This window comes from Osmia bicornis, unplaced genomic scaffold, assembly GCF_907164935.1.
Source record: "Osmia bicornis bicornis unplaced genomic scaffold, iOsmBic2.1, whole genome shotgun sequence".
NCBI lineage: Eukaryota > Metazoa > Arthropoda > Insecta > Hymenoptera > Megachilidae > Osmia > Osmia bicornis.
This window is the reverse complement of record NW_025791064.1, coordinates 72,512-192,123: the sequence shown is the minus strand read 5'-3', so window position 1 is coordinate 192,123 and position 119,612 is coordinate 72,512. Positions and strand designations below refer to the sequence as shown.

The 119,612-nt window shown below is 47.4% G+C and overlaps 5 protein-coding genes across 5 annotated transcripts; 4 read left to right on the top strand and 1 right to left on the bottom strand.

Moving 5' to 3' along the window:
• The first annotated feature begins 21,386 nt into the window (after positions 1-21,386).
• Positions 21,387-23,120, top strand: LOC123988655. The gene has a single exon (XM_046289407.1). The coding sequence runs from the start codon at positions 21,387-21,389 to the stop codon at positions 23,118-23,120; it is 1,734 nt and encodes a 577-aa protein (XP_046145363.1).
• Positions 23,121-23,136: 16 nt separating this feature from the next.
• On the top strand, positions 23,137-25,194 carry LOC123988654. The gene has a single exon (XM_046289406.1). The coding sequence runs from the start codon at positions 23,137-23,139 to the stop codon at positions 25,192-25,194; it is 2,058 nt and encodes a 685-aa protein (XP_046145362.1).
• Positions 25,195-30,447: 5,253 nt separating this feature from the next.
• Positions 30,448-31,089, bottom strand: LOC123988653. Its single transcript, XM_046289405.1, has one exon. The coding sequence runs from the start codon at positions 31,087-31,089 to the stop codon at positions 30,448-30,450; it is 642 nt and encodes a 213-aa protein (XP_046145361.1).
• Positions 31,090-35,424: 4,335 nt separating this feature from the next.
• On the top strand, positions 35,425-43,052 carry LOC123988652. Its single transcript, XM_046289404.1, has 3 exons — positions 35,425-35,479; positions 35,551-35,696; positions 41,895-43,052. The coding sequence occupies exons 1-3, from the start codon at positions 35,425-35,427 to the stop codon at positions 43,050-43,052; spliced, it is 1,359 nt and encodes a 452-aa protein (XP_046145360.1).
• A 153-nt stretch (positions 43,053-43,205) lies between these two features.
• On the top strand, positions 43,206-44,390 carry LOC123988651. Its single transcript, XM_046289403.1, has one exon. It carries the CDS (start codon positions 43,206-43,208, stop codon positions 44,388-44,390), a length of 1,185 nt encoding a protein of 394 aa, XP_046145359.1.
• The last annotated feature ends 75,222 nt before the right edge of the window (positions 44,391-119,612 follow it).

Genomic DNA, 119,612 nt, shown 5'->3' with positions numbered 1-119,612 from the left:
GCCCGCAAAAATGCCATGCGGTAGGCACAAGGCGCATCTGCGGATCCACGCCGTTGCACCTCCGATCCAGCGGTAGGACATTTTCAACCTGTACGGTAAGGCACAGGATTTTACTTCGGCCACGACCAGGAACCGAAGTAAGCCCATTCCGGGTGGTCGCGCCATGTGTTCACCTGCCAGGGCAGGAGCTTGCTCTTCGACACGGCCAGGAACCGGGACATCGTATCTCCACGGCTGACCGTGCCCATCTTTGTCCACCATGGTTGGTTGATAATTATGATGTGGCTTATCCTAGATGTCATCACGCCCACCTGACCTTCCTCGAGGACAGGCCATTTTTCTTCAGCAACGATCGGCACCGGGGGGACATCCTCCAGGATCGGCACCTTCCCGGCGTGACCGCGCCACCTCTTCGCCTGCCTAGCACTATTGCCAGGACAGGGGTTCCTCTTCGGCCACGACCAGGAACCGGAGCACCTGCTCAACGGGTGGTCGCGCCATGTGGTCACCTGTTTTAACAGGGCTTGCTCTTCAGCACAGCCAGGGCCCGGGGCGAGTCCTTTCCCCGGTTGACTGTGCCACATCTTGGTAGGCTGCAATCCTCGATGACCTGTCCCATACATACTTTACACACACACACACATGCTCGTGACAAGCATAGCGCTTCGAGTAGCGCTTCGAATGCCCCAAATATGCAACGATAAATAATGAATAAATAATGAGTAAAGAATAAATGAATAAATAAATGAATAAATGAATAAATGAATGAGTGAATGAATAAATAAATAATGAATAATGAATAGGAATTAATAAGCACATGAAGCCCATGAATAGAATAGAGGAGCCCATGCATTCAATAACAGCGGTCATAATAAGTATACTAAACATATTAAACATACTAAAACTGGTTAAATCAAATCACAAATGCAACGGGAAATAAATATATATATGCATCTAATGCATCTAATGCAATAGAGCAGTTAATGAATAGTTAACAGTAAAAGAAACAGTAAGCAATATGAGAACGTGAGAAACTGTGAAGTAAACATAAGTAGTATTGCACGCAAGCAGGCAAGCGAGCATATGTGAACTGGATATAAGCAAATGACCAACAAAACCTCCAAAACCTAAAACGTCAAACATACATACATACAGCCGAGCAGCCAAATAGCAGAAGAGGAATATTTAACATTCAACACTAGCGCAAAATATAATCACATAAAATTAAACTCAAGATAAACCATAAATTTGAGATGAAATAAACCAAGGATGTGAACCGTAAAGTAAAATAAGTCGCCAGACAAATAGCAAATAGCAAGCCAGCCATGAGAGAAGAGAAGCAAACATAACATAACATAGAATGCTACTAATTATTATCAGAGGTAAAGGTAAATAAGGTACAGTATAAAATATAGAATATAGGGTATAATCAGAAAGTAAGCTGGGAAGAAAATAAATAGGTGAGCGTAATGTAATACTAATAATTGAAACCATTCATTGAAACTATTAAGTTACTTAAATTTACTTGCAGGAACATTTACGCGACCACAACCTCAACGTGGTTGGCAAGCGAACATGATGGAGTACAATCAATGATCAAATGAAGGCAATAAAAACAATTAGAAATTATTACGAGCAAATCATCAATAAGATGAGTAGCAACATATACCTCATAATGAGAATAATAGGAAGAGACAGAACTGTTAACATCAGAAATTAACCATAGTATTAAATGTAAAATGTAACATAATCCTAGTCTATTTGCAGGAAGCCCTAACGCCAGCCAATGGAAGTGGAGGTAGAGTGTAATTAACGGATAACAGGAGAAGAGAATAACCATCTGATATAATATGGGGAGCACATGAGACCTAAATCGGCATAAACCATAAGGCAGATCAAACAATTCAAATAGTTATAAGTTGAGTAGATTAGATAGTTACTGGATTATAATACCGCTGCGATAAGTATGGTATTAATATTAATACTGATACAGGTAAGTCGATGCAATACAGCGCGTGGTGAAAACTAATCAATAATAAACAATCAATATAAACCCCATATACAACCATATTACTACTACATCATAATATAAAGGTACAAGATAAAATAATTTTTAACAAAAAAAAAATCCGACTTCAAAATGCACTAAAAAGTATAAAGTAATTTCCATTTCATTTATATCTGTATTCCACAGCTATTAATACAATCTACTTAATCATTAAATAGGATACTAAATATATTTCAAAGTTTTCGGAGGCGGCGCCAAATTAAAAACTTTTCTCTACTAGGAAGATCCTAGTTCAGGTGTCGGCAACCAGTGACAAATGACCCATTTGATAATTTCAAGTAAACAATATTCAATGGGAATCAATATACCCATTACGAATTAACTATACTGCAGTTCACGAGTGACCGCACTTAACTCGCGCAGCTAGTGACCTACTGAGGTCTAGGGAGATTTTTAATAGTGCGTGTGATTTCCCTTTGCAGCTTGCTTCTTACTTTGCGTTCACATCATTTTTTTCCGGAAAATAATAGAATTTTCATTGCATCGTGAAACTTTACAATATCATCACCGGTTTTCAGTTATCGTACGTCATATATTTCTGCCCACCGTTATATGATCGCAAAGTATAATAAGAAGCAAGCTGGAGAGGGGAATAACACACGTCATTAAAAATCTCTCTAGACCTAGTGAGCGGCGCGAGTTAAGTATGGTCTCTTATGAACTGCAGTATAGTGCATGTACATCAGGAGTGCTGCCAATTCCTCATACAATCGTTACAATTACAAATGTTTTCAGCCGGAGCTATAATATTTCTCTTACGACTTATTAATTACCAAGTGGTGTCGCCGGACGTCATAGTGTTAATAATCTGTATCAAGTAATTTAATTCAATGCAATTCGATATGCCATATGCCATTGTTAATTACTATGTACATTTACTTACTCAATTATAATAATATAATGGAATAGAAAGTTAGGAAGTTATATAGTAATAATGCAATACAATACAATTTAATACAGAATACTGGTTAAGTATAGCCTAACATAGCTAACTAATATAGCTGAATAACTGGACACAATCCAAAGTCTAAAATAATAATATTATAATATAACATATAATATATTCAATGCCTAAAATGGTCACAGATTGAACGCAGGCTGAACGCAATTGAACGTAGATTGAACGTAGCTTGGATGTAATAACATTCATAACATAAATAAAATAATACCATATGATCATGGTATAATACAATACAATAACAATAATATAATACAATATTATAACATAATACAATATAACATAATACAGCATGTTCAGGAATGATGGGAATCCTGGAAGGATTGCGCCGGTGAAAGAATTGACACTTACTGGTTCGGGTTTCACAAATTAATTTATTTGAGTCACGTTTAAAATTGGGTGAACACGATGATCTGACAATTGATGGTGAACCGTACAATGATCTGCTTTGAATTTTACACGTAAGAAAATGAATCGTCTGAATGAGTTTCAATTACAATTACAATGATTCGTCGTGAAGAATGATCTTACTTGAGTCGAGACATATAGATTAATGATTTGATCTGTCACCTGGTCGGTGGTAATTGCACAATGCTTTTACAATTTGAAAGGCGAGCTTCTCAGCGCCGTTAATTATATTAATTCGGCCCGCGGCTGTGATGGTGCCCGTGATCTCGTGCTTGATCGACACGTGGTTGGCGGCTCACGCTTCAATGAATTATTTGTAGGTGAACATTACCTGGTGATCCTGTTCGCTTGCACAATTGCGATGGATCCTGAGTTGACAGTGAACGTTTCGGTGATCTTGATCTGGTGTGTGAACTGCACTTTGAGAAATTACTGAACAATTCTGATGAGCACTTGTTGCTTGCGGTGATCGATGATCAATAATGGCGGCGTTGCGCGCGAGCCGGCGAGAAGACCCCTGCTCACGCGTTACCTAGATGGGCAACTCCCGATCGATAAATCGATCGACCGTGAGCGCCATCATGGCTGAGCGGATTCTCAAACACAGCATATAATATATAATATATAATAGTCAGTAATATAAATGCACCTAATGCATAAAATGCACAAAACGGAGCTAATGATACCACATTAACAAATACACTGCAATTACACTACGATACAATACCTCCGAGCGTAGCACATTAGTACGCGCACTGTCACAGCAATCACATCCGCACGAATAAATACAAAATTTAAATTTGAAAATTCAAAATTCAATAATTTCAATAAATTCAATTCAACTAATTAATTAATTCAGTTCAATTGACACTTATCACTTAACACTTCGTATCACATCACATCATAGATGACCGATGACCATGTCAACGTCAACTAAGATAGGAAACCGGGCGAAGTAAAATAAAGAGCGCGACCATAAACCATAAAGAACATAGATACCTAGTTTTCGAATTCCCTAGTCCATACCATAATGATTATCGACCATCAAATTAACCACCAAATCATCAAATTAATCAACTAATTATACAGAATATATAAACGTTCAAAAGCGAAAAGCGGAAATAAAAGCGAAAATACTTCAACAACTTTCAATAAATCACCGCGATGAAAACCAGAAGTAAGGTACCTACGAAAGATAACGATAGCAAAACGCATCGTAATAAGTAAAGCATGCAATACTGCCCGAAGATAAGCCGTAAAGCTATCCCTAGTCGGTAACCAACCGCAGCACCAGAGATATTACCAACCGCAAATATTCCATCCACCACATAATACTCGGCCGCTCGCTCCGTAACGGTTCCGTAACGGTTATCCACAGACCAATTATCTGCCGCGCAGCAATTACCTACCGCGCGCCAGTTACCCGGTACACACAGTTATCGACTGCAAAACCATCCATCGTGCAGCCGCGCAATCCAAGGAATCCATACTTACCATCAAACTTATCATCAAAGATAAGTCTGATATACAGTACTATCACGAACGTATAAAGCACACGAACATCAAATCAAGCTTCCAGACAGATCAAGATGGAGGATAAATCAGTTAGTAAAATCAATACTACGGTTATTTATTATATATAAATATGAATCATACGGTTGTAATAGGGTGGAATGAAATAAATATAAATTACATATAAATTACAAATTACAAACAATAAGGAAAAATAAAATGAAATCAAATGAATCAACCCGAATAAGATCCACAGATTGCGCAGATTGCAGAACACACTGTATTACTACATATCGCGCCGCCGAAAACAGATTATACAAAACAACAGAACAACAGAGCAACAGAATCAACGGAATCAGGAATCGCCACAGAACGAAGGGCCGAATAAATAGAATAAAACATTTAACTTAGACAAAATCAACCAGTAAAGTCAAACAACGTCAACAACGCATGCGATCAGGAAAGTCCCGTGAGCCCAATAAAACAACTCTCGGTCAAATAATATTAGTTAGTAAAATAAAATAATAAATCAATGAAACTAGAATAAATCATGGTAACAGGCAACTAGCAGAAATGAATCAATAAATCAAGAAAAATCGAATCAGATCAATGTATAGTTTTAATCAATCAACATCAAAATGAAGGAATGAATGAATAATAAATGAATGAATGTACGTAAACTGAATGCAGGTAAAACAGCTAAGGATATTCACAAATTGGGAACTACAGAAAGTGTGTAACGCGCAACATACGTAACCAACATACCCGACATACATAGCCGACATAATGTAATGTAATGTAATGAATGAAATATAATGTAAAATAATAAATACAGCAAATGAGTTATATTCCAACTAAATATAACCGTAGGCTTTATTGGCTCAATCCCCCCTACTTTATAAATTATAGATTATACGGTTATAAGTCATAGTGTTCGAAAATGCGTTGATTTCAACCGTCGCCACACGAACCGCGGCAGCACTCTTCAGCGCGACCGGCAGCCACCTTGGATGCCGGTCAGGCTGACCAATCACCGAGCTTGATGTCACCGGGAAGAAGCCAACGGCTCTTGCTACGACGAAGCCGGTGGTTCGGCCATTACGGTTTTGTATCGTTACGGTAAACACGTGCAGTACTGATTCCAAAAATTTCTAGTGCAATTAACGAATTTCGATTCTAAAGAACTCAGCATCGCAACGTGAATTCTGTGCCGACGGCCAACGCGAACTCGCGGTTAATCTAGTTCGTGCAAATCCACGAAATTAATAGAATTTCGTGGTGACCACGTGTTGAACCAACACGTGGTTTTAATACAGCGCAATCTCAATCGCAAATTCTCCGCGACGCGGGTGAATCTTCACGATCTACGATCATCATAAATTCGTGCAATGCACAATTTATTGTAAATACTATACATAGTGTATTTGTGCCTGTAAATATACATTGTTTGTTTTGTGCAATCTCAAGTGTATTCATTTTCAATTGCCGTCTCACTGCCGATCCTACATTCCGAACCGGTTCTCAATCGCAAGCTCAAGACCTCCTTACAATCTCGAACACTGTTGAACACATAGATTGCAAATTGTAAATTGCAAATTGTAAATTGTAAGCGATTGCGTCCATACAAATGCAAAAGGAATAAAAATTTACACCGAAAGATGTATAAGGATAAATCAAAGCACGCCTCGCAAGCATCCAAGTTTCAGGCTTGTATGCACTCTCGTACAGGGACTTTCCAACAACCAGGCAACTGGGCAGCATGCATCGATTCAGAGAAAAGAAGAGAGATCCATATTGGAGCCTTGCAAGACAACACAATCGGCCAGCGTCGTCGCTCCAGACGACAATAACCAGCCGTTCAAAACGAACGTCTTACCGATTAGGTAAGGAAGAAGAAACACTGTGGCCCCTTTCTTTGAGGTAACTCTGCACTATTCTAAGCTGTATTCACTATTCCCAGCTGTAAATGCCACTTCCAGCGCAGCTGTGCAGAAGAAGAACAAGAAGAAGAAGAAATATCTCGGAATATGTGCGTGATGCCCCTTTCCTTGAGGTAAATCTGCAAATATCTCGGAAACCGTGCGAGCTATGGCAAAATGTTAAGAGACGTTTTTTGTAGGAAATTAAATTTGCTACTATTTATGTTCTATGATATTTTTTGATCAGATGCGTAGTTTTCGAGATATATCGAGATGTTTAAAAGTTCTTTCTTTGAGGTAACTCTGCACTATTCTAAGCTGTATTCACTATTCCGAGCTGTAAATGCCACTGCCAGCGCAGCTGTGCAGAAGAGGAAGAAGAAGAAGAAGAAGAATTATCTCGGAATATGTGCGTGAAGCCCCTTTCCTTGAGGTAAATCTGCAAATATCTCGGAAACGGTGCGAGATATGGCAAAATCGTAAGAGACCATTTTAGTTGGAACCTAAATTTCCTACTATATATATTCTATGATATTTTTTGATCAGATGCGTAGTTTTTGAGATATATCGAGATATTTAAAAGTTCCGAAGCCGCACCAACATTATAAGCATGAAGAAACACTGTGGCCCCTATCTTTGAGGTAACTCTGCACTATTCTAAGCAGTATTCACTATTCCGAGCTGTAAGTGCCACTTCCAGCGCAGCTGTGCAGAAGAAGAACAAGAAGAAGAAGATATATCTCGGAATATGTGCGTGACGCCCCTTTCATTGAGGTAAATCTGCAAATATCTCGGAAACGGTGCCAGCTATGGCAAAATGTTTACAGACCTTTTTTGTAGGAAATTAAATTTCTTACTATTTATGTTGTATGACATTTTTTGATGAAATACGTAGTTTTTGAGATATATCGAGATATTTAAAAGTTCCAAAGCCGCACCAACATTATAAGGATGACGAAACATGTAACGGGGTCGAACGGTTCGGTGCGCACGGCGTTGCGCACCGCGGTCGGTTTCCCCGTGCCAGGGTTCGCAAGGGAGCAGGTCGGTAAACAATGGGGCGGTGATATGTTAGAAAAATATAAATTTATTCAAAGAATACTGAAGCTACTGGTGGACTACATGGATACAGGGCGACGGTCCTAGCCTCGCCGCGCTGGAAGCCGGGCGGTGGTCATCGGCCTCGGATACAACAATCAAAATATCGTCTGGTGATTAGACGCGTGGAGCCATATTACTTAAGACTAGGGTACAGTTCTTACGTACTACGGTCGGAATCCGGTCCGTCACAGAAATTACGCGGACCTTATGCCTAACGCGCTTACAAACTACTGCGCTCGCTACCGCCTAACAAGCTAAATGAGTACGGACGCACGCTGGTGTACGCAGAGCGCGGGCGCAAACGGATCGCGAACGCGAACAATCTAGCGAAGGCGCCGAGGCACTATCAAGTGCCGAGGAAGTCAGGAAGAGGAAAGACCCGATTGGGCCGACGGTATTTTATTCAACCGCGCTGCGGTGTTTCGCGCTGCGGTGGAGTTGTTGCCCGTTTGCCTCACGCGGCTCGTCTTCTCGTACGCCGAGGTAGAACCGAGCAGCGAACGAGACGACGACCAATCCTGGCCAGCCTGGGTAGCGCCGCGAAGCTGGACGGAATCGGCTGCCAAAGGCAGAATACGGTGCCGTGTAGGCTAGCGTTCGGAATCTCCGCGGAAGCACCAGCAGAGATTATGAACGCGCACTAGCTTGGTCACCCCGGGTCAACCACGGGCCTGACGAGGCTAGGCGCCTACGGCCGCTGGACCTACAGGAGCTGCCAGGTCGTAGCGTAGTGCAATGCTACGGCCCGTTGGCCAGAGATCTCTTCGCCAGGAAACCCATGGCGTCGAGAGCTCTGGTGCTCCTGTCCGAACCTCCTAGGAGGTCCCCTCGGGGCTTCGGCCCCGAGGCAACTCGTCGATCATCGCATCGATCGGTCCTACTTATAGTCTAATCGCACGGGAGTGGGGATTGCTGTCGCGGTGGGGTCCCGCGATGCGCGACGCCGATCTGCGGCTGTTGTCGCACCCCCCTCCTCCTCCGGGGAGACCAGGCGTATTCGGCTGGTCGCGCACAGGTGAAGAAAACCAGAATAATCACTTCAGTATAGACGCACCGGACTACGTTGCCCCGGTGGTCTGTGTTAATGGTCCATCGGCGGCCGTACCTGGTGAACCGACGACGTCTGACCCCCTTGTATAGTCTGACGGTGGTTCCGTCCGCCAGGGTGTAGGGAGTGGTGTTCGTAGGATCCTTCGGATCCACGGTACAGGCGGGGAGCAGCGTCGGTGCTTGTATCGGTGTGGGGGATGGCGGCCGGCAGTAATTTGCTACAGCCGCGTTGACGACCGCTTCTGCCGTCATCCTGGCTGCTTCCCGGAGTGCTGGTGCCGGATTGCTAATGCCCTGCTCGACCGCGTGGGATGCTGCCGCCGCGGCCCTCTTGGCCGGTGATCTTGGTGCCCGGTCTCCTGGTGCCAGCGGTGCCAGCGTCCGCTTGGCCGGCGTCAGCTCGGCCAGTGGTGGCCTCCTGACCGGAGTCTGCACCCGACTTGGTCGGGTGGCCTTCCTCTCCGGGGCCCTGCTTGCCTCCCGGGTTCGTGGCGGTTGGTACCCGCACCTGCCTCCTCGTGGAACCGACATTCGTATGAATCTCTTCCACTCCTGTGGTGTTAGGGTCAACGGCTCGTCTTGTACCCGTTCTCGGAGGGAAAGTCTGCGTGTGGCTGCTGCTATTTCTTCTTCTCTCTGCTGTGCAGCCATCTCGAATCTGTGCCGGACGCTGCTGCTGCTGGCCTTTTATAGCCGCCGGGCCGTGTCCGGCAGAGAGGGGGTTGGTGACGTCGCGCCTCTGCGCGCTGGCGTTGCGCGGTGGCGTGCCGCTGTCTGTTCTGCGCATCTTTGTATCTCTCGTACCGGTCACCGGTTTGAGATCTCTCACGTGGACGTGGTCCACGCGTTTTCCTGGGTGATCTCTTAGATCGAAGATCAACGGCGAAACTCTCTTATGGACCTTAAAAGGTCCGGTGTAACGTTTCGAGAGTTTAGCGTTTCTCTCGTTGGCTTTGCTCGACAGGATGTGCGAGCGCTTCCATACGTGCTCGCCGATTTTCGGTTGCCAGTTCCGCCTACGCTGGTTGTAGTGGCGTTGCTGGCGTTGGAACTCTTGCGCGAGTCGTACTCTGGCGAGGTCTTGGGCATCTTGCAGGTTTTTAAGCCGTGCTGGCCATGGTGTTGTCGTCTTCCGCTGGTTTTCCTGCTGGAAGCTTCCTGGCGGTGTCAATTCCCTTCCGGTGTTGAGATACGCCGGTGAGTATCCGGTGGAATCGTGTCGTGCTGTGTTATACGCAAAAGCGATTTCTGGTAGATGTTCGTCCCACGCTTTTTGCGTTTTTCCTAGGTCCTGGCTAATCATTGTTTTTATAACCCTGTTAGCTCGTTCGACAGGGTTACATTGCGGCGCGTATGTGGTTTTTTCGAACTCTTTTCCGACGAATTGTCTTCCGTTGTCGGTCGTCACGACACGAGGTGTTCCATGGCGTAGGATGACGAGTTCTTTTAGCGCTTTAGTGACGGCTGGTCCTGTCGCTCGTCGAAGCGGTCGAAGTTCGATCCACTTCGTAAATGTATCCTGGATGACCAGTAGTGTTGTGTTTCCGGTTTTCGACCTCGGGAGAGGTCCAACAAGGTCTGCTGAGACCATTTCCCACGGCTGTTGTACGTTTGTCGCGTACATGTTTCCCGGTGTAGCTTGCTGGCTTACTTTGTACTCCTGGCATTTTGTACAATCCCTGACATATTTGGTGGCTTCGCGTAGCATTCCTGGCCAGTAATATGCGTGAGCCAGGCGTGCTAGCGTTTTGGCCACGTCCAGGTGTCCGGCGGTCGGAATGTCGTGCGCTTCTTTCAGGACTCTGGTTTTCTGGTCTTCTGGTACGCAGATCTTCCACTGTTGGTCCGGTTCGATCTCGTTGAAGTCCAGCGTGTGTAGGATATTCCTGTAGAGGTTTCCCTTCTCGATCCTGTATTCCGGGTTGTCGTCAGGGTGCTCTTCAACCTCCTGGTACTTTTTGTTGTACCAATTGCCTTGCGTTGGTGGTTGCACGCCGCAAACCGGTTGTGGCCGCCGTGAAAGCGCATCGGCGACTGTGTTTTCTGGACCTCGTCGGTAGCGAATTTCGAAGTCCCATTGGCCGAGTTCCAACGCCCATCGAGCGAGTCGACCTGACGGGCTGTCAATTTTCTCCAGCCATTTGAGAGATTGGTGGTCGGTGACCACGATGAAATAGTATCCCTCTAGGTAATGGCGCATCTTCCAGATGCCCCATTTTACTGCCAGGCACTCGAGTTCGGTGGCCGAGTAATTTTTCTCGGCATTGTTTAGTGTCCGTCTGGCGTAGGCGATGACCCGTTCGCCCTGGTCGTCTTCTTGCGTGAGCACGGCTCCCAGGCCTTCCGTGCTCGCGTCTGTCTGGAGTACGAACGTTTTGTTCCAGTCCGGTATCACCAGGACTGGTGAGTCGACGAGTCGTTTCTTTAGCTCGTCGACTGCTCGCTGTTGTTTTTCGTTCCATGACCAACGCACGTCTTTGCGGAGGAGGGACGTCAGCGGGGCCGCCTCTTTTGAGACTTCCGGTACAAAACGTCTGTACCAGGATAGGATGCCTAGAAATCTCCTCAGGTCTTTGATATTTGCTGGCGGTGGTAGTTCAGCAACGGCGGATACTTTTTCCTCGGTCGGTTCGCAGGCCTTCGTTGTCCACGATGTGTCCAAGATAGCTTAGACTGTTTCGTGCCATGTGGCACTTTTCCCAATTCGGGCGTAGTTTCGCCGCCCGAAGTCGCCGGAAAACCTCGGTCAGGACCCGTAGGTGTCCTCGAACGTAGAAGTGACTACGACGATGTCGTCTAAGTAAGCGAAGGCGTGCGGCGCCAGTTCTGGTGGAATTACTCGGTCCAGGAGTCTCTGGAACGTTGACGGTGCCGAGTGAAGTCCGAATGGCATGACGACGAATTCCATCAGTCGTCGCCCTGGTACGGTGAATGCGGTTAGCGGCCGGCTTTCTGGTGACAACGGAACTTGCCAATAACCGTTTTTCAGGCCGATCGTGGAGAGGTATCTTGCTCCACGTAATTTATCCAGTGTCGCGTTGACGTGCGGCAGTGGATACGCGTCTTTACGCGTGACCTGGTTCAGTTTCCGGAAGTCCACGCAGAAACGATATTTCCCGTCTTTTTTCTTCACCATGACGATGGGTGAACTCCATGGGCTGCTGGATGGTTGAATTACTCCGTCTTCAAGCATCTTTTCGACTTCCTCGTCGATCAGTTTCTGCATGGCCGGGTTGCGTGGTCGGTACCGCTGCTTTATCGGTGTTGTTTCCTCGAGCCGGATCTCGTGCTCGATTAACGGGGTGAGCCCTCGTATCCCCTCGAACGCTCTTTTTTCGCGCCCCAGGAATTGGTCTAGCTGCTCCTGGTCGGCTGGAGTGAGCTGTGCTAGGCCAATTGGCGCTTTTACCGTGCACTGGACAGGTGGACTTGTCGGCTGGTTCTGGTGGTCTGTCCTGTCCACGCGTTGTTCTCCTAGCCATACTTGCAGGCCCAGCCTGCGTAACAGGTCCATGCTGATTAGCATAGGATAGGCTAAATTTGGCATAACGTAAAATTGATGTTTTCTACGCATGCCATTGTAAAGTCCCTGCCCCCTATAGCTGGCATAGATTTTCATCTCCTGACCATTGGCTAAGGAGGAGGATAACTGGTGGTCTTCTTTCTCCCATCCGGCCTGTTTGCAAGCCTCGGCCGTCTCGTCGCTAATGTACGACGCGGCGGCCCCTGTGTCGAGTAAAGCTTCTACGTTACTTTTGCCTACTCGGACGGTGATAATTATCCGGTGGTTTGCAACGGCCGTTGGCCGTTGATCCTCGGTGATCTTGCAGTGGATGGTGTTCTGGTCCTCTTCTGGCTGGCTCTTCTTTCCTTCCGGTTTCTTCTTCTTTTTCTTCTTTCGGCGTGTGATGTTAGTAGTTGTTCTATGCGGATTCTAAATCACTGGCGTCAGCATTTTTGTGATTTGACACCACACCGTCAGCAGAAATATGATACCCCCCACCCCGACAACATCCACCCCTCTCCCCACCCTATGACCCTGAACTGAAATTTGACACCACCGTCAGCAGAAATATGACCCCCCCCCTCTCCCTCCCCCGCCCCATAACCACCGCCCTCAGCAGAAATAACCACCCTGTGACAACCCCCGCCCTATAACCACCCCCTTAGCAGAAATACCCACCCTATGACAACCCCCGCCCTATAACCACCCCCTCAGCAGAAATACCCACCCTATGACAACCCCCGCCCTAGAACCACCCCCTCAGCAGAAATACCCACCCTATGACAACCCCCGCCCTATAACCACCCCCTCAGCAGAAATACCCACCCCATAACCACCCCCTCAGCAGAAATACCCACCCTATGACAACCCCCGCCCTATAACCACCCCCTCAGCAGAAATACCCACCCCATAACCACCCCCTCAGTTGAAATACCCACCCTATGACAACCCCCACCCCATAGCTATCCCCACAGGAGAAATATCCCCCCCCCCGACCTTGAACTGAAAGTTGACACCATCAGCAAAAATATGATACCCCCCCCCATGACCTTGAACTATTTTTGTCTTATCGGAAGACGAGTGTCGCTTCGGCAAATTGTAACGCTTCCAAAGGGCGCAATGACAAATGTACAGTTATATAACTTTGCACGAAAGTTGAACTTTCCATATTTTCGAGGTGTTTTCATGCGTACAAATTTACCCTCTAAATCGTTCTTGAACGAATGCGGTATCGTGAATTTAGATAAATCGGAAGGTCCTGGTACACACTGGGTAGCTTACGTAAAGCGGGGTAATTGTGTTAAATATTTCGATTCTTTTGGAAATCTGAGACCACCGACAGAGTTAATAACTACTTCGGAAAGCATGTAACGATTTTATACAATCACACGCAGTATCAAAAATTCAATACGAGTGTATGTGGACAACTCTGCTTGCATTTTTTAGCTGGAAATGTATAAAATAGTTTCAATGCACATAGTCTTCACAGTTGCAAAGATGTCGTTGACGTTTACGTTAAGCGGAAAAAATTCTGTGCTTAGCACTGATTACTTTCCACCTATAGACTTGAAGGATGATAATTACGAACTCGGACTCGTTGATTTTCAAGCTTTCAACACAATACCAAACGTTGACTTTACAAACAATAAATTTTACTTTGATGCCGATGGTGAGATCACGATACCGGATGGTTCGTATGAACTCGAAGCGCTAAATAAATACTTGCAAGAGAAAATAATGGACAAGACAAAAATCATTTTATTTCGTACAAATAACAGCACTTTGAAAAGTGAAATATATAGTGATTATACAATCGATTTTACCAAACCAAATAATATAGGATCGCTTCTCGGGTTTTCTACATATCGCATATTACCGCCGGGGCAATGGCACGAGTCGGATATACCCGTAAATATTATGAAAGTAAATGTGCTGAGGATCGAATGTAATATTACGACTGGCGCGTATAGCAACGGTCAATGTGTTCATACCATTCATGAGTTTTCACCGCGCGTGCCACCAGGATATAAAATTTCGGAAAGTCCTACGAACGTCATTTATCTTCCAGTTATCGTGAGAGCCATTGATCACCTTAGTATACGCATTACCGATCAAAACGATAATCTGATAAATTTCCGTGGAGAAGAATTGACAGTGAGGCTTCATATTAGGCGGCGTAAAAAATAACATGAATATAAACATAATAATCAATGGCCTGTTGAACGGCACGAACGGCTCGAACGGCCAGCGAACGGTTCGAACGGCTCGAACGGCTCGAACGGCCCGCTGAACGGCTCGAACGGCTTTCCGTTGAACGGCTCGAACGGCTTTCCGTTGAACGGCTCGAACGGCTCGAACGGCTCGTTGAACGGCTCGAACGGCCCGCTGAACGGCTCGAACGGCCCGTTGAACGGCTTTCCGTTGAACGGCTCGAACGGCTCGAACGGCCCGTTGAACGGCTCGAACGGCCCGCTGAACGGCTCGAACGGCCCGTTGAACGGCTCGAACGGCTCGCTGAACAGCTCGAACGGCATGCTGAACATTTTACGGCAGCTGCAGTAAGGATAATGATGTAAAAACGATAACAATTATACAATCATTCAGTAGAGGGAATATATCCAAATCGGACACATCGCAAGAGCACATCGTCAAACGCTCCGACGACGCGACCGTTTAATATACGTTATATATCCGTTCATTTAATCGCCTTTCAAGAGAACAAGCAGCACTTATGCTAAACATTACTAGAAATAATGCTGTTGTACACAGATGCTAAAACTCAACCGATCAACAATCCGCCGAATGCATTATTGAGCACCCCGTTGAACGAGTTGCTAAAAGGATCGTTAGAAAATGGATGGAACCAGAACTTCAATCACAAACGCACAAATTGTACTTGCAGCAGCAGCAATTACCACGGTTGCAGGAATAATAATCAGGTATTAAACGGTGATGACTCTTTACAATCATTTAGTAAGGACAATATCTCCACACTGAACACATCGCAAGATTTGAGCGACAAAACACGCAATTTCTGCAATCGTTGGGTTTTGTGATTAAGAAACGAAAATGATGGACCCATTGAACATTGCCAGTTTACCGATTTCTGACGATCGAATTACAAAGATCGAATTACATAGTTACAGCCCATACGCCAACACAACGTTCGGAAACATTGATGAAATACGAATTCCCATTCAACAACAAGATTTGTACACGTTTCCTAGTGAGAGTTACCTTTACGTCGAAGGAAAACTCATTCTCAACGATGAGAATGTTGCAGGAACTTCAGTTGGACTAGAAATGAATTGCGCAGCATTTATGTTTGATGAAATTCGATATGAATTAAACGGCGTGGAGATCGATCGTTGTAAAAACGTTGGAATAACAACTATGATAAAAAATGGAGTATCGTTGACAACGACAAAATCAAAAATGCTTGAAAACGCTGGTTGGATAGACATACCCAATGCAGGAGGCTACTTTGACTTTTGTGTTCCTCTAAATATGCTGCTCGGTTTCTGCGAAGATTACAAACGAATAGTGATTAATGCGCATCATGAATTGATTCTGATTCGATCGCGAGACGACAAAAATGCTGTTTATGGAACAGATGGTGCAAAATACACGCTGCAATTATACAAAGTACAGTGGAGGATGCCACATGTCACGCTCGAAGAAAGACACAAACTTTCATTGTTGCGTATCCTTGAAAACGGTCAAACGATAATTATGAGTTACCGTTCCTGGGACTTATACGAGTATCCAATGTTACAAGCAACCACTAAACATACATGGAGCATTAAAGCAGCTACGCAATTAGAAAAACCGCGATATGTAATATTTGCATTACAAACGGATAAAAAAAATAAGCTCAATAGACATATCACCAAATTTGATGACTGCAAACTCACCAATTTTCGATTGTATTTAAATTCGGAATCATATCCGTATGACAATTTGAATCTTGACTTTAATAAAAATAGATACTCTGTCCTTTACGACATGTATGCAAAATTCAGAAAGTCATATTACGGAGCAATGTGCAGTAATGGTGATGACGGAGCTCTATACGATAAGATACTCTTTTTCGGCTACGGCCCATTCGTTGTCATTGATTGCTCGCATCAGAACGAATCGATAAAAAGCGCTACAATCGATGTAAGAATCGATTTTGAGTGTAGTGAAAACGTTCCTGAAAATACTAGCGCCTACTGTTTGATCATTCACGATCGTATCGTGCAGTACAATCCACTGACCAATGTAGTGCGCAAACTCTCTTAAGTGAAAGAGGGTTTATATGATCATTCCGCAGTAAAAGCGGTCATTTTTCGCCACAAATTCAACTAATCAAAATGAATGTACCAACATTCGTGGACATTCAAGGCTTCAAAAGCGATACGAACGAGTTTTTCGTAAAGGAACTTGCTATCTTCCAGAATGGGAATCGTGTACAATGTTTCATCTTTGCGCCACCATTTGCTAAGAAAAAATTGTCGAAAGCAGAATTAAGACAAATAAAATGGTTGACGCAAAATCATCACGATTTGAGTGGGACGATGGTACCGTGCCGTATTCATGCCTTCAAGAGTGTGCCACTTCGTGTTTGAAAGATAGTATTCATGGATCCGTATACGTCAAGGGCATTGAGAAAGAAAAAATGGCTGAAGAAACTTTATCCTTCAGTCAGTCCAATCAATATAGAGGTTTTGAACAAAGATGACGATCTACCGAATTTGCCAACCAAGAGCCGGCATATTCAGGATGGATGGATGGATAAACATATGGCATGCATCGCGCACAATGGGGCATGTGCTATGAGAAACGTATCGATATTAAAAGAATGGTGGTTAAAAAAAAGGAAGGAGGAAGATGAAGAGCTGTGCATGGAACATTATAACCGGCCAGGGGATGACACGCACATAGATGGATTCCACCGAAAAGAAAAAATTGTTACATTTGTCTTAAAACACGAAACATTTAATATCATTTATTAATTTTGTTCATTACTGTAAAATAATAAAATCTATTTAGTAAAAATATACTTTATGCGTCTTAATGTTGTTTTACCTAGAACGATTGTATGTGTAACGTTTGTGTTTCATATTTGTTGCGCGCAGAGAATAAATTTTTCCTCTGGGCAAAATACCGTTAGTTTCAGTAAGGAAGGAAGGAGTTTAATAATGTTTATCGACACTTTGAATATACGTAATATAATTTAATAAGCAAAGAAAGGAGTGTTGAGTCACTTTACACTCCGTGGCCTTTAATCAGTAAAGGCAAAACTGGTTTATACAAAATGTACTTTCAGTCGAAGTACGTTGAGCGAATTAGTCGCGTGTTCTGAATACTTTGGAATGACTTTCTTTCGTTGGTGAATAGCGAACGAGTAGGACGATCGTCGCCGCGTCGCGGTTTTTATAATCGTGAGCGCGCTGACAACGCCGAAGGTTTTTCGGCGTTTGGCATAACTTTGCCTAATTTAAATTGGCGCGCGCTTAATCCCGAACAATATTCCAATGTAGGAGATACAAAAGGAATGATCTTCTATTTCAAAGACATGAGGGAGTAGGGCGAAATCCATGTTTACATGCAGACACGTGTTGATGTGCAATCTGGTACAGATAGAGAGAGCATCGTCGAGACAGGCTTTTGGTCACGTTTTGCTTGGATGCCTCTTTGACGGCTTGCTGACGCGGTTAACATGAGGGGGTAGGGTGAAATGTTTACAGGTAGACACGTGTCGAGTGCAATCTGATACAGATTGAGCGAGCATTGTCGAGACAGACTTTCGGTCACGTTGTTGCTTGGATGCGTATTTGATGGCTCGGTCACGAATTACATTCCGCGTGTCCGCCACCACCGCGCGCCCGCCGCCGCCGCCGCACGCCGCCGCTGCCGCCGCCGCCGCGCCGCGGAGAAGAGGGTTAATCGCGGTTAAAGCGCGTTATCGCCGCGGAGAAAAAGGGTTAATCGCGGTTAAAGCTCGTTCACGGCCGCGGTTAAAGCGCGTTCACGACGCGGACAAACAGCTTTTCCGCAACCTATAAAGAGGCTGAATCATTAAATATATGGTTATTAGATTGTTTGAGAATCCGCTCAGCCATGATGGCGCTCACGGTCGATCGATTTATCGATCGGGAGTCGACCATCTAGGTAACGCGTGAGCAGGGGTCTTCTCGCCGGCTCGCGCGCAACGACGCCATTATCGATCAACGATCACAGTGAAACACACGTGCAGATCATTCTTTTCGCTCTTCGACAAGTGTTCACGTGCAGATCACCAACAAGGATCACGAAAGCAGCTCTCTGACGAACTCACGAATCCTCAGCGATTGTGCAAGTGACAGGATTCACAGGTATGTTCATTTACAAGATAATTCATTGAACACGTGAGCCGCCAACCACGTGTCGATCACGCACGAGATCACGGGCACCATCACAGCAGCGGGCCGAATTAATAGAATTAACGGCGCTGAGAAGCTCGCTGCTTGCAAATTGTAAGAGCATTGTTCATGTAACACCAAGCAGGTGACAGATCAAATCAATAATGTATATGTCTCGACTCATGTAAAATCATTGTTCACGACGAATCACTGTAATTGTAATTTGAAACTCATTCAGACGGTTCATTTTCTCACGTGAAAATTCAAAGCGGATCATCCTAACGATCACACATTTGTATTGTTTGCTCAACCACTAATTGTCAGATCAGCGTGTTCATTTCATTTTATCATTGACTCAAATAAATCAATTTGTGAAACCGACCCAGCAAGTGTAAAATTCTTTCCCAGCGCAATCCATCCAGGATTTCCACCATTCCTGAACATTTGGTCCTTCGAGCCGGATTGCGCCCTTGCTGGACTCGGTTTTCACAAAATTGCTCATTAATCATTGTTCGTCTCAAGTCTTTGTCTCGTGTTCGTAACGGTTTTCGGTGGTCGGCCATCTTCTCTTCTCTCCTCCATTCAAATTTCACTGACACTTTCGCCACCTCACCAGGTGGCGCTCAGACGAATCACCCGCAGTCGATAAGGAAGATCGATCCAACGAACGCTCACCAAGTCTGATCAACCCGCTCATCACTGATCATCAATGGCTCACCAAGGGAAAAGCTCAGAGAAATGGAGCGAAATGGACAGTTCAAAGGAGTCGCTGGAGGTGCCAGAAAAGAGCGCATCAGGCCGCTCATCGCCCGCTCTGGTGGCAACGGAACCAGCTCGCCGCACACCGTCGCCGCATTCACATGCAACGCGCTCAACGGCCACGGATCAACTGCCGATCGAGCTGCAGCTCAAAGTGCGGACTCAAAAGGGACGGCTCCGCAATGCTCACGACATCCTGACTTCCCTCAAGGAAGAAGCAGAGCGTCTCTCCAAGGAGGAGCTGGACGACGCCAAGGCTCAACTCGACGAGGCCATCAAAGTGTTCAACAAAGAACACGCACACTTTGAGGTGGTGTGGCCAAAGTCCCAGGCAGATCACCCGTACTTCACAGAGGACTGCCACTATCAAATGCAGCAGATCGGCACTCAGGCAAAGAAGATCATAGCGAAGAGATCAGCGGAACTGCCAGCTCAACCGTCCGCTCAATCTGGAAAGGTGACGTATTCCAAGTCGAAGCTGCCCGACATCGCGTTGCCAAGGTTCACGGGCAACTACACGGAGTGGCCGTCCTTCCTAGAGTTGTTCACTTCCGTAGTGTGCGGAAAACCAGAGCTCGATCAAGTAGAGAAATTCTACTACTTGAAGGGTTGCCTGCGAGGAGAACCAGCTCAAATCGTGGCCAGCCTACCGCTCATCGGCTCATCACTCTCCGCAGCTCTCGAAATGCTCAAGCAGCGCTATGAAAATAAGCGGCGTCTCGTCCAGGCTCACCTTGATCAATTGGTCTCACTGCCGATGGATCAAGATCACGCCAAAGCGCTAAGCCAGCTCATGTCAACCGCCATGGAAACTCGGCACGCAGTGCAGAACCTGATCGAGCCAGGTAAGCTCGGTGACTGCCTGCTCGTCCATCAGGTGTGCAGGAAGATGGATCACGCCACAAAGGAGCGATGGGAGACCACCCTCGGGGTCACCACAGAGTATCCATCTTTCCAGGAGGCCATGGAGTTCATCACCTCACGGATCAGAACGCTGGAGCAGTTGGCCGATGATAAGGCGAGAGCGTCGGCCAGCAAGACCGCTCAAAGTAAGCCCGCTCAACCGAAGGCTCAGCAGGCGACCACAAGCAGGCCAGCTCACGCAGCAGTCGCAGCAAGGCCTGTAGCTCAAGCTCGCCAGTCAGCTCCTCGCACCACCGAAAGGCCCCACCTAGAACGGCCATCGCCCTTCGAGTGTTGCGACTGTTGCGGAGGGCAACATTACATCGTGGCATGCGCGCTCTTCAGGAGTATGACGCCCAAGGTGCGAGCTCAAACCATCGAAGACAAGCGCCTGTGCTACAATTGCTTGGGCAGGCACAGCGTGCGCTCATGCAAGTCGGCTCAAAAGTGCAAACACTGCGGTGAGAAACACCATACTATGATCCACGAAGGCGAGCCGAAAACGGCTCCAGCTCAAGCCGGCTCATCCAGAACAGCCTCCTCATCTGCTCAAACCACCGAGTAGGACCTCGGTGCAGTCGTTAAACCAACAGATCACCAGACACTCCTTGCAACCGCTCAAGCTCTGCTCACCACCTCAACGACAGTTCATCAAATCCGCATCTTAATAGATCCCGGTTCCGAAATTTCGTTCATCTCCGAAAAACTCACCCGTCTGCTCAACCTTCGGAGACACCGATCATCCATCACAATCATTGGTGTTGGTGGAACAAAATCAACTGAAACAAAGGGCGTGGTCACTGTCACACTCCAGTCGATGCATTCACAGCAGACTGTCTGCATCCAGGCTCACGTGCTCACAGCCGTATCGACAATCCTGCCATCGTTCTCAATGAGAACTCCGGATTGGCCTCACATTAGAAAATTGAGGTTGGCGGACAATGATTTCTTGACACCACGACCAGTCGATTTAATCATTGGAGCGGATTTCTACGGAAGGATCATCAAGCCAAATATCATCAAGGGCTCACCAACAACACCAATTGCTCAACTCTCCATTTTTGGATGGCTCGTCATTGGCCCAGTCAACGAATCACATTCAAATACTCATTATTCACATTTTGCAGTTGCTCAAGACGACCAGAGCAATCTGCAAGAGCTGCTCACCAAATTCTGGGTTCAAGAGGAATCACCAATGGACACTCCAAGCACGCTCACTCCGGAGGAAGAAGAATGCGAATCACATTTCTGTGCGACTCACACTCGTGATCACACTGGAAGGTACATCGTTCGCATTCCACTCAAGGCACCAGCATTGCTCTTAGGCAATTCACACAAGATTGCTCAAAGATGTCTACAAAGCACGTTGCGACGACTCTCCAAGGATTCAACATACAATCAGCTCTACGTCGAGTTCATGAAAGAGTACGAAGAATTGGGACACATGGTAAAGGCTCCAGATCACCAACGAATCTCATCAAGAGAGGCTGAGAACGTTGGGCCTGATGGGGAGATGACCTTGGCACATGATGCTCCGGCATCAGGAGGGTTGAGGGTCTCTTCTGACGGTTCAACACCTCAGACCTCTGCTCATCTTCAACCATATTATCTGCCTCACCATGGAGTTCTACGTCTCGACAGTTCAACAACGAAGCTCAGGGTTGTATTCAACGGATCAAAAGCTACGACATCAGGCAAATCAGTCAACGATTTAATGCATACTGGTGCTAATTTGCTCTTGAATGTTACGGATGTTCTAATTTGGCTTCGCCATTATCACCACATTTTTGCCACAGACATCACAAAAATGTATCGCCAGGTAGCAGTTCACAAGGATGATTGGGATCTCCAGCGAATCCTTTGGATCGATGAAGACCGCAATGTCATCCCTTACCAGCTCACAACTGTCACGTACGGTACAAAGGCGGCTCCCTTCCTGGCTACACGAGCACTCATGCAACTTGTTCACGATGAGGGTCATCGATTCCCTCTGGCAACGCCTTCGCTCACACATGGCAGATATGTGGACGATATTTTTGGAGGAGCAGACTCAATCTCGGAACTTGTGGAGGTCGCTCAACAGCTGATTGCATTGTGCAACGCGGGCGGATTTCCACTCGCAAAATGGCATGCGACTCACCCAGATCTTCTACGGGCTGTTTCGTCATCCACACAATCGTCAGCTCCCATATCATTTGACGACTGCACTACCAAATTACTCGGTATTCAATGGATGCCTCAAACTGACGCATTCGGCTTCTCATCAACTTTGACTGATCAACCAAGTAAGTGTTCAAAACGCCTCGTATTGTCCGAAGTGGCTCGGATATTTGATCCATTAGGTTTCGTCTCACCGGTAATAGTACGAGCAAAAAATGCTATTACAAGAACTCTGGCTACACAAAATCAATTGGGACGATCCATTACCGTCTCAAATTGTATCACGATGGTTCATCATCAGAGAAGATCTCAAAGGTTTGGCCAAACTGACAATTCCAAGATGGTTCAACACATGGAACAATTCAACTGTAGAAATTCATGGATTCTCTGATGCTTCTCAACTTGCCATGGCAGCAGTGATTTACATCACTGTCAGCTCTCCGTCCAACGACTCAATGACGTCACTTGTCTGCTCTAAGACAAAAGTTGCACCACTGAAGAGGCTCACGATACCCAGATTGGAGTTGTCGGCCGCACTCCTACTGGCAAAACTCACAAAATATGTTCAATCAACGCTCAAGGTGAAGATCAATGCAACGCACCTGTGGACGGACTCTCAAGTTTCGCTCATATGGATCAAATCGCAAGCATCACGTTGGAAGGATTATGTTCGGAACAGAGTCATTCAGATCCAAGAACTCACTCCAAATGCGCATTGGAGGCATGTTCCAGGTACTTCTAATCCAGCCGACTGTGCTTCCCGAGGCATTTCGACAGATCAACTTCAACGATTCGAGCTTTGGTGGAAAGGTCCTCCATGGATGGCTCGAAATCAAGATCATTGGCCAGAGCAAAAGGAATTCTCAACTTTAAACAGCGAGCTCGAAGTGAGACCCAATGTCTCACTCTTTGCTTCAGCTCAAAAGCTAAGTTATCATTGGGATCTCATTTACAAATATTCATCTCTTATTAAGCTGTATAGACTGACTGCACTTTGTTTCAGGTTTGCCTCACGGCTTAAGAGAAAGCTCGAAACTCCTCCTGTGATCATCATACCATCCTGCGACATGGAGAAGGCGCAGCTCCTTTGGATTCAAGCGACTCAACACTTGTATTTCACCAGCGAAATCAAGACGCTCAACTCAGGCTCAACCCTGCCTGCAACTCACCCTTTCAGTCGCCTCACCGCTTTCATCGATTCGCAGGGAACAATACGAGTAGGAGGAAGACTCACCAATACAGCGCTCAGCAGGGATGAAAAACATCCAGCGATCCTCCCACGGGACGCTCACCTGTCGAAGATCATCATTGAAGATGCTCACAAGCGAACATTTCACGGAGGAACGCAGCTCACGCTCGCATACATTCGACAACGGTACTGGATCATCGGTGGCAGAGCTCCTGTAAAATCTCACATTTTGAGATGTGTCGTGTGTGCTCGTCAGAGGGGGATTCGCGCTCGTCAGATGATGGGTCAACTACCTCTCTGTCGAGTCACACCATCACGACCATTCGCTCACACCGGTGTCGACTATGCAGGACCGATCACAATGAAAAATTCAAAGGGAAGAGGCTCGAAAACAATCAAAGGATGGATCTGCGTGTTCGTATGTTTCTCCTCATCAGCTGTTCACCTCGAGGTTGTCAGCGATTACTCAACCGAGGGATTTCTGGCAGCCTACAGAAGATTCTCATCACGAAGAGGGATCGCTCACAAGTTGTACTCTGACTGTGGTACAAATTTCATTGGAGCACAGGCAGAGCTCAAACGCCTGTTCACGTCAAGTTCACAGGAGCACCGACAGATCGCATCGATTCTGTCAGCTGACAGCACTCAATGGATGTTCAACCCACCAGCTGCTCCTCACATGGGAGGAAAATGGGAAGCTGTGGTGAAATCAATCAAGTACCATCTCAGGAGAACAATTGGTGAGCTCTTACTAACATTCGAAGAGTTTTCCACTCTCCTCACACAGATCGAAGCGGTGCTCAACTCAAGACCATTGGAGCCGCTCAGTGACGATCCCGACGACATCTCTGCGCTCACCCCAGGACATTTCCTCATCGGTTCAGCGCTCAACACGATACCAGAACCATCACTGCTCGACGTCTCACCAGGTAGATTGTCGAAATGGCAACTGATCCAGCAGAGGGTTCAACACTTCTGGTCTCAGTGGTCTCGACACTACCTGCAGAGACTTCAATCAATCTCAAAGTGGCATCACCCATCGAACGACATCAAGACAGGCTCGTTGGTGCTGCTCACGAACGAGCATCTTCCACCGAGCAAGTGGCCACTCGCAAGAGTGACCGAAGTTCACCCCGGCAAGGATGCCCTCACCAGGGTTGCAACCGTGAAGACTGCAACCACGACTCTCGTCAGACCGATCACCAAGCTTGTCATCCTGCCTGTTCACCATCAAGCTGAGCTCACCTCTGCAGAAACATCATCAACGAGTTGCTGATGGCGGGCGGAAATGTTTGAGAATCCGCTCAGCCATGATGGCGCTCACGGTCGATCGATTTATCGATCGGGAGTCGACCATCTAGGTAACGCGTGAGCAGGGGTCTTCTCGCCGGCTCGCGCGCAACGACGCCATTATCGATCAACGATCACAGTGAAACACACGTGCAGATCATTCTTTTCGCTCTTCGACAAGTGTTCACGTGCAGATCACCAACAAGGATCACGAAAGCAGCTCTCTGACGAACTCACGAATCCTCAGCGATTGTGCAAGCGACAGGATTCACAGGTAATGTTCATTTACAAGATAATTCATTGAACACGTGAGCCGCCAACCACGTGTCGATCACGCACGAGATCACGGGCACCATCACAGCAGCGGGCCGAATTAATAGAATTAACGGCGCTGAGAAGCTCGCTGCTTGCAAATTGTAAGAGCATTGTTCATGTACCACCAAGCAGGTGACAGATCAAATCAATAATCTATATGTCTCGACTCATGTAAAATCATTGTTCACGACGAATCACTGTAATTGTAATTTGAAACTCATTCAGACGGTTCATTTTCTCACGTGAAAATTCAAAGCGGATCATCCTAACGATCACACATTTGTATTGTTTGCTCAAACACTAATTGTCAGATCAGCGTGTTCATTTCATTTTATCATTGACTCAAATAAATCAATTTGTGAAACCGACCCAGCAAGTGTAAAATTCTTTCCCAGCGCAATCCATCCAGGATTTCCACCATTCCTGAACATATATAGACGATATGCATTTCGCAAAGCAGCCCCTGTCTATCCTTATTCTCGATTTAGACGAGAGGACAACACGCATGGACGATCGTCGGCGACGACACGGGCCCCTCTTGCCGAATACGATACGTGGTATAATTTGCGGTCCATCGAACTGCGGTAAAAACGAACGTCGTAATCAGTCTGATCGAGAGCCCGAACGGTGTAAGATTCAATAACGTATATGTATACTCAAAATCATTGCAACAACCAAAGTACAAATATCTCGAACGAATTTTGACAAACGTTCCTGAAATCGGAAACTTTTCATTTTTCAAATAATGCCGAAGTCGCGCCACCGAACGAGGCGCTGCCCGATTCGGTGTTTATATTCGATGACGTTGCGTACGACAAGCAAGACGTGATAAGAGAATATTTCGCTATGGTAGGCACTCGCGCGTGGACTGTTTTTATCTCTGTCAGACTTATGCGAGAATACCGAAACACCTAATTCGCGACAATGCCAACCTTTTGATCGTGTTCAAACAAGATGGCACGAATCTACACCACATTATAATGATCATGTAAATACAGACATGTCGTACGAAAACTTTTGTAAATTGTGCGCGCAGTGTTGGGAACAGAAATATGGTTTCGTAATAATCGACAAGGACAGCTCGATGGAACATGGCCGTTACAGAAAAGGATTTAACGAATTTGCCGTTTTCTGAAACATTTAGTCCATCGATAGAACGCTTAGCGAGTAGACGTCTTCTCTTTGCAATGGATAATAGTAATATTAAAGAATCGAGTAAAGTTGCGAATGCTATAGCTAAAACAAGCGATGCTATACGCAAAAAACGCAGAGCTCTGCAATCGGAGAGCATCGACGAAGAGAGAGTCATCGAAAAACGATTGAGACCCGTGGTAGAACCGCTGGAACGAATTATCGAGAATATATCAGCGGTATCGCCACATTCAGACACGATCGATATAAAATCCGAGTCGACATTCCCAACTTTGAATATTAAAGAACCGCAAAAATTGACGTCAACTCCTTTTCTTAACCCTCAAAGCGCACAAACTGCAAGAGCGCGCATTTATTCCGAACCTGGTACATCTTCGAGTGAACAGACGGTGGATGTGACGAAAGATCGTGATGAATCGATACATGCCGTTGAAACGTACGGCGACAGCGACGAGAATCTTAATGTTTCTATGCAGCGAATTTTGGACAACCCTAGCGAAAACATACGTAGCCATTTCACGGAAAATTTAGGGCCGTTGGCAGCTAAATACATTCAATTACTCTTCACCGATCGTGAGAAGAAAATAGATGACGTGTATGGAGTATACGTACAACGCAACAAATTAATGCTTGGAAGTTCAGTTTTCGACGTAAACAAAAACGACGATGTGATTATTAATGGGGTGAAGTACAGAGGAACAACTGGTTTGTACGAATTACTATTCATGAGAATGCCTGATGACACCTTGTTCAACGATGCTGATTTACACAAATATGCGGAAATATTAAAGTCGTCGAACGCTCATAGACGCAGCCATATCTCGTCGGGGCTTGTGAAAAGTAACAAGGGTTACAAGTATAAATATATCATTGCAAAATTGCTTAAGAACGAGCGGCGTGGAGGTAATCTGATACCGTTCGATATGGTGGCTAACGATAACGCGGTGGACTACGTGCACTGGAATGACCCAAACGAGCTCGCCGATAGATTACGTCTTCTCGTATCCTCGAAATCCGCAGGACATACGGGGCATGACAACGAGATCGTTTCTATCATCGAAGAACTTCGAGAAGCTGGGTTGATTATAAATTGATGCGTTCGTAAAGCATGATGTTAGTTTACAAACATGAAGAAGGTGAAGAGCAATCATATCACGGGCGAGAAGCTACAGCTGGTCAACGAGTTGCACGCGCCGGCGAGACGTAACTTTAGACGTAGACGAGTCATTGTACGGGGTTACGATGATCTCTGGCAAGCGGATCTCGTAGAGATGCGACAGTATGCGCGAATCAACAATGGCCACAATTACATACTCACCGTCATCGATGTCTTATCTAAATACGCTTGGGCCGTAGCAGTGAAAGCGAAAAATGGAAAAAAACGTTACGGATGCATTTTTAAACGTTTTGAATGATGGAAGAAAACCAAAAAATCTTCAAACGGATAAGGGAAAGGAATTTTATAATGCAGAATTCCGAAATCTTATGAAAGAATACGATATAAATCATTACTTTACGCACAGTGTAATGAAAGCATCGATAATAGAACGTTGCAATAGGACGTTGAAAAACGAAATGTGGAAAAAGTTCACGCTTAATGGAAGCTATGCGTGGACAACCGTCTTACCGACGCTGGTCTCAGATTATAACAATAGAAGGCATCGTACGATTAGAATGCGTCCCATCGACGTGACACCGGAACACGCGGACAAACTTTTATCATCCGTATATTCTAACATAAAGATTGCAGCTCCGGCCAAGTACAAGGTCGGTGATCACGTGCGAGTTAGTAAATACAAAACCTTATTCGCAAAGGGTTATACACCGAATTGGACAACTGAAATTTTCACAATTATTAAAATTCAACGAACAAATCCTGTAACGTATCTCTTGCAAGATATGCAAAAACAACCGTTGGTTGGCGGGTTCTACGAATATGAGCTACAAAAAGTAAAAAATCACGATGTATACTTAGTGGAGAAGGTTCTACAACGAAAGGGAAATAAAGTTTTCGTCAAATGGTTGGGGTTTGATTCTACGCACAATTCATGGATAGGAGCGAACAATATTTTATAATTGTTGCGCGTAGAGTATTAATTTTTGCTCTAGGCAGAAACGCCGGTTAAATTAGTAAGGGAAAAGCGTGCAGGAAAATGAATTTGACACTGTCTGTTCAAGCGTCGAACGTTAACGCTTGAAATTTCTAGAAGCTAGATCGCTTCCTTCGTCTCAGCTGTTCGTTCCGTCGACCTCCAGCGATCTCACTCGCTCCGTTGGCCGACGTAGCGAGCCGACTGAGCTGGTAGGCCGGCGGGCGACGGCGGAGACGGGGGGGGAAACATAATATAAATATGCCGCCGCATACTTGCGAACGCCGCTGCTTCTTCTTATACGTCTTCGCGTACTAGTTCTTCTGAATTTCGAACGCGTTGCTTCGGAACGCAAGAACTGTTTAACATTTCTTTCTGATTAAACTTTATTAACATACAACTACAGAGTCTAAACTTTTCTTATTCATAAATTGCGCCTTTTTCTATACGAGTTTCGTAAACTGGAAGTCTATCGCTTCGGTAAGGTCGCGCACCGGCAAAAAATCGCTTCCGAATCCGTTTTCTAACCCCTTTCCCGGTTAAGGGGCGAAAACGATCAAACACTGTCAATACTTTGGTAATAAACAAGTTCACTTGGCACTTTATTGTGTTCTTTAATTCGTAAAGAAGCCCGTAGCGAATTAGTCGCGTGTAACGGTAGTCGTTTGTTTTAAGAGCGCAAACGAATGAGTAGGACGTTTGTCGCGGCGTCGGTGTTTTTATAAACCGATCGACCGACGACAACGCCGAGCCGATGGTGTTGTCGAACACTAATTAAATTATATTTTGAATTATGGCGCTCTAAATCCGGAACATACCGCCCGCCTCGCGGCGCTATGCGACCGCGACGAATGACGTCATGATTCTACGCCGTGAATGAAGCGTAGTGACGAGCACGTTTCATTAACGTTCCGTGCTATGCTGCGTAGTTTTACTAAGGTAGGTGATGAACCGAATTTTTTACATCGAATATAAGTGCGTAAGCGAGAAATATAAGCGGAAAGAACGTAGTAATTGTACATGGTAGAATATATAATACATTGACTTAAAGTAAATCTTATGAGCTAATCGGTAGTTTGCATAGGTTAACTACAGGACGGGTATATTCCGATCGTGCGGTCTTGATACTGACCACTCGCACGAGGCCGTCCTTACCAGGGTGACATTCGGTCACCCGACCGAGGTCCCATTTTCCCGGAGGCAGCGAGGAGCTCTTCAACAGTACTAAGTCCCCGATTTTAAGGTTAGTAGCGCGACTACACCATTGGCTCGGCGTTGTCGTCGGTCAATCGGTTTATAAAAACACCGACGCCGCGACAAACGTCCTACTCATTCGTTTGCGCTCTTAAAACAAACGACTACCGTTACACGCGACTAATTCGCTACGGGCTTCTTTACGAATTAAAGAACACAATAAAGTGCCAAGTGAACTTGTTTATTACCAAAGTATTGACAGTGTCAAATTCATTTTCCTGCACGCTTTTCCCTTACTAATTTAACCGGCGTTTCTGCCTAGAGCAAAAATTAATACTCTACGCGCAACAAATGGTTCCCTCGTGGGAGGGAAATTAGTCCCCTCATCCAGAGCGAGTTGTTTGATGACCCGATTCGCGAGGAAAGGCGCTGGGGCCGTCCCGTATGTCACGGTAAGCAGTTCATATGTTTTCAGCTGATCTTCGGGTTTAAGCGCGCCAAACTATCAGCTGGTAGGCGGTGTCGCGATGATCGATCCAGATTTGCCGGAACATTTTAGCGATATCTGCTGCGAACACGAACTGATACATGCGCCATCGTAAAATCGTGACCGCGAGGTCAGCTTGCAATTTCGGACCAACTAGTAAATGATCGTTTAGCGTAGACCCGTTTGACGTAGGCATCGACGCGTTAAAAACCACTCTCAATTTTGTCGTACTGCTGTCTTGACGGATGACCGGATGATGCGACAAATAGACCTTTTGCTCAGAAGGAGGGTCTGTTTCAAGAAATTCCCGCATATGACCGAGCTGCAGGTATTCCTCCAGAAAGGAGTGATAAGCCGTAGCTTGTTCCGCGTCTTTGGCGAGCCGTTTCTCCAATCTATAAAAGGAGGCGACCGCGATTCCTTTCGAAGCCCCGATATCGATGGGAGGCTCTGATTTAAACGGCAATCGCGCTACGTATTTGCCGTCGGGTTTACGCGAATGAGTCTGCCGAAAATGTTCTTCACATTTTTTGTCCTCTTCGGAGAGGAACGTTACCGGTGGAAGCGCTTCCACCTCCCAAAACTTCCTTAACGTGTTGTTTATTTCAGCGTTAAGGTCGCCGTAATGTACGTGGAGTTGCATTGCGTGAGACTCAGCGGACCGAGCGGGACCAGTCAACACCCACCCGAAAATCGTTTTCGGCGCGACGGGTTCGGATGGAAGGCCTTTTCGAAGGCCTTCGAGCAAGATCGCGCCATAATTATCCGCGCCGATTATGAGGTCCACAGGCGCATTATTATTAGTGAGAGGATCGGCCCACTCAAGACCACGTAAGTGTATCCACCTACTCAAGGTGTCTATCGAATTTGAGCGGTAATTAGTAAGCCGTTTCAAGATAAGAGCGCGCACAGGGATGACAGGCCCTTTTCCGTGGCACGGTTCAATCGTAACGTGCGCGGAGGCGCGAACGGTGGCCGACGTCCCGGCACCAATGCCGGAGACGGAAGCCTGAACGTGTTGGCGATTAGCGCGCAACGCGTTTGCAACATTCTCGCGAATGAACGTCGCTTCCGACCCTGGATCAATTAAAGCGCGTAATGTCGCTTGTCGGCCTTCGCGAGTGCCAACTTTGATCCAAGCTGTAGCGAGAACGACCTTTTTTTCATGACGCGACGTACCGAAGTGCGTGTTTACCGAATTCGACATCGGCGTGTCTTCCATATTGTCATCCGCTACGTGTGTAGGTTGCGCCGAATGTTGACTTGATTCTAAATCCGCGTGAGAGGTCGATTCGCGACCTTTGCTTACGAACGACGTCTTCGAACCCTTTCGCTCAGAATGCAAAAGAGAATGATGTCTACCTTTACATATCGAACAAGCGCGTTTGCTAGGACAGGCTGCCGGGAGATGTCCTTTTTGTAAACAATTAAAACATCGATGATGTTCGCGCGCGAGTGATAATCGTTGTTCGACGGATTGCCCACGGAACACGTCACATTTAAACAAAGCGTGATCGGCGCCGCACGCGACGCATTTCGTTTCCGACGCGTTTAAATGCGCTTTCACGATTTTAATAGGCGCTGATTTATTTTTATAGGCGCTGTTTCCTTCTCCGCGGGATGACGCCAACGATTCCAGAGTTCGAATTCGCACATTGAGGAACGCCTCCCAATCCGCGAGGGATGGGAACAATTCCTCTTCACCCACTGCGCTAACTCCCACTCCCGATGGGACTCCTTGTCCAACTTGCGGACAAAGTGAAAAACAAGAACATCGTCCCAGTATTCGACCGGACGAGCCATGTTTTTTAAGGCCGTTAATGCGGCGCGAGATCTATCGCGTAAACTTTTTAAATCGCTTAAAACAGCGGATCCGATCGGGGGTGAGTCGAACAACATTTTCAGGTGAGCGGTTATGAGCGCGCGTTCGTTCGCGTACCTGTCGGTCAATAGTTTCCACGCTGCCTCGTAATTCGCCGCGGAAGTGGAAACGTTCTTTAATAGAAGAGACGCTTCACCAATTAAGCTTAATTTAAGATAGTGCAACTTTTGCACCTCCGGTAACGCGTCGTTAGAGCCAACTAAAGACTGAAAGAGGTCTCGAAAATTTTCCCATTCCGTATAGTCCCCGGAGAATTTAGGTAATTCGACTCGAGGAAGCTTGACCGACAGAGCAGATTCGCGATTACAAGAAGCGGTACTCGTATTACATGGGTTACTTGCAGGTTCGGAGTCCGTCGGTAAGGCTGCCGTCATAGCGTCGAGGGCGGCAAGGAAAGCTGCTTCCGTATCCCCGAAGACGTCGCTGGAGAAGTAGGGATTCGCCCTGGTGTCCTCCTCCGTTGCTGCAACCTCGATCTGGACTTGCGTTGATTGGAATTTGGCCCAGTAATCCTTGAGCAGGTTGATCCGACTGCGAATCACTGCAGGAGTGTGATTCGCCTTCCCCAATTTTTTAAAGTTGAGCAGTGCATTGTTGATCAGGCGTGCATGCACTTTATTTTCGCGGATTAATGTATCCATAATGTTTGATATTAAGTGTTTCAAATAAACGTACTGTACCCGCAAGGTGAACTGTTATGACCACGTCACTGTTTTCGCGAAGCGAAGCGCGTGAACGTCCTCCGATGTTTACCGGCGGAGGTCGCGATGTCGGTTGAGTTCGAACGACACGTGCAAAATCCTTTGTTCTGCCGATTTAATCCGGCTTAGATTTTAGCACTTTCGCGATTTTAATGTTCACCACACAATTAGAATTGTTTTTTATGCGGCACTGCACTGCTTTAGATCCTTACAATCCGGCTCGAAGGACCATTTGTTGCGCGTAGAGTATTAATTTTTGCTCTAGGCAAAAACGCCGGTTAAATTAGTAAGGGAAAAGCGTGCAGGAAAATGAATTTGACACTGTCAATACTTTGGTAATAAACAAGTTCACATGGCACTTTATTATCTTCTTTAATTCGTAAAGAAGGCCGTAGCGAATTAGTCGCGTGTAACAGTTGTCGTTTGTTTTAAGAGCGCAAACGAATGAGTAGGACGTTTGTCGCGGCGTCGGTGTTTTTATAAACCGATCGACCGACGACAACGCCGAGCCGATGGTGTTGTCGAACACTAATTAAATTATATTTTGAATTATGGCGCTCTAAATCCGGAACAACAATCTATATTTAAAAATGTTTGTAATTATACAGATTATATGAATAAATAATTTTTCGGCTTTATTTTGTGTTTACTTTTATTACAGGGGAATGCTATTTTATAAATGAAGGGAGATTGGTCTAAGAATAAATTATATTGATAATTTGAATACTTTTTAATACAATAAATGTAATACATAATACATAATACAATAATACAATTCGCTGGGAGGTGGAGGCTATAACAGACAAAATAAAACCCGCATTAGGTAAAATCTAATAAATTAAAAACATAAACGGACGGGCAACTCACATCAATCTCCTCCAACCGGCATCGGATTGCATTTATTGACCACTTAAATTTTCCGTGTATGGTAAACGTGGTGATACACATCAATATCTCCCCAAATAGGGCCCTCATCTATTTCCTCTTCAAACAGCGCCCTCAAATCGAATAAACCTTCATGATTCGGATTCCAACCTTCGGCCCACATTAACATCTGGCTGAACCGATGGTCTGCTCGCTTCCGGCGCACTTCGATGAATCTTTTTATTGGCACTAATCCTAACCTTTCAGCTTTTAACAAACAACTAGTTAAAATAAAATTAACACACCAAGACAAGTAATCGTTAAAGACTACTTACAATACTGTTCAATAAGTGCCCTAAAGGCAAGTAGTTCAAGTCGTGGAACGGTAGCCATCGTAAACTGATTAATGCGAAATGAATAGCGGACTGAATAGCGGATAATGAAAACTCATCGGTTTATAAAGCACCGAGAAAATATCCCCTCCAATCCTAATACATCCAAACACTAGACTTTCAGCATCTCGCGAAATTGCAAATTTGCAAGAACTCCGAGTCGGGCACCTCTCTCTCTCTCATGAAATTGCACGGTTCGCAAAAACTTGAACATTGCAAAGAATAACGATTGAATAATTTTATTTTCATATCGCATTAACGGTTTTGCAATTTTATTTTCATATTACATTAATGAAGTAGGGGGGAAGGGCAAATCGCAATATGACATAGCCTATGTCCATCTTAAAAGAATAATCAGTGCAATAGTGCAAATTTCATTAAAATCCGTGTAGCCATTTAAACGTGAAGAGGAACAAACGATCAGACATTTTCACTTTTATATATTAGTAGGGATAAGGGCAGGGAAATAGGGATAGGAATAAGGAAGTAGGGATAATAGTTGATTAAAATTCCCCGGCAGAGCCGGGTAACGCAGCTAGTACTATTATATATAAAGAGACAGCGTTTGTATGTACAGAAAAATTTCAAAAACTACTTGCCCGATTGATACCAAATTTTAACAGTAGCTTCCATGCCTTCTCTGGAGTGACATGGGCTATATTATTTTAATAAACTGTGGAAACTATCGCATTGAATTCTGCTTATTCGTGTGCGATCGTGGCAACGTACGCATTATGTAGTATGGGTCGCCGCTTTTCTACTGTTTCTGCAGGCTGCAATACCTACTTTTCTGAAATACTAGAGATTGATCACCAAAAAATAATACAACAATTATTACTTCAAATTCTTGAAGTTTTTATTTATGAGAGCGGGCGAAGCTGCGAATACATGAAGGCTTTGTATTTACTGACTCGCACGTGTTCGCTGGCCATGCATTTCCAAGTATCTTTATACGCATGCAGGGTTTCGAGTTCTTGCAAACCTTTTAATTTCATGCCGATTCCGAGTTGTTACAACATGTAAGATATCCGGCAGATTAATCTCAGATTGTGTTGGCGGTTTTCATTGTTAGAAATGGAGGGAGATGTTTCCCCTGTTTGCTTCATAAGCGTATCAGCGCAGCGTTTTCGTTATTCAAAATGAACTTCACAAACAACCAATTCCTTGCTCTGCAGGCGTTCATCGCCTCTCAGCGTAAGTAGTTTTTTCAATAATTACTTTTAGCGCGTAAATTTTATTTATTTTTAATTCGTTTTTGTTAACAGCCGCTACCTTAAGGAGTTTAGGATTTGTAAGGAAGAAAGACCTCCGATATGTTCGACGGGAGCGGGCGGAGAGGCGACGGAACGCTGAAAAGATATGGGCGGACGCCGCATTTGATTTGCGGCAATTGTTCCGCGAGGAGCTTGATGTGAGTTACTTGCACGTTTTTGTTTTATTTGATTTTTTTTACTATGTATTAATGTATGTTTTATTTTATCTGTTATAGCCGGATTGGTGATAGGAGGAAAAATTAAAAAAAATATGAATAATAATAATAATAAAGTACAAGTATATCCAATATTAATGTAATTTATTTTTTGTCGCACCCTTTCCCATACTTCCTTTAATAAAATATATATAGTAAAGATGAAATCAAAGTATTTTTTTGCCACGCCCTTCCCCACGCATGGAAAACATTCCAAGATCAACAACAAATTATAAATAAAAAATTAATTAGAAACACATTATGTAGTGGACCGAATTGTGAATCTAAACCATTCTCGAGTCAACTTGAACACACAAAAAAATTTCATCAAAATCGATTCAGCCGTTTAGGAGGAGTTCAGTCACATACAGACGCACAGAAGAAATATAAGGATATGAAGTATGATTATTGGGAAGGGTTGGGCAAAATAAATTACATTAATAACGATTATATACTTTTTTATTTTCATATTACATTAATGGAGTATGGGGAAGGGTGTGGTACAGAATAAATTACACTAATAACGGTTATAGATATTTATATTTTAAGTTAAATAATATATAATATAATAAGTAAAAAACAAAAAAATATAAATGTAGGCGGCTACCACCAGTCCGGCTATAACAGATAAAATATACATTAATACGCAGTAAAAATCTAATAAATCAAAATAAAATCGGACAGGCAACTTACATCGATTTCTTCTCCGAACAAATATCGGAGGTCGAACAGATCGACCTCCGTCCAAGTAGCCGCCCACCGCGCTTCATACTCGCGCCGCCACTCCTGCCGCTCGCGGCACTTTGCAGGCAGTCGCGCGGCATCCTCCGCCGGCGCAATTTCGAAGACCGGCATAACTATGGCTGTTAAGACGAAAACAATTAGTTAAAAATAAATAAAATTTGGGTAATTGTTGAAGATTACTTACGATAATGTTTGACAATCGCCAAGAATGCTAAAGATTCTAACCTTGGGACCGTCATCGTTGAACAGAAAATAATGAATAAAACGAACACGCTTGGGTTTATAAAGCACTGTGAAAACATCTCCCTCCAAACTCTAAGACCTGAGATAAGTAAAAACTCCAGTCTCTTTCTCTCTCTCATGAAGTTGCAAGGTTTGCATGAACTCGAAACCCTACAGGCTTATAAAGATACTTGGAAATTAATATTTTACTCGTGGAGTAAAGAATAAATTATGTTTTTAGGAATAATTATTCATTTTATAATGCCCCCAAGGCAATGTTCTTGTGGATTGTGGAATTATGAATCGTTTATCATCGTAAGGACTAAGCACCTTCTTTTCTTCACATATAGAATATACATTGTGCAATTTTGAACGAATACATCTCTGTTCACGATGCACTTCTAAACGTTCATACAAGCAACGTATATAATCATCGAAGGAAATAGTTTTCCTAACTACGTTACTTTTGACACCCTTCACTTTTTTCGTGTCCCGTTTGCCCTCTACGCGCAAAGCATACATTTTCGACCGAAGTCCGACAAACTCAGTCATTATACACCCATTATTTTCATCCTTCATTAATCCCGGTACTTTTTACTTTACTCGTGGCATACTGTAAACATTGTCCTCGGTATAGTCGCTCGTGTCAAACCGATGTATATCGCGTTTCATTACATCGTATATGTCATCACATTCCAGTTCGTATATAAGACTGTCTGTGTCTGTGTATAATATTTTACAAAGATGTTTAAATTTCGGCCAAATATAATCATGATGGAATTCGTACAAACATGTTTTTGATATATCCAGAATACACATACCAACATAAATGGGTTTTGCAAATTTAATTTCCAACTTTCGCATCTCTATTGCGACCAAATATTCCGAAAATATTGATCTGCTATGAAAATTTGGTTTAGATATCAGGGCCTCGGCCCCGTATCTACCATCCCATTTTGTAACTAATTTAACGTCTACATGATTTCTAACGTTCTCCATAGTTTTGCCAAAGGCTGCATTATTCATTAATTTAAATAAATTCTTTTCAAAATCATTTTTAGCCGCAGTTCTAAGTTGCGTGTTTAAATGAATGTATTCGCGAAGCCATGGAGATTGTTTAAATTCTAAAACGCGATGAATTACAGAAACTTTTAAACCATGATTTAAGCTTGTTGAAGATTGCGGTAATGGATGATGTAACGTTGCTTATCCTGAACTGTAGCGAGTAGTTTCTCGTGTTTGGCATTAGGAGGCTTCTCGCGTATTGGACAAAAAGGTAAATCTGCATGCTTATCGTGTAATTCTAGCGGGTATTTCAAATCGACTTCCAAAATATATCCAATGTCCGAATTTTCGGATATCGCATGAATGTTAAAAGTTTTAATTTCATTATCGTCTAACCACTTAAACTCGCCGTAAGGTAGATACTGCGACATTGCCCATCCATACAAATTATTAACGTCGAAATAAACTAAATATCGCGATGGTTCTTCGGAATTGTATGAATCCATGTATTTATTATTGGCCTTTGCGTATCGATTAGAACATTGACTTAAACCACCACGTATGCCGCGCTCTATGAAAAGTAGCATATCGATATCCGTCAATAATTCTAATTCGATACGCGTGTGCTTCAGCATTGCATCCCACGTAAAACCGGGTAAAGTATAGTAATATGCAGGATCCAATTTGTAACTTCTCAAACAGCTGCCACGAAAATTTTCAAAAATGTCGGCCAATAATAAAACATCTGTTTTTAGATATAAATCGCTGTATTCGCCAAGTGTTTTTATATTAAAACTGTGCCAGACTTTTATCGCGTGGTCATAATCCTGCTGTGAAACGGCACAGTCGCTTAGTTGATTATAAAATTTGTCACATGTCGGCAATGTCGTCTCGCTCAGTTTCATGTAGTCGGTAACATAATCGTATGGAAAGATGCCTTTTCGTGTAAGCAAATCGAATCTTATCTCGTTCAAAAAATTAAATTGTGACCGTAAAATCGTCATATCGTCTTTCCCTAGATATGAACTCAATTTATCTAAACTTGAATTTAAAAATTTGAATGAATCTATAAATCGAAGCGAAATTTTGTAACGTTTTAGATTCGTTGAAAATGAAATATATTTTTCTTTTGTAATTGGCAAGACTGATGTCGAGCCTTCGATAATCGTTACCAATTCTTTTATTACAAAATGGGCATCGTATCCCGATAAGTTAGGAAACACTATTGGTATAAAACGTTTATTTTTATAATTTAAATTACACCCCTGATGAGCAGGTCCTCGGTAACGACCAGTGAAATGGCAATGATCTCGAACTTTTGTTTCGTCGATGTCGAACGGTTTTTCGCAAATATAACAATGCGTTGCATTCATATAATTTTCTCTTTCATCACCCGTCAAATTTGTCATGGGCACAATCGTATTAAATAATGGTGCAATTTTTCTTACAAGGCTCTCAAATTCATTCACGAACCATTCAGCACAGTCAGGACCCCGATACGCGCGATACTCGCACACCGATGCGTTGTATGAACAGTGAAAATAATATCCCACACTGTATGCTTCGTGTTGCTGGTATGCATTGCAGTGTCCTTGATTGCTGTTAACCTTCTTAAGCATGCATTCGAAATCGGCGTACACGATGAATGAATGACGTTCTCGGTAACAAAAATTATCAAACTTTATTATTTTATCTTCACTCGATGGTAGAATGATTGCGCAATCGTTCATCTTCATGCAGTCCTTCGTATGTTTCAATAACTTTTCTTCCGCATAAAAGTAGTGAAGGCATCTGCATATAAACAAAGTAACTGCATTAGTACAAAAAGAACAAACGCATACACTAAAATAGATCGTAATGGCATGATACAAACCTGTCACAAATATAAGTTTTACTCTTATGTGCACTCAGCTGGTTTGAAACAAGCCGGGAAAGATTTTTAATCCATGCAAAGTGACGCACATTACGGTTGGGCGTTTCAAGCATCAGCAGGTTAACGTGACGAAATCTTTTGTTGGTGGTGAGTTGGAGCGGAGCACACCTTTTCACATTCAAGTCCCAAAAATAACCGTTTATCGAAACATCGTTTTGGCGCTCAAATTTTGGTATTTGATTAAGGGTTATTGGAAATGCGATGCCCTCCAAATTTAAAACGGTGTCATAGTTGGGATACGATGATGGTCGATTTGCATTCACATGGACGGGATATAATGCTGCAACTATCGATCTGACAAAACACGTATCATCGTCAACTGTCACATTTACTACCGCTTTTTTGTCCTTGATTGTTTTTGGTATGTCTGTGTAACAACCAGCATGCATCGGATTGCATTTATTGATATTTAACATCAAATGCAGAATTTTCGATATTGCCCAACCACTGTCCCGTTCCTGAAATTCTTCCATCAGTGTTAAAGTTGAGTTCACAACGTATTTGTCATACCAATTGTTCAAGTTTGATGTAGAAAATAATTGTTTATTTCTTACACCGAAACTTTTCACATCAGTTTTATTATTAGCGGTAAACTCCCCATACAACACCGTATTCACTTTTATGCATGAATGATTTAGGAAAACTTCCGCTAGACGTTGGAATACTATTTTTCTAGCATCTTCCAAAAAGTTTCGTGGTTCAATATGCTCGGTGTTGATTATAATTCCTGTAGTTATCCGGTTATGGAAAGCTGATTCTACATTCTCCCAGATAAGAGATGATGATGCACGTGATTCAGCATCTGTTCTCCTTTGACCTTCGCCTATTTTTACAGATCCGTGTAACTCTGCTCTTAACGATTTAAATCTCGCTATCCTGGCTGTTAAACTATTTTTCAAACCAGTTGATAAGTCCTTTTCGAGTTGCAATCGCTCTATCATTAAATCAATGCATTGATTGCATTGCACCAGACATGCGTTTCGGTCGTCGTTACTACTTATGACTGCAATACGTTGTGTCAAAAGTTGTTCTATACAAGCAAGTTCGTTTAGTAATATTGCCTTTTGACCACTAGGATGATCATTGTCACGATACAATATCCTACGCAAGGCGTCGATTCTTTCTTTGTATGCTTCTATATCTCGCCATCCTTCGACTGATAAATCGTCTCCCATTTGTAATCGTTCGTCTATCAATTCGATGCACTGGTCACATTGCATCAAGCAATCACAACGCTCATCTTCAGTATTGATGTTTATCGCCCGCTGCGCCAATAATTCGGTGATGCGTTCGAGTTCTTGCAGTAACATGGCCTCCATTTCTCTTTTCCACAAACGCGTTAAGTAGCCTTGCACTTCTAATTGTCAAACTACATATGACACACATTGCAAAATTTTCTCCCATTTTATTAAAGTGGGGCTGTCATTGACGAAAGTGTTTAATGGCTGTTCACTCTGCAGCGTCAACAAAAAACCGCATTTCCAAAACGTAGAAAAATTCGTTCAAGGTCATGAGCAAAACCTCTACCTTCTATAGTCGCGAATTGCAGCGTCAGATTTGCTGCGCCAACAAAAAATCTCATTTTTAAGACGTAGAAAAGTGGCTGGGGCCTTGTGTCGTCTTCCGATAAGACAAAAATAGTTCAAGGTCATGGGGGGGGTATCATATTTTTGCTGATGGTGTCAACTTTCAGTTCAAGGTCGGAGGGGGGGATATTTCTCCTCTGGGGATAGCTATGGGGTGGGGGTTGTCATAGGGTGGGTATTTGTGCTGAGGGGGTGGTTATAGGGCGGGGGTTGTCATAGGGTGGGTATTTCTGCTGAGGGGGTGGTTATAGGGCGGGGGTTGTCATAGGGTGGGTATTTCTGCTGAGGGGGTGGTTATAGGGCGGGGGTTGTCATAGGGTGGGTATTTCTGCTGAGGGGGTGGTTATAGGGCGGGGGTTGTCATAGGGTGGGTATTTCTGCTGAGGGGGTGGTTATAGGGCGGGGGTTGTCACAGGGTGGTTATTTCTGCTGAGGGCGGTGGTTATGGGGCGGGGGAGGGAGAGGGGGGGGGGTCACATTTCTGCTGACGGTGGTGTCAAATTTCAGTTCAAGGTCATAGGGTGGGGAGAGGGGTGGATGTTGTCGGGGTGGGGGGTATCATATTTCTGCTGACGGTGTGGTGTCAAATTACAAAAAATGCTGACGCCAGTGATTTAGAATCCGCATAGAACAACTACTCCCTTCGTTAAGGACCCGCTGACTGCGCTGAAGTTCAACAGGACGACGGCGTTGAAACTCCTCTTCAACTGTGAGAGACGCCTATCCTCGGACGCCAAGCTGAAAGAGCAGTACCGAAATTTTATGATGGAGTACCTGACCTTGCAGCATATGCAGCGGGCCCCCGAAGGAACGGAGACTGGGCCAGCGTATTACCTACCGCACCACGCCGTACGCAAGCGCCACGATCCTTCTGCCAAGATACGGGTCGTTTTTAATGCATCCTTTTGTACAGCCACAGGTCAAGCGCTCAATGACTGCCTTGCCACTGGTCAGAAGCTCCAGGCTGACCTATGGATGGTATTGACCCGCTGGCGACTTTTTCGGATAGTATTCACCACGTACATTGTTAAGATGTTCAGACAGATCCGAGTCCATCCTGAGGATGCTAGATGGCAAAGCATACTCTGGCGCGACACTCCCGACGATCGAGTGCAGGACCTCCGGCTCACGACGGTGACGTATGGTACGGCGTGCGCGCCTTTCCTAGCTTTACGGGTACTTGCTCAGCTGGCGAACGACGAGCACAGCCGGTTTCCCCGAGGTGCATCGGTGGTGCGTCGACATACCTACGTCGACGATATTCTCACCGGGGCGGATGATGTCGACGAGACCCTGGCTTTGAAAAGAGAAGTGGTGGCCATTTTCAAAGCTGGTGGTTTCGAATTAAGCAAATGGGCATCTAACATACCGGAGATTCAAGAAACCGACTCTTCTGATACGCGCCTGTTTCAGGAATGGTCCGGCATCAGTACACTAGGCGTGAACTGGAATCCTAGCGATGACGCCTTCTCTCTACGAGTCGCAGCTGCTGAGGTGGTGAGGGAGCGTACCACCAAGAGGTCCATCCTTTCTGAAATTGCTGGCCTCTTTGACCCGCTGGGCTGGGCGGCGCCGGTCTTAGTGGTGGCCAAGGTTCTAATGCAGGACCTCTGGATCCTTGGAGCAGATTGGGACCAGCAACTACCAGAAAACGTCTGCACTACGTGGCAGCGCTTCCGAGGTTCCTTGGCGCGACTGGACGCCCTGAAAATCCCACGCTGGACGTTTGCTTCATCAGAGCCCTCCACCCAGATGGAACTTCATGGGTTTTGTGACGCCTCGCAGCGAGCTTATGCGGCGGCAGTGTAGCTGCGGGTCAAAAACAAAGGGTCGGTAAGGACCGCGCTTTTGGTCGCAAAAACTAAGGTGGCCCCGGTGAAGACTATAACAATCCCGAAGTTGGAACTGTGTGGAGCCACCTTGCTGTCTAAATTATTGGTTCGGGTCAAGGAAGGCCTTAATATGTCTGCCCCGATCATTGCGTGGACGGATTCTAGTGTAACTCTACACTGGATCCGCGGCCATGCATCTCAATGGAAACCCTTCGTCGCCCATCGAGTCTCCGATATCCAGGACGCGATACCGACGGACAACTGGCGGCACATCCGTTCTTCAGACAATCCAGCGGACTTGGCAACCCGAGGAATGAGCCCAGCCGAGCTCATCGACTCCGATTTGTGGTGGCACGGGCCGAAATGGCTGACTGACCAGCCTGAATTCTGGCCGGCGATCTTTCCGGAGTCCAACGAGGGTATAGAGGCAGAGAGAAGAGGAGCCATGACACACGTCGTTGAAGGGAAACCTGAAGAAGACTTCCTGTCGCGCTTCTCCTCCCTCTCGCGCCTTTTATCTGTTATTGCTCAGTGTTTCAGGTTTGCCAGTCTAAGCCGAGGGCAGCCTTCCGAGAGGGGTTTTGTTAAAGCAGCGGAGCGCAATCACGCCTTCCGAGCAGTTTTGAGATTCTCCCAACACACCACTTTCCTGGAGGAGATTGAACAACTGCAACGGCATGGCGAGCTACGCAAAGCTTCACCCCTTTCTTCGTGTCGACCTTTCTTGGACGACCAGGGCTTATTGAGGCTAGGAGGGCGCTTAGAAAACGCGGCTCTGCCGTTCAATGAAAATCACCCTTACCTTGTGGCGAAGAGATGTCCGTTGGCCAAGCTTCTGGTACGAGACGCACATCACCGCACGCTGCATGGAGGTCCACAGCTCACCCGCAGTTATTTAATGCGGAGAGTCTGGATCGTTCGAGGCCGCTCCTTGGTTCGATCCGAAATCGCAGCCTGCGTAACGTGCGCCCGGCTCAGCGGACGTAGAGCTGGACAACTGATGGGACAGCTTCCACAGGAGCGCACTGCAGCACAAAGAGCCTTTCTAACAACCGGCGTAGATTATGCGGGCCCGATTAAGCTACGTACCTCGCCGGGGCGTGGCCACAAAGCTTACAAGGGCTACATTGCCCTCTTCGTGTGCCTATCTACCATGGCAATACATTTGGAAGCGGTGTCGGACCTAACCTCAGCTTCCTTTCTAGCAGCCTTCCGTCGATTTGTGGGCAGGCGAGGACGTTGTGCCACCCTGTTTAGCGACAATGGCACTGTATTCCAGGAAGCTGACAGAGAGCTACGCACTATGTTCCGCTAGTCTACTTCATTCTACCAGGAGGCAGCCGCGTCACTGGCATTAGAAGGCACCTGCTGGCAGTTTATCCCCCCTTATGCGCCGCATTTTGGTGGCCTGTGGGAGGCAGGAGTAAAATCCGTAAAGTACCATTTACGAAGAGTGATCGGTGATTCCACACTTACCTTCGAGGAACTGACAACTCTCCTCTGTCAGATAGAGGCGTGCCTCAAGTCGAGGCCACTTTACGCATTATCTGAAGATCCTTCTGAGCTGGCCGCCTTGACACCGGGTCACTTCTTGATAGGGGAACCAACCACTGTCCCCCCAGAGCCAGAAGAACCCTGCACTGCACTTCACACACGCTGGCGGTTAATCTCACAAATGCGAGCACAATTCTGGAAAAGATGGAGACGCGAATACTTACAGCATCTCCAACAGTTTCCGAAATGGCGTCGTTACCGGGAGAACTTAGAAATCGGCAGCCTAGCGCTTATCCGGGACGACTTACGTCCGGATTAAGTCACCCGCTCGGAGGTAGCGGCCGAAACTGGGTCAATGGGTCAGCCGTCGGTCGGCGTCTAAAGGGGTGCGAACGAACCGTGTTCGTGTACAAAGGGTCCGATACTGCCGATCTGAAGGGGCTTCGCGCGCAATTTCTTTTTAGTCGCCTTTTACGACAAGCCAAGGAGGCTGGAGACGTATTCTGTAACCCCCCGCCTCCAGGGGAGGATGGGATGTAGTCTTCCACAGTAAATGTGTTAGAGCTAGAAGTTTCCAGGATTTAAGATTAGTGACAAATTAAGCTTTATGATTTGGGGTTGTGAAATTGTGTTAATGTTGGACTTGAGAACCGGGAGGAATTCTGGATTTGGATTTTAAATTGAATTTAAATTGAGGGTAGAGTTGATCGCGGGAATCGTAGTCTAAAAGTAATTAAATATAATTTATGCGGATGCGATGTAGATGAATAAATGCTCGTTATCTTAAAATTAAAGTTATGGGGAGGCTAAAATGGGTGATCATGGAGAAGAATTGTACTTGAAATTAAGGAGGTTCTGAGAATCTTTAATTAAGATAACATAACACATACAAACTGAAAGTTTAAAAGTAAAAGCAGATGTGTACAGTAAGGATGCTTGATTCTATACTTCCACAGCAAATAGGATCTGATATAATCGAAAGTCTGGTCTATGGTTTATTAAGTCAACACCCTTGACCGTTATTGATCAGTGAGTGCAATTGATTTAATTGTAATTTATTCACGTTATTAATGTTGACTTGATTAGGTCCTTTCATCGAAGGCTTGGTAAGTTTTGGGTTGCCGGGCTTTGTTGAAGACGACCACGAGACCCCAGCTTCGATCGAGGGGAGGCGAGAAAGCGAGGAGAGTGTGCCGAAGCGCGTGTCTCGAAAGCGGGGCTCAAGGGTGAGGGACTACCCCTCGCAGGTTCCCCCAGCCATAACGATTGCCGGCCGTTCTGGATATAAATTGGGGCACCTCGTAGGGGCCTTCATTTAGTACATTTCTAACTGGGCAAGTCGCTATTTCGCGCTGTTTGTGGTGCTCCGAATTGAAGCTTGGAGCAATACGCGTGTGTCGATACGTGCGCCGTGGTGCAGTGAGGGGTTATTGTGCATAACTAAGCGCAGCAGATCAGCACAGCACACCACAGCACATTGCTCATCCTCGCAGCGAAAAGGACCCGCTGTCGACGACAACGCCCACGCGCCAACGCGTCTATAGCAGAGGCGGGTGAAGAAGAAGAGGAACGAGGAGTAAAACAGAGGAAGAGCGACGCAGCCGATCACTATCAGTCATCCTACGACAAGCATCGCTGAGTAATTAAGTATTGAGTGATCATTTGTCGATTAACGTTTATCGCACCATTCTTGTTTGTTCAGCCTGCCCGTTTAAACACTACTATTGTTGCTGATGTTGGTGTTAGTTCCGCTGCCGTTGCTCCTATTAATACGTAGCTGGTTAGTCCTTGATTGTCAACCATGCTGGATATTGGCCGAATGCCGACTGTAAATAGCTGTTCGGTTTGCCGGTGTCCTGATACTAATTGCTTAGTTCTATCCTTACTCTTGATGAAGTTGATTGAATTAGTTCGATCTTGACCAGCTTAATTAATTAAATATATTCAGTTAAATCCTGGCTTGGCTTGACTTCGCTTCACGTTGTCGAGTGGTTCCATGACTTGTTTCTAAGTCGGGTCAGGTCAGCCCGCTGTCCCGCTTGATCCTTGGATTGCGTTGCGTGAGTTGAATTAAGTTGATAGGGCAGGGCGGAGAGGGAGGGCGATGCACGCAGATTGATGCGAGTCAGTTGAAACAATCCCTTCCGTGCTACAGTTGTTCCCTTTTCTCCCCCTCTTTCCCCCCTTTTTTTCCCTTCCCTTTTTCCTTCCTTTCTCTTATTCTCTTTCCCTTCCTTTCTGTTCCCCCTTTTGATTCAGATTTAAGTTATAGATCATAAGTCATTTGCTTCGCTTTCCGAACCCATGTTACTCATTGTTTGCTGTGGTTTAGGATCCTTGTACCGTGAGGGTCATAACCGGGGTTGTCATTGCCGTTACAAGTCGCAGTAAGTGCTGATCACTGCCATGTCAGTTCAGTTCGACTTAAATGTAGATGCTTGTACCTAAGGGTGCCCGTTTCCTTTTGTACCGATAGCTACGTTACTGTGCTGCTAAATCTCCGAGCCGATGAAGAAAGAGAAGAGGAAAACATGTCTGTGTTCACCGTACTGCAGATCAATTTAAACAGATGCCGCGCGGCACAGGATCTCTTGTGGCAGGCCGTGAACGAGTTTCGCGCGGATATAGTCGTCATCAGTGAGCCGTTTAATCCTCATCCGAATTGGCATCAGGACAGGAGCAGCTCAGCCTGCGTGTGGTATACGAATCGTCCTAGCTGCGACATGGGGGTGACTAGAAAGGTGTATGAGACAGACGGATGCGTGGCATTGGAGAATCGCGAGTTTGTGATAGTGAGTTGTGACCTCTCACCATCACTGACTATAGAAAGCTTGGAAGGTCAATTACGGGATCTTCCGACATGTCTGTCAGGTGTTAGGAAACCGATTATAATCGGCGGGGATTTCAACGCCCGCTCTCCGCACTGGGGATCAGATCGCGTGGATTCACGCGGTCACCGTATGATGAATTTGATCGAGCAAGCAGGGCTGATGCCCGTGGCAAGTCAAGGAGGCCCGTCATTCGAGCGTGGTGGCGTGGGTTCTCGAATCGATGCCCTTGCGTGTAGCCGCAGCCTCCACGGTCGAATATCTAGGTCCACAGTGTCCACGCGCTATTCGGGTTCGGATCACCGCTATCTTATTCATCGATTTAAAGCGAGACCAGAGGCTATTGGTTCGCCCGAGGATTCTCTTTGGGAGGCGAGGCTAGGTCGCCCGGACATGGAGGCGTGGAGGGAAATAGTGTGCGGCCAGTTACCGATGCCAGGATCCCTGGATCCAACAGTTCAACGTAGTCAAGAGAGAGGAGCTGCAGCAGCCGGTCCATCGGAACAGTCCGCGCTGCTGCCGCTGTGCACCGTGGCCGAAATTGATGAAGTGATTGAGGAGTTAGAGACGCTCTTTCAGTCAACCCGTCCACCATTGCCGACCCGCAAGAGGAGGAAAATACAAATTGTACCATGGTGGAGCCAGGAGATAGCAGATCATTGTCTCCAAGCAAAGCGTCTCCGCCACCGCTGGCAGAAGGTGACCCGCCGGAGCCCGACGGCAGCACGACAGCAGGCGCACCCGTATCGCATGGAGATGCTGGAAAGCCGACGTGCCTTATCCTTGGCATTGCGTCGAGCTAAAGAGGCATCGTGGAGTGAGATTGTCTCGACTATCGAAGAAGATCCGTTGGGGAAACCCTACAAGGCGGTCATGAATCGTCTGAAGGGGAAGTCGCCCCAGGTTCGCCTCAACCGAGAGGAGTTCCACGCAACGGTGTCCGCGCTTTTCGTGGTGGAGCAGGAGCGACAAGAGGCTGCCATCCCAAGGAGTAGTGCAGCAGAAGAAGAGGAGGAAGACGAAGCAAGAGGAGAAGAAGCAGCGCAGGCTTCATTGATCCGGCCTCGTCAGGAAGGAGCGTCAACGTCGTCGGCATTCAACGCACGCGAGATCGCGGGGGTAGCCGCAGGGTCAAGCGCTGTTCCTCCTAACACCAGAAAGAGATGCTGAAGCCCAGGGGGGGCACCTCGCGCCAGGGGGACGTGTTCACGAACGAAGATGTGAGGTACGCAATGGGGATGTTGAATAAAGGAAAAGCTCCGGGTCCAGATGAAATCCCTGGCGAGGCCGTTCACGTTCTGCGTAACACTACATCCGGCTGGGTTTGTGCCCTTTTCAATTCTTGTCTGAGGCTAGGATACTTACCACGGGCTTGGAAAGTAGGGCATCTGGCTATAATACGGAAGGCCGGGATAGCCTGTAATTCCCTTTCCGACCATCGACCGCTTTGCATGCTGTCAGACATGGGGAAGTGTTTCGAATATGCTTTGCGCGTGTTGATGCTAGAAGCGATCGGCTGTCTGGAGGGCTGTCGGTGCGTCAATTTGGGTTCACGGACGGCAGATCAACTCATCAGGCGATGAAGGTGGTCATGTCGGAGTGGGATCGTGCGCGCAGAGGGCGAAATCACTGTCTGCTAATTACCCTGGATGTGAAAAATGCATTTAATACAGTGCGTTGGGACCGCATCCTGGCTGCAGCCGAGCGCTGTGGGTTTCCGACGATAATAATGGACATGTTACGTAGCTATTTAAGCGAGGGAAGAGTGGGAACCCGGACGCCATGCGGTGCGTGGGTGGAAGCAGCTGTATTTGGTGCGGTGCCACAAGGATCAGTGTTGGGACCACTGTTGTGGAACCTATCGTACGACGGGCTGCTGGAAGTGCTGCTGGCACCAGGCGTGACAACCGTGGGTTTCGCGGATGATATGGCGCTGCTTATAGTAGCCTGGTCATTAGACAGAGTGCGCGAGCTGGCAGAACATGCCTTACGTGTGGTGGGGGCGTGGTACGAGAGAGAGAGACTGGTTCTCGCGAGAGAGAAAACTGAAGCAGTGCTCTTAACTGGGCGGCGCGTATCCGACGGACTTGTACTATCGTACGAGGCCGCGATAATCAGGACATCGCGCTCGATTAGGTACCTTGGTGTGATGTTCAGTAATAGCAGACTCTTTCATAGTCAAATGAGCCGGGTATGTGAGAAGGCAGTGAAAGTAGCGCAGCACCTCTCGTGGCTGCTACCGAATCCACGAGGATGCGGTCCGAAACCGCGTTTGTTGTATTACCGAGTGCTAGAATCTATAGTTTTGTATGCGTCTCCGGTATGGAGCGAGGCGGTGGAGTACGGATGTGTGAGACAGCGATTGACATCGACACAGCGGTTGGGGTTACTTCGCGTCACACGCGCGTATCGTACCGTTTCATCAGAGGCATTGTGCGCGCTGTCAGGTTGCAAGCCGTGGGACTTGTTAATAAGGGCCAGGGCCGCTTTGTATGGGTACGAGGAGGCGGAGGACCCGGAAGAGCGCGTGAATCTGCCGCAGGTGGTGGAATGTGACACCTTTGATCGCTGGAAAACTCGATGGACAACCTCGGAGAGCGGCGCCTGGACTCGCAGGCTGATTCCCAACATCGAGGCGTGGTTGGAGAGCAATGGAGCTCGTTACTTAACCTATAATCTGGCGCAGGTGATGACAGGTCACGGATGCTTTGCTCATTATCTCCATCGGATCGGAAGAAGTCCGTCCCCGAGCTGCTGGTTTTGCGATCCTCCAGTGGACGATGATGCGTGCCACACAGTGTTTGTGTGTGATCGTTGGGCAGTGCAACGAATACTTCTATACCTGGAGGTAGGGCAGGTAACTCCAGAATCGTTTGCAAGCTGTCTTCTGGATAGACGAAGGCGACGCTCTCTTATATCGTTTGTAACCGAGGTGATGACCAAAAAGGAGAGTGTGGAGAGAGCAAGAGAACGCGCAGGGTTAATGGTGCCTCGTCGAGTCCGCCGGCGAGACTCCCGTCACTCCCGCGGCACACGCGGATCCCGGGCGAGGGGTGGCCGTGGGCGCCGGTGAGGCCTGACCGGCGAAATTAATGGCATTAGTGAGGGCAAGCCAAACGCACGCACGTACTCAACCCGACCACCTAATTATGTTTGCGAGTATGTGAGGTAAGTATGTGAGTTTAGTATGTGTATTATTGTATCTGCGAGTTTATCTGTGAATTTATATGTCAAGAAAACATTTGTAAGGGAAGGTAAAGAGTTACGTAGAATGTTATTAATAAATGAACGCCTTGCAGGCATTATTGCTTGATCATAACTTAATATTTGTGTTTACCCAGTCCAGTAATAGGAATGCTGTACTCGTGTCATAAAATAGGGCACATACACAGAAGTTCGAAGGTAGGGTTCACTCATTGAGTTGATCATTATCGGCACAATCGATGCCAAGTATATTATTCGCGGGTCTGGAAAATTGAGGCGAAGTCGTACTCGTGAGGCCACGCTGAGCGAGATCAGGGAGGAAGGGGAGCCGCGAAGGAGCACTTCCGCACGGGCAACTTGCCAAGCCATACAAAATCCGACTTAAAAATTTAATGGGTGCAGTATGCAGGCCAGGCTGTCCGAAGCCGGGTTAACGAGTTCCGTCACCTTTGGCAAATAGCAGTTGGGAAGGGCCCACACGGGGAGTACGGTAAGGAAAATCAACCGCGGATCGGAGTCCGGGAGAGGGTCGAGACGCGAGCTTAATACGCCTGAAACTCGAGGTCATCAATTGAAAATCATGCTGTGCAAAATGCAATTATGATTAAATTGATGAAACGCAATCTTTGTTAAGGTTGTAAATTAAGACGACAGTTAGGTCAAGATTTAATTTATTCATTAATTTCGCTTAGTTTAAGAATCCCGCTTGACAAATTAACTCGTCCGTGAATGACGTCACAAAATCCTCGATCCTGGCGCCACGCGTGATCGCGTTGCCTGTAGGTGATCGATGGATCACTCTTGTTCAAAACATCGAACGTCGTACACGTGTCTCGCTTAATTCTATCAACGCGTTTATCGCTTGCTCGACTCCTAAAACGCAAAACTAATATTCGTTTCGCCTTCAACGTGTCGCGAGGAAGTTACACGCTTATCGAAACTACAATCGCGGAAGCGGAGCTAATAAAGTGATTTGTGTTATCATTGAGTGACAAATTTCGATTCTTTATTAAACTACCTTGTTCACAATCTTCCTGCATATCCTTGTCAGGATAGTTCCGGCGAAATTTAAAACTAGCGTTCCGCTACGAAACATTGGTCCTTCGAGCCGGATTGCAGTGAATTGTGGAGAAAAAGAAGAAAATTCGTGATAAAATAAAGACAATTCGGTGTTAAATATCGGTTACTAAGCCGTTGAACATTCAAAGTCAAGGACAAAAACACGTGAACGCTCATCATGGGTGACCTTAAAACGCTACTACAGCAACAAACCGAACTCGCTCGTGTTGTCGAGCGTACCCTTGACAATTTCAAAAAGATAGGCAAAAACAAGTGGACGGTTGCTGTCGTTCGAAATCGATTGGAACGGCTTAGTGAATCCTTTGCCGAGTGCAAAATTTTACACAAGGAGATTAGCGGGGCCGCAACGGATGCTGAGCGCGCCAGCCTGGATTATTTCACGAAGGAGCGTTTCATGGCCTTGCACGAGATCTATCTGGACACGTCGGACTTCATGGCGGAAATTCTTTCCAAGTTGGAGGCTGCTGGCTCTTCCGGTACTTCAACGACTCGTCTAGCAGATGAAGCTGTCCATCAATCCAACAACCATGAGGATCGGTTGCCTCCTCTTCATCTGCCGCAATTCTCCGGGTCCATCAGTGAGTGGGAGAGCTTCCGAGATCGTTTTTCAGCCATGATCATCGCACGCCAAGGTCTGTCAAACGTTTCTAGATTTCAATATTTGTTATCATGTTTACAAGGAGAAGCGGCGGATCTTGTTACGAACATTGCGATAACCAAGGCGGGATTTCAACTCGCGTGGGATCGTTTGGTCGGGCGTTATGAAAACACGCGGCTATTAGTTACAGCGCATGTAAATACTTTGTACGACCTACCACAAGTTCGTTCCGAGTCGGCCGATCAACTTCGAAACCTTCGTGACAAAGCCAATATGGCAGTTAACGCTTTAAAAAATCTCAAACGTCCCGTCGAAACGTGGGACGATCTATTAGTGTTTTTTGTAACAAAAAAATTAGATTCGGCATCGCGTAAGGCTTGGGAGCTGCAACTGGGCAACGATACTCAATGCCCTACATTTAGCGTTCTGGATACTTTTCTACAATCACGAATACGCGCTTTACAATCTATCGGATCATCCACGTCAGGGTCGACCGCTCGAAACGCCGAAATGTCAACCACGAAATCGAATCGTTCACGCGCCGCGTCATTACACGGAGCCGCTATTGCGAAAGGTGCTTGCGAATTATGTAAAGCAAATCATACGCTCGGGCAATGCTCGTCGTTTAAAACCAAATCCGCAGTACAGCGTTTCGAATTCGTAAAAAGGGCAAATCGATGCGTAAATTGTCTAAGCCCGAACCATGCTACACGGAAATGCACGAGCCTGCATGGTTGTACTATTTGTAAGAAACGTCATCATACCTTGTTGCATTTTGACGAGTCGACAGCGTCCACAAACGAAACGACTTCGTCAACAAACGGTGCGTCATCGTCGAATAATGCCGATGATCCTGCAACGACGACTTTGACATCTTGTTCTGTACCGCGAATTACTGCTACGCAACAAGTCCTTCTTGCAACTGCACGAATCGAACTGCGATCGCCATCGGGTCGTTCAGAAACGATTCGCGTACTTCTCGATCAAGGTTCAGTCGTTTCTATAATCTCAGAGAATCTGACGCAACGATTACGAATTCCGCGTTCGCGTGTCTCAGCCTGTATTACCGGCATCGGTAACACTGCCATCTCTTGTCGTTCATTGGCAACTTTCACTATCGCTTCATGTAAAACTGAGTCCGTATACTCCATGACTGCTTATGTTCTACGCTCGTTGTCGAGCTATACACCAAACCGCGTCACAGCTGACGTCAAGCTCTCTCACATTCGCGATCTTGCTTTAGCTGATGAAAATCCCTTTAGTTCGGATCCTATTGAAATGATTATTGGCGCTGATCAGTACGGCGTATTCCTATTAGATGGTTTACGAAAGGGTACGACGAACGAACCCACTGCCCAAAATACTACATTGGGATGGATTCTGTCTGGTCCCGTTCCATCGTCATCATCCATATCCTCCGCTTCCATTGCGACTTTTCACTGTAACGTTTCGTCGAACTTAGACATGGAACTTCGACGATTTTGGGAGATCGAGGAGTTACCGTCCGTCACACGTCTCTCTCCTTCCGAACAGCAATGCGAAGAGCATTTTCAGCGCTCGCATACTCGAGCTCCTAATGGGCAATATATAGTGCGACTCCCGTTTGTCGAAGGACCTCCAATTGATATAGGGCCTTCACTGTCCGTAGCGACCACTATGTTTCTACGGCAGGAAAATCGTCTCCGACGAAAAACGGAACACTTCACTGAATTTTCAAAGTTTTTGCACGAGTATGAGGCACTGGGTCATATGGTAGAGGTCACAGACTCGTCACCGGTTCCATCCGCTCAAACTGTGTACATCCCGTATCACGCGGTCATTCGTGAACACAGCACGACTACGCGTCTTCGAGTCGTTTTCAATGCGTCTGCGAAAACGACAAACGGTAAATCTTTAAACGATCACTTATTAATCGGTCCGAAACTACAAATTGACTTACCTGCCGTGATGCTTCGATGGCGTCTTTATCGATACGTCTTCATAGCAGATATAGCTAAGATGTACCGACAGATCCTCGTAAATTCCAAGGACGTTGATTATCAACGAATTCTGTGGCGATCTTCACCGTCGGATCCACTGCGCCATTTTCAGCTCTTGACCGTTACATATGGTACTGGGCCCGCGCCTTATCTCGCGTTACGCGTTCTGCAACAGCTTGCAAAAGACGAAGGAACGAAGTATCCCCTTGCGTTAGCGGTTTTTCGGGATCAAATTTACGTGGATGACTGCGCGTTCGGTGCAGATAATCCACAACTAGCGCGTCAAACTCGCGACCACGTGATAGCCTTATTACAAAGAGGCGGTTTCACTTTGCGAAAATGGGCTAGTAATTGTCCCGAATTAATTGCAGATATTGATCCCTTCGATCACGGTCACGCTACAAGTAAACCACTGCTGCCCGATGAAAATTTGAAAGTCCTCGGTATTAATTGGAATCCCGAAGCGGACGCGTTCCGTTTCGATATTACCATAAACCAATCTCTTCCGACAACGAAAAGGGAAATTCTCTCGACCATCGCGAAATTGTATGATCCGCTCGGATGGGCGGCTCCCATCGTCATTGTCGCTAAAATTTTGATGCAGCAATTATGGTTGCAGAAGTGTGAATGGGACGATCCCATTCCAACCGAGCTTCAGCACACGTGGAAAACTTATTGTACCGAGCTTCCTCTCCTTCGATTTATAAATCTCCCTCGTTGGATTGAACACGAATCGCGGATCCCGAAAATAGAGTTGCACGGTTTCGCGGATGCTTCTCAGCATGCCTATGCGGCAGTAGTTTACTCTCGAGTTGCCACTAACAATGGCGATGTCGTCGTATCGTTGCTCGCAGCAAAATCCAAAGTGGCTCCGCTCAAATCGCTAACTATTCCGCGACTTGAATTATGTGGAGCTTTGCTTCTCGCTCGACTGATGGCGTTTATACGAACATCTTTCGGCAATATCAAATGCGAATTGCATGGGTGGACGGATTCCACTATTACTCTCGCCTGGGTTCATCAACCCGCTTCCAGATGGAAAACATTTATCGCGAACCGCGTATCGGAAATTCACGAGCTTGTTCCACAATGTCAATGGCACCATGTCCAGTCAGAGGACAACCCCGCTGATTGTGCTTCTCGGGGAATGAGCGTCCCGTTGCTTATCAACCACTCATTATGGTGGTCCGGCCCGCCCTGGCTTAAATTGCAATCAGCATCGTGGCCTGGCGACATACCGCCGCTCGAAACAACAGGTCTTTTGGAGGAACGTAGCGCTGTAACTCTTCATGCAATTTCTTCGCCTGAACCATGGGATTTAGCCACGCGATTTTCTAGTTGGACCAAACTCATCCGCGTGACCGCGTACATCTTGCGTTTCATTTATCAAATTAAGTCGCTTCGCATACCTGGTCGATCATTTCTTTCATCTGAAGAAGTTTCAGAGGAGACGCGCTGTACTCCGAACGCGTTGCTCCCAAGCGAAATGCACCGAGCACGAACCTTCTGGTTAAAATATATCCAGCGAATGGTCCATCCGGGGGAGGTGCAGCTTTTGCAGAATAACCTTCCTCTCTCGCGACATAGTCAATTAATTTCACTAAACCCATATCTCGATTCGGAAGGTCTGATTCGTGTTGGCGGGCGGCTTCGTCATGCGGCAATGACAGAAGAAATGAAACATCCTATCGTCCTTGCATCTCATCCTTTGGTGTCCCTCTTGATAGACCATCTGCATAGGAAATTATTACACGCAGGCCCTCAATTAACGTTGTCGAAATTGAGGCAAGAGTTCTGGCTTATACGAGCGCGTCCTACTGTTCGCCAAGTTTTATACAAATGCGTCACATGCGCTCGACAGCGTGCGACAATCCCGTCGGAATTAATGGGAGATCTTCCGTCAGCACGCGTTATTCGCTCAGAAAGAGCCTTTATACATTGTGGCGTGGACTATGCGGGCCCAATCTTGGTTCGAGCGAACCCCGGTCGCGGATATAAATCGGTAAAAGCATACGCTGCGTTATTTATATGCATGACCACTCGCGCGGTGCATATCGAACTAGTAGGGTCCTATTCAACCGATGCATTCCTCGCTTGTTATGATCGGTTTGTATCTCGTCGCGGTTTGCCCGTCACTATGTACAGCGACAACGGAACGACGTTCCAAGGTGCCGACAAAGAGATGACCACAGCGTTCAGAGCTGCAACACGCGATCCGAACTTTCTTAATAAAATTGCGGGTGACCAAGTCGCATGGAAATTCATTCCCCCGTCCGCTCCGCATTTCGGTGGACTGTGGGAGGCCGGGATTCGAAGTATGAAACAGCACTTGAAACGTGTTATCGGCGCTCACACCCTCACTTTTGAGGAGTTGACCACGGTGTTATGTCAAATCGAAGCATGTATGAATTCACGCCCAATAGCACCGTTTTCAGACAATCTGGACGATTATACAGCGCTGACGCCTGGTCACTTTCTGATCGGAACCGCTATTACAGCAGTTCCGTCAGTAACGCTTCTCGATGTCCACGATACACGCCTAACTCGTTGGCAATTATTAAAGAAACTTTCCGAAAGTGTATGGAAGGCATGGTCGACGGATTATATTCACACGTTGCAACAACGTACGAAATGGCGCACAGCGAACAACCTTGCGAAGGTCGGTCGGATTGTTCTCCTTCGAAACCCGCTTGCCCCTCCGTGCAAGTGGGAACTCGCGCGGATTATAAAATGCCATCCGGGAGCGGACAATGTAACCCGTGTTGTCACGGTTAAAACGGCGAACTCGGAATTTAAACGGCCACTTGTAAAGCTGTGCTTTCTTCCAATAGAAATAAACGAAAGCGAAGCCTGCGATTCCGGAAATGCCAGCGAGGCACGGCCGTCGACTCGCTCTGCGACGGCGGGCGGCTGTCACTAGATTAAGTATCGTTATTTTTTTTTGCGTTGATTGTGTCGTCGGATGCGCACATCCGAGGCGGGCGGTATGTTAAGGTTGTAAATTAAGACGACAGTTAGGTCAAGATTTAATTTTATTCATTAATTTCGCTTAGTTTAAGAATCCCGCTTGACAAATTAACTCGTCCGTGAATGACGTCACAAAATCCTCGATCCTGGCGCCACGCGTGATCGCGTTGCCTGTAGGTGATCGATGGATCACTCTTGTTCAAAACATCGAACGTCGTACACGTGTCTCGCTTAATTCTATCAACGCGTTTATCGCTTGCTCGACTCCTAAAACGCAAAACTAATATTCGTTTCGCCTTCAACGTGTCGCGAGGAAGTTACACGCTTATCGAAACTACAATCGCGGAAGCGGAGCTAATAAAGTGATTTGTGTTATCATTGAGTGACAAATTTCGATTCTTTATTAAACTACCTTGTTCACAATCTTCCTGCATATCCTTGTCAGGATAGTTCCGGCGAAATTTAAAACTAGCGTTCCGCTACGAAACAATCTTGAAATAGTCAAAAATTCTAAAGTTGACAAGGAACCAGGGTCAATGATTCGTAGTTGAAGGACTATGTTAGTATTATGATTGAGAATTGAGAACAGTCGTAGATTTGAATGAACTTATCATAAGAATAAAATTAAGAGGCAATTAATACAGTCCCGCGAAGGCAATTGATGCGAATCTTTCTCAAAATTAAGCGTTGCTAGGAAGATAGGTAGGTATTCGAACAATGAAGCATGTATTAGAGTTGAGTTTTCATGATTGGATTTAAAATTAGGCGTGAGAGCTAGAAGTTTTAATCGTCTCGTCAAGCGGGTGAAAGGCGTGCACCGGCGGGCGATGAGCGTATTAAGTCGCCCACTCGCACGTAATGTCCAGAACTAAGTCGATGAGACGACCATCGGCCGATGTAAGAAGAACTGCAAGCGAGCCGCGTCCGTGTACGACGGCCTGAAGGCGCCAATCTGGAGAGACTCCGCGCGTGGTCCCTTTTTAGTCGCCTTTTACGACAAGCCAGGGAGGCTGGAGACGTATTCTGTACCCCCCGCCTCCAGGGGAAATTCAATTCCATATTTCAAATCATAGCCCAGCAAAGAACCAGGACACGAACGTGATGAGCCTGGAGGTTGAGGTTGCCGATTGACAGTCTTGCAGCGCAGGAAATGCAATTATATTTAGGTTGATAGAATGTAGTTTGCATAGAAGGGTATGTTATAGTTCAACATTTCCAAATTAAGGACAACAGGGAGCTAGCATTGATAATTCATAATTCATAATTATGAATCTATACTAGTGATTAGAAGTTGAGAGGGATTCGTAAATTGAGTTTTGTATTAACGTGGGAGTTGAAGCTAAGGGGCCATAAATGTAAGTTCACAAAATAGGCTGCTGATCACTATTTCAGGATTTAGGATCAACAGAATGCTAGAAACGATGTTCGCAGAGTGAAAGGTTACATTAGAGTTATGAGAGGTTTCGTACTCTGGTTTTAGGTACATATGTGAGCTAGAAATTAGATTTAAGATTGGATGGATTCAACCGTTGATGAGCCGGTAATCGCAGTTGGTTATTTCCCTAGCTGCTTGCCCAAGCAGTTGCACAATTGAAGTTATAGTATAATTGAGACTTCAGCAGGTCAGAGATCACCTGAACCGCGTGAGCCACTCGTTGGAGGCGAAGCGCCTCATCGAGAGATGGGAGAAACATGCGGACGAGCGACGAGCGAATTCCGCCGCCCGCTTGCGGGTGATGATAAAAACAGTTCAGTGGATCAGCCATCAGTCAACGTCCAAGAAGTGTGGCCAAGTCGCGCCCATGCACGTGAAACCCGCCGTTAGCTATAATAAGGACTTCGCGCGCGACCCCTTTTGCTTCATTTTTAACGACGTCGGGCCAAGGAAGCTGGGGACGGGTTCTACAATCCCCGCCTCCAAAGGGAGTTCAATTCAATTAATACAGTTCTCTACTTTGCTAGTTGGTCGGACAGACGAGCCATAGTGCCACAGGAGATGTAAGAGATATGAAAGAAGCATTCATAGATTTAGGCTATACAGTAATGTCTCTCACATTACCCATACTGACGGACGCCTCACATTGTCCCTACGCTGTTTCTACGCTTATGTATACATCACTTCTGCGCCTATGTTATCTCGATGGAAGTCAGTCAAACGTGTGATGTATGTAATGTGACACGCGACGCGGTCCTTTTGATGAGAGGTCGAGTCTTAGTAATTTATAATGAAGGAATATAACTTTTTTAATTTCACTTTTTTCTATTTACAAATTTTTTTAACATATTGGCAAGATTTTTACGATTAAAATGAGACCAAACACGATATAATTCGGACTAAATTTATTTATGAAGGCTTATTAAATAACTCACATTCTTAATAAAAAAAAAAAAAATAACTCACATGTGTAAACATGTATTATATTTTATACATCAATATATTTTATAAATCAAACGTTGGGTGTACCGCCGCATTGTCCCTAAAACGTAGGCTGTACCACCACATTGTCCCTAAAACGTAGGCTGTACCACCACATTGTCCCTAAAACGTAGGCTGTACCACCACATTGTCCCTAAAACGTAGGCTGTACCACCGCATTGTCCCTAAAACGTAGGCTGTACCACCACATTGTCCCTAAAACGTAGGCTGTACCACCGCATTGTCCCTCGAATGTAAGCTTTTTCCACATTATTCAGACACAAGTTACGTATTCAACAGATAATGTGTACAAATATTTTGTGTATTTTTTCTAGAAATTCGCTCTTGTAATTCATTTAAAGCAATGATGAAATGAATTACCTAATAGGTATTGATAAGTAAACGTGATCCAAATTATATTGTGTTTGGTCTCATTTTAATCGCAAAAGTCTCACCAATATGATAAAAGTAATTGCATATTAAAAAAGTTAAAAATAAAAAAGTTTATATGTAGTACTGGTTTTTAAATCTTTCATTTGCCCGACTCTAATTCTGTCTTTCTCTTTTATTCGCTGTCCTTTTCTTTGTTCGGCAAACTACAAAGGCGAACTGCGAGGCTGGAAAAACGATTCTAGTCTTCCCAAGTTGCCCACTTTCAATTCCTACCTAACGGGCAATGTGAGAGAGATTACTGTACTTTGTTACATGAGGGTTTAGCACAATCGTTTGCATATTTCTGACAGAGAGCCCGATACTTGGTGAGCAGACGACAGCTTCCAGAAGCCATCGCCGGTTTGTAATTAACAGAGAGCAAACTATGTTTGAATTAGGTTATGCAATTGTGTTTGCGTTTGATTAGTTTATAATGTATGAAGCTGAAATTGAGCCTAGGGTTGAGGCTGGGATTGAAATTAAAATTTCCTGGTTCAAACTTATCCTTCCTTCGGTTATTTGTGCGGGAGTGACATACCATTATGACAACCGTGGGCGGCTCGCAATGTGTGTTGCAGTTGCCCCTTCGTAAGACAGGCTGAGAAGGTGTCAAACTTGATTGATATGCCAAATCAGGGTTGATTAGCCGTCCAGATAAAAGGCAGCATCAACAATGGCAGCAGTGCACGTGTTGCGTGTTTAGCGCGGTCAGCGCGGTCAGAAACAACACACCTGAGTAACGGTAACAAACAGTTATATTTTAACACAGAAAGTATTTACAGAATGACGTATTTACAAGAGTAAAGCGTGGTCTGAAACTATACAACTATTTACAAAGCGTAACACCAATGGTTTGCGAGGACCGAAAAACCATTTAAGGTACACAAATTGCGTGGGCGAAAGGCTAACAGTAACTAAGTTAATCAATAAGTAAAAAGCAACTAAATGCGCGGGCTGAACTATCAGCGTCGCGTGGGCCGAAAGAAAAACTGCGTACTTGCACAAAATAGCGTGGACTGCGAAACAAGTGTTCTCACGCCAAGCGATCGTACAAGAAGAACAAGAATCGATCATGGCGTCGATCGTGCCGGTTCCGCGTGGAGAGGGGACCGCGTGGACAAAGTGGGCCCGAGAGGTGCTGCCGCTATCGGTAACGACGCACCAACGAAGTATTTTCGTGGCCAACTTCGCCGTTCGGCGTAGAATTGGGGAATTTCGCCAACAGCACGTAACCTTCCTTTGGTTCTCTCAAAACCTCATGTCACAGTTCTCATCTCGTGAGTCAGGTTGGGTAGCTGTCAATTTAGATTTGGTGAGGCAGATCAGGGTGGACCAGTCGCCAAGATAAGGAGGCTGCATCAGCAATGCCCATAACACTCGAGGTCCTCGATGAATGTACGTCGCAGCCACGAAATAGAACCGCAAAGCACGCTTGCAGTAAAACATTAGTGAAGCGAGCTCGTATCACTGGTACACTTCCGTAACACTTATAGAACCGCACAGATTACGAGGAGACATAAAAAGAACGCGCACACACATGCACCAAAGAAGATAACCTAGCACTTAGTATCCACATAGACGTGAGGCGCCGCGAAGCACAGCAAGGGCCGCAGAGGTCGCGAAATCGTAGGAATTACTGATGTTGCAAAACCGAAGAAAAACCGAAGAAGTTGTAGAAAATCAAGAAAAATCAAGGAAACAAAGAACGATGCACCCCCGCAGCGCCAGATGCCTGGCAGGCCACGGGACCCTCGAACGACACGTCCGGCCAGCTTGGCAGCCAGCACGAGACTGCAACCTAACCTAACCTAACCTAACCTTTTTTTTTCTTTCGTGGGGAAATCTTGCATAAGACCCCCTGCGCTCCTGGGGGAGGGCAGCGGGGGAGTGTCAGATTCCTACTGACTAAACCCCACGGCGACCTCCTCTGGCGTATGGCAGAGGCTCCGGGACCTGATTACTATAACTCCGGAGCCTCCCCCGCCGTGCGCTGAAGGCGCACCTCACCGGGGATGTAACAATTCCCCCAGCAGGCACCAGGTGTCGCACCCGGTGCCGGCTGCATCGCGGGGGACCTGCGTGCAATGGCGGCCGGGACCCCAGCCCGTACCGCCTGCAGTCCCCGCGCCTCGATCTCCTCACAGGCTACGGGGAGGAGCAACCCCCCGCCCGCCCGTGAGGAAGATCAGGCGCAGCACTTCGCTCCGCCGGCTTCCGGCGCCGGCTACACCCCGGGTCCGCGTGCAATGGCGCCCAAACAGGGCGCCTGCGGCCCGCCGAGTCACCCCCCTGTGGGCTGCGGTGAGCCGTGGCCGGCCGCCCTCCAGGGGGACTGCCTCGGCTCCGCTGCACCCCTCCTGAGGGGGCCAGCGCCACTCCCAACGTGGAAGTGAAATCGCCACTCTCCGCCCGGAGTCACCCGGCCCCACCGAGGCGGGACGGAAAGGCCCCTCCGGGCTAATTTCGTCCGGGGCGGGAGGGAACACCGCGACCCCTCCCACCCCCACAATAAACGCCCCCGTAAAATCTCCCCAGGAGGCGGGAGGGTACACGCGCCCTCCCGCTACACTACCCCGTCCCGCATCCGTCGCGCGTGGAGGGCAAACAGCGAAAGCCGCCATCGACCCCCCGCGCCCCTTACGGCGGCTGATCCTGGCGACGTCGTCGCGTCCCACGTCCGCGAACTCACCGAGCGGGATCGTAACATTCACGATCCCGCTCGGACCTCTCCTTGAGGGCAATGACCTCCTCGCAGAAGGTGGTCACGGCCCTCCATTCTGTCTCGCCGTCAAGCATCTGTCTCACGACGCCTGCCGGCGAGAGCTCCTCCCCTATTTCTGCCGTCAGGGCTTGGCGGGCCACCGCAAACACCGGGCACTCCGCCAGCGTGTGTTGTACGGTGTCATGCACCGCCCCGCAGAGCCAACAGTGGGGGGTCCATTCCCTGTTCCTCCGGCACAGGAACACCCCGAACACCCCGTGTCCGGAGAGCAACAGCGTGACCCGGAACGACAGGCCGCCGTGGCCGCGGTCCCGCCACTCCGATATCATCGGCAGGACCGCCCCGACGGCGCGGCTTCCGGCGGCAGGCCCCTCTGCTAGGGATCTCTGCCACCTTTCTGCCGCGACCAGTTGGGCCTGGCTCCGGTGTTCCTCGATCGTCGGCCCAGGTGGGTCTTCCCCGGCCTGGCGTCGGGTTCGCGAATACCAGTATGTACTGGATTCGACCTCCGCCTTGGTACCGGAGTGGGATGAGAACCGCCAGGACAATCGCCCCCTCGTAGGGGATCGTGCAGTAGCCCCGCACGATCCTGATGGCCAGCCGGCGCTCCACCCGCCGCAGCAGAGTGCAGCTGTGCCTGCTGACCGCCAGATCGCCGGCCCATATCGGAGCCCCGTTTAAGGCTATGGACCGGACGATTTCCACATATAGGCGGCGAACCCTCACTCCCGGCCCCCCGAGGTTGGGCAACAGGCGGCCAAGATTGGTCGCCACTTGTTCCAATCGGGGAGCCAGGCGGTCGAAGTGAACATCGAACCGCCAGTGGCTGTCGAGATACAGGCCGAGGTATCGAAGACCCCGGCCGATCACGATCCGGCACCCGTCGACCTCGAGCCAGAGCTGGGCCGGAAGGGCTACCCCACGCCGAGGCTCGAAGTACCACATGGCCTCGGTCTTGTGAGGAACCAGCGCCAGACCCAGCCCCCGAATCGCTCTTCACACGACGGCGACCCCCACTTCGGCACGACGGCAGGTCCTCAACCAGTCCCGCCCGGTGGCCAGCAGGTAGTAGTCATCTGCGAATACTGTGGCCCACACCCCGGGCGGGAGGTTCACCCGCCGCGTCGCGTTTTACCCCACGTTCCATAAGGGGGGGCCCAGTTTGGACCCCTGGGGCACTCCGCGGTCGTCCTCTCTCCACTGCAGCGTACCCTCCCGGCCCGTGTACAGTATCCACCTTCCATCCAGGAAGGCCCAGATGATCCACTGCAGATACGGGGGGACGTTGTGGTGAACCAGCGCCCCCCGTATCGTCCCACGGGGCAGGGTGTTGAACGCGTTTGTAACGTCCAAGGAGACGCCCAGCGCCACCCCACCCCGGGACGTGGCCGACTCGGCGAGGGTGCGCACCCGCTGGATAGCGTCGATGGTGCTGCAACCCTTGCGAAACCCGAACTGGATGTCGGCCAGATCAGGGCCAACGCTCGACAGGTGGTGGACGCGGCGGTTTGCGATGACACGCTCGAAGAGCTTTCCCACCTCGTCCAACAGCACAATGGGCCGGTACGCAGAGGGAGAATCTGCGGGCCGTCCGTCCTTTCGGAGGAGGACCAGCTGCCCTTCCTTCCAAATCGAGGGGAACACCCCCTGCTCCAAAGCGGCGCTGAAGAGGCGGCACAGCCTCGGACCTAGGACGCCGGACGCGATAACCCAGGCGCGGCCGGGGATGCCGTCCAAGCCCGGGGCGGTGTTCTTGGCCCCGAGCCTTCTGACGGCATCGTCGAGCTCGTCCCCTGTGCCCCCCAGGTCGGCGGACCAGGCGACGGGCTCCGCCGGTCCTTGCTGGTGGCGCGGGCGTGACGTTCCCCCGGAACGGGGGAAGAGGGTGTCTATTACCCGCGTCAACAGCTGGGGGTCCAGGCTCTCCGAGACCGAGGGCGACCATGCGCGGAGCTTGCCCATGACCATCCGGTAAGGGCGACCCCACGGGTCCTCGTCCAGAGAGCCCTGGAGCTCCTCCCACGCCCGGGATTTCGCGTCCCTGATGGCCTGCCTCAGGGCTACCACGAAGACCTTGTATGTGCCCCTCAGCAGATCCTCCCTCGCCGGGTCGCGGGCTCGAGCCCTTCGGGCGCGCTGCCACTGGCGCCGGGCGTGCTGACACTCGGATCGGAGATCCGCAATGTCGCCCGACCACCAGTACACCGCCCTCCGGGGGGCAGGCGCGGGGCCCGGGGCATGGTGGTGTCGCATCTTGCGGTCATCGCCTCCCGGAACCACTTGGCCTCCCCCTCAACGTCCGCGACCGGCCCGGCAAGGGCTGCGGCCATCCGCATGTCCTTGTCCAGCCTCTTCAGCACCCTGCGACGCAGTGGCGGGCCACGCGCCGGCCTGGGGGCGGTGTGGAGGGAGTAGCTGAAGGTGATGTATAGATGATCACTCAGCGTCTCCCTCGCCGCCACCCTCCAATTTTGCATCATGCGCCCTGAAACCTTTTTTTTCTTACGTGGGGGAAATCTTCGAAAGACGCCCCCAGCCGTCCTGGGGAGGAGCCGAGGGTAGTGCCGGATTTTTACCGGCTAAAATTTTTACCTACGCTGTGTGTTGGGGGGGGGCCCCGGGACATCTGACGAACAACATCGGGGCCCAAACACCCATGGTGCGTTGACGCCGCCTTGCTCGGGGCAGGGTCTAGCTTTGGCCCTCCCCCTACGTGCCAAACTCCGCCGCCATCGGGGGCCACACCCCATGACGGGCCGCGTGCCATAGGGACCGAGGCCCCAGCCCCGCCCCCATGCGGCCCCGCATAAGTTTCGCGGGGCCGCGCGATCGGTGTTGGGGGAGGCGCGTTCGCCCCTCCCCGGTGCTTCTCTTCCAGGGGGTGACTGGTGTCCCCCCACAGAACTCCTCTTCAGGTGGAGAGGGTGCTCACCCCATCCTTTTCTCCCCGTTGGGGGCGGTGGGCCTGGTATGTAACATCTTCACGGCCCACCGCCGCATCTCCCTCAGGTGACGCCTTCAGGGGGTCTCCCCCGACGACGCCCCCTCCTGCTTCTGCGGATGGGGTCGGTTCTGTCCCGACCCCGCTCCGCTTCCTCCTTCAGGGCGATGACCGTTTCGCAGTAACCGGTCACCGCCCTCCACTGATTCTCGCCGGCGAGCATCTCTATGACAAGTGCCGCCGGCGGGAGATCACCACCAACTTCGCACCACAGGGCGTGACGAGCCCGCGCAAACGCTGGACAGTGCTTGAGGGTATGTTGCGCGTGTCCCGCCCCGCCCCGCAGTGATGGCATGCTGCCGTCCCCTCCGCCCGGATCCAGTGCAGGAACTCACCGAAACAACCGTGTCCGGTGAGCACCTGAGTGGTCCTAAATGTGAGCCTTCCGTGGCAGCGGTCCCTCCATTTCTTGAGCACTGGAAGGACCGCCCCGGCTACGCGCTGGGCGGTGGCGCCGCTCTCGACGAGCTCGTGGCGCCACCGACCCAGGGCTCTCTGCCGGGCCTGGCGCCTAATCCTAGCAACAGCTTCGGTCATCTCTTCTGGCGGGATCCCGTCCAGACGAAGAGCACGCACACGCCAGGAGACTTTGGTGTCACCCTCCGCCTGGAACTTGAAGGGGACAACCCCCGCCAGGGTTATTGCCGCCTCGTAGCGGACCGTGCGGTAACCTCTGATTACCCTGATGGCTATCCTCCTCTCAGCCCGGCGCACCAGTTGCTGGCTGCGCCGGGAATCCATCAGGGCGTTCGCCCATATGGGCGCACCATAGAGGGCCATGCTCCGCTCGATCCCCACGTAGAGACGGCGAACCTTCTCGTTGGGCCCCCGATATTGGGACAGACGACCGAGGTGCTCCTCGAAGCGCCAGTGGCTGCCCAGGTGGAGGCCCAAGTACCTGTGGTGCTTCCCCACCTGGACGTCGACTCCACTCACATGGACCACCAACTGGGGCGGTGGCGCAACCCCACGCCGAGGCGAGTGAAACCACATCGCCTCGGTTTTGTGAGGAGCTAGCTGAAGCCCCAGCCGCCGGATCCCCGTGGCAACGGCAGCGACGCCAATCTCGGCGAGGCGGCTAGTCCTTCTCCACCCCCGACCGACGGCCAACACTTGCGTATCATCTGCGAAGCACGTGAGGCTCACACCGGTCGGGAGCTCGACCCGCAAGACCGGGTCGTACCCCAGGTCCCAAAGTGTGGGACCTTTCGCAGATCCCTGGGGTACGCCACAGTCCACGTCCCTCTCTTGCATCTGGCCATCCCGGCCGCTGTACACAATCTTTCTGTTCCGGAGGTAGTCGCCGACGATCCTCCTCATGTAGAGGGGCGCGTTATGGCGTATCAGCGCCCCCCTTATCGTCCCGTGAGGCAGGGTGTTGAAGGCGTTGACGATGTCTAGACTAACGCCTAACGCCACCCTGCCCCGGGACGTGGCCGAGTCGCAGCGGGAGCGCATCGACTGGATTGCGTCGATAGTGCTGCGCCCCCGCCTGAAGCCATATTGCGACTCGGCCAAGTCGGGACCCTCCTGGGACAGGTGCTGGACGAGGCGGGATACCAGAATCCGCTCGTACAACTTCCCCACCTCTTCCAACAGCACGATGGGCCGATAGGCCGAGGGACTGTCGGCGGGTCCCCCATCCTTCCGGATGAGGACTAGCCGCCCCGTCTTCCACTGTTCTGGGAAGACTCCATCCTTAATGCAGGCGCTGAAGAGGCATCTCAATCTCGGACCGAGGACGCGTAGAGCCTTCACCCAGGCACGGCCGGGGACGCCATCGGGGCCCGGAGCAGTGTTTCGGGCCCCCATCCGTTTAATCACCCCGGCCAGCTCCTCCTCCGTGACCCCCAGTTCGTCGGACCAATCCACCTCATCGTGGTCCGGCGGGGGGCGGGTGTGTTCCCTCTCTCGAGGGAACAAAGTGTCGACTACCCGTCCCAAAAACTGGGGGTAGAGGCTCTCCGTGACCGGGGGCGCCCAGGGCTTAAGCTTGCCCATCATCATTTTGTATGGGCGCCCCCATGGGTCCTTCTGGAGAGCGCCTAGGAGCTCGTCCCATGCCCGGGATTTAGACTCCCTGATGGCTGCCTGTAGGGCAGTCTCCAAAACTCGGTACTGTCCGTACAGATCCTCCTCCCTCGCTGGGTCGCGGAATGTCATTCTTCTGCGGACCCTTTGCCACTGACGACGGGCTGCGAGACAATCTCGTCTCAGATCACCACTTTCGCCCGTCCACCAGTAGGCGGCCCGCCTGGGGCGGTTCTTGGCCCGGAGCATGGCGGCGTCGCACACCGCCTTCATGGCTCCCCGGAACCATTCTACCTCCTCCCTAATGTCCGCGACCGACCCGGCAGGTATTGGCAGCGAGGCCAGAGCGAGGGCTGCAGCCATCAGCACGTCCTCGTCCATCCTCGTCAGCGCCCATCGTAGCGGTGGTGGTCCACAGGGGCGGCGGGCGGTGGTGGTAAGGTCGAGGCGGATGTATAGATGGTCACTAAGTGTGACCGCCTGTTCCACCACCCTCCATCTCTGCACCATACGCGCGGCCAGGGGAGTAGCGAAAGACAGATCGACTATAGACTCCTCCTGGGCACGCACGCAGGTGCTAACGGACCCCACATTGAGCAGGTGGAGTCCTAGCCCCGCCGCATAATTTACGTCTGCCCTGCCTCTCGCGTCTGTCCTCGGGGACCCCTAAAGTGACGCATGGGCATTAAAGTCCCCGAGGACTAGCACTGGCCGGGGGGAACAACGGGAGACAAAGACCCCCACCCGGTCCAGGTACTGTTCATATTGCGCGAGAGGCCATCTGGGCGGGGCATAGAGCCCCACCACCGCTATTTCACCCCACAGCACGCCGACGAACCCCCGGCCCCGTTCCAGTGGGGCGGAGTGTGGGGGTACTGCGGTGCCAATAATCGCCACGGAGCCGTCCTCGTCCCCGAACCAAGCTGGTCAGTCGAGGACTAGGAACGGCTCCGCGGCCATCGCCAACCCAGCCTTCCACTCGGCCAGGGTTTGGAACAACATGTCCTGAGCCCTGGCCGAGTGGTTCAAGTTGGCCTGAAGTATAGGGCCCTTGGGCCTCATACCTAGGCTTTACGAGCCGCCTCCGCCGCATTTTTACTCGCCGCCTTGGAAGGGGCATTTTTCTTGCCCCCCTTCTTCGACTCCGCAGGCTTGGTCCTTGATGCCTGTTCCTTGGGGGCTGTTCCTGCCCCTTCAACGGGACTCTTCTTCTTCCTCTGGGACGAGGAGGGGGCACAACCTTGTGCCCCCAATCGATGACCCGCGGGCCGCACCAGGTCCGAACAGAGGGGGCACCGCGGGGTGGCGCAACACTTGCTGGCCACGTGGCCCGACTCTCCGCACGCATAGCAGCGGTCGGACCTATCAGCTTCGCAGGTGCATCGCTGCCTAACATGCCCTCTTTCCAGGCAGCGATAGCACTGCAATGGCCGCGCTGGTAGCGCCTGTATTCTGGCCGAGGACCACCCAACCAGAACCCTCCCATAGGCGGATAACTTTTTGAGTGCCGCTAGAGGGCATCTCGCCCAGACAGTCCCCATACTTTGGGGGGAGGTGCGAATCTCCCCCATTTTAATTTCTTCAGCGGAGCAACCCCCCGCAGCGGCCAATGCGGCCGCCACCTCCGCTGGTCTCCACGACTCGGTCACCCTAACCTCGCCCATTTTTATGGGGCGGGCAACCCTCACCTCGGTTTCACTGAACACCTGGCGGAGTCGGTCAGCCAACTTGACATCTTTCTCCGTCCTGTCCTCCCCAGGTAACTCGAGGACCAAGCCACCGGTCCGAGCTCTTCTGGGCATTAACGCCGTGATGCCCAGCTCCTCCAACTTGACCCGCTCCCGGGCCATGAGCATGGCCTCGGCATATGAGACCTTAGCCTCGGCAGCTAGGTTGATGGTGACCGCCGCAGTACGAGGAGGGCGGGGGGCCTTCTGCCTGGCAGGTTGGGCCCCTTGCCCCTTAACCGCCGGTGCCACCCCTCTCTTTTGCCCCTTCTGGGCAACCACCTTGGAGCTCTGGGAGGGAGGCGCCTTGGCCGCTGCCGCCTTTTTCTCTGCAGCTTTAGCGCGGCGGCCGACCACCGTCACCCAGGTCCCATCCGCCGTCCTCCGATGTTCTTCGACAATCCGGGCCATTCTAGCCTCCACAAATGATGCCGGTTGGTCGGGTGCTGAGGAGGGCCCCGGCAACGGCTCCGTGGCAGGCAGGGTCCTATTCCGCACCCGCTTCTCAGCTTCCTTCCTCGATGCAGTGGGGATGGTCGCAGCCGCAGCTCCCCCCTTCACATGCTCCGCCCTCTTAGGCGGGGGCTGGACGGCTGCAATAGCAGCTTTGAACTCCGCCCGGAGCCCCGACAGGCCCTTTTCGAGGAGAACCGCAAATCCGCTCATTAGGTCGGGCTCGAGGCCACCAAACTTCTCCTCCTCTTTTCCAGGTGCAGCAGCTGGGATTGGGACTTGCACCACGGGACATTCAGGTGGGCAAGACGGTAAGTCGAAAACTTCGACTGCGTCCTTCCTCCTTTTCCTGCCGGCGTCTTCGCCAGACAACGGCGAGCCGGGCCCCGCCGACCTTTTGGGTGGGCCGGGGCCTTCAGGCGCCGGCACCTCTCTGGCAGCGACCCTGCACGTAATGTCTGCCAGGCTATTTTGCAGGATGTTGATTTGGGCCTCCTGGCAGCCACTTGTTCCTCCCGCAGCTTCAGCTGTTCGCGAAGCTCCTTCACCTCCTTATCGGCCCTGGCAGGTGCAGCCCTGATTCCCGCTTCCGTGTGGATGGCCTTAAGGTAGCGGGAGGCCATCCTCAGCTTGCGAACAAATGTCCCTTTCAGCCCTTTGGAGATGCCCGCGACCTTGTCGATGTCGCGACAGAACTCCAAGGACTGCGCAATAATGTCGCGCGTGGGGACTTGACTTCCTCCGCCAGGTCCTCAGGGTCCGGGAGGGACCTGCTACCCCGACTCGGTTCTATAGGGTCCTCGTTAGGATCGAGCACCCACCCCCCCTCCAGCAGGTCAAGTTCCCGGCGCTGGACATCCAGGACTCTCTGCTTATCCGCCGCGCGCCACACGTACTGGCCCGTGGTCGGCGGGCGACCGCTCTTGCTCGTGCGCCGTGCCTCCAGAGATACTGCCGAGGAGAGTGACTCGTCCGAGTCCAAGTCCGCCTCACTCTCTCTGAATGCGGGGGCATCAGAGGCCGGCGGGGAAACTCCGGCCCCTCCTCGTAGCGGCCTCAGGGGAGGCCACTCCACATCCGCCCTAGTTAATCGGACGGATAGGCGGCGCGCATCCGTTACCCAGCTAGTGCTGGGCTGCGCCATATCCTCCGCGCCCGTTTCCCGTCTCGCGTCCTGTTGAACAGCCGCAGTCGTCTTCTGTACGTCCCGTCCAGTGTTTGTTGTTGTTGTTGGCGTTTTTAGTTTCAAGTCATCGATAGTGTTCCCACGAGTGGGTCGATCTGTGGGTCCACCCGGGCAGAGCCGCCTTACCCGAGTAAGGCTAGTACACCCGGGGGGTCGCCAGATACCCCGGGGTTGGCCGCTAGAGACTGATGCACCCATCAGCCACCCCTCGCGCTGACTCCAGGGGCGCCCTCATCACCGCGTACCGCAGCTTGGGGCTAGAGATTTTTTATAGCGGTTGTCATCCTCGCTGGCCGGCCAATGAAGGCAAGCCCCCCGTTCCAGCGAAACGTGACCACTGGGTTACGGTGTAATTGCTTGGGCACTCCGGGTTCGCTACCCGCACCCGACCGCCACGCAGCCTGGCTCCTAGAGAACTGAACGACGCTGCAGCCACCTTTTCGCCTCTCCGACCCAGGCCTTACCGGCAAGGGAGGCCCTGCCACGATCCGTAGATCCCACCGGAATCGCCCCGGGTCATCTGCGAGGCTACTTCGACAGCAGTAAACGCCCTCTTTCAGTCGCCGTGTACGACAGGCATGGGTTACCGTGTCTGTATTCTATCCCCCAGTCACAGGGGAAGTTTTGATGGGTTTTCCTTCCTTTGGTGTTTGGTCCGCAGGAGCTATTTTATTTCACTCCTACCCTCCATGCACTCCGAAAAGTGCATGGCGAGCATTCCCCTATCCGCCACCTGGGGACGCGCCACGTCGGGGTATCACCTCTCCGCCCAGCCAGTACACTTGGCCAGGTCCGTGGGTCCCCTTGAAACCTTTTTTTTTTTTTTTTGGTTTAGTTGGAAGAGAAAATGCGTTTGCGCACGCGCGGGTTGGTTCCCCTTTTCGTCTATTCGCCTAGAGGGGGCCCGGGCAGTGTCGGACTCATGTCCTCCCTGAAGGGGCAGCCTGGCGCCCGTGAGGTGAGGGCAAACCCAAAGAGGCAACGCCAGAAGGGGCAACACCTGGCAACCCAACCCTTAAGGGTTGAGTTTAGCCCAAGAGTAGGCCACAGCCCTGAAGGGGCGATCTAGACGGGCAGCCCAGAGTGGGCACTCCCGAGGCTGGACATACTACCCACTAAAACCTCTCCCCTAACGTGGGCCGCCGGCACCTTTTCACTCGTTAGAATTCATAAAGGAATACCAGCGTATAGCCACAACGACGCTTCGGCACTTCAACTCATTTCGCGTTATTGCGGCCGCCCGCAGAAACGCCATGCGCTAGGCACATGGGGCATCTGCGGATCCACGCCGTTGCACCCCCGATCCAGCGGTAGGACATTTTCAACCCGTACGGTAAGGCACAGGATTTTTCTTCGGCCACGACCAGTAACCGAAGTAAGCCCATTCCGGGTGGTCGCGCCATGTGTTCACCTGCCAGGGCAGGAGCTTGCCCTTCGACACGGCCAGGAACCGGGACATCGTATCTCCACGGCTGCCCGTGTCCATCTTCGTCCACCATGGTTGGTTGATAATGATGATGTGACGTATTCTAGATGTCATTACGCCCACCTGACCTTCCACGAGGACAGGCCATTTTTCTTCAGCAACGATCGGCACCGGGGGGACATCCTCCAAGATCGGCACCAGGGGGACATCGACCCGCCGTGACCGCGCCACCTCTTCGCCTGCCTAGCACTATTGCCAGGACAGGGGTTCCTCTTCGGCCACTACCAGGAACCGGAGTTTCTCTTCAACGGGTGATCGCGCCATGTGTTCACCTGTTTTAACAGGGCTTGCTCTTCAACACGGCCAGGAACAGGGACATCGTATCTCCACAGTTGGCCGTGTCCATCTTCGTCCACCGTGGTTGGTTGATAATGATGATGTGGCTTATCCTTGCAGTCATCACGCCCACCTGACCTTCCACGAGGTCAGGCCATTTTTCTTCGGCCACGACCAGTAACCGGAGCTCCTGCTCAGCGGATGGTCGCGCCATGTGTTCACCTGTTTTAACAGGGCTTGCTCTTCAGCACAGCCCGGGCCCGGGACGAGTCCTTTCCCCGGGTGACTGCGCCACATCTTGGTAGGCTGCAATCCTCGATGACCGGTCCCATACATACTTTACACACACACACACACGCTCATGACAAGTATAGCGCTTCGAGTAGCGCTTCGAATGCCCCAAATATGCAACGATAAATAATGAATAAATAATGAGTAAAGAATAAATTAATAAATAAATGAATAAATGAATGAGTGAATGAATAAATAAATAATGAATAATGAATAGGAATTAATAAGCACATGAAGCCCATGAATAGAAGAGAGGAGCCCATACATTCAATAACAGCTGTCATAATAAGCATACTAAACATACTAAACATACTAAAACTGGTTAAATCAAATCACAAATACAACGGGAAATAAATATATATATGCATCTAATGCATCTGATGCAATAGAGCAATTAATGAATAGTTAACAGTAAAAGAAACAGTCAGCAATATGAGAACGTGAGAAACTGTGTATTGCACGCAAGCAGGCAAGCGAGCATATGTGAACTGGACATAAGCAAATGACCAACAAAACCTCCAAAACCTAAAACGTCAAACATACATACATACAGCCGAGCAGCCAAATAGCAGAAGAGGAATATTTAACATTCAACACTAGCGCACAATATAATCACATAAAATTAAACTCAAGATAAACCATAAATTTGAGATGAAATAAACCAAGGATGTGAACCGTAAAGTAAAATAAAGTCGCCAGACAGATAGCAAATAGCAAGCCAGCCATGAGAGAAGAGAAGCAAACATAACATAACATAGAATGCTACTAATTATTATCAGAGGTAAAGGTAAATAAGGTACAGTATAAAATATAGAATATAGGGTATAACCAGAAAGTAAGCTGGGAAGAAAATAAATAGGCGAGCGTAATGTAATACTAATAATTGAAACCACTCATTGAAACTATTAAGTTACTTAAATTTACTTGCAGGAACATTTACGCGACCACAACCTCAACGTGGTTGGCAAGCGAACATGATGGAGTACAATCAATGATCAAATGAAGGCAATAAAAAACAATTAGAAATTATTGCGAGCAAATCATCAATAAAGATAAGTAGCAACATATACCTCATAATGAGAATAATAGGAAGAGACAGAACTGTTAACATCAGAAATTAACCATAGTATTAAATGTAAAATGTAACATAATCCTAGTCTATTTGCAGGAAGCCCTAACGCCAGCCAATGGAAGTGGAGGTAGAGTGTAATTAACGGATAACAGGAGAAGAGAATACCCATCTGATATAATATGGGGAGTACATGAGACCTAAATCGGCATAAACTATAAGGCAGATCAAACAATTCAAATAGTTATGAATTGAGTAGATTAGATTGTTACTGGATTATAATACCGCTCCGATAAGTATGGTATTAATATTAATACGCCCCGGCGGAAATTTTGAAATTTATCCGCCTTGCGTCCCTTATCAAGCCTTTCGAGGTTCCGAGGATTTCAGCGCGCGCATATCATGATATTTTTACATTTTTATATATCATTATATTTTTGTTATTTTTACGAATCATCTTTACCCTTGTTAACCAATACGTATAAAACTAGTATTTTCAATAACGAGTTTCAAAATTAAAACATCTTCAATTTTTGGCTTTTCATATTCTGTTAATTTTTCTGATTCTTATTCATAATTAAACCAGTTTTACCAGTTAAACAGTTTTCAAATTTATTTCAACACACCACACACACTTTTCAGTTATACGCCTACCATCATATACAGATTCAAGGAGGGACCCGTACGGGACCTAAAGCGTGAACGAACCCAAACGAAAGATTAAAAAGTTAAATTCTAAACTCTAACATCTTGACAATTGTCTTTCGTCTTTTAAATTGTCGAGAGCGTTAACCCGCTCGAGACTGGTGGCAGCGATACCAACCATCGCGCTCAGAATAGGGTAAAAAGTATAGGGAATTGCCTTTCAATCTTCTAGTTGAAATAGCAGCACTCTCCTTTCTTTTACGTATTAGCCCTTTTACGTTGCGCCGTCGCACGCGCAACGTAAGACAGGTAAGTCGATGCAATACAGCGCGTGGTGAAAACTAATCAATAATAAACAATCAACAATAAACCCTACATACAACCATATTACTACTAAATCATAATATAAAGGTACAAGAAAACTAAACTACACTACAATAGATCAAAATTACTATGAACATATGTGTATATATAATATGTAACGAAAACACTCCAAATATAATCAATTTAATAAGTATACCGATGTAGATAATTAATTAAACTCCTCATACCATAGTCAGCTTAAATGATGCAGTTCCATTAAACCCCCTTTATTACCAATTAATAGAAAAGGCATATGGGTGCTAAACCAAGCCAGACACTCCTATAAGAAAGTCATATGAGATCCACGGTCAAGAAATTCAAACAATTTAAGGAACCATAACGCATATATGTATGTATAGAAAACCATAAAGATATTGTATCATGCAGGACGGACTACCGCAGCGTATGCCTCCCTGAGCACCAGCCGTGTTAATCAATACTGAACTAACACTTTCCAAATCAGAATCAAAATCAGAATCAGAATTGTAATTAAGAAAGGGTAATTAATGTACAAAACATTGCATAAAGTACCGTAAGTATTCAAAATACACAGATTCACAACTGTCACAGCTGCACTAGAATTGAATTAAACATAGTATGCAAAACATTATCCTGAGGGGGGTTACGAAGATCTACAAAAGAGCAGTGAATAATATTATAGGAACATGGAACGTAAAACGTAACACTCAATTGAGGAAGAAGTCACTGAAACATGTCAAGTGACCAAGAATAAAAATAAGAAAAGAATAAGGATAGTGAATAGTGAACGGCGAACAATCAACCAATAAACCAATAAACCAATGTCGTTACACGTCATTCATATCTAAATTGCTAAAGGATATATGATACATCTTATAGTCTACAATTAATTGACAATGCCTGGGAGCCCAAACAACCCCCGAAAGCTTAGAAACAATGCATGATACTACAAGAGGAACTAAGGAGCTAAGAACTAAGAAACAAGAAACCAGAATCAGAATCAAACCCACCCTCAAAATATGCAAAGGGATTATAAACGCAATATACGCATATGATATAAACTCATTAATCCATCCAATTCAGATAGACTCTTCTAAATTCCATAATACAAGACCCATTAAACTAAGTCAAATAAATATAACCGCAAATATAATCGCATATAGCATATAATCATCACAGATATAACCACAGATATAACCAATACAATACAATAACAATACTATAATACAATATTATAACATAATACAATATAACATAATACAGCATATAATATATAATATATAATAGTAAATAATGTAAATGCACCGAATGTATAAAATGCACAAAACGGAGCTAATGATACCACAGTAACTAATACACTGCAATTACACTACAATACAATACCTCCGAGCGTAGCACATTAGTACGCGCACTGTCACAGCAATCACATCCGCACGAATAAATACAAAATTTAAATTAGAAAATTCAAAATTCAATAATTTCAATAAATTCAATTCCATTAATTAATTAATTCAGTTCAATTGACACTTATCACTTAACACTTCGTATCATATCACATGATAGATGACCGATGACCATGTCAACGTCAACTAAGATAGGAAACCGGGCGAAGTAAAATAAAGAGCGCGACCATAAACCATAAAGAACATAGATACCTAGTGTTCGAATTCCCTAGGCCATACCATAATGATTATCGACCATCAAATTAACCACCAAATCATCAAATTAATCAACTAATTATACAGAATATATAAACGTTCAAAAGCGAAAAGCGGAAATAAAAGCGAAAATACTTCAACAACTTTCAATAAAACACCGCGATGAAAACTAGAACTAAGGTACCTACGAAAGACAACGATAGCAAGACGCATCGTAATAAGTAAAGCATGCAATACTGCCCGAAGATAAGCCGTAAAGTTATCCCTAGTCGGTAACCAACCATAGCACCAGAGATATTACCAACCGCAAATATTCCATTCACCACATAATACTCGGCCGCTCGCTCCGCAACGGTTCCGTAACGGTTATCCACAGACCAATCATCTGCCGCGCAGCAATTACCTACCGCGCGCCAGTTACCCGGTACACACAGTTATCGACTGCAAAACCATCCATCGTGCAGCCGCGCAATCCTAGGAATCCATACTTACCATCAAACTTATCATCAAAGATAAGTCTGATATACAGTACTTTCACGAAGGTATAAAGCACACGAACATCAAATCAAGCTTCCAGACAGATCAAGATGGAGGATAAATCAGTTGGTAAAATCAATACTACGGTTATTTATTATATATAAATATGAATCATACGTTTGTGATAGGGTGGAATGAAACAAATATAAATTACATATAAATTACAAATTACAAACAATAAGGAAAAATAAAATGAAATCAAATGAATCAACCCGAATAAGATCCACAGATAGCGCAGATTGCAGCACACACTGTATTACTACATATCGCGCCGCAGAAAACAGATTATACAAAACAACAGAGCAACAGAACAACAGAATCAACGGAATCAGGAATCGCCACAGAATGAAGGGCCGAATAAATAAATAGAATAAATCATTTAACTTAGACAAAATCAATCAGTAAAGTCAAACAACGTCAACAACGCATGCGATCAGGAAAGTCCCGTGAGCCCAATGTAACGACCCAGAGTGAGTTCGTCACTGCACCGACTTGTAGGGAGAGCGGTTCCCTTAGAAGGCGACTCGTATTCTGTGTTTTAGGGATTACGGGTTCGTGTGGTGTGCGGTTAAGGAGTGAAATCCAAACACTAATGTGCTAGAAACCGAATGAAAATATGTTTATTCAAAAATATAAGGTAAGTGAATTGAAATATAATATAAAAGAAAATCGCTGGTATCACAAATAGTGCGGCTAGAAATAGGAATACAGTAAGAAATTATAAGTTGTTCCCCCTAAATTGGGAATACAATAAGAAATATGTAATTAGTAATAAATATATGTAAGTAGAAATTAATAATAATAATAATTGTAATAATCGATAGCGCTAACGCGAATGCGGCGTGGTCTTCCTGTACAGTCAATACTCTGTTTGGTTTTCAACAATGATTATGGAAACTAAATTCCAGAGGTTTGTGCTAGACTACTAGAATCCAGTTAACCCTTCCTATGGGTCGCAATCGGTTTCTGGTTGTACCAGAGCTGTGTTAATCGCAGGCCGTTCACGGAGCTCCGCTCATCGCTAGCTCTTTACACTTAAATGTAGGCTTAGCGTAACACCTTTGTAACACGTTGCGAACCGTGGATAGGAGGTCCACTGATCTGCGGTACTGCACGCCACCAATGGAAGAGTAGGAAATAGCTGTAACTCGCGCTCAATCGCTGCCTAAACAGTTCAGCGCAAGCTTTTCTCTACTGTTCAGAGTATTGTCTGCATCAGACCGAGGCCTGAGAAGATCTGCTTCGAAACTGTGCGGAACGCCTCTATTTATACTCAGATCTTGCTGAGTCGGCACTTTTTTTCCGCATAGAGTTCTTGGGGTAGCTAGGTTTTTCCCATCACGTGGTAGTCCAGCATCCCCACTCTAGGATTCTACCCCACCGTATGCTTACTGGGGTTGCGCTGGCGCGTGCGCGGTCAGACGTCGATAATTTATCGATAACTGTTTTACCGTCTGACTTATCGACCAAACTTTTACCGACGAATTTAATAGACTTGGTTATCGACGAAAATGAAAATGTTTATTACAAAAATTTATACATTAAATATTAACAATAAAAATAAAGTACTCTGTATGAAATATATAAAAATTAATTACAATAAAGAAAATAAAATGAAAAAGATATTGTTTTTTTGATTATCGGGTCGTTACACCAACAAAAACAACTCTCGGTCAAATAATATTAATAAGTATAATAAAATAATAAATCAATGAAACTAGAATAAATCATGGTAACAGGCAACTAGCAGAAATGAAATATGAAGCAGAAATGAATCAATAAATCAAGAAAAATCGAATCAGATCAATGTATAGCTTTAATCAATCAACATCAAAATGAAGGAATGAATGAATAATAAATGAATGAATGTACGTAAACTGAATGCAGGTAAAACAGCTAAGGATATTCAATAATTGGGAACTACAGAAAGTGTGTAACGCGCAACATACGTAACCAACATAACCGACATACATAGCCGACATAATGTAATGTAATGTAATGAAATGTAATATAATGTAAAATAATAAATACAGCAAATGAGTTATATTCCAACTAAATATAACCGTAGGCCTTATTGGCTCAATCCCCCCTACTTTATAAATTATAGATTATACGGTTATAAGTCATAGTGTTCGAAAATGCGTTGATTTCAACCGTCGCCACACGAACCGCGGCAGCACTCTTCAGCGCGACCGGCAGCCACGATGGATGCCGGTCAGGCTGACCAATCACCGAGCTTGACGTCACCGGGAAGAAGCCAACGGCTCTTGCTACGACGAAGCCGGTGGTTCGGCCATTACGGTTTTGTATCGTTACGGTAAACACGTGCAGTACTGATTCCAAAAATTTCTAGTGCAATTAACGAATTTCGATTCTAAAGAACTCAGCATCGCAACGCGAATTCTGTGCCGACGGGCAACGCGAACTCGCGGTTAATCTAGTTCGTGCAAATCGAATCTTCACGATCTACGATCATCATAAATTCGTGCAACGCACAATTTATTGTAAATACTGTACATAGTGTATTTGTGCCTGTAAATATACATTGTTTGTTTTGTGCAATCTCAGGTGCATTCATTTTCAATTGCCGTCTCACTGCCGATCCTACATTCCGAACCGGTTCTCAATCGCAAGCACAAGACCTCCTTACAATCTCGAACACTTTTGAACACATAGATTGCAAATTGTAAATTGCAAATTGTAAATTGTAAGCGATTGCGTCCATACAAATGCAAAAGGAATAAAAATTTACACCGAAAGATGTATAAGGATAAATCAAAGCACGCCTCGCAAGCATCCAAGTGTCCGCCACGCGCGCAAATCCGGCCGTGAATAAACAGGCTTGTATGCACTCTCGTACAGGGACTTTCCAACAACCAGGCAACTGGGCAGCATGCATCGATTCAGAGAAAAGAAGAGAGATCCATATTGGGGCCTTGCAAGACAACACAATCGGCCAGCGTCGTCGCTCCAAACGACAATAAACAGCCGCTCAAAACGAACGTCTTACCGATTAGGTAAGGAAGAAGAAACACTGTGGCCCCTTTCTTTGAGGTAACTCTGCACTATTCTAAGCTGTATTCACTATCCCGAGCTGTACATGCCACTTCCAGCGCAGCTGTGCAGAAGAAGAACAAGAAGAAGAAGAAATATCTCGGAATATGTGCGTGCCGCCCCTTTCCTTGAGGTAAATCTGCAAATATCACCGGAAGCGGTTACAGCTATGGCAAAATGTAAAGAGACATTTGTTGTAGGAAATATAAATTTCCTATTATTTATCTTCTATGGCATTTTTTGATCAGATGCGTAGTTTTCGAGATATATCGAGATATTTGAAAGTTCCGAAGCCGTACCAACATTATAAGGAAGAAGAAACACCGTGGCCCCTTTCCTTGAAGTAACTCTGCACTATTCTAAGCTATATTCACTATTCCCAGCTGTAAATGCCACTTCCAGCACAGCTGTGCAGAAGAAGAACAGAAGAAGAAGAAATATCTCGGAATATGTGCGTGACGCCCCTTTCCTTGAGGTAAATCTGCAAATATCACCGGAAGCGGTTACAGCTATGGCAAAATGTTAACAGACCGCTTTTGTAGGAAATCATATTTGCTACTATTTATCTTGTATGGCATTTTTTGAACAGATGCGTAGTTTTCGAGATATATCGAGATATTTAAAAGTTTCGAAGCCGCACCAACATTATAAGGAAGAAGAATCACTGCGGCCCCTTTCTTTGCGGTAACTCTGCACTATTCTAAGCTATATTCACTATTCCCAGCTGTAAATGCCACGTCTAGCGCAGCTGTGGAGAAGAAGAACAAGAAGAAGAAGAAATATCTCGGGATATGTGCGTGACGCCCCTTTCCTTGAGGTATATCTGCAAATATCTCGGAAACGGTGCCAGCTATGGCAAAATGTAAAGAGACATTTGTTGTAGGAAATATAAATTTCCTACTATTTATGTTCCATGACATTTTTTGATCAGATGCGTAGTTTTCGAGATATATCGAGATATTTAAAAGTTCCGAAGCCGCACCAACATTATAAGGATGAAGAAACACTATGGCCCCTTTCAGTGAGGTAACTCTGCACTATTCTAAGCTGTGTTCACTATTCCGAGCTGTAAGTGCCACTTCCAGCGCAGCTGTGCAGAAGAAGAACAAGAAGAAGAAGAAATATCTCGGAATATGTGCGTGACGCCCCTTTCCTTGAGGTAAATCTGCAAGTATCTCGGAAACGGTGCGAGCTATGGCAAAATGTAAAGAAACATTTTTTGTAGGAAATTAAATTTCCTACTATTTGTGTTGTACGACATTTTTTGATCAGATTCGTAGTTTTGGAACTATGGCCCCAAAAAACGCGGAATTTCACTGCGAATCGTTTCCAATTTACGAAAATTACACTTAAATAATGTCCATTGTTTATAATTAACACCCCGAACACCGGAAACACGATCTCGATATGCCGCGTAACACGCACATCACGTTTTCGTTATTTAACAATAAATTAACACAATATTTAATGAAACAACGACACAATAGCACTTCCGAACACATAATAAAAATGATTTTAGCAAAAGACGCGAATAACTAAGCCGCTATCCACCGCGTTGAAAATCTAACCACGGAGCGACCACGAAACACGGCCGCTATCCGCGACGCGTCGAGCGGGAACCCAACCTTTTTTTTTTCGTGGGGAAATCTTACATAAGACCCTACCGCCACCCCTAGGGGAGGGCAGCGGGGGAGTGTCAGATTCCTACTGACCAAAACCCCACGGCGACCTCATCTGGCGTATGGCAGAGGCTCCGGGACCTGATTGCTATAACTCCAGAGACTCCCCCGCCATGCGCTGAAAGCGCCCCTCACCGGGGGAGTAACAACTCCCCCAGCCGGGTGCGACCCCTGGTGCCGGCTCCATCGCAGGGGAACTGCGTGCAATAGCGGCCGGGCCCCCCAGCCCGTACCGCCTGCAGTCCCCGCGCCTCGATCACCCCACAGGCTACGGGGAAGAGCAACCTCCGCCTACCGGCGAGGAAGAGCGGGCGCTGTCCTTCGCTCCGCCGGCTTCCGGTGCCGGCTACACCCCGGGTCCCCGTGCAATGGCTCCCAGCCAGGGCGCCCGCCGCCCACCGAGTCGTCCCCCTGTGGGCTACGGTGAGCCGTGGCCGGCCACCCTCCAGGGGGACTACATCGGCTCCGCTGCACCCCCCCTGCGGGGGCCAGCGCCACTCCCAGCGTGGGAGGGTGAGGCCACTCTCCGCCCGTAGTCACCCGGCCCCCCAGCGGCGGACGGAGAGGGGCCCCCGATTTGAAACGGGGTCCCCCCCCGGCCCCTGGTCCGACCGGGGTCCGGGCTCATTTCGTCCGGGGCGGGAGGGTACACCGCAACCCTCCCGCCCCCATGCAACACCCCCGTAAAAATATTTCTCCCAGGAGGCGGGAGGGCACGCGGGCCCTCCCGCTACACTACCCCGTCGCGCCGGGGGGGCAAATAGCGAAAGCCGCCGTCGCCCCCCCGCACTCTTTACGGCGGCGGATCCCTTCGGCGTCGTCGCGTCCCACGTGGTCCGTGGAACCTAACCTAACCTAACGTAACCTAACCTAACCTAACCTTTTTTTTTTTAATATTTTGACAGCAAGAAAATACATTTACGTAAGCGAGGAACCCGTCGGGTTCGGAGGGGTCTCGGGCAGTGTGGGACTCAATGGTACATACCAAAACAAGTTTCCCTGAGTTGGATCGTTACAGTACCCCAATACCCACTAAAAACTTGCTCCGTATCGGCCACAGATACCTCCGGCAACCCCAGAGGGCTTTAATGGAGAGCATTTTGTGTAGCCACGCTGTTGCTAACACATCGATCGACTCGGACGACCTAAAGGCGTTCAGTCGTCCAAAAACGTCGCGGGTAAGCCCCAGCGCACCTCCGTTTATAACGCAGGCTATTTTGACCGACGGTGATTTCATTTAGCCACAGAAGGTATAGAGTGCGTTGGTGGACACTCTACAGCCGCTGTGCGTACACACCGCCGGAACTGTGCATTATCCTTGCAGAATCATTTTTCCCTACCCGTATGTTTCCGCAGGAGACGTGTAGGATTGAGCTGAGCCGCTTGGTCACCAGAGGCCGCAACACACTTTTGGGCGGGCTAAGCCTCTCGATGGGCGGATCTCAGCCTGGGAGAGGTCGCGAAAACGAAGGAGTGCTCGCATGAATGCGAGAGTGAGGAGAGCCCGAGCCGCCTGGACACCAGCGACCGCTTCACACATTTGGGAGAGCTAAGCCTCTCGATGGGCGGATTTCGGGCCTGGTATTGGTTACGCGCACTGCGGAATGCACGCATGATATCGAGCGAAAGGAAGACTTGGGTTGCCTGGACACCATCGACCGCAACACACATTTGGGTGAGCTAAATCTCTCGATGGGCGAATTCCGGGCGTGCGAGAGGACGCGAAAAATTTTTCGAACGAAGGAATGCTCATGCGAAAGCACGCGGTAGCGCTCGGAACGCTCGTGTCGTTTGTCACATGCATTCATCCATCCATTCAGTTCATTCAATTCTATATTACATGTGTGTAAGGGCTCCGTAAGCGGAACGCTACGTATAGTGCGGATGCAATCAGAGAACCTAAGGGGAAGAGTAAGAAGGGTCGCGGTTCGCCGAGAGTCGGCCAGCGAGAGGAAGGTTCAGGCCGGACGGTCTCGATCCACTGCCCGGCAGGTACAGTGAGAGGGAAAGATCGAGCTCGGGATGCTGTGAAGAGCGAGCGCGAGAGAGGGGATCAAAGAAGAAGCCGCGGGTCGGAATCCGGGAGAGAGCCGAGACGCGAGCGTAATGCGTCCGAGATTAGAGGTCACTGATTTGGGATCGCGCGTCATGTTAATGCGATTTTAATTGAATTTAATTTAATTGATGTAAGGAAATTTAAAATGTAATAAAATTCAAAATTTATCAAAATGTAAAATTTACAGAAAACTAGAATTGATGTTTCGTGTTTGAAGAACCACATTAATATTATAATTAACAATTCATACGAACCAAAACCTTGAATTTTAAATTTGCCATGAAAATTAATTTTAAAGGTAATTAAATACAATTTTCGCGAAAGAAAGTTGGTGCAGATTGCTTTCAAAATTAATTATCAGAGGGAGAGGTAGATGTATGGAAAATGTAGCATGTATTAAAATTGGATTTTCGAAATTTGAATTTTAGATTAGGCACGAAACCTAGCAGTTTTAAGCGTCTCGTTGGGCGGGTGGGAGGCGCGTACTGACGGGTGATGAACGGATTACGTCACCCGCTCGGAGGTAGCGGCCGAAACTGGGTCAATGGGTCAGCCGTCGGTCGGTGTCTAAAGGGGGTGCGAACGAACCGTGTTCGTGTACAAAGGGTCCGATACTGCCGATCTGAAGGGGCTTCGCGCGCGATTCCTTTTTAGTCGCCTTTTACGACAAGCCAAGGAGGCTGGAGACGTATTCTGTAACCCCCCGCCTCCAGGGGAGGATGGGATGTAGTCTTCCACAGTAAATGTGTTAGAGCTAGAAGTTTCCAGGATTTAAGATTAGTGACAAATTAAGCTTTATGATTTGGGGTTGTGAAATTGTGTTTATGTTAGACTTGAGATCCGGCAGGAGTTCTGGATTTCGATTTTAAATTGAATTTAAATTGAGGGTAGAGTTGATCGCGGGAATCGTAGTCTAAAAGTAATTAAATATAATTTGTGCGGATGCGATGTAGATGAATAAATGCTCGTTATCTTAGAATTAAAGTTATGGGGAGGCTAAAATGGGTGATCAAGGAGAAGAATTGTACTTGAAATTGTGGGGTTCTGAGAATCTTGAATTAAGATAACATAACACATAGAAACTGAAAGTTCAAAAGTAAAAGCAGATGTGTACAGTAAGAATGGGTGTGGATCCTGAGCAGAATGTAAAAGGTGAAAATAGTGGAGAAATAAAAACATAAATAAAGAAATAAATGGAGGAATAGGGAAAAAGGACGGTAGAGAACAACGAAAAAACAGCCAGAAACAGTTGTAAGCGGAAAGTTTGTAAAGCGCCATACGGTACATTTGGAGTTAAGCTGTACCAGGTGTCGGGTAGGGTAGGCGATAAAGTAGGTGATGGGTAATAAACGGGCAATGAGGAGCAAGACGCTAAAGGAGGCGACGTAGGGTAAAAGCGGTGCGAGTTCGCAAGGAATAATAGAGTAATAGAGTGAAAGTACAGTGAAGCAGTAAAGCAGAGTAAGGCAGTAGCATAAACTAGGGGGCCTGCTAGAGCGACCAGAAGGAGACAAAGGAGAATGGAAACAATAAGGAAAATAAAGAAGTCGGAGTTTTATTGTTCACGTGAAGCGTAGCTGACAAAAAATAAATATGCAGGGGCACGCTGACGGGCGCGGGAGTCATGTCGGAAAAGTACCCGTGCCTGACTATCAAGGTGTAGTGGGTGTGTAGGAGATGCCGCATGGAGGGAGCTACATATTTGCGTACAGCAGGAGGGTCCAAAAAAATAGAGTAGATAGGGTCATGGTTCGTCGAGAGTCGGCCAGCAAGAGGAAGAATCGGGTCGATCGATCTCGCTCCACTGCCCAGCAGGAACAGCAAGAGGGAAAGATCAAGCACGGGATGCCGCAAAGAACGAGCGCCGGGGGGGAGATCAGAGAAGAAGCCGCGAGTTGGGATCCGGAGGAGAGCCGAGACGCGAGCATAATGCGTCCGAGATTCGAGGGCGCAAATTGGAGATCGTACGCCGCAGAAAATGCCATTTAAATTAAATTTGATTAAATTGATTAAGATGTAATTTGAAAAATGTAATAGAGTTCAAAGTTCAACAAAATCTAAAATTGGCAGGGAACTAGAATTGGTGATCCGCAGTTGAAGACCGCGACAATATTATAATTGAGAGTTGATACGGGTCAAACCTTGAATTTTAAACTTATCATTAAATACGGAGGTAATTAGATACAATTTCCGGGAGAGAAAGTTGGTGCGGATTGTCTTCAAAATTTGTTTCCAGAGAGAGAAGTGGGTGTTCGGAAAAAGGAGCATATCTTAGAATTGTGTTATCAAGACTGGAATTTAAGATTAGACGTGAGAGCTAGAAGTATTAGGGCGCCTCGTCAGGCGGGTAAGAGGCACGTACAAGCAGGTGATGAGCGGATTACGTCACCCAATCGCAGGTAGCGGCCGGAACCGGGTCAACCAGTCACCCATCGGCCGGTGTCCGAAGGGATGCGAACGGGCCTCGTCCGTGCATGTCGGCTTGTTGCTGCCTATTTAGAGGGGCTAAACGCGTGGTGCCTTTTAAGTCGCCTTTGATGACAGGCTAGGGAGGCTGGAGACGTATTCTGCAACCCCCGCCTCCAGGGGAGACTTGATTCTATACTTCCACAGCAAATAGGATCTGATATAATCGAAAGTCTGGTCTATGCTTTATTAAGTAAACACCCTTGTCCGTTATTGATCAGTGAGTGCAATTGATTTAATTGTAATTTATTCACGTTATTAATGTTGACTTGATTAGGTCCTTTCATCGAAGGCTTGGTAAGTTTTGGGTTGCCGGGCTTTGTTGAAGAAGACCACGAGACACCTGCTTCGATCGAGGAGAGGCGAGAAAGCGAGGGGAGAGTGCCGAAGCGCGTGTCTCGAAAGCGGGGCTCAAGGATGAGGGACTACCCCTCGCAGGTTCCCCTAGCCACAACGATTGCCGGCCGCTCTGGATATAAATTGGGGCACCTCGTAGGGGCCTTCATTTAGTACATTTCTAACTGGGGAAGTCGCTAGTTCGCGCTGTTTGTGGTGCTCCGAATCGAAGCTTGGAGCAATACGCGTGTGTCGATACGTGCGCCGTGGTGCAGTGAGGGGTTATTGTGCATAACTAAGCGCAGCATATCAGCACAGCACACCACAGCATATTGCTCATCCTCGCAGCGAAAAGGACCCGCTGTTGCCGACAACGCCCACGCGCCAACGCGTCTATAGCAGAGGCGGGAGAAGAAGAAGAGGAAGAGTCACGCAGCCGATCACTATCAGTCATCCTACGACAAGCATCGCTGAGTAAGTAAGTATTGAGAGATCATTTGTCGATTAACGTTTATCGCACCATCCTTGTTTGTTCAGCCTGCCCGTTACTATTGTTGCTGATGTTGGTGTTAGTTCCGCTGCCGTTGCTCCTATTAATACGTAGCTGGTTAGTCCTTGATTGTCAACCATGCTGGATATTGGCCGAATACCGACTGAAAATAGCTGTTCGGTTTGCCGGTGTCCTGATACTAATTACTTAGTTCTATCCTTACTCTTGATGATGTTGATTGAATTAGTTCGATCTTGACTAGCTTAATTAATTAAATATATTCAGTTAAATCCTGGCTTGGCATGACTTCGCTTCACGTTGTCGAGTGGTTCCATGACTTGTTTCTAAGTCGGGTCAGGTCAGCCCGCTGTCCCGCTTCATCCTTGGATTGGGTTGCGTGAGTTGAATGAAGTTGATAGGGCTGGGCAGAGAGGGAGGGCGATGCACGCAGATTGATGCGAGTCAGTTGAAACAATCCCTTCCGTGCTACAGTTGTTCCGTTTTCTCCCCCTCTCCCCCCCCCCCTTTTTTCCTTCCCTTTTTCCTTCCTTTCTCTTATTCTCTTTCCCTTCCTTTCTTTTCCCCCTTTTGATTCAGATTTAAGTTATAGATCATAAGTCATTTGCTTCGCTTTCCGAACCCATGTTACTCATTGTTTGCTGTGGTTTAGGATCCTTGTACCGTGAGGGTCATAACCTGGGTTGTCATTGCTGTTACAAGTCGCAGTAAGTGTTGATCACTGCCATGTCAGTTCAGTTCGACTTAAATGTAGATCCTTGTACTTAAGAGTGCCCGTTTCCTTTTGTTCCGATAGCTACGTTACTGTGCTGCTAAATCTCCGAGCCGAAGAAGAAAGAGAAGAGGAAAACATGTCTGCGTTCAGTGTACTGTAGATCAATTTAAACAGATGCCGCGCGGCACAGGATCTCTTGTGGCAGGCCGTGAACGAGTTTCGCGCGGATATAGTCGTCATCAGTGAGCCGTTTAATCCTCATCCGAATTGGCATCAGGACAGGAGCAGCTCAGCCTGCGTGTGGTATACGAGTCGTCCTAGCTGCGACATGGGGGGAGGGTTGAGACCTGGCATTGGAGACTCCGAAAGGTGTTTGAGACAGACGGATGGGGGGTGACTAGAAAGGTGTTTGAGACAGACGGATGCGTGGCATTGGAGACTCGCGAGTTTGTGATAGTGAGTTGTTACTTCTCACCATCACTGACTATAGAAAGCTTTGAAGGTCAATTACGGGGTCTTGCGACATGTCTGTCAAGTGTTAGGAAACCGATTATAATCGCCGGGGATTGCAATGCCCGCTCGCCGCACTGGGGATCAGATCACGTGGATTCACGCGGTCACCGTATGATGAATTTGATCGAGCAAGCAGGGCTGATGCCCGTGGCAAGTCAAGGAGGCCCGTCATTCAAGCGTGGTGGCGTGGGTTCTCGAATCGATGCCCTTGCGTGTAGCCGCAGCCTCCACGGTCGAATATCTAGGTCCACAGTGTCCACGCGCTATTCGGGGTCGGATCACCGCTATTTTATTCATCGATTTAAAGCGAGACCAGAGGCTATTGGTTCGCCCGAGGATTCTCTTCGGGAGGCGAGACTAGGTCGCCCGGACATGGAGGCGAGGACGGAAATAGTGAGCAGCCAGTTACCGATGCCAGGATCCCTGGATCCAACAGTTCAACGTAGTCAAGACAGAGGAGCTGCAGCAGCCGGTCCATCGGAACAGTCCGCGCTACCGCCGCTGTGCACCGTGGCCGAAATTGATGAAGTGATTAAGGAATTAGAGACGCTCTTTCAGTCAACCCGTCCACCATTGCCGACCCGCAAGAGGAGGAAAATACAAAATGTACTATGCTGGGGCCAGGAGATAGCAGATCTTTGTCTCCAAGCAAAGCCTCTCCGCCACCACTGGCAGAAGGTGGCTCGCCGGATCCCGACGGCAGCACGACAGCAGGCACACCCGTATCGCATAGAGATGCTGGAAAGCCGACGTGCCTTATCCTTGGCATTGGGTCGAGATAAAGAGGCATCGTGGAGTGAGATGGTGTCGACTATCGAAGAAGATCCGTGGGGGAAACCCTACAAGGCGGTCATGAATCGTCTGAAGGGGAAGTCGCCCCTGGTTCGCCTCAACCGAGAGGAGTTCCACGCAACGGTGTCCGCGCTTTTCGTGGTGGAGCAGGAGCGACAAGAAGAGGCTGCTATCCCAAGGGGTAGTGCAGCAGAAGAAGAGGAGGAAGACGAAGCAAGAGGAGAAGAAGCAGCGCAGGCTTCATTGATCTGGCCTCGTCAGGAAGGAGCGTCAACGTCGTCGGCATCCAACGCACGCGAGATCGCGGGGGTAGCCGCAGGGTCAAGCGCTGTTCCTCCTAACACCAGAAAGAGATGCTGAAGCCCAGGGGAGGGCACCTCGCGCCAGGGGGACGTGTTCACGAACGAAGATGTGAGGTACGCAATGGGGATGTTGAAGAAAGGAAAAGCTCCGGGTCCAGATGAAATCCCTGGGGGGGGCCGTTCACGTTCTGCGTAACACTGCATCCGGCTGGGTTTGTGCCCTTTTCAATTCCTGTCAGAGGCTAGGATACTTTCCAAGGGCTTGGAAAGTAGGGCGTCTGGCTTTAATACCGAAGGCCTGGAAAGTCTGTAATTCTCTTTCCGACCTTCGACCGCTTTGCATGCTGTCAGACATGGGGAAGTGTTTCGAATATGCTTTGCGCGTGTTAATGCTAGAAGCGATTCGCCTGTCTGGAGGGCTGTCGGTGCGTCAACTTGGGTTCACGGAGGGCAGATCAACTCATCATGCGATGAAGGTGGTCATGTCGGAGTGGGATCGTGCGCGCAGAGGGCGAAATCACTGTCTGCTAATTACCCTAGATGTGAAAAAATGCATTTAATACAGTGCGTTGGGACCGCATCCTGGCTGCAGCCGAGCGCCGTGGGTTTCCGACGATAATAATGGACATGTACGTAGCTATTTAAGCGGGCGAAGAGTGGGAACCCGGACGCCAAGCGGTGAGTGGGTGGAAGCAGCTGTATTTGGTGGGGTGCCACAAGGATCAGTGTTGGGACCACTGTTGTGGAACCTATCGTACGACGGGCTGCTGGAGGTGCTGCTGCCACCAGGCGTGACAACCGTGGGTTTCGCGGATGATATGGCGCTGCTTATAGTCGCCCGATCATTAGACAGAGTACGCGTGCTGGCAGAACATGCCTTACGTGTGGTGGGAGCGTGGTACGAGAGAGAGAGACTGGTTCTCGCGAAAGAGAAAACTGAAGCAGTGCTCTTAACTGGGCGGCGCGTACCCGACGGACTTGTACTATCGTAGGAGGCCGCGATAATCATCGTACATTCGGGAAAGAGCGTCTGGCACGATGTTGTGGGTTCCCCTCCGGTGGACGATTTTCATCGGCTGGCCTTGAAGGGTCAAGGCCCACCGGGTCAATCGTCCAGTAGGGTCCTTAAGGTGGTGAAGCCACCGGAGACTATTGTGGTCCGTCACCACGGTGATTTCGGACCCTTCAATATAGGGACGGAATTTTTGGGTCGCCCACACGACGGCCAGACACTCCCTTTCCGTTACGGAGTAGTTCCTCTCCGCGCGAGTGAGGGAACGGCTATTGGGTGTTCTTCACCGTCTACGGTCTGGACGAGAACTGCCCCGACAGCCGTATCGCTAGCGTCGGTTTTGAAGGGAAAAGGGAAGGGTAAAATCGGGACGAGCCAGGACGGGAGTTTTGGTGAAGGCCATTTTCAAGGTTTCAAAAGCGGATGCTTGCTCAGGACCCCACTCCCAAGCAACATCTTTTTGTAGGAGACAGGTAAGGGGAGTTTGGACTTTGGAAACATCTTTTACAAATCGGGAATACCATTTTACCATGCCAAGGAAGCGTCGGAGTTGTTTAAGGGTAGTGGATGGAGGGTAGGAAAGGATGGGTTCTATTTTCTCTGGATCGGCAATCATACCGTCCTTATTTATTAAAAAGCCGAGATATCGGACCTCGGAACAACAAAATTCGCTTTTTTCACGGTTTATTTCTAAATTCCCCTCTCGTAGTCTGGTCAAAACTTTCGCGAGCCATTCTAATTGTTCCTCGTACGTGTCGGTCGCGAATTACCACGTCGTCTAAATACGCGAAGATGTGTGGCTCCCAATCGGGAGTGATCAACTTGTCCATGATGCGTTGGAAGGTCGCGGGGGCGTTGGTGAGGCCTTGGGCATACGGGTAAATTGGAAAAGGCCTCTACCGGGAACTGCAAACGCGGTGATTCCTTTACTGGAGGGATCAAGGGGGACTTGGAAATATGCTTGGCTAAGGTCTAATTTGGAAATATAACGAGCAGTCGGAGGGCTGTCGAGGATACGATCCATGCTAGGGAGGGGATAGGCATCTTTTTTAGTGACTTTATTAACGTCACGGTAGTCTATACAAAATCTGTAGGAGCCGTTGGGTTTGTGGATTAGGACGGGACGACTACACCAGGCACTAGAGGAGGGTTCGATTATACCGGATTGGAGCATTGAATCTACTTCTTTTTGCGCAGCTTCTAAAACACGGGGAGCCGTTGGTTAATAGGAGGGTGGCTTTCAACATCAATAGAATGTGTAACAAGAGGAGTGGTTCCTAAGGTAGAGGATGGGGGTGGGATGAGGCGATCAAGAAGTGTTTGAATTCCCGAGATTTCCTCGGAGGTTGCTTCGGAAAGTCCGGCGCAAGCGGGGTCCATAGGAAAAGGATCGGGTGAGGATTCAGGGTAGAAGGGGTGAAGAGGTCCGTTCGGAGTCCGCCACGTCCTTAGATCTCCGTCTATGGTAATTCCAAACCGGGCGATAAAATCCATCCCTAGGACTACCTCATACCCCAATGACTCGCTTGCGCGGTGGGGGAGGTTGTGGATTTCGTCATCGACCTGGATCGCGGCGGTGAGCTCTCCGAGGATTCTCTCTTTTATGTTGTTGGCTAGGATCATGCAGGCTTGGGAAGGGTTTAAATGGAGTCTGAATAATTGTGCGATTTTTGGACCTGCATAGGAATGGGTTGCGCCGGTATCAAGGAGGGCTTGGAAGATATATTTACCATGCTGCAAGGGGAGGAAAATGCGATTATCGCCGGGATAGGGTTCTGTACGGACTCTACTAAAGGGGATTTCCTTGGAGTTGGAATCGGTGCGGTTGAAGGAGTTTTCGGGGGTTTGCTGGACGCGGGGATTTGGGGGGGGTTGGATCAGGTTTTTTCGGGGAGGTCGCATCGACCCTTACCGCCGACCTCCGCAGGCGTTTCTCGACAAACAATTCGGGCAATTCTGGTGCGATGACGTCGACTTGCCGCACCGGAAGCAAAACTTCCCTCCTCGTCTGCTGGCAGGCGCCGAACCAATGCCCCCGCTTGACCGCAGTTCCAACATTGGCCGGGAAGGGAGGATTGGGTTGGGAGGTTGGGGTGGTGGTTGAGGCCAGGGTAGCGGGGTTGGGAATGTAAGGTTGGAGGCGAGGCGGTGGAGTACGGATGTGTGAGACAGCGATTGACATCGACACAGCGGTTGGGGTTACGGCGCGTGACACGCGCGTATCGTACCGTTTCATCAGAGGCATTGTGCGTGCTGTCAGGTTGCATGCCGTGGGACTTGTTAATAAGGGCCAGGGCCGCTTTGTATGGATACGAGGAGGCGGAGGACCCGGAAGAGCGCGTGAATCTGCCGCAGGTGCTGGAATATGACACCTTTGATCGCTGGCAAACTCGATGGACAATCTCGGAGAGCGGCGCCTGGACTCGCAGGCTGATTCTCAACATCGAGGCGTGGGTGGAGAGCAATGGACCACGTTACCTAACCTATAATCTGGCGCAGGTGATGACAGGTCACGGACGCTTTGCTCATTATCTCCACCTGATAGGGAGAAGTCCGTCCCCGAGCTGCTGGTTTTGCGATCCTCCAGTGGACGATGATGCGTGCCACACACTGTTTGTGTGTGATCGTTGGGCAGTGCAACGAACAGTTCTATACCTGGAGGTAGGGGAGCTGACTCCAGAGTCATTTGCAAGCTGCCTTCTGGATAGACGAAGGCGACGCTCTGTTATATCGTTTGTAACCGAGGTGATGACCAAAACGGAGAGTGTGGAAAGAGCAAGAGAACGCGCAGGGTTAATTGTGCCTCGTCGAGTCCGCCGACGAGGCTCCCGTCACTCCCGCGGCACACGCAGATCCCGGGCGAGGGGTAGCTGCGGGCGCCAGTGAGGCCAGACCGGCGAAATTAATGGCGGTAGTGAGGGCAAGCCAAACGCACGCACGTACTCAACCCGACTACCTAATTATGTTTGCAAGTATGTGAGTTAAGTATGTGAGTTTAGTATGTGTATTATTGTATCTGCGAGTTTATCTGTGAATTTATATGTCAAGAAAACATTTGTAAGGGAAGGTAAGGAGTTACGTAGAATGTTACTAATAAATGTACGCCTTGCAGGCATTATTGCTTGATCATAACTTAATGTTTGTGTTTACCCAGTCCAGTAATAGGAATGCTGTACTCGTGTCATAAAATAGGGCACATACACAGAAGTTCGAAGGTAGGGTTCACTCATTGAGTTGATCATTACCGGCACAATCGATGCCAAGTATATTATTCGCGTGTCTGGAAAATTGAGGCGAAGTCGTACTCGTGAGGCCACGCTGAGCGAGAGCAGTGAGGAAGGGGAGCCGCGAAGGACCACTTCCGCACGGGCAACTTGCCAAGCCATACAAAATCCGACTTAAAAATTTAATGGGTGCAGTATGCAGGCCAGACAGTCCGAAGCCGGGTTAACGAGTTCCGTCACCTTCGGCAAATAGCAGTTGGGAAGGGCCCACACGGGGAGTACGATAAGGAAAATCAACCGCGGATCGGAGTCCGGGAGAGGGTCGAGACGCGAGCTTAATACGCCTGAAACTCGAGGTCATCAATTGAAAATCATGCTGTGCAAAACGCAATTATGATTCAGTCGATGAAACGCAATCATGAAATAGTCAAAAATTCGAAAGTTGACAAGGAACCAGGGTCAATGATTCGTAGTTGAAGGAGTATGTTAGTATTATGATTGAGAATTGAGAAGAGTCGTAGATTTGAATTAACTTATCATAAGAATAAAATTAAGAGGCAATTAATACAGTCCCGCGAAGGCAATTGATGCGAATCTTTCTCAAAATTAAGCGTTGCCAGGGAGATAGGTAGGTATTCGAACAATGAAGCATGTATTAGAGTTGAGTTTTCATGATTGGATTTAAAATTAGGCGTGAGAGCTAGAAGTTTTAAGCGTCTCGTCAAGCGGGTGAAAGGCGCGCACCGGCGGGCGATGAGCGTATTATGTCGCCCACTCGCACGTAATGTCCAGAACTAAGTCGATGAGACGACCATTGTCCGATGTAAGAAGAACTGCAAGCGAGCTGCGTCCGTGTACGACGGCCTGAAGGCGCCAATCTGGAGAGACTCCGCGCGAGGTCCCTTTGTAGTCGCCTTTTACGACAAGCCAGGGAGGTTGGAGACGTATTCTGTAACCCCCGCCTCCAGGGGAAATTCAATTCCATATTTCAAATCGTAGCCCAGCAAAGAACCAGGACACGAACCTGATGAGCCTGGAGTTTGAGGTTGCCGATTGACAGTCGTTCAGCGCAGGAAATGCAATTATATTTAGGTTGATAGAATGTAGTTTGCATAAAAGAGTATGTTATAGTTCAACATTTCCAAATTAAGGACAACAGGGAGCTAGAGTTGATAATTCATAATTCATAATTATGAATCTATACTAGTGATTAGAAGTTGAGAGGGATTCGTAAATTGAGTTTTGTATTAACGTGGGAGTTGAAGCTAAGGGGCCATAAATGTAAGTTCACAAAATAGGCTGCTGATCACTATTTCAGGATTTGGGATCAGCAGAATGCTAGAAACGATGTTCGCAGAGTGAAAGGTTACATTAGAGCTATGAGAGGATTCGTACTCTGGTTTTAGGTACATATGTGAGCTAGAAATTAGATTTAAGATTGGATGGATTCAACCGTTGATGAGCCGGTAATCGCAGTTGGTTATTTCCCTAGCTGCTTGCCCAAACAGTTGCGCAATTGAAGTTAGAGTATAATTGAGATTTCAGCAGGTCAGAAATCACCCGAACCGCGTGAGCCACTCGTTGGAGGCGAAGCGCCTCATCGAGAGATGGGAGAAACATGCGGACAAGCGACGAGCGAATTCCGCCGCCCGCTTGCGGGTGATGATAAGAACAGGTCAGTGGATCAGCGAACAGTCAACGTCCAAGGAGTGTGGCCAAGTCGCGCCCATGCACGTGAAACTCGCCGTTAGCTATAATAAGGACTTCGCGCGCGACCCCTTTTGCTTCATTTTTAACAACGTCGGGCCAAGGAAGCTGGGGACGGGTTCTACAATCCCCGCCTCCAAAGGGAGTTCAATTCAATTAATACAGTTCTTTACTTTGCTAGTTGGTCGGACAGACGAGCCATAGTGCCACAGGAGATATAAGAGATATGAAAGAAGCATTCATAGATTTAGGCTATACTTGGTTACATGAGGGTTTAGCACAATCGTTTGCATATTTCTGACAGAGAGCCCGATACTTGGTGAGCAGACGACAGCTTCCAGAAGCCATCGCCGGTTTGTAATTAACAGAGAGCACACTATGTTTGAATTAGGTTATGCAATTGTGTTTGCGTTTGATTAGTTTATAATGTATGAAGCTGAAATTGAGACTAGGGTTGAGGCTGGGATTGAAATTAAAATTTCCTGGTTCATACTTACCCTACCTTCGGTTATTTGTGCGGGAGTGATATACCATTATGACAACCGTGGGCGGCTCGCAATGTGTGTTGCAGTTGCCCTTTCGTAAGACAGGCTGAGAAGGTGTCAAACTTGATTGATATGCCAAATCAGGGTTGATTAGCCGTCCAGATAAAAGGCAGCATCAACAATGGCAGCAGTGCACGTAACCTTCCTTTGGTTCTCTCAAAACCTCATGTCACAGTTCTCATCTCGTGAGTCGGGTTGGGTAGATGTCAATTTAGATTTGGTGAGGCAGATCAGGGTGGACCAGTCGCCAAGATAAGGAGGCTGCATCAGCAATGCCCATAACACTCGAGGTCCTCGATGAATGTACGTCGCAGCCACGAAATAGAACCGCAAAGCACGCTTGCAGTAAAACATTAGTGAAGCGAGCTCGTATCACTGGTACACTTCCGTAACACTTATAGAACCGCACAGATTACGGGGAGACACAAGAAGAACGCGCACACACATGCACCAAAGAAGATAACCTAGCACTTAGTATCCACATAGTCGTGAGGCGCCGCGAGGCACAGCAAGGGCCGCAGAGGTCGCGAAATCGTAGGAATTACTGATGTTGCAAAACCGAAGAAGTTGTAGAAAATCAAGAAAAATCAAGGAAACAAACGATGCAACCCCGCAGCGCCAGATGGCTTGCAGGCCACGGGACCCTCGAACGACACGTCCGACCAGCTCGGCAGCCAGCACGAGACTCCAACCTTTTTTTTTTTTTTTTGGGGGGGGGTTGATGGAAGAGGAAAATGCATTTATGCACGCGCGGGCTACCCCCTTTTCGCACTAATCGGCTAGATTATAGGTCTGGCGCCCATTGGTGGGGGCAAACCCAAAGAGGCAAACCTGAAGGGGCAACCTGATAGCCCTACCCTAAAGGGTGGCCTCAAAGGATAGGGTCACAGCCCAGAAGGGGCGACCCGGCGGTACCCAAAAGGGGCGTCCACGGCCTGATACACTACCCACTAAAAACCCCTCCCCTGACGTAGGCCGCCGGAACCGTTTCATCCTTTGTGGATATCTCACATGAACACAGCGATAGCCGCAACGGCGCTTCGGCTCCCTAGCTTTCATGACGCTTTCGTCCACCCTCAATCTGCCATACGCATATCAAGCTATAAGGGATTGAGGATCCACGCCGCTACACCTCCGATCAAGCGGTAGGACATTTTCAACCTGTACGATAAGGCACAGGATTTTTCTTCGACTACGACCAGGAACCGGAGGTACCCACTCAACGGTTGGCCGTGCCTGTATTCACCTGCCTGGCACTTGCCAGGGCAGAAGCTTCTTCTTCGACTACGGACAGGACCGGGACATCTTGCCTCCCGTTGACCGTGCCATGCCTTGGTCCACCTTGTAGGATGCTGAAGATGTGCATTTTCCCTGAGGTCATCTCTCCCACCTTACCCCTGCCGGGACAGGCCATTTTTCTTCGACTACGACCAGGAACCGAAGGTACCCACTCAACGGTTGGCCGTGCCTGTGTTCACCTGCCCGGCACTTGCCAGGACAGGGGCTTTTTCTTCGACCACGGCCAGGAACGGGCCATCTTGCCTCCCGTTGACCGTGCCATGTCTTGGTCCACCTTGTAGGATGCTGAAGATGTGCATTTTCCCTGAGGTCATCTCTCCCACCTGACCCCTGCCGGGACAGGCCATTTTTCTTCAGCACAGCCAGGTTCCGGCGCGAGTCCTTTCCCCGGTTGACTGTGCCACGTCTTCGTAGGCTGCAATCCTCGATGACCTGCTCCTCGCACACTCGCACACACTCGCACATTCTCACAAGATCTGAAGCACACAACATAAATGATTAAGTATATTAATACATGAAAGCTCACCCGTGTTCTGCTTCACTCCTTCAGAGCGTCCTCTTCTCACTGCAGCGCCCCAACCACGACTGTCCTCTTCGCTGTCTTCCATCTTCACGCCCCCCTTTTAGTCGCCTCTTACGACAGGCAGGGGTTACCGTGGCTGTATTCTAAACCCCCCAGCCACAGAGGTGGCGAGACTCCAACCTAACCTAACCTAACCTTTTTTTTTTTTTTGTTTCTGTTGGAAGAGGAAATGCGTTTGCGCACGCGCGCGTTGGTTCCCCTTTTCGTCTATTCGGCTAGAGGGGACCCGTTCAATGTGGGACTCATGTCCGCCCTGAGGGGGCAGCCTGGCGCCCGTTTGGTGGGGGCAAACCCAAAGAGGCAACCCCAGAAGGGGGCAACCTGGCAACCCAACCCTTAAGGGTTGAGTTTAGCCCAACAGTAGGCCACAGCCCTGAAGGGGCGACCTAGACGAGCAGCCCAGAGTGGGCACTCCCGAGGCTGGACATACTACCCACTAAAACCTCTCCCCTAACGTGGGCCGCCGGCACCTTTTCACTCGTTAGAATTCATAAAGGGATACCAGCGTATAGCTACAACGGCGCTTCGGCACTTCAACGCATTTCGCGTTATTGCAGCCTCCCGCACAAACGCCATGCGCAAGCACATGGGGCATCTGCGGATCCACGCCGTTGCACCTCCGATCCAGCGGTAGGACATTTTCAACCTGTACGGTAAGGCACAGGATTTTTCTTCGGCCACGACCAGGAACCGAAGTAAGCCCGTTCCGGGTGATCGCGCCATGTGTTCACCTGCCGAAAACAGGAACTTGCTCTTCGACACGGCCAGGAAACCGGGACATCGTATCTCCACGGCTGACCGTGTCCATCTTCGTCCACCATGGTTGGTTGATAATGATGATGTGGCTTTTCCTAGACGTCATCACGCCCACCTGTCCTTCCACGAGGACAGGCCATTTTTCTTCAGCAACGATCGGCACCGGGGGGATATCCTCCAGGATCACGCCATCCCGGCGTGACCGCGCCGCCTCTTCACCAGCCTGCAAAGCAAGGTCAGGGCTTCCTCTTCGGCCACGACCAGGAACCGGAGCTCCTGCTCAACGGGTGATCGCACCATGTCTTCACTAGCCTGCAAAGCGAGGTCAGGAGCTTTCTCTTCGGCCACGACCAGGAACCGGAGCTCCTGCTCAACGGGTGATCGCGCCATGTGTTCACCTGTTTAACAGGGCTTGCTCTTCAACACAGCCAGGTCCCGGGGCGAATCCTTTCCCCGGTTGGCTGTGCCACGTCCTCGTAGGCTGCAATCCTCGGTGACTTGCTCCATACATACTCCGCATACACACACAAACCCTCATAGCAAGTATAGCACATCATAACACGTCAATGCTCAGAATTGCAACAATAAATAATGAATGAGTGAATGAAGAATGGGTAATGAATAATGAATCAATCAAATGAATGAGTGAATGAGTGAGTGAATCAGTATGCCCATGAATAGCAGTGCCCAAAACAAACACTAAATAAATAGCAGCTGAATAACAAATAACAAATAAATACAGAAATAAACAATTATAATAAACATAATTAGCCGTGATTAAGCGTAGTAAACCGTAATAGGCCGTAGTAGACCATAAGTCAGCAAATACAAAAAATGCAAACGCAAGATCAACGTATATATACATCTAATTCAACTGAGCAGTTAAGGAATTGCTAAAATGAAAGAAGGAAGGAATCGTTAAAATAACGAACGAAGAAATCAGTAATAACATGCAAACATGTGAACTAAGCATAAGTATAGTGAAGGAGCAGGCAGGCGGGCATATGTCGGCACATGTGAACTTGACATAAGAAAGGCAAAACCCGATAACCTCAAACGTCAACAAACGTCAACATACAGCCAACCAGCCAAGAAGCAGGAGACGACTAGTAAAAGAGCATTTAGTATATGACACTATGGGGTTAGGTCGGTATTGCACAACAGAGTTCGTGTGTAGACTTTTTTATTCACGGTTCTCCTCCGCGTCCTCGGTTCTGCCAACCGCTACTGGCTAGGGATTTTCCCTAGCGTCCCCTTCACCACCCCCCTCGCCGGTGTTGGCGGGATTTACAAATTTCGGGTGTCTGTAGGTTTTTTCTCTTACTTTCTTTTTCTTCTTTTTCTTTTACAAACATCGACAAACTATTATTTATTTATACAATGCAACTATGACTATTGTTATTCTATACAACTTAACTATATATATGTAAAAGATAGGTATCCTATTCCTATTGGTAAGTATTTCGCGTTTCGTCGAAAAGCACAGTCTTTCTTTTGAACTCTTTGGTAAGTACAGGTACTTGGTTTTCGATATTGCTTAAAATAAACGCGGGTTTCAGTCTTTCTTTTGACACGTTCACGTTTCGGTCGCCAATTCGTACTATAAAGTTCATTTCGCCTCGCTGTATTACACAATATGGTCCGTTATACTGCGGCTGTAGCGTTTTTTTAACCGCATCGTTTCGCAAAAACACGTGCGACGTTGTTGCGAGGTCCTTGAACACGAATATTGCCTTCTTCCCGTGATCTTTCCGTTGCACCGGCTGTAAAGCTTTCATTCGTCGTCACAACTGTTCCACGAATTGGAACAGCTCCTGGTGTTCATCGCCTTCTATCAGGTCGCCAGGAAGCCGTAAAGCTTTGCCGAATACCATCCCAGCTGCTGTAGCCTGGGCGTCCTCCTTGAAGGTGGCTCGTATTCCGAGCATGACAGCCGGTAAGACCTCTGTCCAACTGCCGTCCGCGTGGCATCCTATGGCTGCTTTTAGTTGCCTGTGGAATCTTTCCACAGCTCCGTTTGATTGGGGGTGGTATGCCGACGTCCGGTGATGTTCCATCCCCAATGCTCGTGCGAGTGATTTAAAAATGCACGACTCAAATTGTCGTCCTTGGTCTGTCGTGATCCTGAGGGGAACGCCGTATCTTGCTATCCATCCCTCAAGTAACTTTTTGGCCACCGTTTCGGCGGTTGCGTCCGGTATGGGAAATGCTTCCGGCCACCTCGTGAATCGGTCCACGACGGTTAGACAGTAGGTGTGCCCTCTAATCGGCAATGGTCCGACCAGGTCGACGTGGATGTGCTCAAAACGCGCGGTGGGAGTTATAAACTCCCCGACCGGCGTGATGACGTGTCTTGTCACCTTTGCGCGTTGACACTGTAGGCAACTCCTCGCCCACCGTCGGCAATCCGCTTTTACCGACGGCCACACGTAACGTTCTGTTACCATCTTCGTAGATGCTCTTCCTCCAGGATGCGACAATCCGTGCAACTGGGTAAAAATCGCGCGCCTGAACTTTGGTGTAACCAAAGGTCGCGCTCGGCCGGTTGAAATGTCACAGTAGACGTCTACGTCCGGCTCCATCATGCGGATCTTTTTTATTTGGAGGCCCTGCGGGTCCTGCAGCACTGCCTTTACCTCCTCGTCGGTTTGCTGATCGAGTGCCAGGCTGCGATAATCAACAGGCGTTATCTCCTCGACCCTCGACAACGCGTCCGCCACTACGTTGTCCTTGCCACCGACGTGTTGGATGTCCGTGGAAAATTGAGCGATAAAATTCAGATGTCTGAATTGCATCGGTGTGCATTTTTCCGGTTTCTGTCTTAAGGCAAATGTTAGAGGCTTACGGTCGGTGAAAATTGTAAATTTCCTACCTTCTAACGCATATCGGAAGTGCTTTATCGCTGCGTACACTGCCAGAAGTTCTCGGTCGTACGCGCTGTACTTCTTTTGGGCGGCGTTGAGCCTCCTCGAGAAAAACGCCAGGGGCTGATGCTCCCCTTGTATTTGTTGCTGCAGGACCGCTCCTATGGCTGTATCTGAGGCGTCCACCATGATGCTCAGCTTGGCTTGAGCTACTGGGTGTGCCAGCAATGCTGCCTCTCCCAACGCCTCTTTTGTCCGCTTGAAAGCTGCCTCAGTCTCATCCGTCCAAGGTATCTTGTCCTTCTTCTTCTTTCCTTTTAGGCAGTCAACTAGCGGGGCTTGGATTCCCGCTGCTCCTGGAATGAATCTCCGATAAAAATTTACCATACCCAGGAATCTGCTTAGTTCAGCCTGGTCCCTTGGTCTAGGATACTTCATGATCGCGTCTACCCTGTCTGGCAAAGGTTTGATTCCATCTTTGTCCACGGTGTACCCCAGGAAGGTCACGATGGGTTGCGCGAACACGCATTTTGCGACGTTGATTATCACGCCGTACCTCGACAAACGTTCAAACACCTGTTTCAAATGGTCCATATGCTCACCTCGACCCTTTGACCCTATGATTATGTCGTCTATGTAGCACGCGCAGAACTCCAGTCCGCGCAGCACTTCATCCATGAATCGTTGAAATGTTTGGGCTGCGTTTCGCAGGGCAAACGTCATCATGGGAAATTCGTATAACCCAAAAGGTGTTGTAATCGCTGTCTTCTGGATATCTTCCTCCGCCACGGGAATTTGCTGGTACGCCCTCACGAGGTCTATCTTCGTGTAAACCGTGGCTCCTTGTAGGCCTTGTGTGAAGGCTTCCACGTGCGGGACGGGATACCGGTCCGGTATCGTTCTAGCGTTCAAAGGGCGATAATCCCCGCACGGGCGCCACTCGTTCCCCTTTTTGGGGACGAGGTGCAACGCTGATGCCCAGCTGCTTTCCGACGGCCTGGCGATTCCTTGCTGGAGCATGCGGTGGAATTCCCGCTTCGCTGCCGCCAGTCTGTCCGTCGTGAGACGTCGCGGTCTGCAAGTAATCGGCGGCCCGGGCGTCGTGAGGATATGATGAACGATCGAGTGCTGCGGCTTCTTCAGCGGCGCTAGGGGTTTGGTAATGTCTTCAAACTCCTCCAGCAACTTTTGCACTTCACCGTCTGTCACTGGCACTGCGTGACGCACCAATTCAATCACGCCCCGAGACACTCTCACACTCACCGCGCACGTGGTTATCCTATCAACTAAGCGTTGTCTCTTAATATCTACTAATAGCCCGAAATGACACAAAAAATCCGCCCCTAGTATTGGACGTGACACTTCGGCTACGATGAAAGTCCATGGAAATTTCCTATGTAAACCTAAATCTAGAGTTAATGTTATGTGACCGTATGTCGCAATGGGCGTCCCATTTGCGGCCACTAACGCGTACTCTGTTCGCGCACGCGGTCCACCTAATTTTCTTCGTGGGAATACGCTGACGTCTGCTCCAGTGTCGACGAGGAATTGCGTCTTCGCTGCTGCGTCGGTAACGAAAAGGCGACGCCCCACATTTCCAGGGCTGCCCGTCGCCATTAGCGACCCTGGCTTGTGTTTTCCTGTGGTTTATAGGAACATGGCGGCTCGCACCGATAGGACTTCTCCTTGAAACACCAATGGTAAAAACACAATACCGATTGGGTCGTGACTTGGACTTCGGGCGTTGCTTGCGGTTTTCCCGGCTACTATGCATGGTCCGCCCTCTACCTCGGTCTTTTCGTAGCTGCTCCGTTACCATCTCGGCGATCTGCTTTACCAGCGCGTCGACGTCGGTAACTGCCGCTGCCGCTGCATTTCTGGCTGGAGGGGATATCTCACCGATTTTGTCTGCCAGTGATGCTAATTTTTGTATTTCCATGCCGTCCTGAGCCGCCAGAACTGATTGCATGTTAGTAGGTAGGCGATTCGTCCAAAGCGTCTTCAACAGGTCCTCTGGTACGTCTCCGCCTGCAAGCGTCCGCAAATGGCGGAGGAATTGGGAAGGCGTCCTGTCGCCCATTTCCTCATGCTCTAGCAACCTCTGGATCCTCTTCTTTTTTGACGTGGAAAGCCTTGCGATTAGTTCCTCTTTGATTCTTTTGTACTTTCCTGCCAACGGCGGGTTCAGGAGAATATCTTCCACCTCCTCAGCCGTCTTCACATCAAGCTGTGAGACCACGTGCCAGAACTTTGTTTCGTCCTGCGTGATGTTTCGCAGGGCGAATTGCGCGTCTAATTGCGCGAACCATAGCGCTGGCCGCTCTGGCCAAAATTTCGCGATGTGGATAGCTACTGCGCTATTTTGTGCAGCGTTTGTTCCGCCGCTTCCACTGGGGTCCGTCATTTTCTTTCTTGAACTCGGGGTCACTAACTATGGGGTTAGGTCGGTATTGCACAACAGAGTTCGTGTGTAGACTGTTTTATTTACGGTTCTCCTCCGCGTCCTCGGTTCTGCCAACCGCTACTGGCTAGGGATTTTCCCTAGCGTCCCCTACAACACTAACACTCAAAGTGATCAAATTGTCTAATATAATAGAATAAAATCAATAAAATTCCAAACTAAACTATAAAGTTCAAATGAAAATGAAATTGAAAATGAAATGAATTGAGCCAAGGATGTGAAAAGTAAGGAACGCCAACAACAGCAGCTAGCAATGTCATCGTGAGAGGGAGTAAACACAGAATCAGATAATTATCGTCAAAAGCAAAGGTAGAAGGTAAAATATAGAGTATAACCATAAACGGCAGACTCCCATGCAAACTAGGCACATGCATTACCACAAATGAAGAAACGACGAGGCAGGAACACCATAAAAGAAAGGATACGCCATACATGTATGTATAGCGTAATAGCGTAATGAATACATAAATAAAATAATTTTTAACAAAAAACAAATCCGACTTCGAAATGCACTAAAAAGTGTCAAATAATTTCTATTTCATTTATACCAATATTCCATAACTATTAATAATATCTACTTAATCGTTAAATAGGATACCAAATACATTTCAAAGTTTTCGCAGGCGGCGCAAAATTAAAAACTTTTCCTCTACTAGGAAGATACTAACTCGGGCGTCGGCAACCTATGATAAATGACCCATTTGATAATTTCAAGTAAACCATATTCAACGGGAATCAACATACCCATTGTGAATTAACTATACTGCAGTTCACGAGTGACCGCACTTAACTCGCGCAGCTCACTAGGTCTAGGGAGATTTTTAATAGCCCGTGTGGTTCCCCTTTACAGCTTGCTTCTTTACTTTGCGTTCACATCATTTTTTTTTCGAAAAATAATAGGAATTTCATTGTATCGTGAAACTTTACAATATCATCACCGGTTATCAGTTATCGTACGTCATATGTATATTTCTGCCCATCATTTATATGTAAAGCATAACAAGAAGCAAGCTGTAGAGGGGAATAACACACGTTACTAAAAATCTCTTTAGACCTAGTGAGCTACGCGAGTTAAGTATGGTCTCTCGTGAACTGCAGTACAGTGCATGTACATCAGGAGTGCTGCCAATTTCTGACATAATCGTTACAATTACAAATGTTTTCGGCCGTATCTGTAACGTTTCGAACTTGTTTTCTTACGACTTATTAATTATCAAGCTTGCCATACCGCAATCAAATCGTTATTGGCAGCATCGTTTGTTCGGGTATTTTTAATTTTGCGCCGCCTCCGAAAACTTTGAAATGTATTTGGTATCCTATTTAACGATTAAGTAGATATTATTAACAGTTATGGAATATTGGTATAAATGAAATAGAAATTATTTGACACTTTTTAGTGCATTTCGAAGTCGGATTTGTTTTTTGTTAAAAATTATTTTATTTCACACTTTTTAGTGGAACGTGTAGTACTTGTAGGATAGTGTAAGGTGATTTTAGATTTCTGTTGCTTAGCTAATAACCATAAACCGAAAAAAATTGACCGAATTTAAGTTGTTAATAAACAACAAATTTCATAAATTTTTGTAAGTGGGATCATCGCGGATATACCTCCTACTAAATGTGAAAGGTTTCATCGCTATCGGTACATTCCCTGCAGCATAAACGCCGGAAGATATAAATGAAGTATTACGTATTTTGCGATAAAAGTCGTTAGGAATGAAAAAATACAAAAATTTTTTTGCAGGACCAATTAGAAGATATACTCTACAAGAAGCAAAATTTTCAATCCGACTGGTCTATCCGTATCGCGGTAATCGGTGAAAAATGTAAATCAAGCATTGCGTTCTTGCAAAAAAATCGTTAGCAATGAAAAAATGCAAAATGCAAAATACATTTAAAAGAAAAAATCATTAGGAATGAAGAAACGCAAAATATTTTTTTTACGGGACCAATGGGGTGTTGTACTGTACAGGATGCAAACAGTTTCATTCCGATCCATCCGGCTCAGAATAATCGGTGAACATACACCGCACGTACATGAAATAGTACGTTTTTTTGAAATAAAAAGCGTTCGGAGTGAAAAAATGGAAAATGTTTGTATAACGGGACCAATCGGAAGACATACTCTACCAGATGCAAAAGGTGTTGTTCCAATTGGTCCATCCGTCTCGGCGTAATCGGTGAACATACACCGCATGTACATGAAATAGTACGTTTTTTTGCAATAAAAAGCGTTCGGAGTGAAAAAATGTAAAATGTTTGTATAAACGGGACCCAATCGGAGATATACTCTACCAGATGCAAAAGGTTTTGTTCCGATTGTTCCATCCGTTTCGGCATAATCGGTGAACATACATAAAAAAAAAAAAAAATATACACATCGAATTGAGTATCCTCCTCCTTTTCGAAGTCGGATAAATAAATAAGTAAATAAATAAATAAAATAAAATAAAATATAATAAAAAAAATAAATAAATAAATAAATAAATAAATAAATAAATAAATAAATAAATAAATAAATAAATAAATAAATAAATAAATAAATAAATAAATAAATAAATAAATAAATAAATAAATAAATAAATAAATAAATAAATAAATAAATAAATAATAAATAAATAAATAAATAAATAAATAAATAAATAAATAAGTAAGTAAGTAAGTAAGTAAATAAGTAAATGAATGTATGTGTAACAGGGAACTCCTCATCTGCTGAAACCATGAAGGTGACCAATGGATTACCACCGGCAATAAAACAGCAAGACAATGAGAAGTGAACTGAGGGCCTACATGAAATGCTCAACGAAGCTGAGGATACCTCTCCGAGAAGCCATGATACCCCAAATGATGTAAATCAAAGTCCACTAAAGTTCACTAAGATTATTTGACGTATTAGAGTACCAGACTGTGTTATATGTTATATGTAGTCAAGCAACCCTGTAATGAATAGTCGCAGAGACGCAAGAACCTGCATCATTTGGCGAAGAGAAAGAATACAAGGAACTAGAAGCTGAAGAACTTGAACTTGAAATTGAAATTGAAATTGAAAAGAACTTGGCTTCATAACATCATCACATCACATCATTCTGAACAGGAACCAAACTAAGACCAGGTAAGAAAATATGGAAATATCATGCAATGATGTAGTGATGTAGCTTGACAAAGTATTTATAAGAATATTTATCAGAGTGTGTTTATAAGAGTATTTGAATGTTTATAGGAAAAACCCAATGGGGAATGAACGATACTGACAGCCTGATACATCTGTTACGTCCGCTGCAGTAAGGAAACGAGCAGGAAGAAATAGGATGCAGCGTGAGAACCAGCAAATCAGCAAGCAAACTAGCAGGCAGAACTATAAAAACCGCCTATGGAATTTCAAATTCAAAATATGCACAAGCATAACATCTCAATCTTGACTAGTATTCAGATAATGAAATTAAGTAGAACACTTAACGCTCCCGAGAAAAATTGTTACATTTATTGAAATATATAAAAGCGTAAATTGTAATTATATGAATTGTAACTATAATTATGAATCTAAATACATTTGGACAATGAAATCATAATTAATTATTATTAAATGAAGAAAAACCTCTATCAGCTCGCCATCATAAAACAGCAAGTCGTTCATTAATAACTATTATCGACAGCCCACACTCAATTTCAAGCAGCAACAGACTAATTGACAGAAAGAAACAACGTAATCTGACACAATACAAGGAGCTTCACAGACAAGACAATACAATTCAAATGTAACTTGCATAAATCAATTATAAGATTTAAATTACTGTACCGTAACAGCATAATGTATTAATGTATTAATGTATTAAGTGAGGGAAAGAAAATATTACATCACACATTACTATGTGTAGCTCATTTCCACATAACTTCTCAAAAGGCGCAATAACATTGAAACATCTGCGAAACCAACCCCTCACACTGCAGACAGAGTAGATCACTTCCCTGCCGTGCTAAAGCGGGAATAAAACAGAATGAAACTCCAATATGTCACATGGATAGGAGTCGAGGTTAATGTCAATTTAACCAGAGAAAGTTAAAAACAGTAGTGGTATTATAAAAGAAAAGAATTACAAAGAAATTAACTAGAACAATAACTAACACATCCTGTAAAAATAAAACAGTGGAGATTGAACACACAGACATTGTAGCAATATCATTAATAAATCAAAACCATGCTAAATTTGTTGCATTGAGTAATAAAATAAATAATATAATAAACCGCAATCAAACAAGAAATGTCGACAAGAAACCGAGTATTTTATTAGAATTAGAATGCACTGTACTGAGCAAACAAGCAAGCAATTAATTATTCTTAAATTGCAACACAAAATTGCTGTGCTCACTTACATTATTAATCACCAAGAATCCCAGAATGGGTAGCAGAAAAGTAGAAAATATATTTAATATCGTGCAGAATGAAAAGCAGATTAAATGTAGAATATATATGATATGTAATATGTATATAAATTAGATTATAACCCAAATTATAACTCAAGGGCAAAACATATTCGAACGGGGCCTAATCCGCCCTATAACACAATGCAACAAAAGTACAGCAGTTGACACATAAGGACAAGGATAAGGACAAGGATAAAAGTAAGTTTATTATCGGTCCATCATTAAATAATTCAATTCAATGCAGTTCCTTCCATTCATGCACCTGACACTTCTAAAAGTAGGAATAAACATACATAACCGATGAATGTTATAACGAAGATGGAAGACCGAGACAAACCCGCCACCCAATGACCATAGACTACACAAGCCCATCGCTCGAATTCAAATCTTAACTACGTGGTTACGTGGTTAATTTCGCAAGAATGTCATAATCGTGAAAATAAGTAGGTATTGAGATGCTGGGACACACACCTATTGAAAATAATACCTAAAGTATTTAAATAAATTTAGTAACGAAAGTAAGTAAGTAAACACACGTATACCGTCGCGACATCTGGCGGATAAACGCGCAAAATGATTGGCGATCAATCGGTAAGCAGCAAATAATTAGCCAAAACCAAGAGTCAAGAAACATTATCCTATGTAGGCATATACCGTCACGAGGCATTACCATAGCAGGCATTCACTCACCATACAATGAAATCAATCGCACCAAACGGTATAGAGGTAACAAAATATTACCGACAATAGGAAGAGTGTAAATTTGACAGAATACAAAGAGTGCGTCGGATAACTATAATTGTAATTACTTAGACTATCGTTATTATAACTATAACACCCCTCATTATTATATCATCACCGCGCAAAATTGATATATTTAAATTCCAACTGATATATTTAAATTTCAAATGAGTGATGAGTAATTTAGCCTCACGAAATAAATACCGTGATACGATATTCAAATTCTACTTATTCCTACAAAATAAAACATCGCCACGAGCCCTTAACACATTTACATATCCCTCACAGATTTAATGCTATGACTACAGAAAATACAAGAGATATAAAATTATATTTACTACTAGAGATTACGACAACCAGGATAGAGAATAAACCGGCCACCTTGTACAATACAGTAATAAAGAACTTTTAGTCAAGTAAGTCAAATAAGTGAAATAATTGAAATTGAACCATGACATAAATTAAATTTGGAAAACAACTTAGAAAACAACTTCTTGCATTTCAGTTAAAACAAACCGCTCCTAAAACCTATCAAGAACTAATTAGAGGCCAACACACCCCCCAAATGCTAGTCAATATCAGCACAATTAGCGTTGGCCTAGGAGATGATAGAACTAGCAGTAATAGGAAGATAGTGGGACGGTTATTTAGGGGAATAAAAGGTAACAAAATAAAATACAAGTTATATTACTAGCACAAAATTGCACCAGACTTTGTTGCATTGAACAATAATTAAAATAAATAATGTGTTGAATAAGTAATATAACATACCAATGAATCAACTCGAGCAGGAAATGTCAAAAGGAAACTAAGCATTCAATTGGAGCGCATTGAGCAAAATATTATTGGAGTGTGAGAAAATATTAATGCGCTCACTCACTTTATTTTAAGCTATAACAAAATAAATAAATAAATGAAAATATATTTGACAATAGGAAAGTAGAAGAGAGTGGAGAACCAGTCGCAAATACAGTCAAGTACAAGGACCATAAAAGAAATCAATTGAGGAAACTTACACAAAGTGTCATTATAACACCCTAAATTATTATACCATAAAGATTCACGGGATCATTGGACAAATCTATTGTCCCGATCGATCAAATCATCCTATTCCGGTCCAAATCGAATCCAACTCAATCCCTTCAACCATCCTCCACATGTCAGCCGGACACCCGGCACCTAATAAATAAGGTAGAATAAGAAGATGAATGAACGCTGCACTACTGCACACAATGCATAAATGCAACTTTGCAGTTCTGAAATGAACAACAGCATTATGCACCACACAAACAGATCACCCATCATCCAAAACTACACCAGACAAGTAGTGAGTAAGGATGTATAGAATCTTAATGAAGTAAAGTAATAAGGTAAGTAATGAATAGGAAAATAAGTGAGATAAGATGACAAGTACATGCAGTACACTGTAATGCAAATAATAGATAGTGGTGAACGTAGTTGTATGAATGAGTGATACTAAAACTAGCAATAAGTGAGCTTCTCGTTGTAATCAAATAGATCGTTTACCAGTCATGAGGAGACCGGAATCATGATCACAATTGAAAACAAACTAAATTTGCGCTAAAATAAGAGTGAGAGTAAAGTTAAGTTAACGTCAGGGGTAGTAACAGAAAGACAGATAATTAAAGTACTTTATGAAAAATGAAAAATAGTTAAAGTCAAAGAAACCTTGAAGGAAACATTGAGGTACGGCCCCCAAATCATACTAATAACGTAATGTAAATCAATTAGAACTGTGCAAACCCCTGCCGCATTGAACAAGGATTGAACAATCAATTAACCATTGGATACCGAACCCAGCCAATCGGGTGCACATGCAAGTAAGGAAAGAAAAGAAAAGATTGCGACTTAAATTATTTGCCAGAGCAATCAGGATCAAAACAGCAATCATTGGCTATCTCAATTTACTGTAATCGTCACTGGACAATCCCAAATTAACAGAAAATCGATAAACCAGACACTACATTGAAAGGACTGTGAGTAGACTGGCTAACGATAAGTATAAATACAGGTATGAATCTACATTGAGTATGAAATCAATTGATTGAAATCAAATTAAAACAAATTAAAACATTTAAACAAAGATATCACCGTTAATGGCCATCAATAGCAACACAGTCGTCTAGCATCACAATGCGACGGAAATCGCACAGGTTACGCACTCCAATAGGGTTAGCAGGATCAGCGGCTACAATAATCTGAAGGTAAATAATAAACAGTTTAACACGTGAATTAAATCAATTAATCAATAGTTATTGTGATTGAACTCGAACAATAAATTAATTAAGAATGAACTAGAAGCCACACAATTCTTTCCACCTCCTCGAGCATCATGAGCATGTACGAAACGGAGCATACAACAAACATAACCAACGAGTGCAAGAATACACAAGATAGAAAACCCAAATATCCGAATCGAATCGAGTCGAAGTTGACAGGCAGCGACTCACGGCAGAGCGGCGAAACGGCGAACTAACATGGCGGCAAGCCATAGATTATATAATCCGCCATCTTGAAGTTCAAAATCTCAAACTCCAGATCTACACCCACCCCACATTTGTTTGTAGAAGATATCCACTATTAATAACTGAATTGAACCAATTAATCAATCAATGAGATTAAGAGAACAGAGCATAAATAAATAAAATAAAGTAAAGTACACCCTGCTCACAAATAATGCCCATTGATGTTGATTTATAACACACCATACCATATTGCAGTGTCCCATGAAAGGAAGTCTCAATCAATCAAACAGTCCCGATCAAATCAAACATTGATATGTAACAAACACCATTGAACTTAGCTAGCATTCTCATGGAACCATCAGTTGCTCACCTCAGAAATGACATTCAAGGACAAACCAACAACAACAAAACCATGCATCATCCATGCATTTGAATGGACAGAATCGCCTGTCAGCACAGAGGAAAGAATGAAATTAGTGTAAAACAGATCAAGTCCTTTAACCACAATCAGATGAATAAGCAGCGAACAAAGAACGAATGAATAAATTATGAATGCAACCATGACAGTTATAAAGATTAGGAAAAGAAATAAGGATATAGAGTGGAATGTTATGCTAAACACACCCAACTATGTACTGTAATACAAAATAGAATAACACCATAAAGTTAATTTAAATTCCACTGAAACACTGAAACAAGACAGCGCGCTTATTGGCTCCATCGCCACTACTTTGTAAATTATATTATACATTGTGGGTGATTGCATCCATACAAATGCGAATAGAAGTAGAGATTACCAACTGAGAACTGAATAGTGTGTAAAGATATTAAATAGAAGCGATAAATAAATCAGATCAATTGTAAGGTGCGTGGTTCAATTAAACACAGACTACCGTATAATATAAGAATAAAGAATAAATCAATAAATAATAAGTAAATATCTAAAATGATATTTAGAATGATACCTAAATGATAAACTAATAACAGAAACCACGCACCATCAATGCCTTTGAATAGACACACCTTCTTATCAACACAAAGGAAGGAATCAGAATAAAATAATGAAAACCTTTAACTTTAGTCAGAAATCAAAATGAAGCAATGAATAAGGAATGAAAAATAAATGGATAAAGGACAGACAATGAGTGAATGAATAATGAATGCTGAATGCAAGCACAACAGTTACAGAAATTAAGAAGTTGTGAAAATAAGAGAGAAAATGAAATGAATATGTAAGGTGTAACGTTGTAATGTTGTAACCAAACAGAACCTACACAACGCACTGTCATACAAACAAAATAAAGTATAAAATAAAATGAAGCAAAATAAACACACTAGATTAAATTAAATTTCACCGAAACATGACAGCACAATTATTGGTTCCATCACCACGTCCCCCCAGATTATAAGCGATTATGCCCATACAAATGCAAATGGGGAGTAGAAATTCATAACCGAATAATGTATATAGTTAATAAGTAAAAGCGACAAGTAAATCAAATCAAATCGAATGCAAGGTGCGTGGTTTAATTAGACACAATACTGCTGTATGATGTAAGAATAATAAGTCAAAGCTAGATATAAAGTGATATTCTAAAGGTAAACTAATAACAGAAACCACGCACCATCAATACGCTTGAATAGACAAAATCTCTTGTCAGCACAGTAGAAAGAACAAAATTAGAATAAGATAAATCAATCATTTAACTATAATCAGAATGGATAAGCACTGAATAAGAATGAATGAATAAATGCATAATGAACGAATAACGAATGCGAGCATACCAGTAGTAAAATTAAAATTGAGAAAATAAAGGAAATAAAGAAAAAGAAAAGTGGAATGTTGCAACCAAACACAACCAACACAGTACACTATAATATAAAATAAATAGAATCAACACCATATAATGAATTAAATTTCACTGAAACATGACAGCACGCTTATTGGCTTCGTCACCATTACTTTGTAAATTATAAATTATGAATTGTGAGTAATTATGTTCATACAAATGCAAATAGAAGTAGGAATTGACAACTAAAGCTGAATAATGTGTAAGGATATAAAATAAAAACGACAATAGATCAAATCAAATGTAAGGTGCGTGGTTCAATTAAACACAAACTACTGTATAATATGAATAAATAAATCAATAATAAGATATCTAAAATGATATTTAGAATAATACTTAAATGATAAACTAATAACAGAAACCACACACCATCAAAGCATTGAATAAGCAAAATCACTTCACTTATCAGTACTGAAGAAGAAAATAGATCACATAAGTCAAATAATCAAATAAATCAAATCAAATCCGTTGCTTTTACTCTAATCAATCAATACAATGAACAAGAATAAATAATGATGAAATAATGAAAAATAAATGAATGGATGAATGCATGCAGACACAACAGTTATATAAATTAAGTGAGTGAGTAATTAAGTAAATAAGAGAAACATGTAAGCGAGAATGAAAGTAAAAATGAAAATGAAAATGTAATGAGCAGAATAAAAGGAATGAAAGGAAAGGAAAGGAAAGTTAAAGAAGAAGGATAAGAATGAATGAATTGTAGAATTGAAGAATAGCAAAGCCAACGCACCCATCAGCAACAATCACACATCGCACAACACCACTGAAACAACGTTGGAACAGACTAAAACATCACTGGAACAAATGAACAAAACTGAAACTGGAAGCTGAAAACTGAAACAAGAGGAAATTAAAGAAAACACATAAAATGAATCACATAACCCGAATCGTCCAATTTATTCACTTAACACACTACATTAGCTTTGCTGCAGTCGTCCGCGGATAAGAAAAGTAGACAAATCCAAAATATTAGAATAACGTAAAATAGAGACATTTAGCGAAACAGGTAACTGAAAAACGGCAATATGCAAACCGCGTAAACCATGGGACACGATGTACCATTACATGAAAACGGTGAGAACGGTAATTAGGGTCCAAAAATACGATAATGCGTGAAATTAAACGTAACTAAATATAAATGTCCGGTAACAGAATAGCCTGTGCAAAACTCAACCAACCTAACTAACCTAAACCTAACCTAACCTTTTTTTTCGTGGGGAAATCTTGCATAAGACCCCACGCGCCCTGGGGGGCAGCGGGGGAGTGTCAGATTCCTACTGACTAAAACCGCACGGCGACCTCCTCGGGCGTATGGCAGAGGCTCCGGGACCGATTACTATAACTCCGGAGCCTCCCCCGCCGTGCGCTGAAGCCACCTCAGGGGATGTAACAACTCCCCCAGCCGGCACCAGGGGTCGCACCCGGTGCCGGCTTATCATGGAGGAACTGCGTGCAATGGCGGCCGGGCCCCCCATCCCGTAACGCCTGCAGTCCCCCGCCTCGATCTCTTCACAGGCTACGGGGAGGAGCAACCCCCGCCCGGCCGCGAGGAAGATCAGGCGCAGCACTTCGCTCCGCCGGCTTCCGGTGCCGGCTGCACCCCGGGTCCGCGTGCAATGGCGCACAAACAGGGCGCCTGCGGCCGGCCGAGTCGTCCCCCTGTGGGCTGCGGTGAGCCGTGGCCGGCCACCCTCCAGGGGTCTCCCTCGGCTCCGCTGCACCCCCCTGCGGCGGCCAGCGCCACTCCCAACGAGGGAGGGAAATTGCCACTCTCCGCCCGGAGTCACCCGGCCCCCCGAGGCGGAGAGGGGCCCCCGATTGAGAACGGGTTCCCCACCTGCACGCCCCCGAGTCCGACCGGGATCCGGGCTCATTTCATCCGGGGCGGGAGGGTACACCGCGACCCGTCCCACCCCCACAAGAAACACCCCCGTAAAATCTCCCCAGGAGGCGGGAGGGCACACGGGCCTCCCGCTACACTACCCCGTCCCGCATCCGTCGCGCCGGGGGGGCAAACAGCGAAAGCCGCCATCGCCTCCCCCCCCGCCCCTTACGGCGGCGGATCCTGGCGACGTCGTCGCGTCCCACGTCGGCGACCTCGCCGAGCGGGATCATACCTTTCACGATCCCGCTCGGACCACTCCTTGAGGGCCATGATCTCCTCGCAGAAGGTGGTCACGGCCCTCCATTCTGTCTCGCCGCCAAGCATCTGTCTCATGACGCCTACCGGCGAGAGATCCTCTCCTATTTCTGCCGTCAGGGCGTGACGGTCCACCGCAAGCGCCGGGCACTCCGCCAGCGTGTGTTGTGCGGTGTCCCGCGCCGCTCCACAGAGCCAACAGTGGGGGGTCAATTCCCCCTTCCTCCGGCACAGGAACTCCCCGAACACCCGACGCCCGGAGAGCACCTGCGTGACCCGGAACGACAGGCCGCCGTGGCCGCGGTCCCGCCACTCCGAAATCATCGGCAGGACCGCCCCGACGGCGCGGCTTCCGGCGGCAGCCCCCTATGCTAGGGATCTCTGCAACCTTTCCGCCGCGACCAGTCAGGCCTGGCTCCGGTGTTCGTCGATCGTCGGCCCCGGCGGGTCTTCCCCGGCCTGAGCTGGGCCGGCGGGGCTACCCCACGCCGAGGCTCGAAGAACCACATGGCCTCGGTCTTGTGAGGAACCAGCGCCAGACCTAGCCCCCGGATCGCTCTTCACACGATGGCGACCCCTACCTCGGCACGACGGCAGGTCCTCAACCAGTCCTGCCCGGTGGCCAGCAGGTAGTAGTCATCTGCGAATACCGTCGCCCACACCGCGGGCGGGAGGTTCACCCGCTGCGCCGCGTTGTACCCCACGTTCCATAAGGGGGGGCCCGGTTTGGAGCCCTGGGGCACTCCGGGGTCGACCTCTCCCCAGTGCAGCATACCGTCCCGGCCCGTGTACAGTATCCACCTGCCATCCAGGAAGGCCCCGGTGATCCTCTGCAGATACGGGGGGACGTCGTGGTGAACCAGCACCCCCCGTATCTTCCCACGGGGCAGGGTGTTGAACGCGTTTGTAACGTCCAAGGAGACGCCCAGCGCCACCCCACCGCGGGACGTGGCCGATTCGGCGAGGGTGCGCACCCGCTGGATAGCGTCGATGGTGCTGCGACCCTCGCGAAACCTGAACTGGATGTCGGCCAGATCGGGGCCAACGTTCGACAGGTGGTGGACGACGCGGTTTGCGATGACACGCTCGAAGAGCTTTCCTACCTCGTCCAACAGCACAATGGGCCGGTACGCAGAGGGATAATCAGCGGGCCGCCCGTCCCTTCGGAGGAGGGCCAGCCGCCCTTCCTTCCAAATCGAGGGGAACACAACCCTGCTCCAAAGCGGCGCTGAAGAGGCGGCACAGCCTCGGACCTAGGACGCCGGACGCGACCGGGGATGCCGTCCAAGCCCGGGGCGGTGTTCTTGGCCCCGAGCCTTCTGGCGGCATCGTCCAGCCCCTCCTTTGTGACCCCCAGGTCGGTGGACCAGGCGACGGGCTCCGCCGGCCCTTGCTGGTGGCGCGGGTGCGACGTTCCCCGGAACGGGGGAAGAGGGTGTCTATTACCCGCGCCAGCAGCTGGGGGTCCAGGCTCTCCGAGACCGGGGGCGCCCGTGCGCGGAGCTTGCCCACGACCTTCCAGAAGGACGCCCCCACCGTCCTCGTCGTCCAGAGAGCCCTGGAGCTCCTCCCACGCGCGGGATTTCACGTCCCTGATGGGTCCATCCTCAGGGGCTACCACGAAGGCCTGGTATGTGCCCTTCAGCAGATCCCTCCCTCGCCGGGTCGAAGGAGATGCTCCCTCACCGGGACTCGGAGTCGGAGGTCCGCAATGTAGCCCGACCACCAGTCACCGCTCTCCGGGGGGGCAGGCGCGGGGCCCGGGGCAGGCGGTGGTGGTAAGGTCGAGGCGGATGTATAGATGGTCACTAAGTGTGACCGCCTCTTTCCACCACCCTCCATCTCTGCACCATCGCGCGGCCAGTTGAGTAGCGAAAGACGATCGACTATAGACTCCCCTGGGCACGCACGCAGGTGCTAACGAACCCCACATCGAGCAGGTGGAGTCCTAGCCCCGCTGCCCAATTTACGACCGCCCTGCCTCTCGCGTCTGTCCTCGGGGACCCCAAAGTTACGCCATGGGCATTCAACCGTCCCCGAAGGACTAGCACTGGCCGGGGTGATCAGCGGGGGACAAAGTCCCCCACCCGGTCCAGATTAGTGTTCATATTGCGCGAGAGGCCATCTGGGCGGGGCATAGAGCCCCCCGGCCGCTATTTCACCCCACAGCACGCCCGACCAACCCCAGGCCCCGTTCCAGTGGGGGCGGGTGTGGGAGTACTGCCGTGCCAATAATCGCCACGGAGCCGTCCTCGTCCCCGAACCAGTCTGGTCTGTCGAGGACTCGGTACGGCTCCGCGGCCACCGCCAACCCAGCCTTCCACTCGGCCAGGTTTGGAACAACAGTCCTGAGCCTGGCCGAGTGGCTTCAAGTTGGCCTGAAGTATAGGGCCTTTGGGCCCATACCTAGGCTTTACGAGCCGCCTCCGCGGCATTTACTCGCCGACTTGGCAGGGGGATTTTTCTTGCCCCCCTTCTTCGACTCCGCAGGCTTTGGTCCCTTGATGCCTGTTTCTTGGGGGCTGTTCCTGCCCTTCAACGGCACTCTTTCTCCTCTGGGAGGAGGAGGGGGCACAACCTTTGCCCCAAATCGATGCCCTGCGGACCGCCCCAGGTCCGCACAGAGGGGGCACCGCGGGGTGGCGCTACACTTGCTGCCCACGTGGCCCGACTCTCCGCACGCATAGCAGCGGTCGGACCTATCAGCTCCGCAGGTGCATCGCTGCCTAACATGCCCTCTTTCCAGGCAGCGATAGCACTGCAATGGTCGCGGCGGTACCGCCTGAACCCTCCCAGAGGCGAATAACTTTTTGAGTGCCGCTAGAGGGCATCTCGCCCAGACAGTCCCCATCCTTTGGGGGGAGGTGCGAATCTCCCCGATTTTAATTTCTTCAGCGGAGCAACTGGGATTGGGACGTGCACCACGGGATATTCAGGCGGGCAAGACGGTAAGTCGAAAGCTTCGACTGCGTCTTCCTTTTCCTGCCGCCTCTTCGCCAGACAACGGCGAGCCGGGCCTCGCCGACCTTTTGGAAGGGCCGGGGCCCTCAGGCGCCGGCACCTCTGTGGCAGCGACCCTGCACGTAATGTGTGCTAGGCCATTTTGCAGGATGTTGATTTGGGCCTCCTGGGGCCGCCACTTGTTCCTCCCGCAGCTTTAGCTGTTTGCGAAGCTAGTTTACCTCTATATCGGCCTGGCAGGTGCAGCCCTGATTCCCGCTTCCGTGTGGATGGCCTTAAGGTAGCGGGAGGCCATCCTCAGCTTGCGAACAAATGTCCCTTTCAGCCCCATGGAGGACGCCCGCGACCTTGCCGATGTCGCGACAGAACTCCTAGGATCTGCGCAATAAGGTCGCGCGTGGGGACTTGACTTCCTCCGCCAGGTCCTCAGAGTCGGGAGGGAACATGCTACCCCGACTCGGTTCTAAAGGGGTTCCTCGTTAGGATCGAGACACCTCCACCACCTCCAGCAGGTCAAGTTCCCGGCGCTGGACATCAGGACTCTCTGTTTAGCCGCCGCTAGCCACAAGTACTGGCCCGTGGTCGGAGGGCGACCCCTCTTGCTCGTGAGCCATGCCTCTAG

Bases quoted from the DNA above. Each gene is read 5' to 3' on its own strand.
- LOC123988652 (XM_046289404.1), top strand. From the start codon at position 35,425: ATGAACTTCACAAACAACCAATTCCTTGCTCTGCAGGCGTTCATCGCC. The intron at 35,480-35,550 runs GTAAGTAGTTTT...TTTTGTTAACAG, and splicing joins GGCGTTCATCGCCTCTCAGC to CCGCTACCTTAAGGAGTTTA. The intron at 35,697-41,894 runs GTGAGTTACTTG...CCCTTCGTTAAG, and splicing joins TGTTCCGCGAGGAGCTTGAT to GACCCGCTGACTGCGCTGAA.
- LOC123988654 (XM_046289406.1), top strand. From the start codon at position 23,137: ATGGCAGCAGTGATTTACATCACTGTCAGCTCTCCGTCCAACGACTCA.
- LOC123988651 (XM_046289403.1), top strand. From the start codon at position 43,206: ATGTCTGCCCCGATCATTGCGTGGACGGATTCTAGTGTAACTCTACAC.
- LOC123988653 (XM_046289405.1), bottom strand. From the start codon at position 31,089: ATGCAACTCCACGTACATTACGGCGACCTTAACGCTGAAATAAACAAC.
- LOC123988655 (XM_046289407.1), top strand. From the start codon at position 21,387: ATGCATTCACAGCAGACTGTCTGCATCCAGGCTCACGTGCTCACAGCC.